Source organism: Palaemon carinicauda, chromosome 29, assembly GCF_036898095.1.
Source record: "Palaemon carinicauda isolate YSFRI2023 chromosome 29, ASM3689809v2, whole genome shotgun sequence".
Lineage (NCBI taxonomy): Eukaryota > Metazoa > Arthropoda > Malacostraca > Decapoda > Palaemonidae > Palaemon > Palaemon carinicauda.
The window spans coordinates 51,719,491-51,836,990 of NC_090753.1; the positions used below are offsets into that span (position 1 = coordinate 51,719,491).

General features: G+C 43.7%; 2 protein-coding genes and 1 pseudogene across 2 annotated transcripts; all 3 read left to right on the forward strand.

Annotated features, from left to right (window-relative positions):
- The first annotated feature begins 18,211 nt into the window (after positions 1–18,211).
- On the forward strand, positions 18,212–95,918 carry LOC137622189 (zinc finger imprinted 3-like). Its single transcript, XM_068352630.1, has 3 exons — positions 18,212–18,329; positions 54,269–54,381; positions 87,916–95,918. Exon 3 carries the CDS (start codon positions 87,975–87,977, stop codon positions 89,175–89,177), a length of 1,203 nt encoding a protein of 400 aa, XP_068208731.1. The 5' UTR covers positions 18,212–18,329; positions 54,269–54,381; positions 87,916–87,974; the 3' UTR covers positions 89,178–95,918.
- LOC137622890 (5S ribosomal RNA) lies at positions 50,999–51,117 on the forward strand (annotated as a pseudogene).
- On the forward strand, positions 83,376–85,538 carry LOC137622574 (uncharacterized). The gene has a single exon (XM_068353180.1). The coding sequence runs from the start codon at positions 83,376–83,378 to the stop codon at positions 85,536–85,538; it is 2,163 nt and encodes a 720-aa protein (XP_068209281.1).
- Positions 95,919–117,500: the final 21,582 nt, after the last annotated feature.

The window sequence follows — 117,500 nt, forward strand, 5'->3', positions numbered from 1 at the left end:
ATGAAACAGTTGAGGATGGGGAAGAAGGAATGAACTGGATTGGTAATAGAAAATTAACAGACATAGAGTATGCTGATGACGCTATTCTTATTAGCAGAACACCACAGGATTTGCAATGCTTGCTTACCAGAATGCATGAAATATCACACGAGTTTAAGCTCAACATAGAAGAAAGCCAAAAGGAAAAAGGATTAATGAGGTAGAATCATTTAAATATTTGGGAACAAGGGTCTCTGATACAGGGTCTTTAGAATTTTACTTTAATGAAAGATTGAAAAAAGCAAATCAGACAATGAGTAGGTTAAGAAAAATTTGGAAATCAAATCTCGCGAAAATACCTATAAAAATCAGCTTATATATCAGTTTAGTGAAATCAGTGTTACAGTAGGGACATGAGTCATGGTATGACAATGAAACTATCTCCAATAGATTTTGTAGTTTTCAGAACAAATCCGTCAGAAGAATATTACGAGTTAAATGGCAGCTAGGACAGGATTAGAAATGAATCTATGAAAGAGATTACTCGAGTGCCATATGTGGATGAGATTATAGTGAGGGGTAGATGGAGATGGTTGGGGCATGCTCTCCGCACTCCCCAAGAGAAATTAGGTCACCAAACGTTTTGCCGGGGTCCAGAAGCCGCTAGAAGAATTAGAAGACCAGGTCTACATAGCTGAGGACTATGAAGCCCGAAGTAAATGATGATGAATGGAGAAGTATTGAAATAAAAGCGCAAGATAGAGACAACTGGCGAAATCTTACCTAGGCCCTTTGTATATATATATATATATATATATATATATATATATATATATATATATATATATATATATATATATATATATATATATATATATATATATTCAAATGCCTACTTTTTATTCTATGGGTAGATTATTCATGAGAGATAGATAAAAAGTCTTAGAGCCAAGCAAGAGAACGTCAAATTAAAGACCGTTTTATCATTCAATCATCAGGCTCAAATCTGATGGTTCCTAAGCAGGACTATTTATTGCAGTGGAAGAACTGTTTGCCGAAGAATAGCGGAATTAGAACCTGGCTCTAGCTGGGATTAGAGAACGAGACAGGTTGGCTGTGTCAAATGATTTCCATGCAAAAATAGGTGATGGAGACTGTAAAAAGTAGGAGTAATTAGTTCTTTTAGACTAATATATATATATATATATATATATATATATATATATATATATATATATATATATATATATATATATATATATATATATATATATATTTTTTTTTTTTTTTTTTTTTTTTTTTTTTTTTGGGCTCAAGCCATGTCGTCCTGATGGAAGTTCCTATAGGGTAGCTTCCTAGGGTATATTACAACTACGGCGATATTCCCAGAGAATTTACCTTAAGGTACCCAGAATTCTAACTCCTGGAGCGAATATCCCTAATGAAAGGGATATCGCGACATATCAGAGGACGTATTCTTGACACGCCACATGGCAATCTGCACCCCGAACAGAGATAACACATCGAAGGGGTCAATTGGCAAGAAAACGAAAACGAGAAAGAAAAAGGGGAGCCGTTCCCAAGGCTCTCTCTTTTCCCGTTTCGTAAGCGTGTATTGCGCCAATCCTGGCGCCATCTGTATTCCTTTTCGCGTAGCTTAACAACTCGGTGTTTTTTTCCTGTGTTTCTTGCAAAATCTTGGATTTAATCATCTTTTCATGGCTTCTCCAACTTCGTCTGCCTCTGATAAGTTGAGTACCATTTCTTTTATGTATAAATGTAGGCTCTTGGTAAATTTTACAGTGATTAATAGTAATAATCTTTGTTACAAGAGCCGTTGCCTACCGGAGGCGTCCTGGACGCTGTCGCTCGCTAGGTATGAGTTTTAGTTAGCCAGAGCGACATTCCCGGTTGTTTTGCTTTAATAAATTTTAGCTATTTAGCGTTACATAGGATTTCCTTTCTCGTGCTTTTAGTATTATTTATTTTGGCGAAGTATTCGCCAACTCTGGCCTACGCTAGGCCATGTAGCCTAGTCGTTTGGTCCTAGTACTTTCCTGCATGATTTTGGATTTCCAAGTGTTTTAAAATCTTATTGAAGCTTTAGGCAGTTTTTCATTCATTTAAGTTTATGTTGATTATTTCCAAGATAGTATACGAGTGAGTTTCGGTGATTTAGGTAATCGATTCTCTTGGTGCCTAGGCTAAGTTGCTTATGGAGCCTTAGTATACTTTCTCTTACTCCCCGGTTGCTTTCTTTTCTTCGGAGAAGGTATGCAATCCCTTTCCCTCTGTTTAAGCCTTGGGCTTAACCCTAGTGGTTTATCTGAATTAACTTTCGATACAACTATACTGGGGTGTTACTGTACCTTCCTGTTCCAGTAAGTCTGGCTTCAGAGAGGGACAGAACATCAGAGTTTTTAGTCTGAGTCTGTGTTTGTCTGGCTTGGGGTAGAGTCTCCCTCGCCAGCCTGACGCAGACATAGGAGGCTTAGCCTCCTTAGGTCACTGCCCAAGGTTTTTGTACGAGATGATTCCTTCTTTTGTGATCTAGCAGACTAGTCCTTGTTGCTGTTCTCGGTGGGAGGATAAGATCCTTTCCCTGGGAGTAGCAACACCTTCCTTGCTTTGGTTCAGTGGGGGTTGGCAAGTATTGCTGGCGTCCCTCCTTGGATCTCCCTTAGGCTAAGATGAGTTTTCTTGGCTGCGGGTGATTCTTCACTAAAGCAAGGTTGGTAGGACCCTCTTTTGTCCCTTCCCCCTCTATCTCTGTAATGGCCTAGCCATTACAGTACTGTACGTCATTCTACATCTGGACCTAAGATAGGTTAGGATGTGGAATTGACTCAGTCCCTTGCCGGCCGGCAGAGTGTGCCGGCCGGCGAAGGTCTTCTGCTTTGAGTGCTGCCCGGACCTCCCTTGGTCCCTCATCCATGTCTGCCTGTAGAGCCAGACGGCATTGGTCAGGAAGCCTGAAATAGATTCTCCCCTTCCTTATATGCACTCTTAAGGATTGCCGGGCTTGGAGGTAGTTTACGCTCTTATCCCGGCATCCATTCTGTTTTCTTCTAGTCATAGGCCGGCAGCCGGGCAGTCGTAGTCCTCTGGTTCTTTTGCTGCTGGCCGGCATCAGTTGTTTACCTTTACCGGCCGGCTATTGTCAAGCCCTTGTCTGCCGGTCGCTATGAGCAGTGGCCGGCAGCCGGGTGCTAACTTGTGTAGTTACCGGCCGGCAGTCATTGCCGGCCGGCAGTTACTGCCGGCCGGCACATGCATTTGAACCAGCGTTCTGCCACCTTATAGCTGTTAAGTAGTATACTTTAAAGCTAGTTATGGTGTGTGCCGGCCGGCACATTACCTTCTATACTGTACCAGTATTCTTCAGTATAACATATACTGTAGGAAGAAAACTATAGTATAGTATTGGTACAACACTGTGTGTTCTAACACTTTTGTGTTTTCTTGCACAGCCCTTTGGTGTTGCCTTACAGATAAGAAAGTGAGTTCTTTCTTGTCTATTATCCGGTATTTTAAAATCATACCTTAGGTGTGACCTGTTTCCTCTGGAAACTTTTCATTGGTTACTCTAGGACAGATTAACCATACGATTTTATTATCTGGAAGGCTGCAACAATTGGTTGTGCGGGAAACACAAGTGTGTGTCTTTCCTTTCTGATTTGTTATGCTAAACTGTGCATATCCAGTGATACGTAGTTCACTTGATACTCATGGAAATTTCTTCTCTTTACAGGAGGACCATCCGAAGTGCGGAAGTGTTTTCTGCAATGTCCGCAGTAAGAACCTCTGCGGACATGAGTTATGTAGGAGGCACGCAGCATGCGCTGTCTCCAAGGGTGATCTCCAGTATTGGGACCCTCAGGTATGTACCGTGTGCTCTAACCTGATTACTGAGGCTTTTGATTCCCCTAGGACGGCGGAATCAAGGGATATAGCAAGGGAGAAGCTTCGTACCTGGGTAAGGGGCTTCCAGAAGAACACCTCTGGATCTTATCTTCCAAGTGAGAAGATGAGGGTTTACCTATTCCCTAGGGCATCAGCTGATGCAGTGATTCCCCAGCCTCAAGAGGAGATCCCCCAAGTTCAGATCCAGGTGGATGCTGAAGTCGCGGTCGCCTTGCAAGACATCCAGTTTTACGACAGGATGTCAGACGTGTCCGAGCGTCTGGAGGAAGACCTCCTGGCAGGAGCCCAGGATGAAGTTCAAGCCCCAGACATTGTAGAGGAAGAGGTCGACGAGGTGTCGGCTGCTCCGGTTCAGTTCCCTGAACCTATTCCCTCAACATCGTCCGCTCTCCCAGTAGAGCTGGGACAGGCCCTCTCCTCCATTGTTGGAATGATCCAACAAATGCAGAAGGAGAATAATGAGAAGGTGGCTGCAATGGAACTGCAGATGCAGAGGCTTGCAGCATCACATGGGCCCCAGAAAAGGCTTAGTGTGAAAGACCTTCCCTTGTGCTCAGATACTAACCCGTGGAGATATGCTGAGCACATGCCGATGACGACTGGAAAGATCGTCATGTCGGATAAGTTGGGTTCAGTTCCCCTAGAGGAGGTGGAATTCTGGCCCAGCAAGGGGTCATATCCGGACTGTTATGTCCGGTTGAGGAAGGAACCAGCTTCAAAGGAGGAGACAGAGCCGAAGGAGGTCATAGTGATGGACCATGCTAAGGCTCAAGCTTTGCTTTCATCTTCGATGAAAGAGAGGGGCTTCATGAACTCAAAGGTAGCTGCATTGAGTAAGAAGCTCCCTTCCCTTCCTTTGTGTCCTCTCCTGCTAGAACCTTCCCCTTTTTACAGAAAGGGTTTGCGGCTGTATTAAAAGCAGTCGAGGCCGGCAAGCCTTGCCCCTCCCTGGAGGAGTGTAAACCCTTGTCGCTAGCCCTACCTATGGACCACAAGGACTGGAAGGACGTCCATCTTACCTTCTCAGTCGGGAAGTTGGAGGCTGATATTGCCGGACGTCAGTTCGGTGAGAACCTCCCTAAGCTGTCTGACTTTCTTTTGTGGAGAGAGCTCAAGACAAAAGAAAGACTGGCTGCCTCAATGTCTCTTCAGACCACTCTTGAGACTATGGCAAGTGACCCCAAGGTCCATGAAATGTTCATGGTAGTGGCCAAGACTCATCTGGCCACAGTGACGAAGAATCTTTATAGCTTCGTCAGGGCGAGGAGAGCTTGTAGGGAGTTCGTGTTCACCTCAGCTACGGTGAGGCACGAGCCAAGGAAACAAATCTCCTCCAACATTTGGGGCAAAGACCTTTTCTCTAGCGAATTGGTCAAAGAAGTTGTTGATAAGGCCGCCACAGCAAATAGAAACCTTCTCCAGAAGTGGGGCCTGGCTATCAAGAGAAAGTCTTCCCCGGATGAGGGTCCTTAACCAAAGAGGAAGACTATGAGGACTAGGCTACCGTCTCGGTCAGCCAAGCAACTTAGACAGCAACAGCAACAGCAATTGCCATTGCCTTCAGTGCCCCAGATGGTGGCACAAACCTCGACCACATTCCAGTGGGTACCCCAGGCCGTGTCGACACAGTCCACGGTATTCAACCCAACGTTCGAAGGGCAGTCAACTTCCTTTCGAGCAAAGCCTAGAGGAGCAGCCAGAGGCTCGTCTAGGCGCCCCTCAAGGGGAAGGGGATTCAGGGGTGGTCGCGGTCAGGGAGGCAAGACCTCAGGACGGCAGTCCAAGTGAGATGATGCCGGTAGGAGAGAGACTTCAGAATTTTCGGGATCGGTGGACCTTCGATCCCTGGGCCCACAGCCTACTCAAGAATGGACTGGGCTGGAGCTGGTACAGCACTCCACCCCCGTGCCTTCGGTTTTTCCAACACTCCACCCCCGTTCTGGAGGAGTACATCCAAGAACTGTTGGAGAAAAAAGTGATCCGAAGGGTAAAATCCATCAAATTCCAAGGGAGGCTGTTTTGTGTTCCCAAGAAAGACTCGGAAAAGCTCAGAGTCATTCTGGACTTGTCGCCACTCAACAAGTCCATAGTGAACTGCAAGTTCAAGAGGCTAACACTGCAACACATAAGGACCTTACTGCCCAAGAGGGCATATACCGTCTCCATAGACTTGTCAGACGCCTATTGGCACGTTCCAATCAACCGTCAACTCTCCCCCTACCTAGGGTTCAAGCTACAATGAAGACTATACGCCTTCAGAGCCATGCCATTCGGGCTAAATATAGCCCCAAGGATCTTCACGAAGCTTGCGAGCGTAGCTCTCAAACAATTACGCCTAAAGGGAATTCAGGTAGTAGCCTACCTGGACGACTGGCTGGTGTGGGCAGCATCCAAGACAGAATGCTTGCAAGCTTCCATTCAAGTGATCCAGTTCCTAGAGTATCTAGGCTTCAAGATCAACAGAAAAAAATCTCGACTTTCTCCATCTCAAAAGTTCCAGTGGCTGGGAATCCACTGGGACCTAATGTCACACCGTTTCTCCATCCCGGCGAAGAAAAGGAAGGAGATAGCGGGTTCTGTCAAGAGACTTCTAGATTCCGAAAGGATATCAAGACGCGAACAGGAGAAAGTACTGGGTTCTCTCCAGTTTGCTTCGGTGACAGACCCGGTGCTAAGAGCACAGCTAAAGGATGCAACCGGAGTTTGGAGAAGTTATGCATCAAACGCACGAAGAGATCTGAGAAGACCAGTTCCGCTTCATCTAAGTACTCTTCTCAGGCCTTGGTCCCAAGCCAGACATCTAAAGAAGTCGGTTCTTCTTCAGCCACCTCCCCCGTCGGTGACAATTCACTCAGACGCCTCGAAGGAGGGATGGGGAGGTCACTCTCATCAGAAAGAAGTCCAGGGGACTTGATCCAAGCTATTCAAGACCTTTCACATAAACTTTCTAGAAGCTATGGCAGTGCTCCTTACCTTAAAGAAAGTCTTCCCGCATCACTCGATCCACATAAGGTTGGTGCTGGACAGCGAGGTAGTTGTGAGATGCTTGAATCGACAAGGATCGAGGTCACCACCTCTCAACCAGGTGATGTTGGCCATCTTCCGGTTGGCGGAAAAGAAGAAGTGGTACCTGTCGGCAGTTCACCTTCAAGGAGTCCGCATTGTGACAGCGGACGCTATATCCAGGTTCACACCAATAGAGTCGGAATGGTCCCTAGACGCAGGATCATTCTCCTTCATCTTGATTCAAGTCCCAGAACTGCAGATAGACCTCTTTGCGACGAAAGACAACAAGAAGTTGCCCCTGTACGTGTCCCCGTACGAGGACCCCCTAGCGGAAGCAGTGGACGCGATGTCCCTAAACTGGAACAGATGGTCCAGGATTTATCTGTTCCCTCCTCACAACCTTCTGTTGAGGGTCCTCAACAAACTGAGATCCTTCAAGGGAGTAGCGGCAATAGGGCCCCACAAGTGGCCGAACAGCGTGTGGTTCCCCCTGGCATTGGAACTACGGTTGAATCTTCTACCGCTACCAGATCCAGTTCTGACCCAGCAAGTCCAGAAGTCGACTGTCTGCGCTTCATTATAGAAAACCCGGACCCTGCAGCTCATGATTTTCTCTCCCTAGCGGTGAGAAAGCGTTTCGGGATTTCGAAAGCCAGCATAGACTTCCTAGAGGAATATAAGTGCAAATCTACTAGAAGGCAATATGAGTCATCTTGGAGAAAATGGGTGGCCTTTGTCAAGGCAAAGAATCCGCAGGAGATCTCGACGGACTTCTGCTTATCTTTCTTCATCCACCTCCATGGCCAAGGGTTGGCAGCTAACACGATTTCGGCGTGTAGGTCTGCTTTGACAAGACCCATTCTATATGCCTTCCAGGTCGACCTCGCTAACGAGATCTTTAATAAAGTTCCGAAAGCCTGCGCTAGGCTCAGACCTTCAGCTCCTCCAAAGCCCATTTCATGGTCTTTAGACAAAGTTCTTCATTTCACTTCTCTGTTGAGCAATGAGGAGTGTGCGCTAAAGGATTTGACCCAAAAAGTTATTTTCCTATTTGCACTCGCGTCCAGGGCCAGGGTTAGTGAGATTGTAGCCCTCTCAAGAGAGGGAGGTCATGTTCAGTTCCTAGATGGGGGAGAACTGAACCTGTTTCCGGATCCTACGTTTCTCGCCATGAATGAGTTACCCACCAACAGGTGGGGTCCCTGGAGAATCTGCCCTCTGAAAGAAGATGCATCTCTATGTCCAGTAGAATGCCTAAAGGTCTATCTTCGTAGAACTTCAGACTTCAAGGGTGGTCAACTATTCAGGGGAGAAATATCATGCTCAAATTTATCTCTGAATCAACTCAGAGCGAAAATCACATATTTTATTTGCAGAGCGGATCCTGACAGTACACCCACAGGTCACGATCCGAGGAAAGTTGCCTCATCCTTAAATTTCTTTAATTGTATGGATTTTGAACATCTTCTTTCATACACTAGCTGGAAGTCTTCCAGAGTGTTCTTTCGCCACTATGCGAAGCAAGTGGAGCAACTAAAGAGATCTGTGGTAGCAGTGGGTCGCGTCGTTAACCCTGCTGTTTAACTCTGCGAGGAACAGTGGTTTTAATTGGGACGATTAATTCCAGGGTGAGTGTGTAGTTACATACTGTGCTACAAACTAAGTGAGGGCACTGAGTTGCCCACGTTGACTGTTCCATTTCCAAAGGTGAACCTAGCATAAGTGCAGACATGTGTGCCGAGCGTTTCTAACGCTAATGTGACTGATTAGTAATACAGACTTTTATGACTTTGATACCTCGGTATGTTAAAAGTGGCAATAGTGGTTTTTCTATCAGATAAACAAGTTCTGTTTACTATCATACTTATGCTTAAAATTTTGGTTATCCTCTTCTTATATATATATATATATATATATATATATATATATATATATATATATATATATATATATATATATATATATATATATATATATATATATATATATATATATATATATATATATAATTGTTGTTAACCTGTCTATTTATTGTCTGTCAATAAACTTGTTCTTGAGAACCTTGCGTCTCCTTCACCTATGTCAATTTATTGGTATAATTGAGCATTCATCCTATGTATTTTTATCTGGGATAATTCTAATAGATTGTTCCTTTGTGCAAGCTAATGTTGCATTGTTTTATGCTTTCCCTTAGCAGGAGGACTCCATCCCATAAGAGGACGGTGGCGGATTTACAAGTTTCCTCCTATGCGGATATAAACCTTTGTCCAATACAAATATTGAGCGGAGAACTGGTCGATATTTCATATTGACGCAGTGGTTCTTTACAAACTATGCTTTACTTAATATAGGGTGAGACCACTATATTGGCTTGCCTGGTATTCATACATAGGTATATGTACTCTTCGAGATTTTTCCAGAGTCTAGTAGGACTCTTCCCTGTAGGGGGCAGGAAGCTCTAACATGGTTTATGGTTAGTTGAAAAGATGTATAACGGTAACATCTTAGGTCTCTAGGTCTAGTCGACCGGGGAAATACCTCCGGGGAGTACGGCACGTTCTGAGAATCCACAGATACAGTAATGCTCTGGTATACTTCCATCAGGACGACATGGCTTGAGCCCAAAAAACGGATTTTGAGCGAAGCGAAAAATCTATTTTTGGGTGAGATGGCCATGTCGTCCTGATGGACCCGCCCTTCCCTTTCTATGAAAGGGTTGTAGGACCCCTCCCTACATACAGTATCTGTAGCACCTCGTGTATCGCTACAAGGAATACAGATGGCGCCAGGATTGGCGCAATGCACGCTTACGAAACGGGAAAAGAGAGAGCCTTGGGAACGGCTCCCCTTTTTCTTTCTCGTTTTCGTTTTCTTGCCAATTGACCCCTTCGATGTGTTATCTCTGTTCGGGGTGCAGATTGCCATGTGGCGTGTCAAGAATACGTCCTCTGATATGTCGCGATATCCCTTTCATTAGGGATATTTGCTCCAGGAGTTAGAATTCTGGGTACCTTAAGGTAAATTCTCTGGGAATATCGCCGTAGTTGTAATATACCCTAGGAAGCTACCCTATAGGAACTTCCATCAGGACGACATGGCCATCTCACCCAAAAATAGATTTTTCACTTCGCTCAAAATCCGTTATATGATTCCGAACAATGGAAAGTCTTGTAAAGCCAAAATTTATATGTAAGATATGTTGAAAGTGGTTTATACAATGGATTTCGTAGAATAAAGGTCGAGAACAAAAATTCGTTTGGAGATAGAGAATACCTTAAGTAAATTTTCCATAAATTAGGTTCAAACATAGTAGCCTACGTTATTTGTGTTTTTTTTTTTATGTTCTGTGAATATACCAAGTTTCATGGTAAACTGAAAATATCTCTAACTTTCTAATCCAGAGTGCAACATATATTATGTTTTGCTTTTGATTAACTATACCAACATACTTTCACAAAATTGTGAAAGAAAATGCAGTTATAAGAATGGGTGGTTACCTGTTTTAAAACTTAGTAGTTTATCCTAGAATATAATCCACAGAAAACGTTTAACATGACAGAAAACGAAATTAAACCAACGTTAATGATAACCTCCAGCCGCATTAAAAATTATGAGATTCTTCTTTGTCTTATTTTTATGTCATTGATTATTTTCACAGTGGGATCATATACCAAAGTTACTATTTTCACCGACTGGTTAAAGTGACCGATGACAGAGACTATTCTCACAGTTGTTTTGCATAATAGCATATTACGATTCAGAAAAAAATAATGATTTTAAACAACCTAAAGTTATCAATGATCCCTAAATTTCAAACTATTTACCCTAAACATGTTTTGTAGAGAGAGAGAGAGAGAGAGAGAGAGAGAGAGAGAGAGAGAGAGAGAGAGAGAGAGAGAGAGAGAGGCGGGGCCTGATTAGGTCCAGCCCAAGTAATATTACCAGGTTTGGCTTAAGGAAGATGTGGTCAAGGCATCTAAGTAACAATTAGAGAGTAAAACTTTAAGCCGGTGCCAGTTTGGATAATCCCCAGTAATCCAAGGCTGGGCGTTGTAATGCCCACTTTATGACCTGAGAGAGAGAGAGAGAGAGAGAGAGAGAGAGAGAGAGAGAGAGAGAGAGAGAGAGAGAGAGAAAGGAAGGCTGTCTCTTAACTTACTGTTATTAAGTAATGAGTAATTTTGGGTGGAGGTATTTCTTGGCTTCCTTTGTTGTTGTTGTTGTTGTTGCTGTTGTTTTCGTCTTGGTAGGACCCAAGCTGGGCTATTTTTCTTCTCTGGAAATTCCATTATTATTATTATTATTATTATTATTATTATTATTATTATTATTATTATTATTATTATTAAAAGTAGCAGTAGTAGTAGTAGTAGTAGTAGTAGTAGTAGTGTTATTATCATTATCATTGCCATTGCTGTTACTGTTATTGTTATTGTTGTTGTTGTTGTTATTGTTATTGTTGTTTTCGTCTTATTAGGACCCAAACTGGGCTATATTCTATTTATGGAAATTCAATCATTAATTATTATTATTATTATTATTATTATTATTATTATTATTATTATTATTATTATTATTATTATTATTATTATTATTATTATTCGAAAAATTAATAACTACTTTTCAATATTACAACATATATTTATCTCAATATATTCTAATCTTGCTTCTCAACAATTACGTCTTCCCTTTGACATTCAGCCAATCCTTTAGAAATTTGAAAATTATATCACCGTTAGCCTATTCATAAAGAGGCATTACCTCTGCCAACGAAGTTGGAAGGAGGTTATGTGTTTGCCCCTGTTTCTGTGTTTGTTTGTGTGTGTGTTTGTTTGTGAACAGCCTCCTGGGTACAATTTTAATTATATAATAATGAAACTTGCAGGGATTATCTATTATGTAAAAAGCTGGAAACAATTAAATTTTAGAAGGTCAAGGTCAAAGGTCAAAGTCACAGTCAAGCAAAAGGTCCAATTCACGTAATCCTCCTTAAGTTTGGACACCATTGTCACAAAAATTTCAAATTTGGTTCATATTTGAATGTATGGGGATCCACGCCAATTAATACAAGGTCAAAGGTCAAGGTCAAAGTCGAATAAAAGATCGAGAAATAAGCTGCCACAGCGGAGATGTGCCCTCTACTGAGTGCCCTTCTAGTTTATACATACATACATATACCAAAGGCACTTCCCCCAATTTTGGGGGGTAGCCGACATCAACAAATGAAACAAAACAAAAAAGGGGACCTCTACTCTCTACGTTCCTCCAGCCTAACCAGGGACTCAACCGAGTTCAGCTGGTACTGCTAGGGTGCCACAGCCCAACCTCCCACATTATCCACCACAGATGAAGCTTCATAGTGCTGAATCCCCTACTGCTGCTACTTCCGCGGTCATCTAAGGCACCGGAGGAAGCAGCAGGGGCCTACCGGAAATGCGTCACAATCGCTCGCCATTCATTCCTATTTCTAGCACGCTCTCTTGCCTCTCTCACATCTATCCTCCTATCACCCAGAGCTTTCTTCACACCATCCATCCACCCAAACCTTGGCCTTCCTCTTGTACTTCTCCATCAACTCTTGCATTCATCACCTTCTTTAGCAGACAGCCATTTTCCATTCTCTCAACATGGCCAAACCACCTCAACATATTCATATCCACTCTAGCTGCTAACTCATTTCTTACACCCGTTCTCACCCTCACCACTTCGTTCCTAACCCTATCTACTCGAGATACACCAGCCATACTCCTTAGACACTTCATCTCAAACACATTCAATTTCTGTCTCTCCATCACTTTCATTCCCCACAACTTCGATCCATGCATCACAGTTGGTACAATCACTTTCTCATATAGAACTCTCTTTACATTCATGCCCAAGCCTCTATTTTTTACTACTCCCTTAACTTCCCCCCAACACTTTGCAACCTTCATTCACTCACTGACGTACATCTGCTTCCACTCCACCATTTGCTGCAACAACAGACCCCAGGTACTTAAACTGATCCACCTCCACAAGTAACTCTCCATTCAACATGACATTCAACCTTGCACCACCTTCCCTTCTCGTACATCTCATAACCTTACTCTTACCCACATTAACTCTCAACTCCCTTCTCTCACATACCCTTCCAAATTCTGTCACTAGTCGGTCAAGCTTCTCTTCTGTGTCTGCTACCAGTACAGTATCATCCGCAAACAACAATTGATTTACCTCCCATTCATGGTCATTCTCGCCTACCAGTTTTAATCCTCGTCCAAGCACTCGAGCATTCACCTCTCTCACCACTCCATCAACATACAAGTTAAACAACCACGGCGACATCACACATCCCTGTCTCAGCCCCACTCTCACCGGAAACCAATCACTCACTTCATTTCCTATTCTAACACATGCTTTACTACCTTTGTAGAAACTTTTCACTGCTTACAACAACCTTCCACCAACTCCATATAACCTTATCACATTCCACATTACTTCCCTATCAACTCTATCATAGGCTTTCTCCAGATCCATAAACGCAACATACACCTCCTTACCTTTTGCTAAATATTTCTCGCATATCTGCCTAACTGTAAAAATCTGATTCATACAACCCCTGCTTCTTCTAAAACCACCCTGTACTTCCAAGATTGCAGTCTCTGTTTTATCCTTAATCCTATTAATCATTACTCTACCATACATTTTTCCAACTACACACAACAAACTAATACCTCTTGAATTACAACATTCATGCACATCTCCCTTACCCTTATATAGTGGTACAATACATGCACAAACCCAATCTGCTGGTACCATTGACAACACAAAACACATATTAAGCAATCTCACCAACCATTCAAGTACAGTCACACCCCCTTCCTTCAACATCTCAGCTTTCACACCATCCATACCAGATGTTTTTCCTACTCTCGTTTCATCTAGTGCTCTCCTCACTTCCTCTATTGTAATCTCTCTCTCATTCTCATCTCCCATCACTGGCACCTCAACACCTGGAACAGCAATTATATCTGCCTCCCTATTATCCTCAACATTCAGCAAACTTTCAAAATATTCCGGCCATCTTTTCCTTGCCTCCTCTCCTTTTAACAACCTTCCATTTCCATCTTTCACTGTCTCTTCAATTCTTGCGCCAGCTTTCCTTACTCTCTTCACTTCTTTCCAAAACTTCTTTTTATTCTCTTCATATGACTGACCCAATCCCTGACCCCACCTCAGGTCAGCTGCCCTCTTTGCCTCACGTACCTTGCGCTTTACTTCCACATTTTTCTCTCTATATTTTTCATACTTCTCTATACTATTACTCTGCAGCCATTCTTCAAAAGCCCTCTTTTTCTCTTCCACTTTTACCTTCACTCCTTCATTCCACCATTCACTGCCCTTCCTCATGCTGCCTCCAACAACCTTCTTGCCACATACATCACTTGCAATCCCAACAATCCCTAAAATTAAGAGGAAAAAATAACAATATTCCTTACGAAAATAAAAGAAAGGCTCTCCCTGGGTTTTCAAGATCTATGAGGCATAATTGTGACTTGATATTATAGAAATAATCCTCGTTTGGAAGCTTTATGAAACTGAGTCAATTGAAAGTGAATGTAAGTAAATGTGTTTTGAGAGTAAACAAAAACCAACAATGCAGAGGAATAGTAAAATAGTTAGTATATGCAATGATTGATGAAATGAATCCCAGAATAGTTTTAAACTAGGAAAGGGGAGATAGCAGGAGCTATGCAAAAGCTTTGGAATAGAAGAGCAATGTTTCCGGAGGGCTAAAAGTGAACGTATTTTATTATTATTATTATTATTATTATTATTATTATTATTATTATTATTATTATTATTATTATTATTATTACATCTTCTACTTGCTAAACTGCAACCTTAGTTGGAGAAGCAGGTTGCTTATAAGCCCTAGAGCTACAACAGAGAAAATATCCCAGTGAGAAAGGAAATACGAAAATAAACTGCAAGAGATGTTCAAGAATAATAATATCGAAATAAATCTTTCATATACAAACTATAAAAACTTCAAAATAACAAGAAGAAGATAAATAGGATAGAAAAGTGTGCCCGAGTGTACCCTCAAGCAAGAGAACTCTACCCCAAGACAGTGGAAGACCCTGATACAAAGGCTATGGCACTACCCAAGACTAGAGAACAATGTCTACCATAGCTAAAGTCTCTCTTCTACCCTTACCAAGAGGGAAATAGCCACGGATATATTACATTGTAGTAATTAACCCTTTGAGAAAGAAGAATTGTTTGGTAATCTCAGTCTTGTTGTATGAAAGTATTGTTGAGCCAACTCTCCATTATGAAAATCAAATGTGAGTTTCTATTGTTTAATTTAACTTTTCATAACAGAATATGCAATGGACGATGAAATATCATTGGTGGAGAAAGGATTAAATGGAGTGGAATCATCTAAATCTTTAGGAATTGTGATCTTCAAAACAAGATCTTTAAAATTAGTTTAGTGAAAGATGGAAGAAAGCAAATCAGATATTGACTAAGTAAAGGAAAATTTGGAAATCAAATCGTCTGAAATTACATATAAAAATTAGGCTATATATCAGTTGTGTGAGATCTGTGTTACTCTATGGACGTGAGTCATGGTATGACAATGAAACAATCTCCAACAGTCTTAGTATATTTAAGAACAAAGCCTTCAGAAGAATATTGGGAGTTAAATGGCAGGGCAGGAATATAAATGATACTATAAGAGAGATTACTCGAGTGCCATAAGTGGATGAGATCATGGTGAGGGGTAGATGGAGATGGTTTGGGCATGCTCTTTGCACTCCCCGAGAGAGATTAGTTCACCAAACGTGTAACTGGACCCCCAAGGGCACTAGAAGTGTTGGAAGACCCATGCCGACATGGTTGAGAACTATGAAGCGTGAAGTAGGAGATAATGAATGGAGAAGTAATGAATTAAAAGCTCAAGATAGAGACGACTGGCAAAATATAACCGATGCCCTTTGCCTCAATAAACGTAAGAGGATAATATATATATATACATATATATATATATATATATATATATATATATATATATATATATATATATATATATATATATATATATATATATATATATATATATACATATACATATATATATATATATATATATATATATATATATATATATATATATATATATATATATATATATATATATATATATATATATCATCATCATCATCATCATCATAATACTCCACTGCAGAAAAAAGGCCTCAGACATGTCCTTTTGTACACATCCGTTAATACTCTTTTTATATTTACCATTTCATATCTGCATACTTTCTTAATTCGTCAATTCCTCGTCTTCTCTCCATTCCCCTGTTTCGTTTACAATCTCTAGGGATCCATTCTGTTATTCTTAATACCCATCTATTGTATGACATCCTCTACTTTAGTTTCCTCTCTTATGCATGTTGCTCTTCATCTGTCTTAGCGTTATTCCCATTGTTATTCTTTGATTGCTCTTCCACTTGTATCGTAGCTGATGTTCTAAGGCTTTTATAAGGCTTCAAGTTTCTGATGCATAAGTTAATACTGGTAGGTACATCTCCAGATTATATACATACACACACACACACACACACACACACACACACACACACATATATATATATATATATATATATATATATATATATATATATATATATATATATATATATATATATATATATATATATATATATATATATATATATATATTGCTTTGCCCTTGTTCATTCTGGGGCAGTTCCATTCCTCTTTTTCTGTCTCTCCCCACTATAAAGTAGTTTAATAAGCTCTGGCCACCCGTTGAGATACTACCGCTAGAGTTATGGGGTCCTTTGACTGGCCAGGCAGTACTACATTGGATCTTTCTCTCTAGTTTAAAGGTTTAAAGGCCACTCATGAATGGCAGAGACAAGGGACAGTGCCATTGCCCTATCAAGCAGGACAATGCCCTAGAGACTGACCATATATACATATGATCAGCACCCAAGCTCCCTCTTCATCCAAGCTAGGACCAAGGAGGGCCAGCCAATGGCTGCTGATGATTCAGCACATAGACCTATATGCTCCCCAAAACCCCCTCCCCCCCCCCATCCTTAGCTCACAAGGATGGTGCGGTTTCAGCGACTAAAGAAACTATCGAGTTTGAGCGTGACTCGAACCCCAGTCTGGCGTTCACCAGTCAGGGACGTTACCACATCGGCCACCACCACGGTTTATTTTCCCTTTGCCTACACATACACTGAATAGTCTGGCATATTCTTTACACATTCTCCTCTGTCCTCATACACCTGACAACACTGAGATTACCAAACAAAATTCTTCTTCACCCAAGGGGTTAACTACTTCACTGCAATTGTTCAGTGGCCACTTTCTTCTTGGTAAGGGTAGAAGAGACTCTTTAGCTATGGTAAGCAGCTCTTCTAGGAGAAGGACACTTCAAAGTCAAACCATTGTTCTCTAGTCTTGCGTATTGCCATAAGCTCTGTACCATGGTCCTCCACTGCCTTGGGTTAGAGTTCTCTTGCTTAAGGGTACACTCTGGCGCACTATTCTATCTAATTTCTCTTCCTCTTGTATTGTAAGTTTTTATGGTTTATATAGGAAATATTTATTTTAATGTTACTGTTCTTAAAATATTTTATTTTTCCTTGTTTCCTTTCCTCACCAGGCTATTTTCTCTGTTATGGCCCCCAGGCTTGTAGCATCCTGTTTTTCCGACTAGGGTTGTAGCTTAGCAAGAAATAATAATAATAATAATAATAATAATAATAATAATAATAATAATAATAATAATAATAATAATATTTTTTTATTTATTACCTGACCGATTCTTGTTGTCATTGTTTGCCTTTTCCACCTCTCTCTCTCTCTCTCTCTCTCTCTCTCTCTCTCTCTCTCTCTCTCTCTCTCTCTCTCTCTCTCTCTCTCTCTCTCTCTCTCTCTCCTTTAATTAATATATAGAAATGAACGATATTATTTTTAAGAAGTACTAAATGTCTGTCTATACTTCATTTTGTATTCCTTTGTATAACCTTCATTATATACTGTAGATGTAAACAATATTGTTTTAATATGTACTTAAATATCTGTATATACTTTTTCATATTCTTTTGGAATAACTTGATTACAATATAGATGTAAACAATATTACTGTGTTATGTACTCAAATGTCTGACGTTAATGGGCGCAATAAACTGATTAAAACAAATCTCTCTCTCTCTCTCTCTCTCTCTCTCTCTCTCTTTTGACCTCAGTGTGGAACTGTGAAAACGCACGAAGTCTCGGAATCGTGAAAACGCGTTCTCAGTTGCCAGCGTTTGTTTTTCTTTGTGTATTAAGTCAAACTGGTTGAAGAAGGCAGTCAAGCCGATACGAGCATTTCTGTAAAATTGAAGGTATATCTTATAATTTATTCTTATTTTGATGCCTCGTGGAACATTTAAAGACGTAGAAACATCTGTTTTCATTTCCATTTAATATTTGCTGTACCTGTTGTCACTAGTGATCATAGTAGAAGTGGATAGTCCAGAGTAGGTGGACCAAGATGAAAAAGCGACTATTGCTTATCCAATTTCAAAGCAGAAAGGTGTCGCTATAAATGTATAATTTATTCATAAATAACTTGAGCTGTTGTGAAATCGAATATAGATATGGCTTAGCCAAGCCCTGGGGTTACCGCACAAGAATGCTTCTCATTAAACCTTGCGCAATCATTAGCCTTCTGATGAATTTTTACTTCGACCATAAACTACACACATTTTATATTTTGTTTTATTTTATATTTTCACTTACCCTATTTCACCATGCTCCCCTCTTGGGGTGTATGTATGATGGCGGCCACCTGTATGTATTATTATGGCTAACTAAGAATACGGCAGTGTAAGGGGAGCCTCAGGCAGGTGATATTTCCCCCCCCCCCTCTAGGTAAATAGGTAAGGACACGGCTTTAAGGTTAGGGGGGAAAGTTTGGGTCAGTTAATGTCCATTTTTAATCCACACAGGACAAACTGGCCTTTGATATACAAAGGCTCCAACCTCTTCTCTAACAGTTGTTTCAAGTCTCCTTGAGAGGTTCCCCCTCCCCAATGACCTACCCTGCGAAGGTCTACGCACTATGACTCGGATTCCATAATTTACATCCATTTTATTATAGAACCGTGCAATATTAGTCATGAAATTGGAGCTCGCACAGTTGAATAGATCTTTGCACATACACTATTGTGAGTCCTGTATACCATGCTACTGTCTGAAACTACTATCAACAAAGTTGATGATCTTTAGGTAGTAGGTTGGCCAGGGCACCAGCCACCCGTTGAGATACTACCGCTAGAGAGTTATGGGGTCTTTTGACTGGCCAGACAGTACTACATTGGATCTTCCTCTCTGGTTACGGTTCATTTTCCCTTTGCCTACATACACACTGAATAGTCTGGCATATTCTTTACATATTCTCTATCCTCATACACCTGACAACACAGATTACCAAACAATTCTTCATCACCCAAGGGGTTACTGCACTGTACTTGTTCAGTGCCACTTTCCTCTTGGTAAGGGTAGAAGAGACTCTTTAGCTATGGTAAGCAGCTCTTCTAGGAGAAGGACACTCCAAAATCAAACCACTGTTCTCTAGTCTTGGGTAGTGCCATAGCCTCTGTACCATGGCCTTTCACTGTCTTGGGTTAGAGTTCTCTTGCTTGAGGGTACACTCGAGCACACTCTCCTATCTTATTTCTCTTCCTCTTGTTTTGTTAAAGTTTTTATAGTTTATATAGGAGATATTTATTGTTGTTACTCTTCTTGGAATATTTATTTTCCTTTTTTCCTTTCCGCACTGAGCTATTTTCCCTGTTGGAGCCCCTGGGCTTATAGCATACTGCTTTTCCAACTAGGGTTGTAGCTTAGTAAGTAATAATAATAATAATAATAATATGCCTATTGATGCAAAGGCCCTTAACAAAATTACAGATTTTAATAAGAAAATCTCGTTTTCCTCTATCATCATCTTAACTTATCCTTGGAACCTCCTCCCTCCAGACAGTTCAGACAAACTGTAGGTGGTGTGTCATAAGTTACTTGTTGGAATAGAATAAAGGTTCCGTTTTTTATTATAAACCCTTTCGTTATATGTTTACAATATCACAGTATACAATTTAATCAAAGCTCCTATTTTATTTAGCATGTTAATAATGATAGGTTATTGTAGAAGCAGGTGTTTGATATGTTTAGTGCGATAATAAGAAACTGAAGCCAAATCCAATGTTTGAACAAATGTTAAAGTGTAAAGCTACAACTCGCCCTTTTGTTAAGGTTGCATATCAGTGTGTTTATTCAGTCAATTATACAATGTTTTAAATATTACGATATAAATGGGATTTATTTTGTTTTGTCATTTCTTAAGTCGAGCAAGATTAAATTAGGGACGTGAATTAAAGTCAAAACTTTATAATAAAATGTTATAAACTGCTATAAAGACTAGCACACGGGACTAACAGTTATGGTGAAACATATTTTGCTTGCCAGAATGTGGGAACAATGAGATAATGTTAAATTCCTAGAGCAGCGACCTACGGTGAAGCAAAAGACAATTGAACCAGGTGATAAATTCGTCATTAAAATAACATAAGAATACTAGCCTATAGCGCTAAAACTTTTAGTCAAACATGTTTCGTTTGGTATAAAATAGGAACTATGATCTTCTATTAATGTGGATTTTCCCCATTTGTATGGGGTAAGCAAGGTTGCCTTCTCTTTGAAGGACTTTGGTTTGCTTTAAGGATAGACCTTAGTCCCGATCGGCTTCCCTGCCTGACATCGTCTAAACCTCAGTAACGTATGTTCGTGTGTTGTACCAGTCACCAGCGTGGAGTCTTATGATATAATGTTAAATTGTGAACGTCATGGTAGTTAACCCACCATAACTCAAAAACTGGATAAAAGTCTTATTTTCTACAAACCATTTATTGCACTATTCTATAACTTTACCTTTATCCTTGCACCATTCATATACTGTATACAATTCCATAGCAATTTTTTTAATAACCTTTAATTTGTTCCGTAACTGACATCCAAACCATGCTATTTAATAGGGGTATTACTTTCGGCGTAGCTGAAATGACGAGCCATTAAAATTTAACGAGGGTTTACTACCCACACCGCTAGTTAGCGGGGGTAGGGGAGGGTAGCTTGCTACCCGCCCTCACACACACCTGTGCTTGAGCTCCCTTTGCTCTCGGCTCGGATGGTAGACGGACGTGTCCTCTCTCATCCTCGCCTCTCTTGGCAGCCATTAATGCTTTTTTGCTTTTTCTTTATCAAGTTTGTGTGTGAAGTTGGCCTCTGCGATTATGCGCACCTGTCCTGGAATACCCGACCGCCCCTGCGGAACATTTATGTCGGCGGTCGAGACAGAGCCTCACACCCTTTGCCCTTACTGTAGAAGTCAACGGTGTGATTAGTAATAATAAGTGCGGTGAGTGTAGGGAGTGGTCTACCTCTCAGTGGGAGAGGTTTTCTCGGCGACGTAAGAAGAAGTCCAGACGGGATATTTCTCCTTCGAAGGTTTCTTTGAAAAGAGAAAAACCCAAGGACTCTTCTTCTGTTGCTCAAACCTCCTCCAAAGCTCCCACTCGATCGGTCTCTTTCGAAAGACCGTCGAGTGGTAGCGTACACCATGGTTCTGTTTTCCAAGCTCGGGGTTCGAGAGATGGCGTTGCCTCCCCTAGCGAGGCAGCTCCACCTCTTCCCCCGGGGGAGGATTTGTCATTAACAAATCTTTTTCAGCTTTGGTCTTCCTTGGGGCTCGAGGGTTCGCCCTCCAAGTAAGCACTTCTTGACTACATCCGATTGGGTGCCGCTGTCAAGCAATCGCCGGCTTTGGCAGAGGTTGATCCTCTGTCAATTGTTGACGTTGTGGTGTCAGAGGTATCCAATGCGGTATCTCCTAATACCTCTGCCTCTTCACATCCCACAGTAGCTGAAGGCTTAGTTTCTCCCGTGTCTGCTCAACCTACGAGGGAGAAACTAAGTCCAACAGTCTCTCCTGCTGGTGTTTCTTCCCCTCTGGGGAGTTCACTTACAGAGACTCCTCTTCGGAGGACTGCAGAAGGTCAGCTTGCTGACCCAACGGCCCCCAGAGGGCACATCCGTCGCAAGGCTCGCCTTCCTCTTCGCCAGAGAGCCCTTCCTTCACCTGCGGTGAGGAGGCGCCTCTTTGGTTCATCATCATCGTTGCAGTCCGCCGCAGAGGAGCCTCGTCAGCGTTCACCAACTGTTCCTGCTATGGTCTTGGACCTCTCAGCGGATTGTTCGCGATCCCCTTTGGTGGAAGGTCGTCCTTTCAAAATGCACGCTGACCTTCCACCCAACAGATCTGCTGACCTGCCATCGCCGTTCCTGGAAGCTGATGCGCTTTACGCGCCCACGAAACCTGACTACCATGCTCGTCAGGCATCGATCCGTATTACGGGGCATCAAGGGCGTATGCGCCATCGCGAGCATACGTCCCTTACGCGCCATGATGGGCATGCGCACCATCAACCTCCTGCGCGCCAGCAACCTCCTATGCATCAGCGCTCTCCTGCATGCCAACGCTCTCCTACGCGTCAGCGATCTCCCGCGCACCAGCGCCCACGTACAGCTATCTCTCCTGCGCGCCCACGATCGGATCTGGGAGCTGTAGGGAAGTGAAAGACTTCGCCTACACACCAGCGCTTGCCAACGCGCCGACTGCTGTCTCCAGCGCGCCATCCCTCACCATCGCGCAATCGCGCGCATTCACCTGCTCGCGCTCAAGAGGATATGCGCGCGCACCCATTCTCTCCTACAGTTACGCGCCACCATACTGACGCGCGCCATCCCTCACCATCGCGCAATCGCGCGCATTCACCTGCTCGCGCCCAACAGGATATGTGCGCGCGCCCATTCTCTCCTACAGTTACGCGCCACCATACTGACGCGCGCACAGGCTCTGACTGCGCGCCCGCGCGCCAGGGGTATCTCTCTTGCACGCGCTCCCTACGTCATCTTCTTGGGCGCGCAAACTCTCGCCCTCACCCCCATGTGTCCAACGACCATTCACTCGCGCGCACGCACTCAGTCTCCTGCGCACACAACCAGTCTCCTGCGCACTCTCCTGTGAGCCCACAGTCTCCCGCGCGCGCTCCTACGTGCCATTACTCGCCTGCGCGCCCTTGCAATCGCCTGCGCGTGCGCACATCAGCAGTCTCCCGCGCGTGACTCCGGGTATTCCCCTTCGCGCGAGCACCATCACGCGCCCCTGCGCGAGCGTCGATACCCTCCCGCGCGCGAGGCTGCTGGACAACGCACGGCAAGGTCGCCATCGCTGCATTCCCCTCCCCGCAAGCGCAGAACAGTGCGCACTGCGGTGGAAGGAAAGCATCCAGAAGGTCCTTTATCTTCTTTCCAGGTGAACCCCCCATGGAAACTCCTCCCAGGGATCCGTCGATCCTTGTCCCTCCAGAGGCACTGCGCTGTCAGTCAACAGCCATGGTTCGGTGCACTAATCAGAGCGGTTATACAGGCTTGAAAGCCTATTCTCTCTGAGTTGGGCCAAATATCCTTGGCTGCGTCTACCCCTCTGAAGAGAAAAATAGGAGTTTCGGACGCGATGACTTCTCCAAGAGCTAAGCTGTCTCCTCGTAAGCCTTCAAGGCAGGTTCCTTCACCCCCCCCAGACTTTTTCTCCCTCCCTGTCGGACGAGGATTTCCTGTCCTCAGGGGAGTCACGTGAGGTGAGACATTCCCCCATCGCACCATTGAGGGAAACCTCACCTCGCGTTGAAAAGTCTTCCCCGGGTGGGGGCGGAGAAGAACTTGCCTCCGTCTATGTTAGAGTCCTACATCCTTCCCAGGAAGGAGTCGAAGGACTCAAAGACAGTGCCAAAATCCTTGACGAGACTTAGGACGGAGCCAGCTAGCCACTCGGAGAACGTCCGCTAATCTCCCCAAGAAGGGCCTTTGGGGACAGGAGACTTCGCTGCAAGTCCGACATCCGGAGGAGAACTAAAAGAGTCAGAGCATGCATTTTGGCAGGTCATGACTCTTACGAAGGCTCTCAATGGGTTTGCTGACCCAGATATTCCTCCTCGAGAGGGCAAAGACACAGTCTTGGACCGCGTATTTGGCACTGAAAAACCTTCTAAGGCCAGTGCGGCTCTGCCCTGGTCTCAGGGGGTTAAGAGTACCAGGGACAAGATTGCTGTCCAGCTCTCTGAGTTGGCCTCCTCCAACCGTTCCAGTGCCGGCAACAAGCTTCTCCCACCTCCTCGCATACAGCAGAGGAGGTACTTCGAGATCTTGGAGGAGCCTTGTTTAGCTCTTCCTCTCCACCATTCTTTGGAAGAGCCTACCAGGGGAGTCCCTCTTGAGAGACACTCCATCCGGCAGGTCTCATTCTCGGCAACAGAGATCCTTAACCAGGAGAAGGTTGCGAAGTGCGCTATGCAAGCCACTTCGTGGCTGGATATCTGGTTAGGAACCTTAGGTATCCTGATATGCTCTGAGGACTTCTCCAAAGAACGTACCAGGAAAGCTATGGAGACGTTCCCCCTCTTCAGGCACTCGCACGATCGAGTTTCTGGCCCACCAAGTCTCGAACTTGTGGGCAAACACCATCCTGAAACGTCGGGATGCAGTGGCTGAGAGGTTCCATCAGAAGGTCCCCAACACCGAGATAAACAGGCTCAGGCATTCTTCCTTGGAAGGAACGAACCTGTTTGAGCCTTAGGATGTGGAAAAGGCTGCTGAGAGGTGGAGGAAGTCCCACCAAGACTCCCTCCTGCATAGGGCTTTGACATCCAAGCCCTATAAGCCTTCAGCACCCCAACAGTCCTGTCCTACCAAGACCACGAAACCGACGGTAGCAGCAAAGACAGTGGTGTCTAAGCTCTTTCCTGTCAAGGACAGGAAAGGCAAAATGTCTTCCAGGGGAGGTAAGAATCCTAGGGGGAGCAGCCGAGGCCGCAAACGCTAGGATTGGCTGCCCCCCTGCATGTCCACCAGTGGGGGGATGCCTACAAAGTTGCGCAGACAGGTGGCAGCAACTCGGGGCCGATTCCTGGATGATTTTCATAATCAGTCAGGGATATCACGTCCCATTCACAACATCTCTACTACTTCCCCTGACGACGAATCCAGTGTCGTTGAGCTCCCTTGCCATGGGATCAGCAAGGGGGCAAGCCCTTCGGGCAGAGGTGCAGACCCTGTTGAAGAAGGCGCTCTCCAAGAGGTCGTCAACGGGTCCCCAGGCTTTTTGAGTCGACTCTTTCTTGTAAAGAAGGCGTCTGGAGGCTGGAAACCAGTCATCGACCTGTCGGCTCTGAACAAGTTTGTCAAACAAACTCCGTTCAGCATGGAGACCGCAGACACAGTCAGACTTACAGTGAGACTGCAAGACTTCATGTGTACACTGGATCTGAAGGACGCGTACTTCCAGATCCCAGTCCATCCGTCTTCAAGTAAGTACTTAAGATTCAGCCTAGACAACAAGGAGTTCCAGTTCAAGGTGCTGTGTTTTGGTCTCTCCACAGCACCACAGGTTTTCACCAGAGTGTTTACCCTAATATCTTCGGGGCCACACAGGATCGGCATCCGTCTCCTCCATTATCTGGACGACTAGCTGATCCTAGCAGACTCGGTGTCATCCCTTCTTCAACACTGGGACAAACTTCTGGGACTTTGCCAGGATCTGGGGATCATGGTAAATCTCGAGAAGTCCTCTCTGCTTCCCACTCAAAGACTGGTATACCTAGGCATGATTATAGACACCAATCTCCACAAAGCCTTCCCATCAGACGACAGGATAGCAAGGCTGAGGAAGGTCGCAAACCCTTTTCTCAAACGAGAAGAACTTCCAGCCCAATCGTGGTTACGTCTCCTCGGTCACCTTTCATCTTTGGCTTGTCTAATTCCCAACGTTTTTTTTCAGGATGAGATCCCTCCAGTGGGGACTCAAGTCCCGGTGGAATCAAGGCTACGATTCCCCGAACGTCATGATCCCTGTGGGACCTGCGGAACGGACGGACCTCCAGTGGTGGGTGACAGACGAGAACCTACTAAGAGGAGTGGATCTTCTCGCCTTCCCCCCGGATTTGATGCTGTTTTCGGACACCTCAAAGAAAGGGTGGGGGCCCATGTACTGCACCACACGACCTAAGGCCTGTGGTCAGAATTAGAAAAGTGCCTCCATATAAATATTCTAGAGATGAAGGCCATCTTTTTGGCCCTTCAACAGTTCCAACAATACCTGGCGGGTCACTCTGTGGTGGTGATGAGCGACAACACCACAGTAGTGGCTTACATCAACAAACAAGGAGGTACCTTTTCGAAGCAGCTATCCCATCTTGCAGTAGAGATACTGAGATGGACCGAAGTCCACTCGATTCCGCTATCGGCACGTTTCATTCCAGGCAAGAGGAATGTGCTCGCCGACAATCTGAGCAGAGCGTCTCAGATAGTGAGTACCGAGTGGTCTTTGGATCATCTAGTAGCCAACAAAGTCCTGACTTTGTGGTGTTCTCCGACTGTGGATCTGTTCGCAACAGCTCTGAACTTCAAGCTTCCGCTGTACTGCTCCCCAGTCCCGGATCCAAAGGCTCTCTGGGAAGATGCCTTCCAACAACGGTGGGACAACATCGACGTGTACGCCTTTCCCCCGTTCTGTCTGATGAGAAGGGTGCTCAACAAGACCAGAACATCGGTCAATCTTTCGATGACCCTCATAGCTCCGCTATGGCATCACGCGTAATGGTTTCCGGACCTTCTGCAACTCCTAACGGAGCTACCGAGAGAGCTCCCTCCACGACACAATCTACTCAGACAACCACATACCAACATCCTCCACGAAAGCTACGCCTGGAGACTATTCAGCATCTCCTCGCTGAGAGAGGATTTTTGCAACAAGTTGCGGTCAGGATGTCTGGACATCTGTGAAAGTCATCCGCAGCTGTCTACCAGGCAAAGAGGAAAGTCTTCTGTGGTTGGTGTCGTGGAAGGGGTATCTCTCCACTCGATGCCACTATTCCAACAATAGCGGAGTTCCTCGTGTACTTGCGGGAAGAAACGCGCCTTTCAGTCTCGGCAGTGAAAGGCTATCGCTCAGCATTAAGTCTAGCCTTCAGGTTAAAAGGAATGGACATTTCTTCTTCGCTGGAACTATCCCTACTCATACGAAGTTATGAACTTACCTGCCCTCAGTCGGAAGTGAGACCTCCTCCATGGAACGTGGTTCGAGTTCTCAGGTCTCTTAAGAGACCTCCCTATGAACCATTACGCCAGGCTTCAGATCGCCACCTAACTTGAAAGACGGTGTTCCTACTAGCTTTGGCTTCGGCCAAGCGTGTTAGCAAACTTCATGGTCTCTCGTATGACATCGCCCATTCAAGGGGATGGGGGAAGGTAACGTTCAGATTTGTTAGTTTATTGCTAAGACTCAAAATCCGGGAGTAGCGGACCCTCGGTTCGACTCCCTCTAGATTTCTAGTTTCCGTTTTGTAACAGATGACCCAGACCATCTCCTACTATGCCCAGTAAGGAGTTTGAGGCTATATCTTAAAAGAACGGCTGCAGTCCGTCCTCATGTGCCAGCGTTATTTGTTAGCACAGGGAGGACTAAGAGGAGGGTCACCAAGAACACCATCTCTGCATGGATTCGTAGGGTAATTCATCTGTCCCTGAATCCAGACCCTCCTCCGTCATGTCGCCCTAGAGCACATGAAGTCAGGGGCGTAGCTACGTCTCTGGCCTTCAAAAAGAATTTTTCAGTGACGCAGGTCCTTCAAGCTGGGGTGTGGAAGCGTCAGACAACCTTCACAGCCCACTACCTGCAAGACGTGACCCACAGGAGGCTTGATACGTTCTCTATCGGCCCTGTGGTGGCTGCACAACAGCTGGTTTAAAACCTCAAGCTCCTTATTGGACAAGTAGCAGAAGGTTGAGGGTATTGTTACCCGGTTTTAGTCTCCATGAATGAAAAGGTTTGTCTGTCCCTTATTCTTTTCATCATCATCCCCTTTCTTGAGGAAAGCAGCATCCTGAGTTCTCTGCACAGCTGACCTCAAACCACTGCAGGTAAACCATGTTTCCTTGTGTTCTTAGTATTAAGTTAATACAGTGGAACCTCTACATACGAATTTAATCCGTTCCAGAACCAACTTCGGATGTAGAAATTGTTCGGATGTAGAAACGAATTTTCCCATAAGAATACTGTACATTGAAATAGGATTAATCCGTGGTTGAGCCCAAAAACCTATGATAACTTCTTAATAAACTACTACACATAACTTTCCCATGAGAATAATGAACACTAAATTAGATAATAGACATGTAAATAAGAAGAATAGACATGTAAATAAGAAGAATTAGCAAAAAATGATAAATAAGAAACGGGTTTTTAGCGTCACTTTACCTTAGAAACTCCAGCGCAGGTGTTGTTCGTCTTCGCTACGCAGAGAGGAGACAGGAGACGGACGGACGGCGAGGAGGTAGAGAGGTTAACTACGATAAACGTAACACTACCGTAACTTATTCTAACTTACACTAAGTGAACTTTAACATAACTTAGCTTATTTTTTTTTTTATTTTTATATTTTATATTTTTTTTACATTTTCTTTTTTTCTTTTTGATGATTACGTAATTTTAATCACTATCACTCACATTTAAAATTGACTGAATTTCTTTTGCTTCACTCTTTTCCGTTTTCTGTGTTTCACTTTCTTCCTCTTCACTCTTTGCCGTTTTCTTCGGTTCACTTACATCCTCTTCATCGCGAGTTCGCTTCGCAGTTTTTTTAAAGAAAGCATCGATAGATACTGTAATTGCTTCGTACGGCTTTTCAGAATGTTTTGAAAGTGCGTTAGGCAAACATCATCGAATTGAGAAACTACACGACAAACCTGCAATTTCTTTGGATGGTATTTGTCGATGAAGTCGACCACGTCTTGATATTTTCCTAACACCTCTTTTATTTGCGCTGAACCTAACACATGTTCTACCTCCTCGCTCTCTTCCTCGTCATCACTCATGTGCTCCGACATAGCATGGAGTTCCTTGAGCTCATCCGTCGTCAGTTCGTCGTGATGTTCGGTGACGAGTTCCGTAACGTCATCTGCGTTGACCTCCAGACCCATGGACTTGCCAAGGGAGACTATTTCCTCTACGGCTTCCGCTGCACCGACCACGGGATCAGGTTCGGGGTCAAAACCCTCGAAATCTCGGGGAGAAACTGCATCAGGCCACAGCTTCTTCCATGCAGAATTGAGGGTCCGTCGAGTTAATCCCACCCAAGCCTGATCAATGATCTTTAAGCAGTGCACGATATTGAAGTGGCCCCTCCAAAATTCACGCAAAGTTAAGTTGGTGCTTTGCGTGACATTAAAGCACTGCTTGAATAAGTGCTTGGTGTACAGCTTCTTAAAATTAGAGATGACTTGCTGGTCCATGGGCTGGAGGATAGAGGTGGTATTTGGTGGAAGATACAGCACCTTTATGAACTTGAATTCATCGAAGATATCATCTTCAAGTCCGGGGGGGTGAGCGGGTGCATTGTCAAGGCATAGCAGGCACTTTAAAGGCAATTTCTGCTCATGAAGATACTTCTTCACAGAAGGACCGAAAACTTGGTTTACCCATTGCACAAAGAATTGCCTAGTGACCCAGGCCTTCGAGTTGGATAGCCAGAAAACATGAAGCTGATCCTTATCGACGTTGTGCGCTTTAAAGGCCCTAGGGTTCTCCGAATGGTAAACAAGCAAGGGCTTGACTTTAAAGTCCCCGCTAGCGTTGGCACATACAGCAAGAGTCAACCGATCCTTCATTGGCTTATGCCCAGGCAATTTCTTCTCTTCAGCAGTGATGTAGGTTCGACTCGGCATCTTCTTCCAAAAACAGCCCGGTTTCATCACAATTGAACACCTGCTGCTCTACGTAGCCTTCTTCCTTTACGATATTTTCGAATTTCTTAACAAAGTCAGTTGCAGCCTTTGTGTCCGCACTAGCAGCCTCTCCGTGGCGAACAACTGAATGAATCCCGGACCGTTTCTTAAATTTCTCGAACCAGCCACGAGATGCCTTGAAATCATCTGAGGAAGGCTCGGTTGAACTCTCCCCAGCATCACCCCCAGAGCTCTCCTCCTTCAAGTCCGTAAAGATGGCGTGCGCCTTCTCGCAGATAACGGTTTCGGTGATGGTGTCGCCAACGATCTCTCTATCCTTAATCCACACTAGTAGAAGTCGTTCCATCTCTTCTATGATAGGGGTACGGCGTTTGGAAATTATAGTGATCCCCTTAGAAGGTTTCACTGCTTTAATAGCTTCCTTCTGTTTAAGGATTGTCGAGATCGTCGACATATTACGGCCATACTGTTTAGCAAGTTCACTCACGCGGATGCCACGCTCATGTTTTTCAATAATTTCCTGCTTAATTTCTATAGAAAGCATTTCCTTCTTCCTTTTCTCACCACTACCACTACCACTGGCAAAACTAAGCCTTTTTGGACCCATGATTTAAGTAAATTATCGTTAATGGATGCACATAAAAAATCACGATTAATTCACAGTTAATATCAGAACGCAAAGAGCACAACCGCAAGAAGCCGACGAGAACAGAGGAGTGACCCAAGCCGCGCTAATTGAGCGTCCCTCCGAGGTCGATGTGCTGCCTTCTATCGGCGGAAATAAAAAACACTTCAGGCGCTATGAGCACCGACTACGCGTACGAGTATTGTTTACTTCGGGTGTCGAAAAAAACATTCGGGTGTAGAGTCGGAACGTGTTCGAATTGTACTTCGCGTGTCGAAAAATTCGGATACAACCGGTACGACGAAAATTGCTACTTCGTGTGTCGAAATAAAATTCGGGTGTAGAGTCAAAAATTTGCTCGAATTTTACTTCGGATGTTGGAAAATTCGGATGTAGATACGTTCGTGTGTAGAGGTTCCACTGTACTGTCACATCCCCATACCCTGACAAGATGGTATTGGGAGAGTCCTAGTCTAAAGTTTCCATCTAAAGAACTTCAGATCAACTTCCTAGGATGAGTCACACTTTGTTATACCTTCACACACTGCTTGCGTAGGTCGCAGTCCTTGCGTAGCAAGGTTCTAGCGAGGTGCAGGGACTCCTTATTTCTTGGGTGCTGACACACTCAAATAATGAGCCCCCGGGCAAAGCTAAAAAGCCAGTACTGGCTGGGTCGTCCACCCTTCCTAATGGGTGAGTCACCCCTATTAAATAGCATGGTTTGTATGTCAGTTACGGAACAAATGACAAATTCGTAGATAATTTGTATTTTTCTTAACTATACAAACCTTAGCTATTTAATCAAACTTGCCCGCCAGCCCTATCCCCTTGAAGTCCTACATCCAAGCAAAGTGAGCTCAAGCACAGGTGTGTGAAGGGGGTGGGGGAGGGGTAGCAAGCTACCCTCCCCTACCCCACCCCCCCTAACTAGCGGTGTGGGTAGTAAACCCTCGTTAAATTTTAATGGCTCGTCATTTCAGCTACACCGAAAGTAATACCCCTATTAAATAGCTAAGGTTTGTATAGTTAGGAAAAATACAAATTATCTACGAATTTGTTATCTTTCTGTATGAATTTCATCTATGCAAGTTTTGCAGGACATGCAGCGTTTACATTTAGAAATTTAATTTCTTTTCTTATTATATCCTTATTAGTAGAATCCGACATCAGTGTGCAACCTCTTCTACACATAAAGACATTTGTTTAGGCACTATATATATACAAACCCATACGCTCTTCTCAGTGATGTGTTTCGGCGATAGCAAAAACTAGCCCTTTAGTTTTTTGTGAGGTGTAGCTACAGTGAACCCTCGCTACTTCGCGGTTCGACCATCGCGGATTCACCACTTCGCGGATTTTTTTCATAACCCATGTTTATACATATATCGCGGATTTTCCAGAAATATCGAAAATACCGCGAAGTGACCGATGGTGCGAGATTGGAGAAAGTAAGGAAAATTGAATCGTGATTGATTTTCAATATAAATGAAACTTTGAGGAGCAACAAAGATATCATTTGTTAGAGAGATAGAGAGAGGTAAGGAATGGGAGGTAGTGAAAAGTAGCCCACAGAGAGAGAGAGAGAGAGAGAGTGAGAGAGAGAGAGAGAGAGAGAGAGAGAGAGAGAGAGAGAGAGAGAGAGAGAGAGAGAGAGAGAGAGAGAGAGAGAGAGAGAGAGAGAGAGAGGGGGTTTAAATGTAATAAACAAAAAAATTTGATAGGTTATAACACATTGGTGCTTATGTAATATCAACTGTATACTGTAGACGGTTTGAATAAGTTAAGAAATGGTATAAATGATACTTTGTTAGTGTATTCGTACACACTCAAGAGCGGCAGCTAGATGACAGCTGATCTAATCACAGCCAAAAGTAAAAAAAAAAGAAGTCAACAATACTCGATTTTTAAAACAAACCCGAAATTTAAAAACAAAAGTACACGCTTTCTTAATGTGCAATTAACTATTTAAAGAGTGGCAATTTTCTAGAATAAAATGATATTTCCCAAAAAATAGTGGTTTGCTGATGAAATCGGATGCCGTATTTTTAGCTATGATTGAAATGGATGTAGACTCGGCCTAATTATTTCGTTTCGTATTTAATTGACACTAAGAAAACTAATTTTAGCTTCTTCATCTAAATGTAAGTATTGTATAACACGAAGAGAGAGAGAGAGAGAGAAAAAAAAAAATCAGCTGTTGTACTCAAATGGCGTGTTTTTGTTTCGTGAGAATTTCATCGCCACGACTTTTACAACAGCATACTGTACTGAACTTTACAGTATTATACAGACTACTGTAATATGATAAAGTAAAATATTTGTAATCTATTTTATATGAAATGGGACTATTTTTTTTTTTTTTAAATTTACATTTATGTATGTAAAACAACTCTCTCTCTCTCTCTCTCTCTCTCTCTCTCTCTCTCTCTCTCTCTCTCTCTCTCTCTCTCTCTCTCTCTCTCGTAGATTGTTTTCCTGCTTTGCTACGTATGTATGATTTTATATAGATACGGTAAATAATATTTGTAATAACATATTTTATTGAAGCTTTTACTGTAATATCATTATTTATCACTTTCATCATGCGCGTTAAATGCCTTAGTTTGTTTACTGAGCGTACTTTATGACGCCGTCGTTTCAGGCGGCGTCATAAAGAAAAGCATTTCATTTGGAAGTCCTAAGAAAAAGTAAGTAAAACATTAGTAATAACCAAATCAACATACTGTACTGAATAATCAATATAATCGATGCAGAAACTAACCTATACACAGATGTGTAAATGCGTTTGTTTCTTCATTATAATCAGAGATAAACGTAAACAAAACATTGGTTGCCATTTTTTATCGTGCTTTTTGGCGTGTTTAGGAAACGCATGATATAAAGTCGCCCTTAATATTTGTGCCTGTTTTAGTTTAGGGTACGTTAGTACGTACATGCATTAAGTGTTCTGTACATTAAAGGGTAGTTTGTTAACAGTACTACGTACAAGGGAAGGTTTTAAAAGTCTGAATATACATGTTAAATAAATAGGTAAATATGCTGTCACTACTTCGCGGATTTTCACCTATCGCGGCCGGGTCTGGAACCTATCTACCGTGATAAACGAGGGTTCACTGTACAGACTAGCCACCCCGCTCACACCCGCACTGGTAAGAGACAATCACCTTTTGTTTCAGCTTGGTAGAGTACAGATGTTGTCTTGGTCTCCCGTTAAAAGCCTCTTAAGCCAATTCAATTCAAGAGCAACTGTCTTAAAAGCTAAAAATTTTCCATTTCTTTTTCTTTTTCAGGTGTGTCTGGCCGTGGGGATCGAAAACCATACAACATTGAAGGGCACCGTTGTGGCACCTTCATGTTGGTTGTGGAAATCGATCCTCACGGTCTCCGTTCTGCTTGTAAATGTCACTCTTGCATGCAGGAGTCTCCTTATAACGAGTACAGTATAGGGAGTGTTCTTCGTCCCAGTGGATGAGGTTTGGTATGCGACGGAAGAAGGCAAAGAGAGGCTCTTCCCCTTCGAGTTCATCCTCGATCAGGAAGAAACCTTGCTATTGAACCTGGTCGTTTCTACCTCGCCATTCTAACTCTGATCAATCGGCTTCCCCTTGGAGTCGGTCAAGCACTAGTGGCGCTAATCTGACTCCTGGACAACCCTGCGCTCCGGGGGCGTCTGTTACTTTTCGCAGCAAAGCAGTGCTGGCCACTGTCATAAGGAAGTTACTCATCGCTGACACGGTACATCAGCTGTGGCCTTCCTTGGGGCTCGTGAGTTCTCCATTTCATGGAAAGTTTCTCAAGGTCTTGCCGTTGGGTACGCAGTTGGAGCGTACAGCCTCCCCGTGGGTTGATTTCCATCTTTGCCCTCAAGACTCCATAGGTCTTCCTCTGAAAGAGTCTCTTGTGTAGCACAGCACCTGCATGCCACAATGTTTGTTCTGCTTTGGCAGGCGAACGTAAGCAGTTGCTGACAAGTACTCCTCTGAGTTATTTGTCAAGGGATCCCTCCGGGGTGAACCCAGGAACTAGCTTTGGCTATGTTCCAAGGGCAGTTCATCATGTGAAACATCTGCCTGGGTTTGCTCAGCCAGGGGGAAAGCAGATTGGGCTGTCTGGAGGTCTGCCTCCAGGTGTTGGGCTACCTTTCTTCAGGTGTTTATTGTCCTTCCCGGTCTTCGCCTGTGTGGTCTCCTCCTGGGGATTCCACCAAAGGGTATTGGACTTGTCTAGGCCCCATTCTAGCTCTTCAAAGCATAGCTTTTCTGAGCTGGACGATGATGGAGTTAGGTGATTACTTACAATACCTGCTCCTCGCCCTCATGCCCATAGGACGCAACGTAGCACTCGGCACTTTGCGAGGCCAAGCTCTCAGAAGCTTGCGCCCATGATTTATGCCTCTCACGAGTTAGAACTTGTTTCACTGCCTGCACGCAAGTGTTCAGCAGTTGCCCGTCCTTCCTCTCCCTCGCAGGATCGGAAGGTTGCATGCCTTTCCCCTTCAGAGGAAAAGGCGAGCAGGAGAGAGTTTCTTGCCATGACGCACTAGTGGGGAAGTGCGCTAACCTCAGTCTCGCGGACAAGTATAGGTTGGTGGAAGGGTGAGCTCTTCTGCCTGATGAGGGTGTGCATGCTGCCTCTACTACCCTCACTGTTCACCATGGCAAGTTGTACCATCATGACTTGCGAGCGCAAGAATTGTTGGCTGTGTGCGCTCAGGTGGGCTACCCTTCTAGTGCACTAAGCACAAATGGCAAGGCAAGCGTAGGTATACATCTTACCTGTGCATACTGATGACGGTGCACGCTAGCACACCTTATCACCCTTTGCCTCGCCATTGCTCACCGCACCATCAGTCTGCCTTCCAAGGCGAACAGCAAATTCCCTTGCAGGATAAGGGGGCTTTGCCTTCATCTTCTGTTTGCCCTGGTAGTCACGCAGACAGCACTCCTTCAGCACTCCTTTCCCCATGGAAGCTGAGCTTAGGGAAGAGCATGAGGCGTCATCCTATTGTGGTCTACCGTTCTTTAATATTCCAGCCAAGCAAAGGACACGACATGTATCCTGGATCTGGTTCAGTCAGTGAAGCAGGCGGTTGCTGGACCGACCAACGTTCGTCCGGCAATTCTACCTTCGTACACTCTTACTACCATCCTACTGAAGGTTTTGAGTTCCTCCATGAAAAGTGGAAGTCCTACTGACCTAAGGCGTTGCAGCTCCGCTTGGCAGGTTCTTCCTCTTGCTATCCCCAGATTTCCTTCCCTCCAGAAATCTTCTAGGTATCAGAAGTATATTTACTACCAAGGCCTCATCCATCAACCAGGATCCTATCTATGAGAAGTTGGAGGTTATTCCCATCGTTCCGTAGAAGAGGAAACGGGGTCGTATCATAGCCACTCCTCTTGGAGATTCAGTTCATCCAAGAACCAGGAGAGGATTGAGATCTCCCTGGGAGGTCTCATTCACGGACAACTATAGGCTGTCGTCTGTAAAGATAGACCGACCAGAGCATTCCTCTGCAGTATCAGAGGCTTCTCTACCACCTCCTGCTTCTCTGAAGGTGCAGGGCCTAAGGAGACAGGGAGGAAATAGAGTTCCTCCATTCTCGCAAATTTCAACATCTGCCCACAGGAAAGGAAAGACACGAAGACCATCCCCAAGATTGACATTCAAGGCCTGAGTAACTAATTCAAGGGGAAGGTCTGTCAGCCTTGGCATCCATCTCCAGAAGACCAGAACACAGCGGCTTCCCTCTAAAGGCTCGTTCCATTCACAAAAAGGACCTCGGTTGACAACTAGGCCCTTCTCGGGCTGCTATGGGTACGAGCTGGAGGAGGAAGAACCTTTTGACATTGATTACTGTTTGAGGATCAGTGGGCTTTCTCGTGAAGAACAAAGATTTCTGCACTTACCCAGAGAATTGAGGCTATGTCGGCCTTCCTCCTCTCAGGTGCCGGGACTTTTAGAGTTCCTGATAAAGAACATCGTCAACCTGTGGATCAACTGGATTTTTAGAAGGTGTAATACTGTCATTTCATAATTTTAGTGGCAGGTGCCAAGGAGAGAGGCGATTAAGTTGCACAACTCTTCAATGGATGGTCCTTCCCTCTTTAACTTTGAGGCAGTGGAAGACGAGCCAGGACTCCCTCCTCCATAGGGCTATGACTTTAAGTCCTTACGCCGCAGTACCACTACTGCAGAGATTGTCCCTAACAAAGCGCATCTGCCCGCATAAAAGGAAAGACACGAAGACCATCCCCAAGCATTGTCATTCAAGGCCTGAGTGACCAGTTCAAGGGAAAGGTCTGTCAGCCTCGGCATCTATCTCCAGAAGACCGAAACATAGTGGCTTCCCTGTAAAGGCTCGTTCCATTCGCGAAAAGGACCTCGGTTGACAACTAGACTCTTCTCGGGCTGCTATGGGTGCGAGATTGGAGGAGGAAGAACCTTTTGACATTGGATCAGAACACACTGATACTAATCGGATGCTACCTGCTTTCGCCAGCCCCTGGATTTCTCCCTTGGAACAGAAAGATGCAGACCCTGCCTTACTGCAAGTCCTCTCTTGCATCAGGAAGATTAATGCCTTGCGGAAACCAGATTGAGTTCTAGCGAAGGGCAAGGATACTGTCCTAGACCTCTTCTATGACACTCCAAGGTCCACCAAGACTAGAGTAGCTTTGCCCTAGTCAAGGGGGGTTGAAGGCGGCAAAAAAGAGAGCTCACGCCCAGGTGTCAGGACCATCACAGTCCCTCCAATCTGTGAACTCGTCTAGTGTACTTCCTCCGTTGTACATATGTCAGAGGAGTATTGCGAGATAGTGAAAGACAATCATTCTCCACTACCCTTGGATCTGGCTATTCAGGCACTAGCACAGAATACTTCCCTGGACAAAGTGGCAACTTTGCCAGTGAACTTCTCTTCATCGGATGCTGCCAACGTGGACCAGGTAGTAGAATGTGCTCTGCAATTCATTTCATGGCTTGATTACTGTTTGGGGGGGAGCGGTCAGTGGACTTTCTCGTCAAGAACAAAGATTTCTGCACTGACCAGAAGACGGAGGCTATGTCGGCCTTCCTCCTCTTAGATGCTGGAACTTCAAGAGTTCCTGATAAAGAACATCGTCAACCAGTGGATCAACTGGATTTTTAGAAGGTGCGATACTGTTATTTCAAAATTTTAGAGGCAGGTGCCAAAGAGAGAGGTGATTAAGTTGCACAGCTCTTCAGTGGATTGTCCTTCCTTCTTTAACATTGAGGGCATTGAGGCAGTTAAAGACAGATGGAGGAAAGCGAGCCAGGACTCCCTTCTCCATAGGGCTATGACTTAAAGCCCTCACACCGCAGTACCACCACTGCAGAGATTGTCCCTAACAAAGCACCAGTGTTCCAAGAAAGGTTCTCAGTCGCAGAAACAGTAGCACAACCACAAGGTCCCAAGCAGCCCTTTCGACCTACGGGCTCCAGGAGGGACAGATGCAGCAAGAGAGGAAAACATGGACTTGCCTGCTAGGGAGGGCATTTCCCTTACCAATCCACCGGTGAGGGGGATGACTGCAAAGCAATTGGCAGAGGTGGATGCTCCATGGGGACAAACCTTGGTCGATCTCCATGCTTAGAGAGGAATACATCATTCTGTTCACGTTCTCTCGTCCTCCTCTGACTCTCCATCCAACGATGTCAAATTCCTACGCGATGGGATCCACAAAGGAACAGGTCCTTCAGGCAAAAGTCTAAGCCATGCAAAAGGAGAACGCTCTTCCGAGGTCCTGGACGGGTCCCCAGGCTTTCTTGTAGAAAAGACGTCTGGAGGCTTGAAACCAGTCATCAACCTCTTGGGCCTAAACGAGTTTGTCCAATCTTGGTTGTACAGTACTGTACTATAATAAAATAGCTTGAAAAAAAGGTAAGTTCTCTATTGATGTACCACCAATGAATATTAATTGTATTACCGAACAATAAAGTAGTTACAGTTAAAAATATGCCGATTTGAAGAAAAATATTTGGTTATGAATGATAGAAAACGTATCTTACTACAGTAAGGGTAACAATGATAAACTACATTATGTACGGTACAGTACTATAAAATTTGTACTGTAAATGTATAGTACTGTATGTATTGTATTACTTTTCCATTTGTAATTGCATTATGTTCTAATAACTACTTCATTTACAGGTATTAACAGTTAGGTTAGGTATGTTGAATGATTCAAATGTATTTTGCTGTATTTCATTCTTGATATAGCTTCATAGATTTTTAATATGGTGGTTTTTAGGGCTTGGAACGTATGTGGTGATTTACATATAAAACTGCCCTCATTATACGAAAGCCACTCTGGGGCGAATTAATTTCGTATCTAGAGGTATTACTGTACTTTTACCCAGATTGATTGATTTGGAATTTTCTTACATATATCTTAACAAGAACCCACCAATTTTGTTGCTCCGTTTGAAAGTTGGGTAGCTAACCAAGTCCAAACTCGGTAAGGATACTCGGTATTCATGTGAGAGATCAGAATCACATTTAACTTTCATAATTTATTTTACTTTGCTTTGAAAGATTTTTAGCATTATAATAATTCTGTACGAAAGCATCTTCTGGACAGGTAAATTACGTGAAATACCATAGAATTGAAAAAAAACCTTCAATATAAAATTTGGCTGCATACTAATGAGCCACTGTAAATTGTCTTACTTTAAATATTACCTTCATAAATGAAATATAAAGAGATTGATTCCTATATTTGTTCGTATGGGAGTATGATTTCAGTGAAGCTGGAACTTGGCGAATAGGATTTAGAAGGAGGTGTCAGTAGTTACTGGCTGGTGGCAGGGAAGCCCTGCCCCCTGCCATCATACTAAGTAGCCATTTTGACTTCAGCCACTGAGCAGCACAGACGTACAATAGTGTATTCACGGTGCTAACAAAACTTGGTTGTCTCTTTTAATGAAATCTTTTTCCCTTTTCTGAATGATTGCACTTGACTGACCATGTACGATATGTGTAGCCATGTGAGCTTGCCCAGTTGTCTGCAGTAAGCTCTTGTGCAGGACAGGTGGATCCCCATTCTTGGTGCCCTTTTTGCAGAGGCATGACTGTATGCAATCATACCCATGTAATAAGTGTAGGGAGTGGCCTGTTTTGCAGTTGTCAGTTGGAATAGGAGGAGGAAGAAAAAGTCAATGCGGGATTCTTCTTCTCTTCGAAAAGGAAAATGCCTGCTGGCTTTCATATCTTGCCCCCTCATTCTCAGCCTTTTGCTGCTTCTCCATCTTCCTCAGGCAGCACTTTATAAAGGATGATGACTGACCTACCCATGGGACAAGCTGTAGGTAAGGCAGACTTATCACTTAACCCCCAGTGATGGACCTTGTATTAAGCCTGCCTTGGTAATCGCTGAAGATGATGCTTCTAAGGACCGGACCTTAAGGACTTTATGGCCCTCCTTGGGATTGGAGGGCATTCCGTCAACAGAGAAGCTGCCACCAGCCCCCTCTACTGCTGTGTTGTCTTCCTCTGCCATCCTTGCATAAAAAAAACTCCTGCTATGACCTCCTCCATCCAGGCCCAGCCTACTGAAGGTGTAGTTGATTGTCGATATTCGCCTTCTGTACCCTCATTGCCTTTGGCAAAGAAATCCTTGTCTAATGATTCTGGAAAGGGTAGGAAATGACCTTGACCTCCCTCTCCTCCAAACCCAATCCCTTCAGCTTTGTCTTCTATCACAGAGTCTCCTGTGACCACCCATCTCTCAATGGCACAGAAGAGAGAAAGTCTTATGTATGCCCAGTCTGCTCCTGCCTCCCCTTCATGTAATTGTGTCAGATGGCGCTGTCTCTCCTAGGAAGACAATTACCTCTGCTCCAGTTTCAGCCAAACGACATTCTTTCCCTTTGCCAGGTGATGAGACTTCAGGACTACTCAGTGAAAAGGGACAAGAGCGACCTTCCAACCACTATGACCAGAATGCCAATGCTAAATCTTCACACTCACGTGTACCTGTATGAAAAAAATCCCTTTGGGAGTATTTTCCACATGCATAATCTTCCAAGGACAGCTCTACATGTGCACAATTATCTCGTCAGCCTTATATGTCTTCATGCGTAAGGTCTCTTCCATATATACGATCTCCTTCATGCCTAGTCACCCCTACACTCACAATCTCCCGTGAGTGGGTACAGTACGATCACTTTAGAAAGACTGGAGACTTTTTCTTATGAGCATTCCCTAACAGCAAGGTCTCCATGTGCAGAGCTCCTGCAAACAGTAAATCCACACCTTAAGTCTCCATACATAGCTCCATCACGAGCTAGAGCTCCATGCTCAAGAAATTCACACACAGATCCCTCTTACTTTAAGACTCTAGGCCCACAAGCATAGGGAGGTCATCATGTGCTTACACACTATTAGATAGGTCAGGTTCACACCCTCCACGTTCTAGGTCTAACTAGACAGGGTCCACTAAGTTATGCACATGATCCTCCGTCTTATACTAGGATTTCTTGTGATTGGTCCTCATGATCATCCCACACGGGAACATTCGACAGTGAGAACCTCCTATGGTCATTTGGCATAAGACAGGGCTCATAGCACAAGAAGCGTTAAGGATTGGACTCCTTTGTCTTGTACCCCTAGGTACACGTCAGGTAGGAGAGATCAGCACCAAACAGTACTCCAACATTCCAGTTACAGGATGCCTGTCTCCCCAACACCCATCCCTGGCAAGGAAGAGAGATTTGTCCTCATAGTTGGAAAAGGCAAGTAGAAGGTCCCATTGAGCCCGTCTTCAAGACTCTTCAACCTCTTTAGACAGATGACCCAAGGATAAGTTGATCCACAGGCCTTTCCAGCATTATTCTGTGAGTCCTTCAGTGATACAGGCCTTTGCCCTGTCACCTAAGACTTGTTGGAGAACAAAGGGTATTTTTAGTGATAAGGGAGAAGCAATCCCTTTGGCAATTGTATCAACTTCTTCAGTATATTGTCCAGGTTTGGTCTAAGGACTGGGGAAGAAACAAGGGAAACGCTGAGACCACCCTTCAGAACGAATCTAGTCCTCTCCCCCCCTCAATCGAAGAGGAGTTCTAGGACTAACTAAACGCTTCAGCTCCTGAATCAGGATCTGCACAAGTGAAGGCAGAAAATATAGAAACAAAATCAAACTTCATTAAGGTAAGGTTTTATCTCTCGTCAAAGAATCTAACAACCTACGGGAGGCAACCAGACCTCCAGTCAAGTTCAGGACGACCTCCATTGATCAACGCTTTGGCACCTCTCAGGGTTCGAGCCCTGGCCTGGAACTACCCTAGTCTGAACTGGGCCTGGAAGCAATAGACAGTGTGGATGCGCACGTCTCCGAGTGAAGCAACTCCTTACGTTTGAATTTCTTGAAAAAATCCTACCTCCTGCACTCTCCCATCAGGAGGGTTTATATCCCAGAGGAGGCCATTTGTTTCCTTCTAAAAGTCAATGCGATAATGACAGCGTTAACATTAGGGATGTCGGTAGAAAGACTCTGAAGTGAGTCAATAGTTTTCTCAGTATTCGAGTACTTAAAAAGAACCTTTTTGGCAAGTCTTCAGGCGAACACCTAGTTGAACCACTAATCAAGGACAAGGGTTTACTTTGCAGCCTCTCAGTATCTAGCATCTAGCAAATCCTGAGAACAAGATAAAGTTCACAGATGTAATTCTGTCAGGTGAGGGCGATTACTTAATTAGCTTATCAATCGGCCAACCAGTGGACCAACTGAGTGCTCAAGTGGAGGGACTGTAGCGGCTAGATTTACGAGGAAAATTGGGCAATGGAAGGCACCAACATTCTGGAACTCCTTAATTTGATATAACTTAGCCAAGTTCCAGCTTTGCTAAAATTCTATTTCTATTAAAGGACACAGTTTTGTATAGTTAAGGAAAACACAAATTGCCATTAAAATTTAAAATTTTATAAATGTTTGGTTGATATATACTGTACATATTTTACTGAGATTTACTTCTTGCCATCATCTGAAACTTTAAAACAACCTTAGTTTCTACTTGCAAAAGACTAAAGATGATTTGTTCCGTAACCGAAATACAAACCACGCTTTTTACATCGGGTTTACCTTTTAGCGCAGCAGAAATGGCGAGCCATTAGAATTTAACGAGGGTGTATTACCCCCCGCGCTAGTTAGCGGGGGGGGGGGGGGAGTGGTAGCTAGCTACCCCTCCCCCCCTCACACAGATGAATGCTCACTTTCACTTTTGGCTCGGACTGTGACAGACGTCTCTGTCTTGGTCCTCTCTTGGCAGCCATTGTTTGTTTTGTCTTTACTTAATTGCTTACTTTTCTTTTACTCAATATATATGCAAACATGTTTTCATGTTTGTATATATATATTTGAGTATAGAAATCAGTAAGTTTCCTTTTCAGAGTTGTGTGTGTAGTGTACGATATCTACGTGGAGTCCTCGGCAGTTAGGCCACCACGGCGTAATTTTATGGGTGGCGATCGAGTTTGACTTCGGTCTTTCTCTCTCTCTCTCTCTCTCTCTCTCTTGAGGTCGTTCACCCTTTTACTACGTGTTACTACGCCCTTGTAGCTTCCTTTCCGTGTGGGGGGGTTGCTACGCCATACGTTTGTCTCAATTAGTTTATGAATCTAATTGTAGTTGTAAATTTTTCAGCTTGTAGAACGATTCCTTTCGAGGTTTTCGTGATTCCTTTCGAGGTTTTCGTTCTTTCTTTAGTGTTCATTCATTTTTAAATTACATAATTACATAGTTTCATGATTATAATTGTTATAATTCTGTTTTGATTACAGCTCTCCTTCCGTGAGTGTAGGCTAAGTGGTTGTGAGGGCACGTGCCTGTTGTGTAATTCTTGTTTCCTTTCCCTCGGGATTCCTCTTCAGAGCCTTCCCGGGGGAATGAATGTGTACTGATGATTTTGTTTTATTATTTTACAGTTACCGATCTAGTTCGTTTCTGTAATATAGCAACGGTGTGAGCTGTCTTGTTGAGGCCTGGGGATTCGGCTGTTGCTGCCTCCCCCCTTGTATTTTCGTCAGGGGCGTGTCTTCTTCTATTGGAAGTACTCTTGTGACGACTGACAGCTCTCCAGTTCATTTTAGAACTCTCAGGAGGCTCGCCTCCTTGGGCGGGTAACTTTCCTTCCGAGGGAAGTTTTTCCTGTCCAGGCTTGAGTTTTTCCCCTTTTGGGGGGTTCTTCTCTTGCCTTTTTTTCGTGCGACTATGCTCTTGGTGCTGAGCGGTCACACCTGCAGTTTTGCTCAAGGGGCTGGGCAACTGCAGGAGCCCCTCTTCGGAGGATTTCTCCTTTTAGGCCACTGGCTGGCCAGTCTCTTCTACGAAGTGTTTCTCTTTCGTTCGCGAGAGAGTACACTCATAGAAACTCCTCTTTGGAGGATTCTTCTGCTGCTGATGCTGTTGGCCTCCTTCACCGTAAGGCCCACCGTCCGCCTCGTCGTAAGGGCCTCTCATCTCCCTATAAGGGTGCTAAGAGGCGCCTTTTTGAATCTCCGTTTGCAGCCTACAACTCCTTCTTCTTGATCTTCCGCCTTGGTGCAGATGGACAGCAGTGTGATCTCGTCTTCCGACGGGCAACGGTCTTCCCGACGGACAACGGACATAAGTCTCCCGGCGGACAGGCAACGGTCTTCCGATGGACATCTGTCTCCCGACGGACAACGTTCCCTTCGGGGCAAAGGGTCACCTCCCACGGGGGTTCTTCCCTTGCGTGTCAGGGTTCCCCTGCGCGCCCTTCTGCTGTGTTCTCTCCTGCTCCTGCTCAGTGTTAGCGCACAGGCGCTCTCCTGCTCATCAGCGCTTCCTGATCGCTAGCGCTCTCCTTTCGCCAGCGCTCTCCTGTTCGTCAGCGCTCTCATGATGATCATCCCAGCTGTTCCTGTTGGTTTCTGTTACGCGCCCACGCTCGCCCTCGCGATCTAGAACTTCGGTTCAGGTCTGGGTCAAGGACTCTTCTTCTATGCGCAGGCTTCCACGCGTTGCCTTCTGCTCATCAGCAATCATCAGCTCGCCAGAGATCATCAGCTCGCCAGCGATCACCTGCTCGCCAGCGTTCACCTGCTCGCCAGCGCGCACAGGCGATTTTAGTATTGCCTATTCAACAGCGTTCTACACGTCGGCGATCACCTGTCTCTCGGCGATCTCCGGATTGCCCGCGTGTGTTACAACCGGCACGCCAACGTTCTACAATGCTTCTGAAGGAACATGGTTTGCCAGCTACTAGCTCGCCATCGCCCACCTGCGCATGCTGCTCGCCATCGCGCGATCGCCCACCTGCGCATGCTGCTCGCCATCGCGCGATCGCCCACCTGCGGATGCTGCTCGCCATCGCGCGATCGCCCACCTGCGGATGCTGCTCGCCATCGCGCGATCGCCCACCTGCGGATGCTGCTCGCCATCGCGCGATCGCCCACCTGCGGATGCTGCTCGCCATCGCGCGATCGCCCACCTGCGGATGCTGCTCGCCATCGCGCGATCGCCCACCTGCGGATGCTGCTCACCATCGCGCGATCGCCCACCTGCGCATGCTGCTCGCCAATGCGTCGACATGCCACAACGCGCCATCGCCAACCTGCGCGTTAGCGCTCACCAGCTCACCACCGATCGCCTGTTGATCCATATCGCCAGCGGTCTTCCTCGCCCACGCGGCAGCGCGTTTCCTCGCCATCTCGCTAACGCTTGCGTTCGCCGCCTCGGACTCGCGCTCATTCACCTGCCCACCCTCGCGACCGCACGCCTGCGCGCCCGCGCGATCATTCGCCTGTGCGCCCACACGCCCACGTGCCTGCACGTCTACGCTCATGCGCGTCCGCGCACGTCTACGCTCATGCGCGTCCGCGCACGTCTACGCTCATGCGCGTCCGCGCACATGCTCTCCAATGTTCGCCCGGGCGCGAACCAACGGTATTCCATCGCGCGGACGGACGGTCGGTGTTCCGTCGCGCGAACCGACGGTGTTCCGTCACGTGAACCGACGGTGTTCCATCGCTCGAACCTACAGGATCTGCACAAGTGAAGGCAGAAAATATAGAAACAAAATCAAACTTCATTAAGGTAAGGTTTTATCTCTCGTCAAAGAATCTAACAACCTAGGGGAGGCAACCAGACCTCCAGTCAAGTTCAGGACGACCTACATTGATCAACGCTTTGGCACCTCTCAGGGTTCGAGCCCTGGCCTGGAACTACCCTAGTCTGAACTGGGCCTGGAAGCAATAGACAGTGTGGATGCGCACGTCTCCGAGTGAAGCAACTCCTTACGTTTGAATTTCTTGAAAAAATCCTACCTCCTGCACTCTCCCATCAGGAGGGTTTATATCCCAGAGGAGGCCATTTGTTTCCTTCTAAAAGTCAATGCGATAATGACAGCGTTAACATTAGGGATGTCGGTAGAAAGACTCTGAAGTGAGTCAATAGTTTTCTCAGTATTCGAGTACTTAAAAAGAACCTTTTTGGCAAGTCTTCAGGCGAACACCTAGTTGAACCACTAATCAAGGACAAGGGTTTACTTTGCAGCCTCTCAGTATCTAGCATCTAGCAAATCCTGAGAACAAGATAAAGTTCACAGATGTAATTCTGTCAGGTGAGGGCGATTACTTAATTAGCTTATCAATCGGCCAACCAGTGGACCAACTGAGTGCTCAAGTGGAGGGACTGTAGCGGCTAGATTTACGAGGAAAATTGGGCAATGGAAGGCACCAACATTCTGGAACTCCTTAATTTGATATAACTTAGCCAAGTTCCAGCTTTGCTAAAATTCTATTTCTATTAAAGGACACAGTTTTGTATAGTTAAGGAAAACACAAATTGCCATTAAAATTTAAAATTTTATAAATGTTTGGTTGATATATACTGTACATATTTTACTGAGATTTACTTCTTGCCATCATCTGAAACTTTAAAACAACCTTAGTTTCTACTTGCAAAAGACTAAAGATGATTTGTTCCGTAACCGAAATACAAACCACGCTTTTTACATCGGGTTTACCTTTTAGCGCAGCAGAAATGGCGAGCCATTAGAATTTAACGAGGGTGTATTACCCCCCGCGCTAGTTAGCGGGGGGGGGGGGGGGGGGGGGGGGGGGGAGTGGTAGCTAGCTACCCCTCCCCCCCTCACACAGATGAATGCTCACTTTCACTTTTGGCTCGGACTGTGACAGACGTCTCTGTCTTGGTCCTCTCTTGGCAGCCATTGTTTGTTTTGTCTTTACTTAATTGCTTACTTTTCTTTTACTCAATATATATGCAAACATGTTTTCATGTTTGTATATATATTTGAGTATAGAAATCAGTAAGTTTCCTTTTCAGAGTTGTGTGTGTAGTGTACGATATCTACGTGGAGTCCTCGGCAGTTAGGCCACCACGGTGTAATTTTATGGGTGGCGATCGAGTTTGACTTCGGTCTTTCTCTCTCTCTCTCTCTCTCTCTCTCTCTTGAGGTCGTTCACCCTTTTACTACGTGTTACTACGCCCTTGTAGCTTCCTTTCCGTGTGGGGGGGTTGCTACGCCATACGTTTGTCTCAATTAGTTTATGAATCTAATTGTAGTTGTAAATTTTTCAGCTTGTAGAACGATTCCTTTCGAGGTTTTCGTTCTTTCTTTAGTGTTCATTCATTTTTAAATTACATAATTACATAGTTTCATGATTATAATTGTTATAATTCTGTTTTGGTTACAGCTCTCCTTCCGTGAGTGTAGGCTAAGTGGTTGTGAGGGCACGTGCCTGTTGTGTAATTCTTGTTTCCTTTCCCTCGGGATTCCTCTTCAGAGCCTTCCCGGGGGAATGAATGTGTACTGATGATTTTGTTTTATTATTTTACAGTTACCGATCTAGTTCGTTTCTGTAATATAGCAACGGTGTGAGCTGTCTTGTTGAGGCCTGGGGATTCGGCTGTTGCTGCCTCCCCCCTTGTATTTTCGTCAGGGGCGTGTCTTCTTCTATTGGAAGTACTCCTGTGACGACTGACAGCTCTCCAGTTCATTTTAGAACTCTCAGGAGGCTCGCCTCCTTGGGCGGGTAACTTTCCTTCCGAGGGAAGTTTTTCCTGTCCAGGCTTGAGTTTTTCCCCTTTTGGGGGGTTCTTCTCTTGCCTTTTTTTCGTGCGACTATGCTCTTGGTGCTGAGCGGTCACACCTGCAGTTTTGCTCAAGGGGCTGGGCAACTGCAGGAGCCCCTCTTCGGAGGATTTCTCCTTTTAGGCCACTGGCTGGCCAGTCTCTTCTACGAAGTGTTTCTCTTTCGTTCGCGAGAGAGTACACTCATAGAAACTCCTCTTTGGAGGATTCTTCTGCTGCTGATGCTGTTGGCCTCCTTCACCGTAAGGCCCACCGTCCGCCTCGTCGTAAGGGCCTCTCATCTCCCTATAAGGGTGCTAAGAGGCGCCTTTTTGAATCTCCGTTTGCAGCCTACAACTCCTCCTTCTTGATCTTCCGCCTTGGTGCAGATGGACAGCAGTGTGATCTCGTCTTCCGACGGGCAACGGTCTTCCCGACGGACAACGGACATAAGTCTCCCGGCGGACAGGCAACGGTCTTCCGATGGACATCTGTCTCCCGACGGACAACGTTCCCTTCGGGGCAAAGGGTCACCTCCCACGGGGGTTCTTCCCTTGCGTGTCAGGGTTCCCCTGCGCGCCCTTCTGCTGTGTTCTCTCCTGCTCCTGCTCAGTGTTAGCGCACAGGCGCTCTCCTGCTCATCAGCGCTTCCTGATCGCTAGCGCTCTCCTTTCGCCAGCGCTCTCCTGTTCGTCAGCGCTCTCATGATGATCATCCCAGCTGTTCCTGTTGGTTTCTGTTACGCGCCCACGCTCGCCCTCGCGATCTAGAACTTCGGTTCAGGTCTGGGTCAAGGACTCTTCTTCTATGCGCAGGCTTCCACGCGTTGCCTTCTGCTCATCAGCGATCATCAGCTCGCCAGAGATCATCAGCTCGCCAGCGATCACCTGCTCGCCAGCGTTCACCTGCTCGCCAGCGCGCACAGGCGATTTTAGTATTGCCTATTCAACAGCGTTCTACACGTCGGCGATCACCTGTCTCTCGGCGATCTCCGGATCGCCCGCGTGTGTTACAACCGGCACGCCAACGTTCTACAATGCTTCTGAAGGAACATGGTTTGCCAGCTACTAGCTCGCCATCGCCCACCTGCGCATGCTGCTCGCCATCGCGCGATCGCCCACCTGCGCATGCTGCTCGCCATCGCGCGATCGCCCACCTGCGGATGCTGCTCGCCATCGCGCGATCTCCCACCTGTGGATGCTGCTCGCCATCGCGCGATCGCCCACCTGCGGATGCTGCTCGCCATCGCGCGATCGCCCACCTGCGGATGCTGCTCGCCATCGCGCGATCGCCCACCTGCGCATGCTGCTCGCCAATGCGTCGACATGCCACAACGCGCCATCGCCAACCTGCGCGTTAGCGCTCACCAGCTCACCACCGATCGCCTGTTGATCCATATCGCCAGCGGTCTTCCTCGCCCACGCGGCAGCGCGTTTCCTCGCCATCTCGCTAACGCTTGCGTTCGCCGCCTCGGACTCGCGCTCATTCACCTGCCCACCCTCGCGACCGCACGCCTGCGCGCCCGCGCGATCATTCGCCTGTGCGCCCACACGCCCACGTGCCTGCACGTCTACGCTCATGCGCGTCCGCGCACGTCTACGCTCATGCGCGTCCGCGCACATGCTCTCCAATGTTCGCCCGGGCGCGAACCAACGGTATTCCATCGCGCGGACGGACGGTCGGTCGGTGTTCCGTCACGTGAACCGACGGTGTTCCATCGCTCGAACCTACAGTGTTTCTTTGCACGAACGTCGGCTTAATTCTTGCAGTATCCATTGCTAGTCTATGGGTTATCGCTCGCCGACCACCAGCTCTCGCCCTTCCTACCACGCTCGCCCTCCTTCTGCGCTCCTTCGCTCACCTTCGTTTGCGTTCCTGCGTGACCGCGCATGGGCGCTTCCACGTTCGCCCACGCTCAAATCTTTGAATTACCATCGCGCGAGCTCCAGGGTGATTGCGACCACGATTCCCATTGGGGTTTTCGCAACATGGCCAGCCTGGCGAGTTCTTCTGGAGCGTATTTCCAGAACACGGCCTCACCCCGTAAACGCAGAGCATGACACTTGCAAGGATAGGAAGAAACTTCAGGGAGGTCTGAGCAACACCCCTCTTTCCGGAACCTGGGTTAGCCCTTCCCTGTCATTCCCTGGAAGGATTTCTCCATCGGCCAAGGGGTGACTGCTTACCCCTTCCTCTGGGGGTTTACCAGGTCCTTTCCCTCCTCGGTCACGGCCCGAGGTTTGGTTCAAGGAAGCTACAGGAAGATCATAGGTACTTTTCTCCTCTCGAGCTCAGGCACCTTGGCCTTTCGTCGTTAAGTATCTAACTTGCGGACAAGCTCGATGTTGTACCATCTGGACGCGCTGACTGAGGGCTTCCTTCGGGTGTCTCATCTGTGGAGGTCGACAACCTCAGACACCCTTCCATCCTTGAGAAGAGTTTGTTTGTGCCCAAGGACAGATACTTAGACAGCGGCTGTGCTGAGGAAATCGACTTCCGTTTTCACTCCTCCAAGGCGCTTTCTTCCAGACTCTGCAGGGCTCCAGCGCCCTTTTCTTTCAACCACGTCGGCCTAAGTTATCGGCTACGACAACTGGGACAAGGTGTCCAATTGCAGTTTCCTCCTGTCAGGGACAGATGGCACGGGAGGCTCCCCTGGGGGGGCATAGTCCTAAAAGGGGCGGCAGAGTTCACAAACTCTAGGATTGCAGGTTTCTCACTGGGAGGATGCTTAAGGTTACTCATCCGGATGACAGCTTCCCGATGCCCATTCCCGCACAATCTCTGTGATCAGCCAAGGATATCGCGCCTGCCGTCTCTGTCGGCGAATTCAGTGTATCTGAACCTCTATGCCATAGCGTCGGCAAGAGTTGCCCGGTTGGGCAGAATGATTCATACCTTAGGCGAAGGTCCTCCATAGGATCATCGACGGCTTCACCCCCGGCCTCTTCAGTCAATCCTTTCTTGTAAGGAAGGATCTGAGAGGGGAGTTCCGTAGTCGACCTCTCAGCCCTGATCAAGTTTGTCGAACAAACTTCGGCCAGCGTAGAACAGCAGAATCGATCAGACTGGTAACGAGGCGACAGGATTCCTTAAACCCTGGATTGGAAGGACGGGTACTTTCAGTTTCCATTCCATCCATCTTCCAGGGAGCTCGTGGAATTCAGCCTAGACTGCAAGTATTCCTGCTTATGATGCAGTGTGGCTATCCCGCCGTGGCATAGCAGATTTTTTTCCCCAGAAAACTCTCCCTGCTTTCCTCATGGCCGCTCAGGTGCAGTCTTCCGCCTCCTCTGTTTTTTGGAGGGCTGGTCAATTCCGGTAGGCTCGGGTTCGACCTTCTTCAACGCCGGGACAAGCTTCCGGATGCTTACCATGAGTGTGGGTTCATGGTATTTTGCTTGGAGCCTTCTCTTCTTCTGCCTCAACATCTGGAGTATCTGGCCATGATATTGAGTCAATGGCCTTACCACGTTGGAAACCCCACTTCTCGTCCGTCCAGCGAGGTTAAGCAACGTCGGTTCTGGTCGGTACTTGGATGGGTGACCACCTGGGGATGCCAGATTCTGTTGCCACATCCTCCGAGCCTTCCTTTCAGTTGACTGTGGCAAGACTGAGGAGAGTCGCAGTACCTGTTCTCAGTCAAGCAGAGCTTTCAGCCCTACCTTGGAACGTTTCCTAGTTCTCCTTTCCTCATTGACCTGTCTATAGTCCGAACGGTCGCCTCAGGATAAGTTCCATGTGGGGCGGTCCAAGTTCCGGTGGTTTCAGGCAACGTTTAACCGGACTTCCTGGCCCCTATGGGACCAGCGGAACTATTAGACCTGCAATGGGTGTTGACCTATGGAGCCTCTTGATGGTAGTGGATATTCTCGTCCTTTCCCCACATTCTTGATGCTGTTCTCGGACTCGTCAAAGGAAAGGAGGGGGGGGGGGGCATGTTCCGGTCCAGGCCTATGGTCAAGACCTGAAGGATACCTCTCCATCATTCAGGCAGGTTTAGGGGCCATAGTCTGGACCCTCTACAGATCCTACAGCTCCTGCCGAGTCGCCCCGTGCGCGTCGACTTCATGATTCTGGCATGTTCTAACCAGCAGGGGACGCATTTTCACACCTTCACATCTTGCAGTAGAGATACCGGGATGATTGAGATTCTCCCAATACCACCATTGGCTCTCTCATTCCAGGCAGAGGAATGTTCTCTCCGACTATCCGAGCAGACCCTCGTAGAGAGAGTGTACCTGGGGGTCTTTGACCTTGAGTAACCAGCAAGTCCTGGTCTGGGGGACCTGATCGCGACAGCTTGGAACCTCAAACTTCCGCTGTTCTTCCCCCCAGTCTCAGACCCCGAGACTCTGGCAAGATGCATTCCGGTGATGGTGGGACAACTTCGGCGCCTGCGTCTTCCCTCCTTTTTGTCTGTGGACAATGGGTCTCAACAAGACCAGGTTGTCTGTCAACCTTTCAATGGGAGAGCTCCACTGGGACTATGCGCAGAACGGTTTCTGGACCCTCTGCTTCCCCTGACGGAACTCCCGGCGCAGACTACTCAAACAACCACACTGCAACATCTCTCCCGAACCAGGGCGTCGCTTCGGCCTCATGCCTGGAGACACTACGCCTCCTCCTCAAGAAGAGACGACCCGCTACAGTCGCGGTACGGAGGTCGCGTCATCTGCGATAGTCATCTGCAGGGTTCTTCCAGGCAAAGTGAAGAGTCTTCGGTGGTTGGTGCCGTGGGAGATATACCTCTTCCCTTGAGGCCTCTTCTCCAGCAATAACGGTCTTATTGCCTTTCGGCGGGAGGAAACTCCTTTCCGCTCTCGGCAATGAAGCCTGTCGCTCAGCCTTTCCCTGACCTTCAGGCTTAAAGGAATAACTTTTTCCTGCCCGCTGGATCTTTCCTCGCTCATGCGAAGCTACGATTGTCCCTGCCCTAGTCGGAGGAAGACCTCCAACTTGGAGCATGGCTCGGACTTTTTAGTCCCTTAAGAGATCTTCTCAAGACCCTTTACGACAGGCCACGGATGTATTCCGCCTTGGGTCTCCTGCTCACTCTGGCCACGGCCAGTGTGTAAACAATCTTCTTGGTCTCGTACGACTCCGCCCTTTCTAAGGAAGAGGGGAAGGCAACATTCAGGTTCGCTCCTGAGTTGTTGGCTAGACTCAGAATCTGGGGGTCCCGGTCCTTCGGTCCAATTTCTTCAAGATTTCGAGTCTCCATTCTGTATCTGATGTCCCAAGACCTTTTCTTTCTTGCCAGTAAAGGAATCGAGAGGTTAGCTTTGGGAACAGCTGCAGTTTGTCCTCAGTTGCAGCCGATTTGGGAGCACAAGGAGGACACGGGGGAGAGTCACCAGTACAGTATACCTCTTCAGCCCGGACTCAAGGACATTCATCTCGACCTGTCTCCAGACCCTCCCCTGTCACGTCCCCCTACAGCACGATGTTGGATACATCGCAACGTCCCTCGCCTTCGATTAATACTACTCTGTGACGCAGGTGCTACCAGCTGGAGTCTGGAAGCGTCTAATGACCTTCGCAGCCCGCTTCCTGGAGGGCGTGACCCACAGGAGTCTTGATACGTTTTCTATCGCTCTGTGGTGGCTACACAACAGCTGGTCTAACCTCAGGCTCCTTTTTGGACAGGTAGCAGAAGGTTGAGGGCATTGTTATCAGGTTTTAGTCTGCATGAATGAAAGAAGTATGTCTGGCCCTTATTTCTTTCTTCATCATCCCCTCTACGGGGAAGCAGCATCCTGGTCTCTGCATAGCTGACCTCGAACCTTTGCAGGTAAACCATGCTTCCTTGTGTTCCGAGTATTGAGTCAATACTGTCGCGTCTCCCATACCCTGACGAGGTGGTATTGGGAACGTCCTAACCCAGAGTTCCTTCACGAACTCCAGGTCAACTGCCTAGGACGGGTCACACTTCTTCCTTCACACACAAGCTTATGTAGGCCACACGGTTCCTTGCGGAGCAAGGAACTTGTGAGGTGCAGGGACTCCTTTTCTCGAGTGCGACTCACTCGGATTCTGGGTCCCCTGGTAAAGCCAAAGCCAGTATGGCTGGGGACTTTCCACCCTACCTAATGGGTAAGTCACCCAATGTAAATAGCGTGGTTTGTATTTCGGTTACGGAACAAATGACAAATTCGAAGATAATTTGTATTTTTCCTAACCATACAAACCTTAGCTATTTACATATATTTGCCCACCAGCCCTGTCCCCCAAGACAAGTCCTACCTCTAATTGAAAGTGAGCATTCATCTGTGTGTGAGGGGGGGGAGGGGTAGCTAGCTACCACTCCCCTACCCCCCCGCTAACTAGCGCGGGGGTAATACACCCTCGTTAAATTCTAATGGCTCGCCATTTCAGCTGCGTTAAAAGGTAAACCCAATGTAAATAGCTAAGGTTTGTATGGTTAGGAAAAATACAAATTATCTTCGAATTTGTCATGTTTCTATGTTTGTGATGGAATACCAAACCAGGAAAACACCTGGTTTTTCTTCTTTTAAGAAAGATTACATCTCCCGGATGTATATTGCACAAAAGCAATAAAGTATGCATCAGTAGAATGAATGGTTTGTACCTAAAAAGCAAGATTTTTAAAATATATTATACTGATGAAAATAATTGTAGGGTTTTTTGATTAATCAGATGCAGAAAATGGATGTGTTGTTTATAATCATGCATTTTCAATAACTTCAAAATCTATGCCCACAGAAGCCAATTTAAGCAAGAAGAGCTGACCATGATGTTCAAGATTAACGATAGTCTGCTCAAGGAAGAATCAGTTTTGTTTCTCGTCTTAATTAACGATCGTATATGAATATGAAGTAAGTATTAGGTGTTATTTTAAGGAATTTTATTCATTGTTAATTGCTACAAGCTTCTGAGTACACAGCTTATGTGACCGATAGATTAGCTTTTAAAAGTTCATTTTATGACTAGCTAACAGGTGTGGTTAGACACTTGCAATTTTCTTTTATGGTTTAACTTTGGTTTTCCCAAGTGAAGAGGTTGGTTGGATTAGATTGAATGCCAATTTTGAGCTTTATAGCAATACCAGCATCATCTAGCTACCCCAACATTGGTATAATGTGGTATTACAGTGTGTGTTTATATCAACTTGTGTGTTACTAAGAGCCCCCATATTACCAATAGCTTTATAATATCTTTTGGTAACATCATCTGTTCCCTAGTTTGCTGTTTGGCTTTTGCTAAGGCCATGCAGTATGTCCTGCCCTTCTTACAATTTCTAGTACTGTTCAGAAATCCCTTGATTGCTGTCAGAAAGACTGTATGATTGGCCTTGATTTCAGTGCTGCCTTTGTTCATGTTAATTATGAGCCCCATATTTTCAAACTTAAACAGATGAGAGTAGGTGGTTGTTTTTATAGCATCATTATTGAATTTTTAGAAATTAGCTATTAGAAGCACCGTAGAGACTATAGAAAGGTATTATCTGATGTTTGTCAGGGTAGTGTCCTTGGCACATTAATTTGCATACTAGATACTCATAGAAAACAACCTGTTGCATATGCAGATGATGCTACTCTCTTTGCATCAGTTCCATCTTCTGATTATAAACCTGTGGGTTGTTGAGTCCCTTGATGAATATATTTAAAATAAGCGCTTGATGCAAATTATGGGGGAGGAAGTTAAACCTCAATAAAACTCAAAGTATGATAGTTTATGGGTCAAGAACAGAAGCTCCTCAAATTCCAGATCTATTATTGACCATGCCTCTAACTATAAACAACTAATTTAGAATTCTTTGATTTTTTTTTATTTCAAATTTCCTTTTAAGAAGCACATTCAGTCTGATTCTTATCCAATTACACAAAATATTGGCATATTAGAAAGTCTTTTTAGATTTTTTGGAAAATTTGAACATTTATTCTATGCCATTCTGAATATTCTGTGTAGTCTTCAGCTTCTGACACTTGGCTTAATTTAAGGATAAAAACTTATGGCTTATTAAATTCTTTATCACTGATCTGGATATTAATCTCTGCAGCCTACATTGTTAGTTTGTTGTGCATGTTGCGAAAGTTTTGTTCCAATGGAAATTAAAAACTTCAGCAGCTCTGGGATAACCATTAAATCATTAACATGGTATTGTTGTTGGAAATGACAGGTGGCGTGAGAGGGGCCGACCTGCCTCTCATAGAAAAGCCACGTTTATGTTTGACCGGACCGCATATGAATATGCGTTGTGTTGCACTCACGACTGTTGCATATTTTCTTACAATCTTTTGTAATAAGTGCTGTTTTTCATTTTTTTATGAGTGCTTTCATTTGTAAACAAAGAATGCATTGAATAAGCATGTGGTGGATTTGATTTGTTCCTTTCTAGATAAAAACCTATGTACAGTAGCCCCTTGTGTTGTGTAGCTTTGTGAGGAGGTGAATGTAAGCAGCCATCCCCCTTGGGAGTGTGGTTCTGGCTATTCCAATCAGGAAAACTATGGACTTAGAGTGTAACTCTTCTTGCTTTATGGTAGTTATTCTGCCTTAGGAAGAAGTTACCCGATTGAGACTTAAGTGTTGCCATTATCTGTGTGCTCTGAAGGTAGAATTATTCATCTGACAGCGACACCAGGTGTTAACAGTCTTCCCCAGAAGGCTATCCCTGTGTAGTGCAGTGTCAGGAGTGTTCCCAGTGTTCCCCTTATGACAAAGTCCCCATGCAGTTGGTTTTGTTGCAACAGTGGAAGCTCTTGTAGTGAACTCCTCCAAAAGAGGGCAGTCATTATTGGTCCACCGGGCCATAACTCCTTTGTGCCAACAATGAAGAAAAGTTGGCAACGGGAAGAAGAGGAAATTTGCTCTCTCTCTTCCTCATCTACTAACCTTATCTCCCTCCTTTGTCTCCATCACACATTTCATTCTGGAGAACAAGACGGATGAGAGAATTTCATGAAGGCATTTTTTTTAAATTTCCTTGGGACTTAAAACGATCGCTATCCACCTTCAGGAGGGAGTAACAATAATCCCCCTCTAATTGGTACCTTTGTGGTCAGTCAAGTTACAGGACCGTATGCCAGGGGAGGGTGGGGTGTATGCCCCACCTCTACCATTCCTGTTGTACATTCATATACTAAGGCACTTCCCCCAATTTTTAGGGGGTAGCCGACATCAAACAAATTAAAAAAAGGAGACCTTTCCTCTCTACATTCCTCCCAGCCTGACAAGCGACTCAACCGAGTTCGGTGGGTACAACTAGTGTGCCACAACCCACCCTCCCCCGTTATCCACCACAGATGAAGCTTCATAACACTGAATCTCCTACTGCTGTTACCTCCGTGGTCATCCAAGGCGACCAGAGGAAGCAGCGGAGCCTAGTGGAACTGTGTCACAATCGCTCGGCATTCATTTCTATTTCTAGCACGCTCTCTTGCCTCTCTCGCGTCTATCCTCCTATCACCCAGAGCTTTCTTCACACCATCCATCCACCCAAACATTGGCCTTCCTCTTGTACCTCTCCCATCAACTCTTGCATTCATCACCTTCTTTAGCAGACAGCCATTTTCCATTCTCTCAACATGGCCAAACCTCCTTAACACATTCATATCCACTCTAGCTGCTAACTCATTTCTTACACCTGTTCTCACCCTCACTACTTCGTTCCTAACCATATTTACTCAAGATACACCAGCCATAGTCCTTAGATACTTCATCTCAAACACATTCAATTTCTGTCTCCGTCACTTTCATTCCCCATAACTCCAATTCATATATCACAGTTGGTACAATCACTTTCTCATACAGAACTCTCTTTACATTCATGCCCAACCCTCTATTCTTTACCACTCCCTTTACTGCCCCCAACACTTTGCATCCTTCATTCACTCTCTGATGTACATCAGCTTCCACGCCACCATTTGCTGCAACAACAGACCCCAAGTACTTAAACTGATCCACCTCCTCAAGTAACTCTCCATTCAACATGACATTCGACCTCGCATCACCTTCCCTTCTCGTACATCTCATAACCTTACTCTTACCCACATAAACTCTCAACTTCATTCTCTCACATACCCTTCCAAATTCTGTTACTAATCAGCCAAGCTTCTCTTCTGCGTCTGCAACCAGTGCAGTATCATCCACAAACAACAACTGATTTACCTCCCATTCATGATCAATCTCGTCTACTAGTTTCAATCCTCGTCCAAGCACTCGAGCATTCACCTCTCTCACCACACCATCAACATACAAGTTAAACATCCATGGCGACATCACACATCCCTGTCTCAGCTCCACTCCCACTGAAACCAATCGCTCACTTCATTTCCTATCCTAACACATGCCTTACTACCTTTGTAGAAACTTTGCACTGCTTGCAACAACCTTCAACTAATACCATATAACTTCATCACATTCCACATCACTTCCCTATCAACTTTATCATACGCTTTCTCCAGATTCATAAATGCAACATTCACCTCCTTACCTTTTGCTAACTATTTCTTGCATATCTGCCTAACTGTAAAAATCTGATTCATACATCCCCTATCTCTTCTAAAACCACCCTGTACTTCTAAGATTGCATTCTCTGTTTTATCCTTAATCCTATTAATCAGTACTCTACCATACACTTTTCCAACCACACTCAACAAGCTAATAACCCTTAAATTACAACACTCATGCACTTTACCTAATATAGTGGTACAATACATGCATAAACCCAATCTACTGGTCATTAACAACGCAAAACACATATTAAACAATCTCACCAACCATTCAAGGGCAGTCACACCCCCTTCTGTGATATAGGTTATTGTTTCTTAACCTTGTGCATAGCTCTGTGCCAATATAGAGCTCGCACATCAGCTACAACCCTAGTTAGATAAGCAAGATGCTATAAGCCCAAGGGGTCCAACAGAGAAAAATAGCCCAGTGAGGAAAGAAGATAAGAAAATAAATAAACGATATGAGAAGTAATGAACATTTAATATAAGATATTTTAAAAAGAGTAACAATATTAAAACATATTTCATATGGTATATAAACTATAGAAAGACGTTTGTCAACTTGTTCAACATAAAAACATATGCTAAAAGTTTTAATTTTTGAAGTTCTACCCATTCAACTACATGATTAGGAAGATCATTCCATAACTTGGTTACAGCGGAAGTAAAACTTCTTGAATACTGTGTAGTATTGAGCCTCATGATGGAGAAGGCCTGACTATTAGAATTAACTGCATTCCTACTATCACAAACAGGATGGAACTGTCTAGGAAGATCTGAATATAAAGGATGGTCAGAATTATGAAAAATCTTATACAACATGCATAACAGATCATTTGAACGACGATGCCAGAAATTAATATCTAGATCAGGAATAACAAATATAATGGACCGTAAGTTACTATCCAACAAATTAAGATGAGAATCAGCAGCTGAAGACCAGACAGGAGAACAGTACTCGAAACAAGGTAGAATGAAAGAATTAAAACACTTCATAATAGATTGATCACTGAAAATCTTAACAGACCTTCTTAATATGCCAATTTTTTGTGCAGTAGAAGACACAGACCTAATGTGTTTCTTAAAAGTAAATTTGCTGTTGAGAATCACACCTAAAATTTTAAAAGTGTCACAGAGTTAAAGAAACATTATCAATGCTGATATCTGGATGTTGAGGAGCCACTGTCCTTGACCTACTTACAATCATACTTTGAGTTTTGTTAGGATTCAGCTATATACCCCATAATTTGCACCATGCACTAATTTTAGCTAGATTTCTATTAAGGGATTCAGCAACCCAAAGATCTACATTCAGGTGATGGAATTGATGTAAAGAGTGTAGCATCTGCATATGCAACAAGCTTGTTTTCTAGGCCAAACCACATGTCATGTGTATATAGTATGTAAAGTAAAGAAAACCAGATATATCATTCCTATATTCACTATGGTGCCTCTCAACAACTCTTTGCGATCTATTAAGAATTTAATGATGTTAAGAAACGACCCACCCCACTCCCAACTTAGCTCCTATGTTTTGTTATTTTGTGCAAGTTAGCTGGAAGAGGTTCTTTTAGCACTTGGAGAATTGGTAATGTTATTCCAATATGTTAATGTGTTTGTGGTAGTTCTAGTTCAGCTGAAAACTGCTCAGTTTCCATAACTCATATTTAAAGTTTTGAACGTCTTTTGGTAAAACGTCTAAATGGGTATGCTGAAGGTAATCATCTGTTCCATAGTTTGCAGTTTGGCTTTCATAAAGACCTTGGAACTTGTGATGCCCTTCTTGCAATTTCCAGTGCTGTACAGAAATCTCTTGATTGTGGTTGAAAATTTTGTAAGATTGTCCTTGATTTTAGTGCTGCCTAAAGGAAGAAAAGGAAATAGGGAAATAAATAAACTATAAGAAGTGATGAAAATTGAAATAAAATATTTTAAAAACATTAACTGATTCAACTACCCGATTAGGAAGATCATTCCACAACTTAGTCACAGCTGGAATAAAACTTCTTGAATACTGTGTAATATTGAGCCTCATGATGGAGAAGGCTGGACTATTAGAATTAACTACATACCTAGTATTGCGGACAGGGTGGAACTGTCCAGGAAGATCTTCATGTATAGGATGGTCAGAATTATAAAAAATCTTATGCAACATGCATAATGAACTAATAGAACGACAGTGCCAGAGATTAATGTATAGATCAGGAATAAGAAATTTAATAGACCATAAGTTCCTGTCCAACAAATTAAGATGGGAAGCAGCCAATTTTTTGTGCAATTGAAGAAGACACAGACCTAATGTGTTTCCCAAAAGTAAATTTGCTGTCGAAAATCAAACCTAAAATTCTAAGTCATACAAAGTTAAAAAAAAAATTATCAAGGTTGAGATCCAGATGTTGAGCCTATTTTTCCCTGTTGGGCCCTTGGGCTTACAGCATCCTGCTTTTCCAACTAGGGTTGTAGCTTGTCTAGTAATAATAATGATAATAAGCAGGGGTTGTGGTAACTTGGGAAAAGTAAATCTCTTTCTCAAGCAGAAGTAGTATCTGGGCATTCTGGTAGACATAGCAACAGCTAGTCTTCCCATCGAAAGATCGCATCAGAACCGTTCCTGTTCAAGCAAGAACTCCAGGCTTGGCAATGGCAATGTCTTTTTGCACATCTATCTTATGAAAAACTGGTTCTACATGGTGTTTCCACCAGAAATCACTTCAGTGATGTCTAAAGCATCACTGGTTGGCACCCAGTGGTCTCCCATCCCATCTTGTTACAGTAGAGGGAAAATTTTTCTTGGTGGGTGGCTCAAACTGTCTTGCGATCTCATGCCAATGGAATGGAATGTGACCTATGTTCTCATGTTTCTTCTGCGTACATCATACAAACCTTTGAGACAGGCATCAGATGAAGATCAGACTCAAGACTGTCTTTTTGCTATCCTCAGCATTGGTAAAGCAAGGGGTTGAGCTTGCAGGCATCTCATATGTCGCATGTAATTCTGAGGCATGGAAGGAGGTCTTCTTTTCTCTTTTTCCAGTTTTTGACAAAGACTCAAAATCCAGCTGTCCATGATACTAGGTAAGAGTCCATCTTTCTCGTCATGAGGCATCCAGAGGGAATCAGGATATGACTCTTCTCCATCCTTTAAGCACTCTATGCCGCTTTCTAAAGATGACTGCACTTTAGGCCTGAGCACCAAAGACTCTTTAACACTGGCAGGATCAAGAGGAAGAAATCCAAGAACACTTTCCTATCCTTCAACCAACGACGGGGTTGTTGGTCCATCTCAGGCAAGAACTCCATCTTAGCATTCAGGAAAAGCCTATCAGTGGCTCAGGTATTAAGGGCAGGAGTTTGAAAATGCCAGACAACCTTTACCTCCCACTACTTGGGAGAGTATACCCACAAGTCCTTAAATACGTACAGTATACCCATTGTCCTGTGGTGGCTGTTAAACAGATTTTATAGCCAACCCAGCTCCCTCACAGGACAAGAAGCATTTTGTATAAGATAGCAGTTTCAACATAAACCTAGAATGAAAGGTAGAATGAAGGGCCTTCTAATCTTCTTTCTTCCCCCTTTCTTGAAGGTACAGGATTCATGACCATTATGAACTGGGGAGAACATCAGCTGTAGATAAGCTTTATAACTGAGCAACATTTTTTTTAATAGACTAGATTTTTAAGAAGTATCTCCCACTCCCACTTCCCAGACAAGGCCCTCTTAATGAGAGAACGCCTTGATGAAGTCATTGAGCTTCAGCACGGCATTTCATTCCCATGCTTAATCTTGGTGACGGGCAAGAGGGCTCTCGAACTTCGGGAAATTGCTCCCCCAGTTCGAATCTAAATTTCTCTCTTTCATCTTTTTCTTCTGCTTAATATTACTTCGACCTTCTCCTAATTTTATCAACTTTCTTTCATCTTGCTGTCCTATCTCTATGATTATTATTTTTCATAATTATATATATATATATATGTAGATGTATGCATATATATATATTTATTTATTTTATTTGTTCATTTATTTATTTATCTATTTTTTTTTCTATTTTATTTAAATGGTGTGGATATTTCCACATTCGTTATTACTGCCTGCTTAGATGAATGGGAGAAGGGATCACGGTTGGGAGGTATTCGCATTCAAAGCTATATATGAGAGTATTGGATGATCTCAGCCATCCCAAAGATGGTTTGGACCTCTTTGGCGGAACTACTCTCAGGGGTTGGGTCATCGGAATCCATGGGGATCCAATCCTTGAGGTGGGACTCTTGGCTTTTGGCCGGAAGCCCATCATTACAGATATGGGGAGGATGATTCCATATTACCTTGGTCTCAGTCCTAACAGGCGGGTTTAGCTTACACCTGTTCCTCTATATCTGTTTTGATGCTATCCTTCGGGTAGGGTATAGAGTGGACCATCTGGGAAGTATACTCTCATTGTGCCGATAGTGGAGAATACAAATATCCTTTCCAACGTATGATACTTTCTTATAATTCTCAAGCAGGTAAACCAACAAAACAACAGCAAAAAACATGAAAATCCCACCCTTAGATATGGACTCTTCAAATACTGACTCCTCATCCCCTGGATTTGCTGACTCCCCCCCCCCCCCCACCCGGCACTGGTGACAACTTCTGCTACTGTAATTAAGGAAAATTCTGTGACGACCTTCGAACTAAAAAGGACCACTCTACTGATGTTAAAAAATCTAGCAATTTGGGTAACACAGGGAAACTACGATTCCTTCATTTTTAAATATTTAACTTAGCCGGTGAATATATAATAGCTGCAACTCTGTTGCTCGACAGACACATACATAAAAAAACTCGCCAGCGATCGCTATACAGGTCGCGGGTGTGCCCACCAGCGCCAACTGTCGGCCAGATACCACTCTCGATGTAAACAAAACCTCAATTTCTTCTCTGTCGACGTGTCGACAAGACGTACTTTTACTCGCTGTAGAACCTGGAGTTTTCTCAACATATTTGGTGAAGTACTTCATTTTGGTTTGAGCTTTCGCAGTGCAGGTGTTTTATCTTCATCTTAAATCTTGAACTCGTTTTTGGATAGATTTAATTTTTGATGACAAAGAGAGTATGGACTTTCTTTGACTTTTAAATGGCCGACCCTTCCCTTAGACGGAAGTGGGGTTAGGCTTTTAGCAATTATCTTATCACGTTATAAATTAATTATAGATTTTCCTCTATATATTTTATATCTCACCGCCTTTATTAGGCCTCTTCGATTAACTTTCCATTTATAATAAACATAAAATAAATTTTAATGATTTGTTTATATGCGACCTTTCCTGAGAGTAGGCGGTCCTAACTTGGAAACCGAAGTTAAACAACGTTGAGCCCTTTCAATCGTAAATAGCTTTTAAAGAGCTAATGATTTAAAACTTTTTAAATGAATATTTTTTGATAGATATTTTATGAAAGATTTTCTTTGAATAGTCTTCGTACTGTTTTCAAAGATGAACTAACGTTTAGTTTATTTATGCTACGCAGTTTGCGCTCTATCGTTACGATAGAGAGAGAGTATCACGGTTTCACTTTGCAGAAAGAGTAAATCGATTCTGACGTTTTGTTCATTCTTCTTTCAAAGCTTAAATGTTTTAAATTCTATTTTAAAGGAACTTTTTAATTGAAAAACCTTTCAGTTTTTTTCCTTTGGTCAAATAACATGTTTTTTTGACGAAACGTAATTGGGCTCTTCTCTTAGGTGCGAAATCAAGAGAGAGAGAGAGAGAGAGAGAGATAGAGACGGAGGGAGAGAGAGGAGAGAAAACGTTCCGTTCAAGCGGGTAACGTTGTTCTCGAGTTACTCTCGTCCCTAGTCTCTGTACGGGGAGAAAGGATAAAACGTTTTTAGTTTTATTCTCGTCCCCAGGCAATGTACGGTGAGAGATTGAAAACGTAGTTTTGAATGAACTAGGTTTTAGTCTCTTCCCCAGCCACTGAATTTTTTATCTTAAAAGATGTTTACTGTTTTTTGCTGGTATTAATGTGCTTGCATTATACGACTGATTTCGCAATTACTACCTTTTGATGAGGGTAGAATTGCGTGCTTCAGGTAGAAATCAGTAAAAGTTTCGATTTCAGTGAAATAAGTGCAAAACAGAAAATCGTAGTGATAAAGTGATATTGCGCAAAGTGTTACAGTGTTGCGACCGAGGGTTCGTCTGTTCGTGCCTGTCGTTCACCTAGTCCGGGACCACTTGCAAGCTCCCAAGCCCAGGGGAGAAGTAATGTCGTACGACTTATGGGTTCGAGAGGCCTTGATCAGCGAACAGACGTTCCCTCTATGGTATCGGGTGTATCTAACCAAGATCTCCCCTACCATAAGGCGAGAGAGACATTTTCTCCTCGTCATCCGAAGGCTTTTCGCATAAGAAACCTGAAACAAGGTTTCGAGGCCCTTAAGCGAAAGTCAGTCCTTTCAGGACAGGTCCAGCGTCCTGGTTACAGCCATTAGGACAGCTCTGACCCTATGCAGTCATCGGAAAACTGCTCGCCGCCTAACAAAAGCGTAACACAGACTCCGAGAGTCTTTTTGTTGGCAAGGTTTTGCGGTCACAGACGTTACCCTCGTCTCTTACCGCAACCATTTCCGTTGATCCTAAATGGGTTGTACAGCAAGATATACAGAATAAGCTTGCCTCCCTTATGGAAGACTATTCTGCCGATAAGTCCGTTGAGCCTAGCCGTTTATCTCATCGAGATCCTGGCTTTCAGCCACCCTAACGTTCCTTTGTGCGTCCTGTTGACGTTGGCGTAGCTAAGTCACGTCAGTCAGGTTGTTTAGAACCACACTCGATGCGGTCTCGTGTGGATTTTCAGCCACATTTGGACGTTAGGCCATTTGCTGATGCTCCTGTTGAAGTTCAGGACGTTCGCTAACAATCGGAGTTGACTTGTTTTGACGCTGAGCGTCAACCTCCGCATTCTAGAGTTGTTTTGACTGCTCTGTCTAGGCGGTCAAAGCAGTCTCGAGTGGACGCTGTGCGTCCTCACGCACCTGTTGTTGTTGACAGTTCACAGACTGTCAAGCAGTTACATGACGTTGCGTCCTGGTCTCTCGCACCTGTTGTTGTTGACAGTTCACAGACTGTCAAGCAGTTACATGACGTTGCGCCCTGGTCCGCTACTAATGCACCAGTGCGTGTGGACTCTGCTTGTTAAGCATTGCCACCACGGTAGGTCTCTCCCTTGCTTCAGACTCAGCTATTATCGGACAAGGTTCCTTCAGATGAGGAAGTTGCTGTTCCCCCTCCTACTGATATTCCCTTGAGGACTCTGTCAGACGGAGAGGAGCCTAAAGCTGCTTAGCCCTCTATGGACTTTAAATAAATCATGCTGATTTTTAAGGATCTTTGTCCGGATCTTTTTGTAACTGCTTCTCCTCGTTCGCCTAAACGTCAGAGCTTACACTAGGCCTAGCTACTTCGAAGCCGTTGTTTTATAAGCTAGTGCTCTCTCGCTCTCCTAGAGAGCTTTATGTTTGCTAGGCGACTGGTTTATCACCAGGAGGAGTTTGGGGGATACAGCCTTTGCTTTCCCTTCTTTTAAACTGGCTTATAGAGCGAGAGTCTGATATGACACTAGAGAAGTTCTCGGCTTGGGAGTTCCTGCCTCTGCCCAGATAGACTTCTCAAACCTCATAGACTCTCCCTGGCGCCTGGCCATGAGACGCTCCAAGATTTTACAGGTCAACTTCACAGCTGTTTTCGAGCCTTTGAAGTTTTGCTGTACAATATATGGGCTCCAATGATCTGACAGCCACGTTCTCTGCAGGAACAAGTCCCTCAGGGATGGCTCCATGATTTGGCAGCCATGTTCACTGCAGGAGTACATAAGAGGCAAGTGCGCTCAATGTGTTCATTGTCAAGACAAACTTCACTATGAAGTCTACCAGGCTGTCTTGACAGCATTTATGGAAGGCGACTGGATGGTCTCTCTCGACCTTCAGGAGGCATACTTCCACATTCCTATACACCCGGATTCCCAACCGTTTCTGAGGTTTGTTTACAGGAATGTGGGGTACCAGTTTTTCGAGCTATCGGGGATCCGAACCTCCCTGTACTTGGACGACTGGCTTCTCAGAGCATCGTCCAGCCTTCGCTGTCTGCAGGATCTACATTGGACGTTGAGTCTAGCCAGGGAGTTGGGACTTGTGGTCAACTTAAAAGTCCCAACTGATCCCATCCCAGATTATTCTGTTTTTGGGGATGGAGATTCGCAGTCAAGCCCTGCTCGAAGTCCAACTAATGCTGAAAAGAAAACGTTTATTCAGTCAGAAGTTGGAACAGTCTCGTAGGGACTCTCTCATCCCTGGAGCAGTTTGTCTCACTAGGGAGACTACCCCTTCTGCCTCTCCGGTTCCATCTAGCCTCTCACTGGAACTAGGACAAGACATTAGAGACGGTATCATTCCTAGTCTCCGAACCAATAAAGGCATGCCTGAAATGGTGGGACAGCAATATCAGTCTGAGAGAGGGACTATCCCTAGCAGTCAAGAACCCAAACCATGTGTTGTCCTCAGACGCGTCGGGTTTGGGTTGGGTGCGACCCTGGACGGTCGGGAATGCGCGGGTCTGTGGACCTCAAGTCAGAAGAGCATGCACATCAACGGCAAGGAGCTATTAGCAGTCCACTTGGCCTTGATGATATTAGGAAGCGTCTTCGACTCTAAGTGGTAGAGGTCAACTCAGACAACACCACAACTTTGGCGTACATCTCCAAGCAAGGAGGCACACACTCCTTCACGCTGCTCGAGATCGCAAGGGACCTTCTCTTATGGTCCAGAATTCGAGGCATCTCCCTGTTGACGAGATTCATCCAGGGGGACTTGAACGTCTTGGCAGACTGTCTCAGTCGGAGGGGTCAGGTGATACCCACGGAATGGACCCTCCACAAGGACGTGGGCAAGAGTCTTTGGGCTTCTTGGGGTCAACCAGCCATAGACCTCTTTGCCTCCTCGTTGACCAAAAGGTTACCAATCTTTTGCTCTCCAGTCCTAGATACAGAAGCAATTTACATAGACGCGTTTCTACTGGATTGGTCTTTTATGGACTTATATGCATTCCCACCATTCAAGATAGTCAACAAGGTACTGCAGAAGTTCGCCTCTCACGGAGGGACAAGGTTGACGTTGGTTGCTACCCTCTGGCCCGCGAGAGAGTGGTTCACCGAGGTACTTCAATGGCTGGTAGACCTTCCAAAAAGTCTTCCTCTAAGGGTAGATCTGTTACGTCAGCCCCACGTAAAGAATGTCCATCAAAGCCTCCCCGCTTTTCGTCTGACTTCCTTCACACTATCGAAAGACTCTCAAGAGCTAGAGGTTTTTCGAAGGAGGCAGTCAGTGCGATTGCAAGAGCTAGGAGAGCTTCTGCCATTAGAGTATACCAGTCGAAGTGGGAAGTCTTTCGAGACTGGTGCAAGTCAGCATCTGTGTCCTCGTCCAGTACCTCTGTAGCCCAAATCGCAGATTTTCTTTTACATCTGAGAAAGGTTCGCTCCCTTTCAGCTCCCACGATTAAGGGCTACAGGAGCATGTTGGCTTCGGTCTTTCGACATAGAGGCTTAGATCTTTCCAACAATAAAGATCTCCAAGATCTCCTTAAGTCTTTCGAGACCTCTAAGGAACGTCGTTTGGCAACTCCTGGATGGAACTTAGACGTGGTCCTAAGGTTCCTCATGTCAGACAGGTTTGAGCCATTACATTCAGCCTCCCTGAAGGATCTCACCCTCAAGACACTTTTCCTAGTGTGCTTGGCTTCGGCTAAAAGGGTCAGTGAACTTCATGCCTTCAGTAAGAACATCGGCTTTTCTACAGAAAAAAGCCACTTGTTCACTTCAACTTGGTTTCCTGGCCAAAAATGAACTGCCTTCTCGTCCTTGGCCTAAATCTTTTGATATTCCTTGCTTATCAGAGATCGTAGGCAACGAACTGGAAAGAGTATTATGTCCTGTTAGAGCTCTTAAGTTCGATTTAACTCGTACTAAGTCATTACGAGGGAAATCTGAGGCATTATGGTGCTCAGTTAAGAGACCTTCATTGCCTATGTCAAAGAATTCTTTGTCATATTTTATCAGATTTTTTTAATACGAGAAGCTCATTCCCACTTGAATGAGAAAGACCGATGTTTGCTTAAGGTTAAGCTGCACGAAGTTAGAGATATAGCAACCTCCGTGGCCTTCAAGCAAAATAAATCTCTGCAAAGTATTATGGACGCGACTTCTTGGAGAAACTAAGTCAGTGTTCGCGTCATTTTACTTAAAAGATGTCCAGACTCTTTACGAGGACTGCTACACACTGGGTCCATTCGTTGCAGCGAGTGCAGTACTGGGTGAGGGTTCTACCACTACACTTCCCTAATTCCAATATCCTTTTAATCTGTCTCTTGAAATGTTTTTAATATTGTTTTATGGGTTGTTCGGAAGGCTAAGAAGCCTTTCGCATCCTGATTGATTTGGCGGGTGGTCAAAGTCATTTCTTGAGAGCGCCCAGATTAGGGGTTTGATGAGGTCCTGTTGTATGGGTTGCAGCCCTTGATACTTCAGCTCCTGGGAGTCTGTCAGCATCCTAAGAGGATCGCTGGGCTCCGTGAGAAAGACAGACTTACAAGGCAGAGTAATCGTCTAAGTCAACTTCCTCACCAGGTACCTATTTATTTTGGTTTCGTTATATTGATAACTGCCAAAATGAAAAAACTCTTAGCTTATACGCTGTAAACATAATTAACTCTGGTCTCTACCCACCTCCTTGGGTGTGAATCAGCTATTATATATTCACCGGCTAAGTTAAATATTTAAAAATGATATTTTAATTATAAAATAAATTTTTGAATATACTTACCCGGTGAATATATAAATTAAACGACCCTCCCTTCCTCCCCAATAGAGACGCAGTGGGATGAGAAGAAATTGAGGTTTTGTTTACATCGAGAGTGGTATCTGGCCGACAGTTGGCGCTGGTGGGCACACCCGCAACCTGTATAGCGATCGCTGGCGAGTTTTTTTATGTATGTGTCTGTCGAGCAACAGAGTTGCAGCTATTATATATTCACCGGGTAAGTATATTCAAAAATTTATTTTATAATTAAAATATCATGTTTCCCAAATCCCATTAGAGACAAATTATGATGATATATATAGAGCATTTGAGTGCTATGAATTGATAAAAGAAATAAGGATGAGACTTGGAGATGAAAAATGGGACTCTAGGATATCTTTTGAAAGTCATGATGAAGCGTTTAATGCCATAAGTAATATTAGTAGTATCAAAATCAACGAATTGAACATCATGGGAGCTCTTTGTGATAAGGTCCCAAAGGAATTGGATGTGTACAAACCTGCTGATTGGTTTGAAAAAGATAGAAATGTACCCATGCCTTCACAGAGAAAATCCAAACCACCAATGTGGCTCTTAGCTGAACCTAAAGGGATAATAGGGAATTATTTTAAGATATGTAAGTTTATCCAAAAAAAGTAGGAACCATAGCACCTTGAGATATATCTCGTTTTGGGAAGAATAGTTATCTCATCCATGCCAAATCTTCGACTCAGTCTGCAATACTATCTAACTTACAGACAGGCAGTGATGAAATTACATTGGCAATGAAACCTCATCTAAATTTTAGTTATGGAAGGGGAGTGGTCTTTAATAAGGACCTGTACGAATTTACAGAGGAGGAGATACTTTCTATGTGTCCATTAAATGTATGGAAAGTGCATAAGGTTCTTGGAACTTCAATGATTATACTTACTTTCCAGGATGCTGATGTACCTTTCCATATTTTTATTGAAAATGAAAGGATTAAAGTTCGGCCTTTCAAACAAAATCCCCTGCAATGTTTTAATTGTTTTAAATTTGAACACCCATCCAAAGTTTGCAAAAATGGAAAAATGTGTGGTATTTGCTCCAAAACTTATCATGGAGAATGTACACTTGAGGCCAGGTGTTCAAATTGCAATTTGAATCATAGATCAACTGATAGGAGATGCAAACTGTATAAGTTGTAGGAAGCTGCCCTAAACAAATCAATTTTCAATATTAAACTTAGCCGGTGATCATATAAGCTGCAACTCTGTTGCTCGACAGAAAAACCTACGGTCAAAATACGCCAGCGATCGCTATGCAGGTGGGGGTGTACATCAACAGCGCCATCTGTCGAGCAGGTACTTAGTACTCCAAGTAAACAAGAACCAATTTTCTCTCTGTCGGGCTACCGGCAAGACCTACTAATACGCTGTTACTAACTGGATTTGTTTTCACAACTATTTGGTGAAGTACACTATTCTAGTTTTGAGCTTTTGCTATGCAGGGGTTTTATCTTCATCTCAAAACTTGAACTCGTTTTGGATAGATTTAATTATGGTGACAAAGAGAGTATGGACTCTCTTTCACTTTTAAATGGCCGATCCTTCCCTTAGACGGAAGTGTGTTTAGGTTTTTAGTAATTTTGCTTAACACGTTATAGATCTATATATTTTATATCTCTCTGCCTTTATTAGGCCTCTTCGATTAACTTTCCATTCATTATAAACATATAAAAATAAATTTTTATGTTTTGTTTATATGCGACCTTTCCTGATAGTAGGCGGTCCTAACTTGGAACCGAAGTTAATCAACGTTGAGCCCGTTATATCGTATTTAGCCTTTAAAGAATTTAAAACTTTTTAAATTTAATGTTTTATGAAAGAATTTCTTTGATAGTCTTCGTACTGTTTTCAAAGATGAACTAACGTTTAGACTACGCAGTTGTTGACGTTCAGGACGTTCAACATGCGCTCTATCGTTACGATAGAGAGAGAGTGTATCACGGTTTCACTTTGCAGTAAGAGTAAATCGATTCTGACGTTTCGTTCATTCTTTCTTAGCTTAAATGTTTTAAATTCTAAATTAAAGGAACTTTTTATTTGGAAAACCTTTCAGTTTTTTCCTTTAGTCAAATAACATGTTTTTTTGACGATATATAATTGGGCTCTTCTCTTAGGTGCGAAATCAAGAGAGAAAGAGAGAGAGAGAGATAGAGACGGAGGGAGAGAGAGGAGAAAAAACGTTCCGTTCTCGTGTTAGGCCTACTCTCCTCCCTAGTCGCTGTACGGGGAAGAAGGTAAAACGTTTCTAGGGTTTTATTCTTGTCCCCAGGCTATGTGCGGTGAGAGATTGTAAACGAAGTTTATTTGAACTAGTGTTTAGTCTCTTTCCCAGCCACTGAATTCTTTATCTTTATATATGTTTTCTGTTTTTTGCTAGTATTAATGAGCTGCATTATACGACTGTTTTCGCAATTACTACCTTTTAATGAAGGGTAGAATTGCGTGTTTCAGGTAGAAATCAGTAAAAGTTTCGATTTCAGTGAAATAAGTGCAAAACAGAAAATCGAAGTGATAAAGTGATATGCGCAAAGTGTTAGTGTTGCGTCCGAGGGTTCGTCTGTTCGTGCCTGTCGTTCACCTAGTCCGGGACCTCTTGCAAGCTCCCAAGCCCAGGGGAGAAGTAATGTCGAACGACTTATGGGTTCGTCAGGCCTTGATCAACGAACAGACGTTTCCCTCCGTGGTTTCGGGCGTATCTACCCAAGATCGCCCCACCCACACAAAGACGAGAGAGCCCATTTATTTCTCGTCTGCGGAAGAGGTTTCTCGTAAGAAACCTTGGACCAAGGTCTCGCAGCTTATTAAGCGCAAGTCGGTCCCTTCCGCGCAAGTCCAACGGCCCAGTTGTAGCCACTGGGTCAGTTCGGACTCGCTGCAGTCTTCCGACGACTGCTCACCTCCTAAGAGAGACAAAGCGGTACCGCATCAGGCAGTCACACCGTCTGTTGCCGCACCTGCTCCTGTAGACCCTAAGTGGTCTTTGCTGCAGACCATGCAGTCTCGGTTAACGTCATTAATGCGGGACTTTCGTGCGGAGAAGGTTGACACTGCACCAACCTCTAGCCTACAACCAACACGGTTATGCGTCCTGTGGACGCTGAGGCGACCTTCTGCCGCACTCCAGCTGAGAGAGTCCCGCCACCCATGCGTTCCAGTGTACCCTGCCAGCCGCATGTTGACGTTCAGTAACGCACGGAACCTTCCGTTGACGTTCGCGAGGTACAACAACAGTCTAAGTTGTTTTGTTTTGACGCGGTGCGTCAACCTCCGCATTCTAGAGTTGTTTTGACTGCTCAGTATAGACAGTCAAAGCAGTCTCGAGTGAACACTGTATGTCCTCACGCACCTGTTGTGGTTGACAGTTCAGTTGTTGTCAGTTCACAGACTGTCAAGCAGTTACATGACGTTGCCTTCTGGTCTGCTACTAATGCACCAGTGCTGTATGTCCTCACACACCTGTTGTGGTTGACAGTTCAGTTGTTGACAGTTCACAGACTGTCAAGCAGTTACATGACGTTGCCTTCTGGTCTGCTACTAATGCACCAGTGAGAGACTCACTGAGATAACCTAGCTTTTATCGGACAAGGTTCCTGTAGATGAGAAAGTGCTGTTCTCCCTCCTACTGATATTCCCTTGAGGACTCTGTCATTTGGAGAGGAGCCTTAAGCTGCTTAGCCTCCTATGGACTTTAATTAAATCATGATGATTTTTTTTAAGGATCTTCGTCCGGATCTCGTAACTGCTGCTCCTCGTTCGCCTAAACGTCAGAACTTACACTAGGCCTAGCTACTTCGAAGCCGTTGTTTTTAAGCTAGTGCTCTCTCGCTCTCCTAGAGAGCGTTACGTTGGCTAGGCGACTGGTTTTTGCACCAGGAGGAGTTTTAGGGATACAGCCTTTGATTTCTCTTCTTTTAAACTGGCTTATGGAGCGAGAGTCTGATAGGACACGAGAGAAGTTCTCGGCTTGGGAGTTCATGCCTCTGCCCAGATAGACTTTTCAATTCTGGTAGACTCGCCCTGGCGCCTAGCCAGGAGACGCTCCAAGTTGTTTACGGGTCAACTTCTCAACTTTTGTCGAGCCTTTGAAGTTTTGCTGTACTATTATGTCACACATAACAAGGCTTTTAGGGATGGTAAATGGTTCCGCCTCAGTCGCTAACCCCGTCTGTTTCCACACCTGCTCCCGTAGACCCTAAATGGGCTTTGCTGCAAGACATGCAGTCCAAGCTTGCGTCCTTGATAGAGGACTTAAATGCGGAGAAGAACCTTCTGGCCAACAACCTTCCAACCGGTTGGTTGTGCGCCCTGTTGACGCTGAGGTAACCTACTCGCGTCTGCCAGTTGAGGTGGTTCCTCCTTCTGGCCAACAACCTTCCAACCGGTCGGTTGTGCGCCCTGTTGACGCTGAGGTAACCTACTCGCGTCTGCCAGTTGAGGTGGTTCCTCCACCGATGCGACCCAGTGTGGGTTGCTAGTCGCACGTTGACGTTAAGCGACGCTCGGAGGTGGTGGTTGACGTTCAGGACGTTCAACAACCAGCAGAGGTGACTTGTTGTGACGCAGTGCGTCAACCTCAGCAACCCGGTAGGGTGTTGACTGCACAACCCAGACAGTCTAGACAGTTTCGGGTTGACGCTGTACTTCCTCGCGCACCCATGGTTGTTGACAGTTCACAGACTGTGCAGCAGTGCCATGATATTGCGTCCGGCTCCGTCACGCATCCACCAGTGCGACCGGATTCAGCGAGTCAGACGTTGCCCTCTCCGTTGCCGTTTCCCCATCAGTTTCGGATGAGGAACCCTCTGATGAGGACGTTGCTGAACAAGACGATCAGCCCCCAGCCCTGCTATCCATCCAGAAGATGCTGAAGAAGGAACGCTGCCCAGTCAGGCTGTGGATGAGTCTGGTAGGGACACTGTCATCCGTGGATCAATTTGTGTCACTAGGAAGACTACTCCTCCGTCCTCTTCTATACCATCTAGCTTTTCACTGGAAAAAGGACAAGACGCTAGAAGCGGTCTCGATCCCGGTTTCCGGAAAGATAAAGTCTTGTCTGACTTGGTGAAAGGACTATATCAACCTTAGAGAGGGTCTTCCCCTGACTGTTCAGACTCCCAACCACGTTCTCTTCTCGGACGCATCGGACGTAGGCTGGGGTGCGACATTAGACGGTAGGGAATGCTCGGGATTATGGAACTCGAGTCAAAGGACAATGCATTTCAACTGCAAGGAGCTACTGGCAGTACGTCTGACCTGGAAAAGCTTCAGGTCTCTCCTTCAAGGCAAAGTGGTGGAGGTGAACTCGGTCAACACCACGGCTTTGGCGTACATCTCCAAGCAAGGAGGGACCTACTCTCTGACATTGTACGAGATCGCAAGGGACCTCCTCACCTGGTCAAAAGGTCTAGACATATCACTAGTAACGAGGTTCATCCAAGGCAACTTGAATGTCATGGCAGATTGTCTCATTCGGAAGGGACAAATAATTCCAACAGAATGGACCCTCCACAAGGATGTATGCAAGAGACTTTGGGCCACCTGGGGCCAGCCAACCATAGATCTCTTCGCAACCTCGATGACCAAGAGGCTCCCAATATTTTGCTCACCAATCCCGGACCCAGCAGCAGTTCATATAGATGCCTTTCTACTAGATTGGTCACATCTAGATCTATATGCATTCCCTCCGTTCAAGATTGTCAACAAGGTACTGCAGAAGTTCGCCTCTCACGAAGGGACAAGGTTGACGCTAGTTGCTTCCCTCTGGCCCGCGAGAGAATGGCTCACCGAGGTACTTCGATGGCTAGTAGACGTTCCCAGAACACTTCCCCTAAGGGTGGACCTTCTACGTCAGCCACGCGTAAAGAAGGTACACCAAGGCCTCCACGCTCTTCGTCTGACTGCCTTCAGACTATCGAAAGACTCTCGAGAGCTAGAGGTTTTTCGAAGGAGGCAGCCAGAGCGATTGCTAGAGCAAGGAGAACATCCACCCTTAGAGTTTACCAATCGAAGTGGGAAATCTTCCGAAACTGGTGCAAGTCAGTATCCGTATCCTCGACCAGTACCTCTGTAACTCAAATAGCTGACTTTCTCTTATATCTGAGGAAAGAACGATCTCTTTCAGCTCCCACTATCAAGGGTTACAGAAGCATGTTGGCATCAGTCTTCCGTCATGGAGGCTTAGATCTTTCCAACAATAAAGATCTACAGGACCTCCTTAAGTCTTTTGAGACCACGAAGGAGCGTCGTTTGGTTACACCTGGTTGGAATTTAGACGTGGAACTAAGATTCTTTATGTCAGACAGGTTCGAACCGCTACAATCAGCCTCCCTGAAAGATCTCACCTTAAAGACACTTTTCCTGATATGCTTAGCCACAGCTAAAAGAGTCAGTGAGATTCATGCCTTCAGCAAGAACATCGGATTCTCATCCGAAACGGCTACATGTTCTACAACTTGGTTTTCTAGCCAAACACGAGCTGCCTTCTCGGCCTTGACCAATATCGTTCGTTATTCCAAACTTATCGTATGGTTGGAAATGAACTAGAAAGAGTCTTATGTCCTGTAAGAGCTCTTAAGTTCTATTTAAAAACCTTTACGAGGCCCGTCTGAAGCTTTATGGTGTTCAGTTAAGAATCCATCTTTGCCTATGTCAAAGAATGCTTTATCCTATTTTATCAGACTGTTAATACGAGAAGCTCATTCCCATCTGAATGAGGAAGACCAAGCTTTGCTGAAGGTAAGGACACACGAAGTTAGAGCTGTCGCAACTTCCGTGGCCTTTAAACAAAATAGATCTCTGCAAAGTATAATCGACGCAACCTATTGGAAAAGCAAATCAGTGTTCGCGTCTTTTTATCTTAAGAACGTCCAGTCTCTTTACGAGAACTGCTACACTCTGGGACCATTCGTAGCAATGAGTACAGTAGTGGGTGAGGGCTCAACCACTACAATTCCCTAATTCCATAACCTTTTTAATCTTTCTCTTGAAATGTTTTATTATTGTTTTTGGGTTGTCCGGAAGGCTAAGAAGCCTTTCGTATCCTACTTGATTTGGCGGGTGGTCAAAGTCATTTCTTGAGAAGCGCCTAGATTAGAGGTTTTAATGAGGTCCTGTTGTATGGGTTGCAACCCTTGATACTTCAGATCCTAGGGGTCGCTCAGCATCCTAAGAGGATCGCGAGGCTCCGTAAGGAAGACGTACTTAAAAAGGCAGAGTAATTGTTCAAGTCGACTTCCTTACCAGGTACTTATTTATTTTATGTTTGTTATTTTGAATAACTGCTAAAATGAAATACAAAATACTTAGCTCATAATAATGTAAACATGTAATGCTGGTCTCTACCCCCCCCCCCCCCTTGGGTGTGAATCAGCTTATATGATCACCGGCTAAGTTTAATATTGAAAAATGTTATTTTTATTAATAAAATAAATTTTTGAATATACTTACCCGGTGATCATATATTAAAGGACCCTCCCTTCCTCCCCAATAGAGACCCAGTGGACCGAGGAGAAAATTGGTTCTTGTTTACTTGGAGTACTAAGTACCTGCTCGACAGATGGCGCTGTTGATGTACACCCCCACCTGCATAGCGATCGCTGGCATATTTTGACCGTAGGTTTTTCTGTCGAGCAACAGAGTTGCAGCTTATATGATCACCGGGTAAGTATATTCAAAAATTTATTTTATTAATAAAAATAACATGTTTAGAACACATAAGTGAGGGACATGCAAAAAGACTGTTGAATAAATCAACCAGCTATGCAAAGGCCTTAAAATCAAAGGTAAATTTACCACAGGAGACATCAACCCCATCTAGCACTGCCAGTAATCCTAAGAAAAGAAATACAACCTCTGATAATAAAGTACTGCATGACAAGGTAATCATATTGCCTTCTGAGGCTCTGCCACAGTGTATTAAAAATGGGTTATTGCCCATTTCTGTACAGCCTTCGTCCCCCATTACCAACAATAGTACTAACCTCTCCCAGGCCATGTCCTTGCCTGATTTGATGGAGATGCCACCTGACACCAAGTTACCAGGTGCACCTGTATTGGGGAAGGTGCAAAAACCTGGTAGCTCAAAACCTACTAATTGGAAAAGAGAGAGACCTCCATCTCTCTCGCCCCCTTCCATAAGAAATATCAAAATCACGACGTCAAATAAATATGATGATTTGTCTGATCTGGAAGTCAATTTAAATAAATCGGAAATTCAAGTGGAGGTCCACCAACCTCCTCAACAATCAGATCAAAAAGACAAAAAGAAAATCATTAATGCTAAACCCAATCTATCAAGACCCTCTTTAATAAAACAACCTAAAAATAGTGTTAGATCAAAAACTGCTAATGGGAAGACTCCATCCAAGGGGTCTACCAAATTATAAACCATAGTTTTTTCCTCCATTTTGCAATGGAATTGTCAGGGTTTAACGGCCAAATATGAAGAACTTAAGCTCCTTATTCATGAGCATTCCCCCATAATTATTTGTCTACAGGAGAGCAAATATGATCATAATACCCCTTGTCCTCGCGAATATATTAGTTATAGGACACCATATGATCACCAAGTGGGGAGTCATGGCGGAAGTCTCATATACATTCGTCGAGATGTTCCCCAAGTTTCTCTGTCTATTCGTACACCTCTGCAGGCAGTGGTTGTACAGATTGACATAGGGCGAAAATATACAATTTGTTCTCTGTACTTGCCTCCAAATGATAACATTTTGTATGATAACTTAGTGGAGGTGATTCAACAACTCCCTCAACCTTTTCTTTTACTTGGAGACTTGAATGGTAGACATCCTTTGTGGGGTGATGTTTTAGCAAACACGAGGGGAAATATCATATCATCATCAATTGTGGAAAATGAAGATGTGGGACTCCTTAATACAGGAGAGCCCACACACTTTCATGTCCAGACAGGTACCTTGTCATGTATTGACCTATCAATCGTAAGCTCTAATTGCCTTCTCGACTTCGATTAGAGAACATTAGATGATTGGCATACTAGTGATCATGCACCAATCATTATAAACACCAACAATGGTCCACCTTTACAGGGATCGCCACGATGGAATCTTGACAAGGCGGACTGGGATAAATTTCGTGAGCTAAGCGAAATTGAGGGGGATGCAGGACAGGTTGAAAATATCGATGATGCCATAGACTTACTGAATGGAACTCTCCATACAGCAGGAGTCAATTCAATTCCCAAAACAACAGGGTTATTCAAACGACGACCAGTCCCGTGGTGGTCTTCAGAACTAACTGCCCTCCACAGAGCCACAAGAAGATCTCTAACACGATTGCGTAGACACAGAACTGATAAGAATTTAATTATGTACAAGAAATGCAGAGCACAGTTCCGTCATGCCATGAAAGAAGCAAGGCGCCAGTCATGGATGTCTTTTGTTTCCTCCATTAACAGTAGAACACCACCATCTTCTGTGTGGAGGAAAGTAAAAAAGATAGCTGGCAAATTCACCCCCAACCCACCACCAGTGTTGAAGGTGAATGGCCAGTATGTAACTGAAGCAAATGATGTTAGCAATGCCCTGGCTAATCATTTTTCAAATGTATCCAGCAAGTGTGAAGGAGCCCCTGGTCACCAGTATAGGAGAACTAAAGAAAAGAAAATTTTAAATTTTGCAACAAGAAGGGAAGAGTCGTATAATTCTCCTTTCACTGACAGAGAATTTGATTCCGCACTTGCTCATTGCAATGATACAGCCCCTGGACCCGATGGAATTCCATATGCAATTATTAAACATGTACATTTTAATACAAAGCTATTTATTTTAAGTATTATTAATAGAATATGGCATGATCATAGTTACCCAAGTGTTTGGGAACTAGCCATTATTTTAGCCTTTTTAAAACCCGGTAAAGACAAGTTTTTAGCAGCAAACTATCGTCCTATTGCATTGACATCTTGTTTATGTAAAATCATGGAGAAGATGGTCAATGCAAGGTTGATGTGGTACCTTGAAAAGAAAGGTATTTTATCACCGATTCAATGTGGATTCAGAAAAATGCACTCAACGACTGATGTGTTGATACGACTTGAGTCTTCTATTTGTGAAGCCTTTGCTTCCAAATAGCACCATGTTACAGTATTTTTTGACCTTGAAAAGGCATATGATACCACATGGAGATATGGTATACTTAAAACTATTCATGAAATCGGATTGAGAGGAGAGCTGCCACTATTTATTCAGGCATTTATTTCACATAGAGTTTTTCAAGTGAGAGTTGGGGAAGCTCTATCAGAGAGTAAGTGCCAGGAAGAAGGAGTTCCTCAGGGTAGTGTGCTGAGTGTAACCCTTTTTGCACTAGCAATTAATGGGATATCCTCAGCAATTCCCCAGGATGTTCTCTCAACATTATTTGTGGATGATCTCTCCATATCATTTGCTGGAGCCAGAATGGCAATGGTTGAGAAAAAACTACAGCTCTCGATTGACAAAATTATCCAGTGGGCCGATATGAATGGATTTAAGTTCTCGACAAGTAAAAATACTATCATACATTTCTGTCGTATCCAGGGAGCACATCCAGACCCGGATATATACATTAAAGGTCAACGGATCCCATGTGTATCGGAAACCAAATTTTTAGGTTTGATATTTGATTGTAGACTTATATGGGTTTCTCACCTAAAAGCGCTAAAAGTTAAATGTGTTGAAGCTCTGAATATTTTAAAAGTATTGTCCCATACATCATGGGGGGCAGACCGCAATACTATTTTAAAATTATACAAGGCCTTGATTTTTTCCAAAATTAGTTATGGTTGTGAAATATACTCTTCAGCCACCCCAAGCCAGTTGAAAATATTAGATTCAATACATCATGCAGGTATTAGATTGTCCACGGGAGCATTTAGAACATCACCTATCCCAAGTCTCCTTGTTGATGCTGGAGAGTTACCTCTAGACCTTTACCAGATGTCTTCTATTTTTCGGTATTGGTTTAGATTGCAAAGACTCCCTAATTCTTTAGCCTTCCAGACTGAAAGCCTTGTGTGGCACCCAACATACTTTGAGATGCACCCAAAATCTCCTCAACCCTATGACTTTCGGGTGAAACAATTATTAAACAGCCTGGATATGATTAGATGTAAAATACTTCCATTCAAGGTATCATCAATGCCTCCATGGAAATTACCAGAGATATCTTTTTGTAAATATTTTATAGGAGATGAGAAGAATATGTTGTGCTATGGAGCACTCTCGCCGTTGTCCTGGGCCTAGAGCCGGGAAATCGTGTGGGGCTTTCTTGTCCAAGCCCGATGTGGATCCTCATTCGCTGTGTACCTCGTGTAGGGGTAAAGCCTGTTCGCCGTCAGACACGTGTCCCGAATGTGCCGATTGGAGCGAGGTCCAATGGGTGAGATTCGGCACGAAGAAGAAGAAGGCTTCGAAGCGTTCTCCTAGGAAGACTAGCTTGTCTTCCCCTGCGACGTCGGCAGGAGAGGGGTCAGGTAGAGTTCATTCTTCTTCCCCTACCCAGAGTAGGGGACGAGGTAAGTCCGTGAAGTGTAAGAAGTTGGTGCCTCTTTCCCAAGGGAGTGATGTTGTGGGGGAGTCTTCTTTGTCCAGGGCAGATCAGACGCCTGTAAGTGAGTGTAGTACGGGTCCGAGGGATGTGGCTCTCTCACGTAGGGGTCGCGTCTTGACGGAGGATCCCATGTGGTCTAATAATGTTCCATTTTCGTCACCAGATTATTGGGTAGAGGCCTAAGGAGCGTCAGCTACGGAAGGTGCCGTCTGCAGAGAAGAGTCCCCGCAAGAGGATCCGCTGGCTTGTACCAAGGACGCCGTTGAGGTCCCCACTGGACATGGAGGGGCGCCTAAGCGAGGCCTTCCCCTTCATGGCTCGTTCATCGGCGTGGTTACCGGCAAAGCCATCAGTTCCGGAGAATTTCCTGCTGCCATCTACGTCAGGAGTACGGCGTAGCCCCAAGAAGCCACCGTCCGGTACAAGGTCGCGGTACGGAGGCGAGTCAGACTCGTCGGGGCGCGACTCGTCGGGCTCTTCAAGCGAGGAACGTCGGAAGCGCCACAGGAGGAAGAGAGATCGGTCTGTGAGGAGAAACTCCCCTTCGCGGTCTCCCACAGGATCTTGGGACAAGAGGAGTCCCCGTTCCCCTCCAAGCAAAAGCAGGAGACCAAGCTCTCCGCAAGGGACATTGGTATTCGCCCCAAGCAATAAGCTGAAGGGCCTTTCTAAGTCCTCAAGTTTGATACCTGAGCGGCCGGGAGACAGTCCTCCTAGAAGGGCCTCCAAGAGCCTCGCCAGGGAGTCAGCCGATGAGCGGAGGGCCTCGTCTTGTAGGCCTAAGTCCCGTCCTAGAGACACTCGATCCGCCCAGCGGAAGTAGTCGTCGCCTAGGATGGGCAGCTTCGACAGGTCTCCCCATCGAGATGATAGACGGAGACGAGCACCTCCGTCGAACTATTTCACGGAAAATCCTGTTTCGTCGTCAATACCTGAGAGGGCAGGAGACAGTCCTCCTAGAAGGGCCTCCAAGAGCCTCGCCAGGGAGTCTGCCGATGAGCGGGGGGCCTCGTCTTGTAGGCCTAAGTCCCGTCCTAGAGCCACTCAAGCCGCCCAGCGGAGGGAGTCGTCGCCTAGGATGGGTAGCCTCGACAGGTCTCCCCATCAAGATGATAGACGGGGACGAGCACCTCCGTCGAACTATTTCACGGAAGAGCCCGTCCCGTCGACAACGGCCTCGAGGAAGAAGGAAACGTCGGACGTCGAGGATAGAAGGAGCCGAGGGTCCCGTCAATACGAAGGTGCCCGTGACCATGCCTCTCCCCAACGCAGGACGGAGGAAGTGGATGGCGAGACGACGTCTGGGACGGAGGACTCCGCGTATAGGAGGGTACTCTCATTGATTAGAGGATACAATAGCCTGGTGGAACCCGTCCCACAGGAGGAGGAGGCGGCGTGGACTTCGGGCTTGAACAAGTTCCTAGACGCCCCCGCCCAGAAGAAGTCCTCTCTATCCCTCCCTAAGGCCAGGAACGTGGGAATAGGGAGAACCCACATAGACAGGGTTATAGCCCGTAATAGCGATTCCAGCAGAGGCTATAGCGCGGCGAAACTCCTGCAGGGACTTAAGTCCCAAACTAAATACTACACATTGGAAGGTAGACCAAACGGGGCATGCAAGACAGAGGAAACCCTGGACATCCTTTGCCAGGGCTTCTCAGAGGGCGACTTCAGCGTCCACCTTCTTCTCCCAGTCCGAGTCCGTGATGATGGAGGAGATGTCTAAGGACTTAGTTAATGTGGCATCGTGGTTGGATTGGTGGGCTACCACCTTAGTGGGCACCCAGATCCCAATAGACTCTATGGAGCCGGCCAAACGTGAGGCTCTGAACGAGTTGTGGGGGTCAGGTACCCGCGCCCTAAAGTTCCTAACTTTTCAGTCCTTAGCTCTCTCCGCGAACTGGGTACTGCAGAGAAGAGACGCCCTGGTCAAGAACCTGCCTATGAAAATCCCCGACAGGGAGGCGAAAGCCTTAAAGAATAGCTCCGTGTGGGGAGAGCATCTTATTCCCACGAAGAAGGCGGAGGAGGTTGCAGATAAGTTGGCCAAGAAGAGGAGAGAACACCCCGTTCTTGAGCCACAGGCTGCGTGACGCCCTGTCTTCAGGAGACCTGTGACGGAAGCTTCCACGACTGCGTGTTCCGTCCCGACACAAGGAAGGCGAGAACCTTCGTCTGGACAATGGCCTCACTCAACAAATCCCCCCCCCCCCCCCCCGTAGGGGACCTTCTTCGACGCCCCCAACTTACAGGAGTGCATACTCCTCCTCCTGGAGAGGCCGAGCAGGCCGAATCTCACGTAGGAGATAAAGTGGGAGGACCCCCTCCCCTGCCCAAGCCTCAGGTATGGGGATGCCTCAGTCTCTCATGGCAAGCATGGAAGTTCCACGGAGCAGATCCGTGGACAGTAACAGTAGTGAAGGAGGGCTACAGGATTCCCTTTTTGGAAGATCCACCTCCGCTGATTCATGCGAGTCGGGCGGACTGGTTAGTTCCCAAGGACCCGGCGAAAAAAGCAGCGCTGGACGTGGAAGTCGTGACGATGTTGCAGAAAGGAGCCTTGAAAACAGTAAAGTTACCAGGTCCAGGGTTCTACAGCTGCCTGTTCCTGGTGCAAAAAGAGACAGGACGGTGGAGGCCAGTGATAGACCTGTCAGATCTCAACAAATTTATGTGCAAGATCACGTTCAAAATGGACACCCCAAGAACGGTCATGGCGTCGTTGAGGGAGGGAGACTTTATGATTTCTTTAGACCTCAAGGACGCCTATTTCCAGGTCCCTATTCACCCAACAAGCAGGAAGTTTCTCCGGGTGAAGTGGGGTGCCCAGGTTTTACAATTCAAGGCCCTGTGCTTCAGTCTTTCCACAGCTCCCCAGGTATTCTCACGAGGGTGTTTACGACAGTCTCCGTATGGGCCCACGTACGGGGCATTCGACTCATCAGATACTTGGACGACTGGCTACTCCTTTTGTCCTCAAAGGAAGACTTGAAACAGCAGGGCGAAGATCTCCTGCAATTGTGCAAAAACCTGGGCATCACAGTCAACTTGGAGAAATATCAGTTGACCCCAACCAACAGGATGACTTACCTGGGAATAGTCCTGGATTCGTTACAGGTCAAGGCCTTCCCATCTGTAGACAGGCTGAACAACCTGGACCGAGTTCTCCGTCCCTTCGTTCTAGGACATCCCAGAAGAGCGAAGGATTAGCAGAGGTTGGTAGGACATCTGGTGTCCTTAGAGAAGCTAGTTCCTCACGGGAGACAGAACCTGAGGAGGGTCCAATGGAACTTAAAGGAACATTGGAACCAGAAAAGTTCCCTGGACATAGTGGTGCCTGTCCTACAAGAGGCCAGACAAGCCTTAGAGTGGTGGCAGGATCGGTCACACACCCTAAAAGGGATGCCACTGTCTGCCCAACCTCCAGAAATCCTTCTGTTTACGGACGCATCGAAGGAAGGGTTGGGAGCGCATCTCCGGGAAAAGACAGCGAAGGGGACTTGGACAGAAAGGGAGAAGTTCCTACACATCAATGTCCTGGAGATGAGAGCAGTCCAGGAAGCATGCAGACACTTCGAGGAAGACTTGAAAGGGAATTCTGTGGCCCTGATGTCAGACAATGCAACCGTGGTAGCATACGTAAAGGAGGAGGGGGGACTGAGATCAAAAGAGCTGTGCGAACTGGCCCTTCAGATCCTGAAATGGGCGGAGAAGGAGGAAATCAACCTGACAGCAAGGTTCATTCCGGGGAAGAAGAATGTCCTAGCAGACGGCCTCAGCAGGTCGGGACAAGTAGTAGCGACGGAGTGGTCCCTGCACCCGCAAGTGGCAAGCTACATCATTCAGATGTGGGGGTCCCCGGTAATGGATCTGTTTGCAACAAGGTTGAACGCACAACTCCTCGTATTCTGTTCTCCTGTCCCAGACCCGAAGGCAGCAATGGAAGACGCCCTTCAACACAGATGGGACGGCCTAGACGTGTACGCTTTTCCCCCCTTCTCCCTAATAAGACAAGTCCTCAACAGGGTGAGGGCAGCAACCAACCTAAAGATGACTTTGGTAGCGCCTTGGTGGCCGGAGAGAGAGTGGTTCGCAGACCTAAGGAGTCTCGCCACTCTCCCGCCCTGGCCTCTTCCCGACAAACCAGACCTATTGAGACAACCACATTTTCAGAGGTTTCACGGAAACCCACAAGCCCTTCGTCTTCACGCCTGGAGGTTGTCCAGCACCTCCTGAAGAGACAAGGGTACTCCAGCAAGACAGCTAGGAGGATGTCCCTTTACCTGAGAAAATCGTCCACGGCCGTCTACCAATCCAAGTGGACGTTGTTCGTTAAGTGGTGCAAGGACAAGAAGATAAAGCCCTTAGAAGCATCCGTGCCCATTATAGCGGATTTCATGGTCCATCTCAGGGATAAGTTGGCCATGTCAGTCCCAGCGATTAAGGGAGTTCGGGCAGCATTGGGTCAAGTTTTTCTCCTGAAAGGCATAGATCTGGGCTCCTCCAGACATATTTCTATGCTCATCAAGGCTTTCGAGCAATCATGCCCCCCTTCTGCCCCTAGAATCCCGAGTTGGGACCTGGCGAGGGCTCTGGTTATGCTCCGGAAACCACCATTCGAACCTTTAAAAGACATTGTAGACAAGAATCTCACGTTCAAGGGAGTCTTCTTGTTAGCGTTAGCCTCAGCTAAGAGGGTGCGCGAGCTACATGGATTGTCGTATGACGTGGAGCACTCTAGAGGATGGAAGGAGATAACCTTTAAGTTTGTCCCCTCCTTCGTCACCAAGACTCAGAACCCATCGGTTTGGGATCCGAGGTTTGAGAGCTTTACTATCCCAGCAATCCCAAATGAAGGAATCCAGGAAGACTTAAAATTGTGCCCCGTCAGGGTGATTAGGAAGTATCTTAAAAGAACGGCTAACCTCTGCCCGTCTATTAAGAACCTCTTCGTTTCCTGGGGTAAAACGAAAAAGAATATCTCAAAGAATACAGTTTCGTTTTGGCTCAGGCAAGTAATTATGCAAGCCTACTCAAAGGAGGGAAACCCAAGGCTCACGATGTCAGAGGCATGAGCACCTCTCTAGCCTTAGAGAACATGTCGGTAGCTCAGGTTCTTCGAGCAGGAACTTGGTCCAACCACTCGACCTTTACCGCTCATTACCTCAAGGAATGTACGTGGAAATCCCTGGATGGGTTTTCGATCGGGCGTGTCATCTCAGCCCTTCATCCGGTTTGACGGCTCAATCGCGAACCATAAATGATCTAGACACAAGTGGCTTATTTTTCGTTTTCGCCTTATTCCCACTTTTCTCGTACTATCAGTCGTCCTTAGGACTATTGCTCATTACACAAGTCTCAAGATTTGCCAATATACATCAAGCACAACAAGGAATATTCGGAAGGGTAATTGTTATATCACACTTAATGAGTCCCTTGTGTAGTTTATCCTACTGTCCATCGGGGTCTAGGTGTAGGGGGCACTCCCACCTCCTAAAGTGTAAGTCTCCTAAGAAAGTGTTTCGAGGTAAGTCTCTGTGTCGGAACAAATCACAAATTTTTAGTAATTTGTATTTTTCCTAACATACTTACCGAGAAACACTTTCGAGTTATGGCCCCCCCATCCGTCGCCCAGTGCCTCACTGATCTTGAGTATTGTTCCTTACTTAAAACTTACTGATGGGATAAGGCTAAACAATACGCGACATACTCCGGGCATTGCCCTCGGGTCACGTTCTCTCCCGCAAGCAGGTCACTATAGAGAATGGGAGTAGGGTAAACTACACAAAACTCTGGTCGTTTGAGAGGAGATACCAGTAACTCCTAAGAAAGTGTTTCTCGGTAAGTATGTTAGGAAAAATACAAATTACTAAAAATTTGTGATTTTTAACAAGGTATTGTTAAATTTATAAATGCCTTTTAAATTGCACACAGTTAACTTGATCCTGGAACCTTTGAGAAAATATGAACATCGGCCATTTAGACAATAAAAGGACAAGCAATGTTGATTACAAATGGTTACCTATTCAGTACTTTTCTGTCAGGGATACAGTTTATTGTTTATTGCAAAATATATTTGAATTTTGGCAAAGTTAAAACTTAAGGGGTCATTGCAGGTTGACTTCAAACAAGGGGCACAGCAATGCTAGTAGTGTATTAAGAAATTTAGTATACCATTTCTTGCTGTATTATAATCTACTGTCCCGTCTCTAACAATTTCTCTTTCTGTTTACATTGGGGAAAGTCCTGTTTTGTGTAAAGAAGAAAAAGTGATTGTGAAATCAGGTCAAGTGGCTTGGGTAAAAAAAAAGTTACTTGGAGGAACAGAATAAATGACATTTCAATATTGTAAATTGTGGTGGTTACCTATAACCCAGTTTTTACACACTCCTCTATTGTATCAATTTGAGCAATGAGGTTGGATGCTAGGATGTTCCATGCCTTAGATTTTGTAAATTTTCTACTTTGACATTTTTTTGCAACTTTTTATCCATCAACAGTGTCTTCATGCCAGGGAAATATCAACAAAAGCAATTTCTATAATGAGGCAAATGCAGGAGAAGTACCTATCAAAAAGGAGAGATTTCCTAGTTATTAGAAGATTTTTAATGAATATTTGTATTACAAGATTTTAAATGAATATTTGTAATACAAGATTTTAAATGAATATTTGATAGAATACTAAGAAAAATAATCAAATGGTCATTATCACTGCATAGCCATAAGAGTTCACAATCAGTCATTCTAGAGTAAAGGCAGTGGCAGGTGTTTTAAAAAAAAGTTTTAGACAAAATTTGGTTTTATTTTTTTCTTAGTAATGAGGGAAGCTACTTTAAGCAGATGACATTATTAACACTGGGCTGTAAGACAAAAAGCAAGCAAGGACACTCTAAAGAAGTAGCTGTTGTAGCATGAATGAGATGAGAATAAAGACTTATGGTGTGTGTTTAAAACTTTTGTTACTTCATTCAGCATAAACTAGGGCACAGGCAAGGAAGAGTTGAAAATTAAAAAAACCTGCTACTTGAGCACATTATGATTCTGGACTGAAATATTCTAAGAAGATTGTATCATGAATTAGGGATTGGTAGATAGATGGGGTTTCCCAAACCAGAAAAACTGACTGGTAACTCAAAAATCCAGATGGCTCAGACACGTGAGGGAAAGTTTTGTGGAACAGTTGGTTGAAAGAGTAATAAATATGGAAGTAAAAAGACGAAGACCTGTAAGAAGGTTCTGGAGATCATAAGCTTAAAAAGAATTCAAATAAAGAATAAGACAAAATGAGTGGAGAAAACTCATAAATTTAAAGGCTGATGTAAAAGTATTTATAGAAAAGATGGTGATAACTAATTCTTAGATTAAATTCTGAAGAATCTTGATGACTTTTTCACATTTGTTAATTACTGTTCTGTTGCAGAGAGTTATTCTAACATATGGTTCTCTCTACAGGCCTTGAAAAACTCCTGTCATGTCAACAACCTCATTGATTCTTTAACTAGAAACGGTTTATGAACGTGGGTCTTCACAAAATGGCAGACCTGACTATAATCCACGAACAAAGGAATCCTGCAGATGTCTGGTTAAAGGGCATTTTGACTTCAAGAGGTGGAGACGACTTCAATCCTGAGGAAGTTAAAAATCATCTTGACAGCTTCGCTTTTGAAGATGACCTTGCTGAAAAGGACCTCCCAAATGCTATGGAATTTGTAAGTGTCGAGTGTAACATGCTCTTTGATTCGGATTTTAACATCAATAACGATACCAGATTGGGAGAGAGAAGTGTTCGTAAAAAAAAACATAAAAGCAAAAAAAATAGATATGGTAAGTCGTCCAAGAAAAATGCAGTGTTTCCGCTTCTGTATCCTCTTCCGTTGATATCAGAACTCTTTCGGTACAGAAATGTTGATGTGTACAAAAGGTCAAATAAAGATGGACCTTTTATCAAAATTTTCCCTTCAGAGTCCATAAACGAAAAAGGTAATTGTGATCTCGAGGAGACAACAATCATTGACGATTGTGAGGAAAGCGTTAATGTTAAAAGGGTAAAGGACATGGAATGTGATATTTGTGGAAGACAGCTCCTGCCCCAAGATTTAGAGGCACACTTGCAGCAAGAACATATGGAAGGTATCTTTTTTAAATGCGAAGTCTGCAAGAAGAAATTCACGGAAAAGAAGTACCTGATTGCCCATCGAATATTGCACGTAAATGTGGTCGGAAGACCTTACCCTTGTTCGCTATGCCACGAGAGGTTTACTAACAAAACGGCTCTGAAGAACCACTCCCAGAGTCATCATACCTTTAACAAGGATGTGCATAGTGAATTTTCTAATCTAGCTTTGCAGACATATGATAAGGAACAGACTGCAGGCAATAAAAAAGAATTCCAGTGTCAGCATTGTGAGAAGTCCTTCACTTATAAAGTACAGTGCACCAGTCACGAAAAGCTCCACTCAGGCAATATTATCGTGAAATGTGATGATTGTGACGATACTTTTAATGTAAAACAGATGGTTAATCATCAGCGTAAGCACTCCAAGGGTAAACCATACCAGTGTGACAAGTGTGGAGCAGCGTTTCGAGCTCGTTCATCTTTGTGGTCACATAAAAAGTCGCACTTTGGACATAAGCCTCGGGAATGCCCTGACTGTGGATCCATGTTCTGGAAAAGTTCGGCACTGAAAAAGCACAAGAAAACTCATCATGAATAAGCACTGTAGATTAGTTAGCACTGCCTCATGAGTTACTTGTAGGTAGACTGTACAAAGAAAACGTTATGGTGTATATGCAATATACTGTACTTAGAGACTAGAGATGCAGATAGAGACTTCTCAATAAATGTGGCATTTTTTGGTTAAAGAGTAGGATTTGTTCCTATGGGTAATACAAACCTTTCACCATTAATATACGTATAACTTTAGTGAAGCTGGAACAACGGTTAAGCTTTTTAATGAGGTAAACACAGCTGGCTGTCTGGTGGGTGGTAGGCACGACCCACTCAAAAGGCAGCACTGCCTCCATTTTTACTTCAGCCACAGCAGTGTACTGACATACTGTCCTCTTATCCTACTTTTGCCTAATTTATGCATTTTGCTTTCTCTTTCCTGATTGTCTGTATGTTTACTTGTTCCCAGATGATGTTGGCTCCATAGGCAGACGTGGCTTTGCCCTGCCAAGCGCAGTCAAGGATGTGGTTGATACACGAGTAAAACTGACGTGGACCCTCATCATCTTTGTAGCTTCTGCAGGAGGTATGATTGCTTGCAGGCATCTCCCTGTCCCAAGTGTAGAGAGTGGCCTCCTGTGCAGTGGGCAAGGATCCCGAAGAAAAATAAAGAAAGTCGGGGATTCATCGTCAGCAAATTTGGCAAGTCCCAAGCTGATGCCACAGAAACTCTCGACCCTCTTCATTCCTATGGAAAACCTGCTGTGCTCTCCTCTTCTTCCTCCGAGGCCAGTCTGGCAGAGGTAAGAAGAGGAAGGGAGTTATCCCCTTCACCTTAGCAAGTTCTTTGAGGGAAACAGTAGTATTTCCTTTGACAGTTATATTCTCTCCTCTAGCAAAGATAATACTTCCCTGCCTCTATCGCAAACCACTCATTCCATTGTGACTGCTGTAAACAACTCCCGCAAGGATCGGGACCTTGCTTTGCTGTAACCTGCTCCGGGGATTGATGTAGAAACTCCTTTAGGTTCTAGCAGTTTTCTTTAACTGGTGTTACATCTGCCGCTGTGTCACGTGACCTTATGGTAGTAGCGGCTTGAGACAAAAATATGGGAAACGAGGATAATGACGGATTTTACTCTTTCTTTTCAAACAGATCGTATATTTAAACAAAAAGTAATTCAAAAGATTATTGAGCACATAACTAAATCAGTTACGGTAGCGCGGAATTTCACTGAAAATGTTAAAGTCACAATTTACCAAGTTGAATTCAAAATGAAAATCTTCTAAAGTGCTCTTTATTAATACCTTAAAGTTACAAAGTTCTAGGGTCTTGTAGCGGAAAGCGACACATCATGGTTTTAGAAAGTTACTGAATAATGTACATTATGAAAATGAGTTGATATCAATAAGACCAGCATCGGCCTCTAGCGGCGGGACGGTACTAGCGATCTCCAAGACATCTGGGCCATGCTTCCTCCTTATGTTTGGCACGAACCTGGTTGGGTACCATAGGCATACACTTAGGTTAAGGGAGTGGTGGCTGTCCCAAATTCCAACGGTTCTTTGTTGGTGCGGTCGCGCTGCATCCTCTCCATCTCCAGCCCTGTGCGAAAAAGATTTGACTCGGCAATATGACAGATCAGCAAAAAATGAGTGCCAAGCGCTAAGCAGATTGAGCCATTCAGAGCATCGAGGTCATAAAGCAACAGTTTTTTGTCTGTATTTGTATTTTTTATTTGTTTTCTTTAGTTAATCTAACTTTACTTCTTATCCTGTGACAGCTGTTCAACCTGCAGAGGAGAACATGTGGGGGACATTGTGTCCTTGACTGCTGCTAACTAGGAGTTTCTTTTGCCTACAGCTGAGAGTGCACCTACAGCAAAGAAATCCTAAACTTCAGTGATGGAGAAGCACTTGCACTCATTTTCACCCACCTTTTCACTTGTTCCTGCTCCTTCTTCCTTGCCTGCCTACCCTTCAGAGGAGCTGCCTGCCTTAACTTTAAAAGGCAAGAGAGAAAAAAGCAGCTCAACCTCAGAACAACAATATCCAACTTTTTCCTTTACAGAGAATCGACCTGGTACTGTATCCGATCCAGTTAGAGGATATTCCAAAGGGAAGGACAAAGTCTCTATAATTCTAGTTGAGTTACTCCGTCTTGTGAGAGGTAAGAAGTCTCAGTGCAGGGAAGTCGCGTTTACCCCAAATTTGGACTTGCTGCGGCGGAGACTGAAAACCCTGAGATAGAATACACCTTTTCAAGGTCTTGTCCTTTATTGGGGAGTTAAGCGACCATGGAGAGGCTTCCACAGAACCTATCAGAGGCAGGATATTGACTGATCAACTCCCCTGAAGGGTCAAGGCCTGCCCTTGAGTTTTCATGGTCGGTTCTTACACGGAATGCCTTGGTCAGGATAAACTTAACAGGGCTTCGGGCCTAAGAATTCAACAGGTTTTGTAGCTACTCCACTTTTGCAGTAAATATATGCACCAGAAGAAGTAGTGCCATTGACTTTCCCAATAGAGCCAGCAACAGTAGTGCTGACGACAGGCACCATTGCGGACAACTCAAGTATGATGGTACCTCAATCTTGGTCTCTGAGACTACAGCCATGGAAGCTGCAGCTATGTCCAGCCTGCAAGCTACAAGCTTGATCAATCACTGGTTGAGAGCAGTAACGTATTTTGTTTTGTCTCAGGAGACAAAGAAGTACACTGACTTTGTTCTTTTGGGAGTAAAGGCAGTAATCTACCTAGCACATCAGTCGGAGAACCAGTCGGAAAACTAGGTCCTAAAGAGTGGAGATATGGTCGCAGGCTTGTTTTCCCATCAGGTAGGACAGGATGGATATAGATATCTCCCTCTACAACACAGCTGTCCAACGATGCTCTTCTCACAGAAGGACGTCAAGTTCACTGTTGACAAGTGGAGGAAGGGGAATCATGACTGATCCTTAGAGCAGTGACCTTCAAGGAACACATCCCCACCAAATCAACTGCTGTGGCACTTCTTTATCTGAACCCAGCAAGTCCGGGCTGAAGAAACTGATGGCAAAGTCAAGGTCACAATCTGTGGCTCCAGAAAGTGTGGGTGCCATGTTTCTCCCGTCACTCCCAACCCGGTCGCACCAAGTAGGGAGATAGAGGTAGGAGGGAAGGAAGGGTCATTAAAATTTGTGATCTCCTCAAGCTGCCATGAATTGTGGGAGGCCTGTTAAGTCATTTGACAACGAATTGGGTATGGGCAATTGTACAGGATGGATACTGCCTACCTTTCACCAACCATTGTCTTCCTCTCACTTGCTCTCCTATGACATTCCTGATGTTTTCTCTGGAATTGCCAAAAGCTCTAGTCCTTGTATCAGATGTGGAAGCAGTGATTGAGAAGTACGCTTTAGAAGTCATCTAAGATGGGTCTCATGGTTTTTACTAGTCGACTGTTCCTGTTGGAGAAGTCTCGCTACTGTGATCAAATTTTTTCAACAAACTCAGTTCAAGATCAAGACAAGCAAACACAGTTTGTGCAGCCATCAGGAAGGACGACTTCATACTTTCTATTAATTTCAAGGACATGTATTTCCTAATAACAATCCATCAGTCAGTCAGAAAATACCACCACTTAATCTGCAAGGAATTCATGTACCAGTTCAAGGTCCTGTGCTTCAAAATTTTTGCCCCTCCCCAAGTGTTCTCTTGAGTGTTCATGCCAGTCTCAGCTTGGGCCCTCTCTAAAGGGATTTTCTACCTGTAATATCTTGATAATTATTTGATCCTGTTGTCCTCGAGGAGACAGTGCTCCAGGATCGAAACAAACTTCTTGCTTTTTGTCATGATCTAGGGATGGTGTTCAATTGGCAGAAGTTCAGTCACGCGCCTGAGAAAGGGACTTAGTATCTAGGAACGTCGATTGACGGGGAGACAGTGAAAGGCTTTCCATTGGGCAATCTCATCAACAGAATCAGAGAGGTAGTGTAACTATTCCTGATTGTTCAACAACTTCAAAATCAGCAGTGGCAATGCCTTTTGGGACACCCTTGTCACTGGTGAAGCTCGTACCTCAACCAAAGATCGCTTCAACGGTATCTGAAGTGACATAGGTCTGCAGTCACCAATTCCCCACACCTAGTGCCAGTGGAAAAAGAAGTGAAAGACAACATACGGTGGTGGCTAGACGTCAAGAACCTTGCCTGTGGAGTCCCACGCAACTCTTCCCTCTGTAGATGCTGCTCTTCAAAGGTGCATCCTAAAGAGGGATGGGGCAGAGTGCACATCTGAGGAGCCAGAGTTCCTCGGGTATTGTCTGAAGACGAACGAATCCTGTACACGTTTACATCAATTTGTTGTAAGTGCAAGCAGGGCTCTTAGCACTGTAGACTTTCCAACACAGTTTGATGGGGGCACTCGGCCTTATTGATTAGCGACAACAGAACTGTAGTCACCTACGTTGACAGGCAAGGAGAAACCATGCCTCGGTCCCTATGAGAGTCGGCAAAGCAGGCACATACGTGGGCACTCAACAACACACTGGAGCTGTCTGCTAGGTACATTCTAGGTATGAGAAATGTGCTAGCAGATTCACTCAGCTGTCAGGGACAGGTAATAGGTGTGTGATGGGAAGGCTTCTTCTGCTTTGGGTTTCCTCAAAGATCAATTTTTCTGCTATCAGCTGAAAAAGAAATATTCAATGTTCTGTTCTCTTATTCCAGAGCCGACAGTAGCGACATAGGATACCTTTCAACATCCCTTGGGTTATTTAGACATGTACGTCTTTTTTCCTTTCGTCTGATACATTACGTAATCAACAGACTTCAAATATCAGGCCTACTCTTGTGGTTCCTAAATTTTCATAAGGCAAATAGTTTCCAGATATGCTGATGCTCCTTGTTAACGTAATGGTAGAACTACGCGAATGACCCAATCTCCTCTGTCGGCTCCATATGCAGAGGTACCACAATTCAGTGGCTTCCTTGTCACTTCACGGGTGGAGACTATCCAGCATCTCCTTTAGAGCGAAAGGCTTTTCACAAGATACTTAACAGGAGGCATCTGGATATCTGCATATATCCTTTACAGCTGTCTAACAAGGAAAGTGGACTCTCTGTGATTGATGTAATAGACAGAATTTTTCACCGGTCATAGCCTCGCTGCAATTGATTTCTAGTTTCCTTGTTTACTTTCTCTAGGAAAAGCTCTTCACAGTCTTTAGTGAAAAGTCACCGAGCCTGGAGTCAGGTATTCAGACTGATGGACTATGGACCCTTCCTGTGAGAGTTGTCCATGCTTATCATAAGAAGTTTCGAGCAGTTTTGACCTCACAGAGAACTAAAATCCCTAGCTTGGCATATTATGAGAGTTCTTGGCTCTTTTAAGCTTTGGCTGTTTGAATCTTTAATGAGAGCATCAGATATGGATCTGACACATAACTCTCTCTTCCTTCTAGCCGTAGTCTTGACAAAAAGAGCTGGCAAAATACATGGCATTTTTTATGCCATCTGTCATTTTGAGGGATGGCAGAAGGTCTTGGTAACCTCCGTTCCAGAATCTGTGGTGAAGACCCAAAACCCTGCTGTTCACGACCCCAGGTTCGAGCCCTTTTCCGTTACCTCTCTCCAAGGCATGACATGCTTCTCTAGCCTGTGTTGCTCCTCAGCACTGGTAGGGTGAAAAAGCTGATCTCCAAGAATACACTTTAGCTTTATGATGCTGACAAGCATGTGTATGCCACTTTAAGTTCTCCAGGAGAACCTATAAGCGGACCATTAAAAGCGCTAGCTCATGGTTTCAGCTCCATCCTAGCCTTCAAGAATAATCTCTCCATGGTGCAAGTGCTGAACGCATGAATCTGGAATCGCCAGACAACTTTCACCGCCCATTACGTACAGGAGTATGCCCACAAGATCCTGGATACCTTTACCCTTGGACCTTGGGTAGCTGTTCACCAGATTTTGCAGCTAGCCTGAAGGCGGGTTTACACGGTCGAACGGTTCATCGAACACGGTTTTACAGACAAGTGTTTGAAATAATGTTCGAACATGGGTTTGGGGTATTTGGTTGTCGAATAGGTTTGTCAAACGGTTCCAAGAAAGTCTGTCCTCGCCTGACTTTTATGGGCGGGACCTCCTTGTCTACAAACCTTATGCATTTGTGGCTGACTCCACTTCTTCAAGCCGTTTGACAAGCAGGTTCGACGAACCGTTCAACCGTGTAAACCCCGCTCAACTCCCTCACGGGACAAGAAGCATCTCGTCTTAGCAATCGCAACTTAAATCCAAGAATGAAAGATAAGAATTTCTGGTCAATTTTCCTTTCTTTCCCTCTCTTTGGGTACAGCAGCTGATCCGTTGTGAAGCTGCACCATACATTCGATGCAGATAATCTACTTAACATAGTACCTTTTCTTTACAATGAGCTTTGTATTGAAATATCTCCCCCCATCCTTTGGTTCTAGGGGAAAGATGGATAGAATGTATGCTCAACCATTTCTCATACATTCGGGCACTTGTATCTTTAGGGACATAGATTCTTAACCGACCATCTACCAGACCGTGGCAAAGACCTATCCTTACACCTACATCATCTTTGTTCTCAGGTATTTAGAAGGTTGACAGGAGTCATGACTTTCATTCCTAGACAGGACCAAAATACATTGACACTTCTGAGGTCAGTAAACCAACCAGTTTGGTTATAAAGATTTCGGGCTGCCAAAGTATGAGTTTCTTATTAAAGGTCAAATGTTTGTACTTTGTTTAGGAACAAATTAAAAAAAAATTCAATTGGTATTGAATACCAATATTGAAATTTTTTTTTTTCTTTTTTTTTTTTTCTTTTTTTTTTTTTTTTTGTGATTCTTTCCCAGCCATACAAACCTGAGACTTTCAAGTTGAACTGCCCACCTCAACCACCCTGCAAGTACTAGGTAGAAGAGCAAAAGAAAGGTAGCACTGTTTTGTTGGGTTGGCGTGGCCCACCCGCCTCCTAACAGCCAGCTGTGTTTAACCCATTAAAAGCTTAACGGTCATACCAGCTTTGCAGAAGTTATGCTTCTGTTATAGGTTGATGCTTTGTATATTTAGGAAAAATACAATTGGATTAGAAAATTAGTGATATGTGATTATTGCAGATTTTAAAAAAAATATTTCATGTCCGAAACTCGCTGTAAAAGATGTAAATATTCATAGACCATTTTAAACATAAAACTTCCTCTTTATTGTAAAGTATTGATCACACATTAAATTTCTTTTTTATGGTAAAATATTGTTCACACTAAAAAAAGAACCGATGGTGACTAAATTAGTCTGCATCAATTTTTAGTTTGAAATTCTGGTGCCGCTGTATTATTGTGTTGCCCCATATTTAACGATCCTCTACTGATATCTTCCTTGTTTATTATGTTTGTAAGAATGACATCATCAACAGTGTGTGATCAAAGCTTCTAATAGTTCTAGGTAATTTACTGATTTTAAAACAAAAAAAAACAATGCTTTTATATTATTTTTGAAATGTGGACTATTGCAGGAATTACATTTCCTGTGATTTTACTCTCATTTCATCTATATAGTTAGATGCCACCATATCTTTGTAAATAATCAAGTCCTGAATTTTTTTATGTCGTTTTATTTTACATATTGGTAATATATCTTAAAGTGAAATGTCAGTTGTATATTTCAGAATTTGTAATCACAAAGTAAAGGTCCCCTTACTTCTAGATATACTATACCGTACAGTAAAAGTTAACAATCGAAGAACAAGTGGTTGTTGAAAGTAGATAGAACTGTGTTGTATAAAGGGCAAGACTTAATGGTGGTACAAAGATATGTCTGGGGATAATGGTGAATGCAATGGGTGTAGCCTAGCCAGGAGTGTCTTGAGACATGTTCCCTCCCAGAAACTATTAAGTAAAAAATTGAGTTTCTGCTTCTATTTGTTTTACTTTTTTTATTTAATTTAATCTGTTATGATTTAGGTGAATCTTAACATGGTAGTCATTATGCTTTAATCATCAGAGCCACCAGTTTACCGACCTTTTACAAAATAATTCTACCCCTCTATCATACTAGTCACATTGGGTTAAGTTTAACGAGAAGTTATAAATCTCAAAATAGATAGAAGAATGAGCTTGTCAGAAATATCTAGGCTATTGGTTTTAGGTAACAGTAGAATGTAGTTTTCAGGGTACGGATTGTTTCCTATAGCCAGAGCCAGTCTAATACTGCTTTGGATAGTGGCAGTCTTCCTAGCTAACCTAACCATCTGCAACTCCTAGGCTAACGTCTTTTGCTATGCTTAGAGTTTATGGATTAATATTATTATTATGATTATTGTTAATAGCTAAGCTACAACCTTAGTTGGAAAAGCAGGATGTTATAAGCCCAAGGGCTCCAACAGGGAAATAGCTCAGTGAGGAAAGGAAATAAGGAAACAGAATAGTGTGCCTGAGTGTACCCTCGAGCAAGAGAACTCTAACCCAAGACCGTGGAAAACCATGGTACAAAGGATGGCATTACCCAAGACTAGACAACAATGGTTTGACATTGGAGTGTACTCTTAGAAGAGGTGTTTACCATAGCTAGAGAGTCTCCTCTACTCTTACCAAGAGGACAGTAGCCACTGAATAATTACAACACAGTAGTTAACCCCCCTGACTGAAGAATGGTTTTTCTGTTATCTTAGTGTTGCCTGGTGTATGATGAAAGAGGAGAATGTGTAAAGAGTAGGCCAGACTATTCGGTGTATGTGTAGGCAAAGGAGCCGTAACAGAGAGGGATCCAATGTAGTACTATTTGGGCTGTCAAAGGACCCAATAACACTAGCGGTATTATCTCAACGGGTGGCTATCTGTAAGGCTTTTAATGGTACACAGCACATTATAGAGTTGAATGATTCTATACATGCCTTGATATATTTTATATCCAGAGCCTTCTATAGTGAAATCCTCGCCTTTCTGGAATCAGTGTTTATTCTGGGATAGACAGTTAGGATGTCAGATCCAAATACTGTATCTCTCCACCTGCTGGATCAAGTGCAGATAAGCAACCTTGTGGATCTTTCTTTGCAATTGGAGTGTTAGTAGAAGTTGGGTCTCCATTCAAAATGAAAGTGAAAATAAGAATAATTCTTGCCTTGCACTCGGTAATACAACTGAGTGATTTGAAAGTTTCCCTGTAATGAAAATGAGAAATAATAAAATAAAATCTTGTATATTGTACTGTAACCATAATCTTGATTACAATGGTACTTAGGTTTACGAGTTTAATTCATATCTGGGAGCTCGCTCGCAAACTAAGGAATTAAAGGAAAGTAATTTGATGCGTTCCACACTTTTATAAATACATATATGCACTAGTTTTTAAAGATTTTTATGCTGAATATGAAACAATTTATGACCTATAACATCAGAAATGAATACAAGTTATTAATTTCCAATGGAATAGAAATGTAGACAAATAAATTCTCACTTTACCTTTGAAGAGAGTCTAGGCTGGCATGAGGAGACATGAGGAGGAGGAAGTAGAATGGGGTTACTGCTTGGAGGAAGAAACTACCTTCATGAGAACTTCTGATTAAATATTGGGAGTTCTCTTTCTTGAACTATGTTTGCTATCACCAACTGAATCACTTGATTTATGCTTTCTGGACACTTTCTCATCTTTTCTATTTAAACTCCAGCATTCAAATTTCACAAGGAACCTATCTAGAGACGACTACTATTGCCTTTTCTTTAAAACAGCAGGAATATGTTGCAAAGCACTGTCTATGAATAGATTTGCACCTCACCCTGCCAAAGCCTTACTTGGGTGATGTGTTTCTACAGAATTTTGCAGTTTCCCACATTTAATTAAACTCTAAGCGAGAGGTTTGCCACTCTCTCCCTTCTCTTCCTTAGGTGAAATCTGCTCCTGCTGCTGCTCCTTGTGCAACTACATCAACTCATCAGTCATCAGCGGCTCTCTTTTGTTCCTCAAGATTGTTGATACCATCCTTGTCCACCTCCATCCCCAGTGTCTTTCCCAAGGACACAAATTCATTGTTATCTGGCTCCAGCATGTGTTTGAAACCCTCAAAATTGTAGTCGGCTATGAATTCAGGCCACACTTTCCTCTAAGCTGAATAGAGGATTCTGTTGGTGACCTCTTCCTAGGCTTTGTCAATCATTTTAAAGCAGTTAACAATGGGAAAATGTTCTGTCCAAAACACTCAGAGGATGAACTTGATCCCTTTGGTGACCTCAAAGAATCACTTGAACATTGCTTTTATCTACAGCTTCTTGAAATTAGAGATCACCTACTGATCCATGGATTAGAATGGTTTTGGCAACAGGAACTAGATCCTAATGAATTTAAACTCCTCCATTAAGTTGTCTTCAATGGCTGGAGGATGGATGGAGGCATTGTTCAAGGGAGCTATTGCCAGGGGTTATGCTCCTCATTCTTTTTGTGTTTCGTACTGGAATATGGTGTTATGTAATTGCTGTGAAGATTGGGATTGCTTTCTGGTACTGTTATGAAGAGGCATGCTCAGATGGTAGCTGACCATTTTAAGAGTTCCAAATGTAAACGTAATTAAGATTTAATTCAGGGAAAATCCATAAAAGACTAAGCTTGTTGATCACAGTGAGGCAGAGAATGATAATGCCTCTCTGCCTATTAACAAGCTTTCAAGATGTAATGGAAATGAGCTTCATAAAATCTTTACTTCCTTACCTTCATATGTTAAATCTAAGAAGACCAGGGAGTGTTTGGGCAAAGGCAGTGACTCTGGCCTAACTTGCCCTATTCTGAACCCTTGACTTATGCCTCAAGAGCTGCCAAGTGATTTTAGTGCACCAGTTACTAAGGGTTCTAATGGTGCATACCACTGACGGAATCAATCGCCTCCACAAGCTTCGCTCTGGAAGTACCTAAGGTCCTTTTATTGTGAAACATTTGTATTTCCATGATCCAGTCATATCTTAATGATCACAAAATTCCGAGATAGAAGACCGAGCTGGTAGACTGGATCCTAATATCCCTTTGCCTGCTAAAGGAGGTGCTTATGATCAACCACTTCAAACTTATATATGTGCAGTATTAATGACAGGAAATATCATATGGTTCCTGCAAAACAGGAAAGATTGTTTTCAGATAAGATTTTTAAAGCTTTAAAGAGATGTAAACAGTTGAATCTTGGTTTGGATGGCAGTAAGCTTGGTCTAATGTAGGCTCGGCCACTAGTGCCATTCAAGTTTTTTCTATTATTATTATCATTACTAGTTAAGCTACAACCCTAGTTGGAAAAGCAAGTTGTTATAAGCCCAAGGGCTCCAACAGGGAAAAATAGCCCAGTGAGGAAAGGAAATAAAATAAACTCCATGACTAGTAATGAACAATTAAAATAGAATTTTTAAATATTTAACTTAGCCGTGAATATATAGCTGCAACTCTGTTGCTCGACAGACAAAAAACTGTACAAAAAAACTCGCCAGCGATCGCTATACAGGTTGCAGGTGTGCCCATCAGCGCCAGCTGTCGGCCAGATACCAAGCTCCATGTAAACAAAGACTCAATTTTCTCTCTGTCGACGTGTCGACAAGACGTACTTTACTCGCTGTTGAAACCTGGAGTTTTTTCCATCATCTTTGGTGAAGTACTATATTCTGGTTTGAGTTTTCGCAGTGCAGGTGTTTTGTCTTCATCTTAAATCTTGAACTCGTTTTGGATAGATTTAATTTTTGGTGACAAAGAGAGTATGGACTTTCTTTGACTTTTAAATGGCCGACCCTTCCCTTAGACGGAAGTGTGTTTAGGCTTTTAGTAATTATCTTATCACGTTATAAATGAATTATAGATTTTCCTCTTCGATTAACTTTCCATTTTATAATAAACATAAAAAATAAATTTTAATGTTTTGTTTATATGCGACCTTTCCTGAGAGTAGGCGGTCCTAACTTGGAAACCGAAGTTAATCAACGTTGAGCCCTTTAAATCGTAAATAGCTTTTAAAGAGCTAAGGATTTAAAACTTTTTAAATGAAATATTTTATGAAAGATTTTCTTTGAATAGTCTTCGTACTGTTTTCAAAGATGAACTAACGTTTAGTTTATTTATACTTCGCAGTTTGCGCTCTATCGTTACGATAGAGAGAGAGAGTATCACGGTTTCACTTTGCAGAAAGAGTAAATCGATTCTGACGTTTTGTTCATTCTTCTTTCAAAGCTTAAATGTTTTAAATTCTATTTTAAAGGAACTTTTTAATTGAAAAACCTCTCAGTTTTTTCCTTTGGTCAAATAACATGTTTTTTTGACGAAATGTAATTGGGCTCTTCTCTTAGGTGCGAAATCAAGAGAGAAAGAGAGAGAGAGATAGAGACGGAGGGAGAGAGAGGAGAGAAAACGTTCCGTTCAAGCGGGTAACGTTGTTCTCGAGTTACTCTCGTCCCTAGTCTCTGTACGGGGAGAAAGGATAAAACGTTTTTAGTTTTTTATTCTCGTCCCCAGGCTATGTGCGGTGAGAGATTGAAAACGTAGTTTTCTGTTTTTTGCTGGTATTAATGAGCTTGCATTATACGACTGATTTCGCAATTACTACCTTTTGATGAGGGTAGAATTGCGTGCTTCAGGTAGAAATCAGTAAAAGTTTCGATTTCAGTGAAATAAGTGCAAAACAGAAAATCGAAGTGATAAAGTGATATTGCGCAAAGTGTTACAGTGTTGCGTCCGAGGGTTCGTCTGTTCGTGCCTGTCGTTCACCTAGTCCGGGACCTCTTGCAAGCTCCCAAACCCAGGGGAGAAGTAATGTCGAACGACTTATGGGTTCGAGAGGCCTTGATCAACGAACAGACGTTTCCCTCTATGGTATCGGGTGTATCTTACCAAGATCTCCCCTACCATAAGGCGAGAGAGACGTTTTTTCTCCTCGTCATCCGAAGGCTTTTCGCATAAGAAACCTGTAACAAGGTTTCGAAGCCCTTAAGCGAAAGTCAGTCCTTTCAGGACAGGTCCAGCGTCCTGGTTGCAACCATTAGGACAGCTCTGACCCTATGCAGTCATCGGAAAACTGCTCGCCGCCTAACAAAAGCGTAACACAGACTCCGAGAGTCTTTTTTGTTGGCAAAGTGGTGCGGTCACAGACGTTACCCTCGTCTCTTACCACAACCATTTCCGTTGATCCTTAATGGGTTGTACGGCAAGACATGCAGAATATGCTTGCCTCCCTTATGGAAGACTATTCTGCCGATTAGTCCGTTGAGTCTAGCCGTTTATCTCATCGATATCCTGGCTTTCAGCCAACCTAACGTTCCTTTGTGCTTCCTGTTAACGTTGGCGTAGCTAAGTCACGTCAGTCAGGTTGTTTAGAACCACACTCGATGCGGTCTCGTGTGGATTTTCAGCCACATTTGGACGTTAGGCCACTTGCTGATGCTCCTGTTGACGTTCAGGACGTTCGCTAACAATCGGAGTTGACTTGTTTTGACGCTGTGCGTCAACCTCCGCATTCTAGAGTTGTTTTGACTGCTCAGTCTAGGCAGTCAAAGCAGTCTCGAGTGGACGCTGTGCGTCCTCACGCACCTGTTGTTGTTAACAGTTCAGTTGTTGACAGTTCACAGACTGTCAAGCAGTTACATGACGTTGCGTCCTGGTCCGCTACTAATGCACCAGTGCGTGTGGACTCTGCTTGTAAAGCATTGCCACCACGGTAGGTCTCTCCCTTGCTTGAGACTCAGCTTTTATCGGACAAGGTTCCTGTAGATGAGGAAGTTGCTGTTCCCCCTCCTACTGATATTCCCTTGAGGACTCTGTCAGAGGGAGAGGAGCCTAAAGCTGCTTAGCCCTCTATGGACTTTAATTAAATCATGATGATTTTTTTAAGGATCTTTGTCCGGATCTTTTTGTAACTGCTGCTCCTCGTTCGCCTAAACGTCAGAGCTTACACTAGGCCTAGCTACTTCAAAGCCGTTGTTTATAAGCTAGGCGACTGGTTTATCACCAGGAGGAGTTTGGGGAATACAGCCTTTGCTTTCCCTTCTTTTAAACTGGCTTATAGAGCGAGAGTCTGATATGACACGAGAGAAGTTCTCGGCTTGGGAGTTCATGCCTCTGCCCAGATAGACCTCAAATCTCGTAGACTCTCCCTGGCGCCTGGCCAGGAGATGCTCCAAGTTTTTTACAGGTCAACTTCACAGCTGTTTTCGAGCCTTTGAAGTTTTGCTGTACAATTATGTCATGCATAAACAAGGCTTTCAGGGATGGAAAGCGGTACCGCCTCAGTTGCTAACCCCGTCTGTTGCCGCACCTGCTCCCGTAGACCCTAAATGGGCTTTGCTGCAAGACATGCAGTCCAAGCTTGCGTCCTTGATAGAGGACTTTAATGCGGAGAAGGTTGCTGCCGAACCTTCTGGCCAACAACCTTCCAACCGGTCGGTTGTGCGTCCTGTTGACGCTGAGGTAACCTTCTCGCGTCTACCAGTTGAGGTGGTTCCTCCACTGATGCGATCCAGTGTGGGTTGCCAGCCGCACGTTGACGTTAAGCGACGCTCGGAGGTGGTTGTTGACGTTCAGGACGTTCAACAACCAGCAGAGGTGACTTGTTTTGACGAGGTGCGTCAACCTCAGCAACCCGGTATGGTGTTGACTGCACAACCCAGACGGTCTAGACAGTCTCGGGTGGACGCTGTGCTTCCTCGCGCACCCATGGTTGTTGACAGTTCACAGACTGTGCAGCAGTTCCATGACGTTGCGTCCGGCTCCGTCACGCATGCACCAGTGCGACCGGACTCAGCGAGCCAGACGTTGCCCACTCCGTTGCCGTTTCCTCATCAGTTTTCGGATGAGGAACTATCTGATGAGGACGTTGCTGAACAACAAGACGATCAGCCCCCAGAATAGATCAAGCCCTGCTATCCATCCAGAAGATGCTGAAGAAGGAACGCTGCTCAGTTAGGCTGTGGATGAGTCTGGTGGGGACGCTGTCATCCCTGGAACAGTTTGTATCACTAGGAAGACTACACCTCCGTCCTCTTCAATACCATCTGGCTTTTCACTGGAAAAAGGACAAGACGCTAGAAGCGGTCTCGATCCCGATTTCCGGAAAGATAAAGTCTTGTCTGACTTGGTGGAAGGACAATATCAACCTAAGAGAGGGTCTTCCCCTGGCTGTTCAGACTCCCCACCACGTTCTCTTCTCGGACGCATCGGACTTGGGCTGGGGCGCGACACTGGACGGTCGGGAATGCTCAGGTCTGTGGAACTCGAGTCAGAGGAGCATGCATATCAACTGCAAGAAGCTGTTGGCAGTTCATCTGGCCTTGAAAAGCTTCGAGTATCTCCTTCGAGGCAAAGTGGTGGAAGTAAACTCGGACAACACCACGGCCTTGGCGTACATCTCCAAACAAGGAGGTACCCACTCACTGACGTTGTACGAGATCGCAAGGGACCTGCTCATCTGGTCAAAAGGTCAAGACATCTCCCTAGTAACGAGGTTCATCCAAGGCAGCTTGAATGTCATAGCAGATTGTCTCAGTCGGAAAGGGCAAGTAATTCCAACAGAATGGACCCTCCACAAGGATGTGTGCAAGAGACTTTGGGCCACTTGGGGCCAACCAACCATAGATCTCTTTGCAACCTCGCTGACCAAGAGGCTTCCAATCTATTGCTCCCCAGTCACGGACCCAGCAGCAATACATATAGATGCCTTCCTCCTAGATTGGTCACATCTGGATCTCTACGCATTCCCACCGTTCAAGATTGTCAACAAGGTACTGCAGAAGTTCGCCTCTCACGAAGGGACAAGGTTGACGTTAGTTGCTCCCCTCTGGCCCGCGAGAGAATGGTTCACCGAGGTACTTCGATGGCTAGTAGACGTTCCCAGAAGTCTTCCTCTAAGGGTGGACCTTCTACGTCAGCCTCACGTAAAGAAGGTACACCAAAGCCTCCTCGCTCTTCGTCTGACTGCCTTCAGACTATCGAAAGACTCTCGAGAGCTAGAGGCTTTTCGAAGGAGGCACCCAGTGCGATTGCTAGAGCAAGGAGAGCGTCTACCATTAGAGTCTACCAGTCGAAGTGGGAAGTCTTCCGAGACTGGTGCAAGTCAGTTTCTGTATCCTCGACCAGTACCTCTGTAGCTCAAATAGCTGATTTTCTCTTATACCTGAGGAAAGGACGATCCCTTTCAGCTCCCACTATCAAGGGCTACAGAAGCATGTTGGCATCAGTCTTCCGGCATAGAGGCTTAGATCTTTCCAACAATAAAGATCTTCAAGACCTCCTTAAGTCTTTTGAGACCACCAAGGAGCGTCGTTTGGCTACCCCTGGATGGAATTTAGACGTGGTGCTAAGATTCCTCATGTCAGACAGGTTTGAGCCGTTACAATCAGCCTCCCTGAAAGATCTCACTCTAAAGACTCTTTTCCTGGTATACTTAGCCTCAGCTAAAAGAGTCAGTGAGATTCATGCCTTCAGCAAGAACATCGGATTTTCGTCAGAAAAAGCCACCTGTTCGCTGCAACTTGGTTTTCTAGCCAAAAATGAGCTGCCTTCTCGGCCTTGGCCTAAATCTTTCGATATTCCCAGCTTATGGGAGATCGTAGGCAATGAACTAGAAAGAGTCTTATGCCCTGTTAGAGCTCTTAAGTTCTATTTAAAGCGTACCAAACCTTTACGAGGCCAATCTGAAGCTTTATGGTGTTCAGTTAAGAAACCATCTTTGCCTATGTCAAAGAATGCTTTATCATACTTTATCAGATTGTTAATACGAGAAGCTCATTCACATCTGAGTGAGGAAGACCAAGCTTTGCTTAAGGTGAAGACGCACGAAGTTAGAGCTGTAGCAACTTCCGTGGCCTTTAAGCAAAATAGATCTCTGCGAAGTATAATGGACGCAACCTATTGGAGAAGCAAGTCAGTGTTCGCGTCTTTTTATCTAAAGGATGTCCAGTCTCTTTACGAGAACTGCTACACACTGGGACCATTCGTAGCAGTGAGTGCAGTAGTGGGTGAGGGCTCAACCACTACAATTCCCTAATTCCATATCCTTTTAATCTGTCTCTTGAAATGTTTTTAATGTTGTTTTTATGGGTTGTCCGGAAGGCTAAGAAGCCTTTCGCATCCTGGTTGATTTGGCGGGTGGTCAAAGTCATTTCTTGAGAGCGCCCAGATTAGGGGTTTGATGAGGTCCTGTTGTATGGGTTGCAGCCCTTGATACTTCAGCTCCTAGGGGTCTATCAGCATCCTAAGAGGATCGCGAGGCTCCGTAAGGAAGACGTACTTATAAGGCAGAATAATCGTACAAGTCGACTTCCTTACCAGGTACCTATTTATTTTGTTTTTGTTATTTTGATAACTTCCAAAATGAAATAAAAACTCTTAGCTCATAAAATATAAACATATTTTACTGGTCTCTACCCACCATCCTGGGTGTGAATCAGCTATATATTCACCGGCTAAGTTAAATATTTAAAAATGATATTTTAATTATAAAATAAATTTTTGAATATACTTACCCGGTGAATATATAAATTAAATGACCCTCCCTTCCTCCCCAATAGAGACGCAGTGGGACGAGGAGAAAATTGAGTCTTTGTTTACCTGGAGCTTGGTATCTGGCCGACAGCTGGCGCTGATGGGCACACCCGCAACCTGTATAGCGATCGCTGGCGAGTTTTTTTTGTACAGTTTTTTTGTCTGTCGAGCAACAGAGTTGCAGCTATATATTCACCGGGTAAATATATTCAAAAATTTATTTTATAATTAAAATATCATATTTTAAGAACAGTAACAATAAAGATTATTCCATGACTTGGTCACAGCTGGAATAAAACTTCTAGAATACTTTGTATTATTGAGCCCCATGATGGAGAAGGCATGAATATTAAAATTAACTGCTTCTTATTATTGCATACAGAATGGTACTGTTCAGGAAGATCTGAATGTAAAGGATAGTCAGAATTATAAAAAATCTTATGCAACATGCATAACAAACTAATTGAACGATAGTGCCAGAGATTAATATCTAGACCAGGAGTAAAAATTTTAATAGACTGTAAGTTCCTATTAAAGAAATTAAGATGAGAACTTATAGTTACATGTTTAGAGGATTTACCAGGCCAGGAAGACAAAAATGATGATGACCCAGAGGGAATCCTCTACTGGGGTGAGGTAGAGTACTTCATTGTTTAGGGAACTTATATTATTATTATTATTATTCCTAGTTGGAAAAGCAGGATGCTATAAGCCCAGGGGCTCCAATAGGGAAAATTCTGATACTGCTTATTCTTCTAAGTTCATCTCACGGTAGTTCTCCAAGATGATTTTTACATCACAGTTTTCCCATATTTTTTGTGAATAGCGTCATAATTTATTAGCTCAAGTGCAAATAGAATCTTCTCATTCAGTTCCTATATACTGTATTGTTAAAACATTTATATCGCTCAAAGACTATCTGCAATTTATGAAACAGGTTAATTGCCTAATCTTGTTATTAAACCAGATCATGATAACTCTTTTGAACCCATTATTGATATGAACCAAAGAAAATCTTTAGATATAGGCTTTCTGAGGTAAATTACTAGAAGAAATGTTTTTCTGTAATAAAGTGAGGAATATTGTTTAGATTCTTTCTTTTGTAATGGCCTATTGAAGTTTGCATGTCTTCAGGATCTTGATTTTATTATGGATTGACTAATTTGTTTAGATGAAACTATTTCAGATGTATCTTCTGAGGCTGAACTTTCCTTTGTGAATTTTGTGGTTAAACATGAAAAACAAAGTTTGTTCCTCAATTGTTGGGACAGTGCCAAGTACAGAGAAGCACTTTGATTTCTTTTCGTATTTTGGGTCTTTTTCTATAAAGTTTGAATTAATAATGTGGTGATGGGAGTAAATTCCAGGACGCAAAGTAATGCTTTGTAGCTGCTTCCTCAAAAATCCATCCTGAAGCTACTACGTGTACATCTCAAAATTACTTTTTTCATAATTTATTTTTCTCATCTAGGGACTTCATTTCATAGCAGTTGTAACCAATCAGTATTCCGGCTGAAATGCCTATAGAACGTCGAGCTTATTGGAGATCACTATGATGGTTTTCCCCATTTTATCAGGTATGGGAAAGCCTGCATCCTGAGCTGTATTCGAAAGGGGCTATTGAATACCTCTTCCCTCCAATCTTTCCTTGTCTAAGGAACTAATACCTTTTCCAAATTATGTAATTAATTCAGCAAAGTCTCAAACTGTATTTTGAAAATGGAGCTGCACGACAAATGTATTGTATTGTCTCTAAACTAAAGTTAATAATTTCAGTAACTGTTACGATTATTTTCAGTTTAAAAATGTGTCGGTCGATCCTTGATAATGAGAAGACATGTGAGAAATGCTGCAGTTCTGTGATTAACACATGATAGTTCAATCACTGGGATCGTAACCAGAATAAGCAGAGAAATGTATGCAAGTGTATCTTCATGGAGACAGTATGCTGTCTATATTTTGGTGAGAAATCTACTTACTTAATTTTTGGGGGTTACTGTACACGTATATTATCTTGTTGTGTAGTTGTCACAATTTTTTCATGGTGAAGAATATTGTAGATCTTATACACATAGAAATTACCATATGGTACAGCATGTGAAGGCAGCTAGTATATAGCTATGCTGTTTCGAGGAATTGATAGTGTAAAGTAAATTTGTCTTCTATTAAAAGTATTTACTATATATTTTATATGGTACTGTAGGTTATGATTTATAGTGTAGAGTGGCTTGAGCATTTATATCCAATTATTTTTTTGCTCATAACCAATTTAAAAATAAGTAGAAAAGACGAGAGCCCCATTCCCCGTAGAGTAGTTAAATCTTTACTATACCACTCAATAAAGCAGATGAGTTCTTGAGAAGTACAGTAGCATACCCCATCGAGTCAAGGCACAGCTGCCCGATAATTAGTTCATGTCCTAGGTATCTCGTACTTAACTCATTGTCTGATGAAGTGCCAAAGACAGTTGGTGTTACTGACCGATGTAGTAACCTCCCTGATTGGTGAACGCCAGACTGGGGTTCGCGTCCCGCTCAAACTTATTAGTTTCTTTGTTCGCTGCAACCTCACCATTCTTGTGAGATAAGGATGGGGAGTTTAGGGGGAGCCTATAGGTCTATCTGCTGAGTCATCAGCAGCCATTGCCTGGCCTTCCTTGGTCCTAGTTCGATGGAAAGGGGGCTTGGGTGCTGATTGTTTGTATATATGGTCAGTCTCTATGGCATTGTCCTGCTCGATAGGGCAGTGTCACCGTCCCTTGCCTCTGCCATTTATGAACGGCCTTTAAACCTTTAGAGGATGAGTTAATGACTTGACCCAACACCAGTATAATTTGCCACATGCACCTCTTTGGAGGTTGCACATCAATGCACCTAATGCTACCCTTGATTCTCTCAAAAGGTAGAGGTAGCATAAGCCACTTGTTGTATGCTTCCATTTGTGAAAATAGAGACTGACAGCATTATACCCTCAATGCCATTCACTTGAGAATGTACCACTCGAAATGGTTTCCTTGCAACGAAAATATCAAAATTGTCACTTTATAATGAACTCTCCATGAGAGATTAGTTCACCAAACGTTTAACTGGCTCCACAAGGCACTAGGAGAGTTGGAAGACCCAAGCCTACATGGCTGAGAACTGTGAAGCGTGATGTGGGAGATGATGAGCGGAGAAGTATTGAAATAGAACCGCAAGAGAGAGACAACTGGTGGAATCTAACCCAGGCCCTTCACGTCCAAAGGCGTAGGAGGAGGTGATGATGATGAAATAATGAGGAGAACTACTGTAGTCATTGATTTATTAAAGGGAACCTTCATTCTCATGATTCCAAGCTTACATAAGTTCATAATTACAGTGGAATAGTCAGGAATGGAAAGTTGGTGTTGAAATGTACGCTTACATCACTTCATTAATTGAAAAAAGGTTAGCGTTACTTCATCCTAAGGCTTCAGATAATCACGTAACGTTATAGATCTATTTATAGGATAGACCTATTTAAAAGCATGTGTGGATTATTACCAGGTTCCTGTGAAGCTTCACTCTCCACTCTGTTCTGTTGAGTTAGATTCTAGTGTCTTAAATCCTAATTAGTCTTGCAATTTGAAAGAAATGTGTAATTTTATGTCTTTAAATCCCTAATTAGTCTTGCAACATGAAAGAAATGTGTAATTTTATTATTATTACTTGCTAAGCCACAACCCTAGTTGGAAAAGCAGGATGCTATAAGCCCAAGGGCTCCAACAGGGAAAATAGCACAGTGAGGAGAGGAAATAAGGAAAAAACTATAAAAGAAGTTTAAGAACAATAATAATATTAAGACAAATCTTTCATATACAAAAACTTCAAAATAACAACGAGAAGAGAAAAAAGATAGAATATTGTGCCCGAGTGTACCCTCAAGCAAGAGGTCTCTAACCTAAGACAGTGGAAGACCATGGTACAGTGGTTTGATTTTGAAGCGTCCTTCTCGTAGAAGAGCTGCTTACCATAGCTGAAGTCTCTTCTACCCTTACCAAGAGGAAAGTAGTCTCTGAACAAATACAGTGCAGTAGTTAACCTCTTGAGAGAAGAAGGATTGTTTGGTAATTTCAGTGTTGTTAAGTGTATGAGGAGAGAGGAGAATGTGTAAAGAATAGGCCAGTGTATTCTGTGTATGTGTCAGAAAAGATGAAATGAGCCGTAACCAGATGGAGGGTTCCAATGCAGTACTGTCTGGCCAGTCAAAGGACCCAATAACTCTCTAGTGATAATATATCAACGGGTGGCTGGTGCCTTGGCCAAACTACTGTCTGTAGATAATATCCTTGAATGGCAGTCTTTGGTTTGTGAATGGAAATGGTTCTCTTGATATTCATTTCATAATAAAGTATTATTAACTTTCCAACTTTAAGAATTTATTTTTTCAAATTACCTGATGAAGATTACTAAAAATTTTAGCCTTGCTAAAAAAAATCTGTAAATATATATAGAAAATAATAGGTATTGGTCTCAATTAATGGAATGTCATTTCTACTACGGTAGTTAAAAGAAAAAAAAAATTAGATGCAGTACATAAAAGTTACAAGATTTTAGAATTTTCTAAAACGTATGTGAGAATTAGAACATTTTAATCCATAGTCTGCTAGGCATGTGAGTTTTGGAGTCAAAATTTGTCAAGATGAAAGAAGTGTAAATTTTGTTTGTGAATGGAAATTTTGCACAGACATTGAGGTCTATAGTATTGGCAAGAGTTGTATCCTATAGAAATAGGTAAGACTGCAGCAGTCGTAACAAATCCAATAGTTTAGTGTCATTAATTATCAAATAAAATAGGTCATCATGTCCATGGTAGGATAATTACGAGCAGTAGATCTGCTAAAGCTCGGTTGGACTAGATTCTTGTCTATAACCTCACCGTCCTTGTGAACTAGGGATGGAGGTCTTGTTGGAGCCTGTAGGTCTACCTGCTAATTATCAGCAGCCATTGCCTGGCCCTCCTTGGTCATAGCTTAATGGAGGGGCTTGGAAAGTGATCATATGTATATGGTCATTATCTAAGGCATTGTCACTGTCTCTTTACCTTTGCCATTCATGAGCGACCTTTTATGAACAGCTTTATTAGACATCTGATTTATACGAGAAGTCGGAAAACCATGTTGTGTAGGTTTAAGGACAGGCATTCTCATTTTGTGTACTGATGCGAATGGAAACCAGCAGCTATTTTCTAGGGATAATTTGTTCCTTTGATATGGAAAATTTTGATGCATGATACCCAGTTGGGTGAAGTGAGACATTTAAAGGTTGAATTGGAATCCAGTATAGTATTTAGATTAACAAAAGATGGTTATTCAGTATATAATTTTTTGAAATCATTATTTATTTATTTTAATTTTGAGGCCCCCCACCCTTTTTTTTTTTTATAAAACTGTGATTGAAAATAGTGATATTATTCTTTGTACGTTGCTTTTCAGTCTATTTTATTGCATTTCTGCTTTCCAGAGCATTTTGTTTCCCAAGCAGCTCTTCAAGAAGGACACTCCAAAATCAAACCATTGTTCTCTAGTTCTCTAGCCTTTGTACCATGGTCTCCCACAATCTTGTGTTAAAGTCCTCTTTCATGAGGGTACACTAAAGGCACACTATTCTATTTTTTCCTTATTTCCTTTCCTCACTAGGCTATTTTCCTTGTTGGAGCCCTTGGGCTTATAGCATCCTGCTTTCCCACTACGGTTGTCGCTTAGCAACTAATAATAATAATTAACTTTGTTGTTTAAGTATTTAGGAACTATGATCTACAATACAGGGTCTTTAGAAATAGAGTTAGTGAAAGATTGAAAGGGGTAAATCAGACAATGGCTGGGTGAAGTAAAATTGGAAATCAAATCGCCTGAAATTACATGTAAAAATCAGACTATATATCAGTTTAGTGAGATCGGTGTTATTCTATGGACATGAGTCGTGGTATGACAATGAAACAATCTCCAGTAGATTTAGTAAATTTGAGAACAAAGCCCTCAGAAGAATATTGGGTGTTAAATGGCAGGACATGGTTAGAAATGAAACTATAAGAGAGTTTACTTGAGTGCCATATGAGGGGTAGATGGAGATGGTTTTGGGCATGCTCTTCGCACTCCCCAAGAGAGATTAGTTCACCAAACATTCAGTTGGGCTCCACGAGGCACTAGAAGAATTGGAAGACCCAGGCCTACATGGCTGAGGACTATGAAGTGCGAAGTAGGATATGAGGAATGGAGAAGTATTGAATTAAAATCTCAAGATAGAGACGACTGGCGAAATCTAACCGAGGCTCCTTTTCTTCAATAGGCGTAGGAGGAGATGATGGTAAACGATGTTTCAACATAACATTCATGTAATAACACAGGAAGACACCTGGTGCATAGGTAAATCTGTTTGATTAATGGATGAATTTCACTTTCATCAACCATGTGTTTTTAACACATTGTATTGACTTTTCCTCTATGTATACATGCTAAATTATATTTAAATCCATAAGTTAAAAAAGAAATGTCGCATTACTTCAAGACCGATTAGGGGAAGCTGTTAAGAGGCGTATCTAGACAATAATTTTTGTTAACAAGTAAATATAGTTTAGAAAACTTTGGGGGATCTAAGGCTTAAGCTATTAGCATATTTTCATTTTTTTTTCTGTCGACTCAATATTCGATATTAAAGATGAAGTAAATCGATAGAAACAAACGTTTCCTTAATAACATTATTAATTCTCATAAGAATAGTTTGATTCCGGTTCCAGGTTCTCGTTGCTCTCTCCACAACACTGTGATTGTGGGCACTCTACTACAAGATGCGTGGTAGTTGCAAAGCGCTGTAATCTGCAAAGAATTCATTATTATTAGTGACCTACACAGACAACACATCTTACATACTTTTACTTCTAACTTTAAGGGCCTTTCTAATATACCGGGCAACATCTTTAGTAGGTGTTTCTAAATTCCCTATTTCTATGTCATTGTTTCTAAATTATCTTAAATTCATTACAGCAAAACAAATGCTCAGTAGTATCCTCTGGCTCCCTACACAACACACAAAGCCTATCCTTATCATTCCTACTTCTATCATTTTTTTCTTTATTCTATCAGCAGCAATAGCATTATCGGTGTCATGATAAAGGCAACCCTCTGTTAATACTACTAATATAAGCCTAATGAAAATAAAAAAATAAAAAAATAGGAAAAGATAAGGCAAAGTATCGGAGAAAAGAAGAACCGTATAAAAATGAAATTCATAGAAGGAAATAGCCTACAGCCTTCATCAGAGAAATGGATTAAAGTAATTCTTATAATGATGGGAAGGTTAAATATGATGAAACTAAAAGCAAATTTTAGGGGGGAAATGCACAGATGATGTATGTGACCTGTGCAAAGAATATCATACAGATAGGAAAGTTGAAAGAACGGGATATAATTGTAGGTATGTTACAAAATCGTAGCAGGGATCTGGTGGTAGCCTACAGTCTACCCAAGTATTGTCATGAATCTGGCTATCTGAGACGAGAATTTTTTAAATAATTTACCACAGTAGGTTGTGAAATTCTTGATGGTATTGTATCGACTGATTTCAAGGTAAAATGGGATAAAAGTAAGCTTTTGTATGATGAACGTTGTTTATGGTTACAGGAAAAAAGCTCAATTATAGCTCATCTAGGAGGACACTCCAAAATCTAACCATTGTTCTCTGGTCTTGGATAGTGCCATAGCCTCTGTACCATGGTCTGCCACTGTCTCGGGGTAGAGTTCTCTTGCTTGAGGGTACACTTGGGCACGCTATTCTATCTTATTTCTCTTCCTCTTTTTTTGTAAGTTTTTTATAGTTTGTATATGAAATAATTATTCCAATGTTACTGTCCTCAAAATATTTTAATTGTTAATTACTATTCTTGTAAGTTCCTTATTTCCTTTCCTCACTGGGCTATTTTCCCTGTTGGAACCTTCGGGCTAATTGCATTCTGCTTTTCCACTAGGGTTGCAGCCTAGCAAGTAATAATAATACTAATGATAATAATATAAACATGGAAGCATCTATTGGGTGGTTAAGTGGCCGCAAACTTATTTCGGTAAGTGGCCAGTTTTTTGTTTGACTTTTTATTAAAGCAGGGCTGCATTTTTAGGATTTTCCATTGATTATTTAGTTTTAATTGACAATTTTAAAATCATAAATTCTAAATTATAAAGAAATCAATGAAACCCGTTATTGAGGCTCTTAAAAATATGATCACCGTAGATTTAAAAACAAATTCTAACCTTATCTCTGAAATACCGTTACTCACTAGCCACGCCTCCAGACCGAAATAATAACAACTGTCAAGTCTTAACATTACTCAAGTTAAGAAAAATAACCCGCAATACTATAATGATAAAAATGGATAATCTCGATTATTAATTAAAATATTTTTCTTTTTTGACGAAGAAATAAACAATGGTTATACGTGGCAATGAATATGGGGCTGTATTTTAAATTGAAGCAAATGTGTTCCTTTTATCATGCAGTGGAGCCATTGTTAAATCACCTATTCAAATCAAAATAGTTTGATGCATATTTTTGTTTCCGGACGAGTTGTGAATCATATAATAATCTTTCAATCAATTAATTTTATAGGTAGTAGGTTGGCCAGGATACCAGCCGCCCGTTGAGATACTACCGCTATGAGTTATGGGGTCCTTCGACTGGCCAGACTACTACATAGGACCCTTCTCTCTGGTTACGGTTCTTTCCCTTTGCCTACACAGACACCGAATAGTCTGGTCTATTCCTTACAGATTCTCCTCCGTCCTCATACACCTGACAACACTGAGATTACCAAACAATTCTTCTTCACCAAAGGGGTTAACTACTGTACCGTAATTGTTCAGTGGCTACTTTCCACTTGGTAAGGGTAGGAGAGACTCTTTAGCTATGGTAAGCAGCTCTTCTAGGAGAAGGACACTCCAAAATCAAACCATTGTTCTTTAGTCTTGGGTAGTGTCATAGCCTCTGTACCATGGTCTTCCACTGTCTCGGGTTAGAGTTCTCTTGATTGAGGGTACACTAGGGCACACTATTCTATCTAATTTCTCTTCCTCTTGTTTTGTTAAAGTTTTTATGGTTTATATAGGAAATATTTATTTCAATGTTGTTACTATTCTTAAGATATTTTATTTTTCCTTATTTCCTTTCCTCACTGGGCTATTTTCCCTGTTGGGGTCCCAGGGCTTATAGCATTCTGCTTTTCCAACTATGGTTGTAGCTTAGCATTTAATAATAATAATGAAATTCATAATCTAGTTTCAAGTTTATTAAAGTAGGTTTCTACTTCAAAACAATGTACTTATCCCCAAAAAGAGAAGCTGTTCTGTAACATACGATATCCTCCCATGTAGCATGAGATCTAAAACTCCACTTGAAAGGAAGTAGTATTTTATAGTAATTGTTATTCTCAACGTTGATTTAATAATCGTAGATTCTCTAGGTCACCAAAATCAAGTAGCCCTTGATTGTGGCCTGATTGGTAACGTCTCTGCTTGGTGTTTGCCAGTCGGGGGTTCGAGTCCCGCTCAGTCTCGTTAGCGCCTTTAGTGTCTGCAACCTTACCATCCTTGTGAGCTAAGGTTGGGGGGTTTGGGGGAGCCTATAGGTCTATCTGTTGAGTCATCAGCAGCCATTTGCCTGGCCCTTCCTGGTCCTAGCTTGGGTGGAGAGGAGGCTTGGGCGCTGATCATATAAAATGTGGTCAGTCTCTAGGGCATTATCCTACTTGCTAGGGCAATGTCACTGTCCCTTGCCTTTGCCATTCATGAGCGACCTTTAAACATTTAAGTGTCGTATCTAGAAATTTTGAACAAGCCAAGATACTTTCGTCTGAAATATTAATCTAAGAAAAAAATAAGATTTCCTATTTATGAAAAATACATTTATAGACTGCAGAATATTTAATTGTCAAGTCATTCAAAATTGTATGGAATTTTTATTGGTTTACGTAAAAATTGGGATGATGATTTGTCAAAAAAAAAAAAAAAAAAAAAGTAATTTAATCTGGTTTTGATTGAAATTGTCATTAATACAATAGAAAACGTAGTGACAATTGATACTTCATTATGATGAATTGATTGTTCCTCTCTCTCTCTCTCTCTCTCTCTCTCTCTCTCTCTCTCTCTCTCTCTCTCTCTCTCTCTCTCTCTCTTAACGAGTTCAAGAATAATTTAGACAAGATCATACGAACTCTCCAAATGCTTGAACTAAATCACTATACCAAAGAGCAAATGGAGACATCTAAAAATCTCTCTCTCTCTCTCTCTCTCTCTCTCTCTCTCTCTCTCTCTCTCTCCTCTCTCTCTCTCTCTCTCATAATACAATAACATCTTTTTATATTCTAAAGGACATCAGATTTTCTAATCGCCAGTTGTTCTTAAAGTATCCTGTATAGATTAAAGTTACCAAAAAAAATCAGTAATGAAATAATATTAAAAATGTAACAAATATAATAGACTATTATCGCGACCCGTCAAAAATCATTACTTAATATTTAGAGAGATATGTACACATACACAGTACACCTTACCCGACAGACGAGGAGAGACCGCCTAGTGCTTCTTTGACAACTCTACACGGGGAAGAAGCTTTTCCCCTTTTTAAACCCCCAAAACTAAAGGGGGGGGGCCTCATTCGACCGACAAATGACTCACAGGAAACAAACAGTCATCAAAAAATGTCTTGGCTTAGCCGTCGGTCAGACCAAGGTCTATAGACTTGGCGTCAGACCCTCGTGGTCAACTCATCACGTCTGGTTTTTCCTCTTCCATTCGAGATATGACCTGCCAAAATCCTGCATTTTAGGACACACACGATCTTGTGGTGACCTGTTGGTAGTGTCCTTGTGTC

Bases quoted from the DNA above. Each gene is read 5' to 3' on its own strand.
- LOC137622574 (XM_068353180.1), top strand. From the start codon at position 83,376: ATGGGCCCACGTACGGGGCATTCGACTCATCAGATACTTGGACGACTG.
- LOC137622189 (XM_068352630.1), top strand. From the start codon at position 87,975: ATGAACGTGGGTCTTCACAAAATGGCAGACCTGACTATAATCCACGAA.